Source organism: Haemorhous mexicanus, chromosome 14 (assembly GCF_027477595.1).
Source record: "Haemorhous mexicanus isolate bHaeMex1 chromosome 14, bHaeMex1.pri, whole genome shotgun sequence".
In the NCBI taxonomy this organism is placed as follows: domain Eukaryota; kingdom Metazoa; phylum Chordata; class Aves; order Passeriformes; family Fringillidae; genus Haemorhous; species Haemorhous mexicanus.
The window spans coordinates 4,865,370-5,000,405 of record NC_082354.1 but is presented as its reverse complement, the minus strand read 5'-3'; the positions used below and the strand labels follow the sequence as shown (position 1 = coordinate 5,000,405).

The following is a 135,036-nucleotide window of genomic DNA, read 5'->3' as shown; positions in this document are numbered from 1 at the left end:
TCAGGCACCTGCACTTCAGGCATGCATGTGGTGAGAAAGCCATGGTTACTCAGGGTATTTCTATTCTCAGCAGTCATTTTTGGAGATGCTTTTAACTTTGTCCTCTCTTTTCACCTTTTTGGATAGGAGAAAGCTTTTTTTTTTTTTTTTTTTCCTCCCTCAGCATGGCTGTGAATTCTTGTGATGCATTGAAGGCTGGAGAAGTCTCTTCTTGCTGGGGAAATGAGGCTGCAGGCTTTGCTCCCCAGCCATGCCAGCCTGGCAGCAGAGGTTGTGGGGTGGGATAGGTGCTCCTTTGGTGCTGGGGGGGCTTTTTCTGCTAAAAACCTGAATATTCCCCCAGCAGCTTGGTGAGGCTGTGGGCTTGAAAACATAAATTGAGGGGACTTTCAGCTGGGCTTGCAAATATCTGGAAGCTTCATGCCAATGATTCCTCAGCTCAGGGGCTGCCCCATCCCTTGGCAGCCAGAAACTGCATGTGAAAGGCTTTGGAGATGCCACTGAAATTTCTCCAGGAGGTACAACCCCCTCTGGAAATATACCCTTGCACTTAGAGGCTTCAAACACTTCATCTTTTTCCTTACGCCAAAAAATAATCCATGGACATTTGGGCTCTGTGGATCACCAGCAGAAGCCCTTGCCCTGAAGGAAGTTAAGGGAAGGATTTTGCCTTCTCTTAACACAGGGAAAGAGGGAACTCAGTGGCCACCCAAAGGCTGTGAAAATCCTCATTCAATCCAGCTGAGAAATGCCACATTCTGTGCAGGGCTGTCACTGCCCCAAGGGGATCAGCTCTGCTGCTGGCCCAGTCCCACCAGCACAAAACACTGCTGGTTCTGATTGTCTCAAAGTTTATTTGTTCCTCCAGGCCTCAGCCTCCAAAATCACTGGACTGCACAAGGAATTGAAGTTTTAATGTATTCTTCAAGGATTAAATTTCAAGATCTCATAAACACCCACTGAGGCTTGGGGATATGCACCTAGAAGCAGAGGATGAGAATCCAAGAGCTGGTGTTTAAAAGTGAATTAATCTGGGATTTTGAGTCAATCCTGCTATATTTAAAAGACTCATTCTTGAGGGAACACTGCCACAAAAGTCCCCTGTCCTCAGTGCTGGCACTGAGTGTGATCCCCTTGGTGGGGAGCAGTGCTGGTGCCCCATACCAGCAGCAAGGACACAACCTGCTCTAAGCACCAGGGAGCCCAAATCTCCCCAGGGGATGGGGGCTGCAGCTTCCCCTGACGTGGCACTGAGGGATAATGACTTGGCACAATTCCTGCTGAGGGCCAATCACCTCAAAAGCTCCTGGGGAAAAGCACAATTTAGGCAAAATGTTCCCAAGTCTTCTAAAGAGCCCAGAGAGGAAAGGCAGGACAGCCCATCCTCCTGAGCCTTGCTGCTGGAGCACCTGGAGGGTGTCAGGTCCTCAATTAACTCCAGGAGATTTTTTTCCCTTGCTTGAAACAGTAGAAAGAAAACAAACCTCTCTTGATCATAATTTAGCCCTTGTCCAAAATCCTTCTACCTAGCGTAAGAAAACACTGGAACTATAATTTGCTACTAAAAAAAAGTAGCATTTTCCTTACTTAGTATCAGTGTGCTTTCCAAAGGAGTACAACTTGTCATACGCTTCTACCCAATACTTTCTCCTGTATGGAAATATTTTTTTTTTTTAGTTTTAGACTTGCTTTTCTGATATTTTCTGACCAATTCTAGTGAGACTTTTAATCAAAGAAAGACTAGATTACCATTAGTCAGCTAAATTGAGCAGAAAACAGCTGATTTACCAAATACTGTCTAGTCAAATTAGACCATTATTAAGGTAAGAGCAATGACAAAAACCAAACATTAAATATTATTAATACCTATGGATAGGCTTCAGTGGTGGGCACAAGGCTGCTTTTTCTGTAAAGGAGGTGCAGAGGAGCCTTGCCTTTTGGGCAGTGCCTGCACAGGTTCCTGGGAGGGTGTCACAGCAGGGAGATGCTTCCCCTGCCCTCAGAGGATGGGAGAAACCTCCCACGGCTGTCTGTGAGAGACTGGGCTTCTTCCAGGCTTTAAAATCATGAATTCCACGACTCCAGCAGCTGGGGCTTACTTCAGCCACTGGATATCACAAACTGATATTTTCACGGCTGGCAAAGGTGGGCATAGCTCTTAAACATCCTGCCATTGAATCTCCTTCAGCTGGTTGTGGTAGGTCCAGGGCCCTTGGCACTGCTGGGAGCCCAGAGGACAGCCCTGCAGCAGCACAGAGAGAGAAGAGGTGTGGCAGCAGCTCTCTGGCCACAGGGAGCAACAGGTGACTTCCCCAGGCATTCCCCAGGCTGTGAGAAGATCAGAGAAAAGAATGAGAAACCTTTTCTTCACTTGCTGCACCTATAGTTGTGCACATGTGGAATGTGTACTGGGGATTTGTTTACCAAAGGGTGATTTCTTATTTGGACACTGGATGGTTTTTGGATGGATTGACCAATTAGATCAAAGCTGTATTGGACTGTCTGTAAGGGCATGGGCTCCTTAAGAAGTATAGTACAGTGTAAGATGATATAGTATAATAAAGCAATTGATCAGCCTTCTGCAATCATGGAATCAATGCTAATTATTGCCTGGCTGCAGGCCTGTGGTGCCAGGTGTCCTGGCTGCTGCTCAGGGAAAGCATCTCCCTGCCCTCAGAGGATGGAGCTGGGAGAAACCTCCCATGGCTGTCCAGTGGAACTGGGCTTCTTCCAGGTTTTAAAATCCTCATGAATCCCCATGACTCCAGCAGCTGGGGCTTACTTCAGCCACTAGATATCATAAACTGATGTTTCCAAGGCTGGCTGGTTGTGGTAGATCCAGGGCACGTGGCACTGCTGGGAGCCTAGAGGACAGCCCTGCAGCAGCACAGAGAGAGAAGAGGAATATCTGTTTTTAGCCACAGAGCACTTGTTTCTTTTCTCTTTTGCAGAGATGGGCTGGAAGCAGTGAGAACAGTCTATTGCACTGAACTCCCCATCTAACACCTGAAGTGCTTGCCATCAAAATAGAAACTTATCTGGGATCTGAGGGAAATGGATGGGATTGAGCCTGTCTTTCCAGCACAGCCCTGGGCTGAGCAGAGCTGGCTGGGGGTGGCAGGGAAGGGGCTGGGCTGCTGCACTTGGACCAGCTGCCACATTTGGCTGGGAGCATCTCTCTGTGCCTGTTGACACGCTGAAATAAATAGAGATGCCTTTTGATGTTGCCTTTGAATTGCTACTCTCTCTTCCTCCTTGTCCCCAGGGTATTTTATTGGACTTCATAATAAAGCTGGAGGGGGGAGAAGGGGGAAAGTTCTTTGAGATTATTGTAAATAAGCAGAATTTTATCATCCCTCTGCTTCCATTTTAGATTTACCCTGTAATATTATTTACAAGCTGAATACCAAGTGCTGGGGTAATCAGTGGGTGATCAATAACCAAGAGAGGCTCCTTGAGCTGCAACCATTTGAAGTCAATCTGTTCCCTTGCACGCAGGTATGGAAGCTGTGTTTTGGGAGGAAAGGTGCTGCTGGGAGAGCCCAGCATGGTCCCCTCCATGCAGATTGAACCAGGGGTCTGACAAGCCCCAGCCCTCCTCCTGTGAGCTACCAGCCTGGCCACGAACTGAAAGCTCAGCACGAGCCATGGGTGGGGTGGGATGCAGTCAGACCTTCCCCAGTGGACATCCCCTCCAGGGCAGGGGGACCACAGGCACCAGCTCTGCTCCTACTCAGCCCAGAGTAAACCAGGAGCAATGCTCCCACAACACAGAGATGTGCCTGGGGAGGCAGGACCTGTCCCTGGATCCACAGGAAGTTTGTGCTGGTGTGCTGGGGAACACATCAACCCCTGCCTGCTGCTAATTAACACAACTGCCCTCCCTGGGATCACTAATTTTATTATTTCCTACTGCCCTCTCTTTTGCATTCAGCTTTGTCTTTCATTTACCTGAAGATGCTGGCAACCCCAGTGCACTTTTAATTCAAAGTAAAGAAATATATCTGAGTTTTGACAAGGGCTGCAGAGAGGACAGAGAGAGGGCTTTTGCCACCTCTTTGTTACTCTGTAGGCCAGACCTGGCAAAAACCAAGTGGCATAATTCAGATGTGATGTTACCTCTTGTGTGAACACCCTGAGCAGAGGGGCCAGGACATGGGTACTTGCCCGAGCTGCCTGCCCACTGCCTCCCCCTTCCAGCTCCCACACTGGCTGGTGTGAAGAATGCATCGTTTATGATTGGCTTTTTGCAAATATTAAAATGAATATTATATGTGTTATGTCAGAAAGTTATGCTGCATTAATTTTCTTAAGTAGTGTGTTAAATATAGTTTTAGGTTATAACATAATGTTAAAATAGAAACTATGTGTGTGGGATATTTTTTTAAAGAAAGGAATGAGGTACTCACTTGGAGATAGCAGCCACAGGACACCTAAATCTTTCAGAGAAAGAGAATTTATTGCTCCATTATCAGAAGAAATTAACTTCCTGCCTCGCTCAGCCCTGAAGAGCTGTCAGGATTCAGAGGAAGAAGCTGACACTGCCCAGACAGAATCCTGAGTTTGAATGGAATTTATTCATCATGGATGAGGTGTATGAATATGCAACAGGCTGTTGTTTTTAAGGCTTAATCCTCTGATAACGTGGGTCCTTTATCAGGCTTATTTTGCCCAGAAAGAGGTACCTGGACTGTCCATAACTCTTTGCTTCTGTTGTCTCATATTGTCCTAATCCCAATTGTCCAAATTATTATTACTCTAATTGCATTACTATTTTTGTAACAATTTTATTACTATTAAACTTTCACAATTTTAAAAACAAGTGATTGGCGTTTTCCACACTGGGAAAGTGCCTGCTGGGTCCCAGCCTGTTGCTGCCTCCCTCTCCCCTTGCTGCCTCCTCCTTACTCAGCAGCAGCAGCATCACCCCAGGCCATCCATCACCCCGGATTAGCCATTAGCACAGCCGCCCCTTGGCGGGGCTGCAGCTCCGGTGGATGCTGTTAGCATTCCAGCCACCACAATGAATGGCCTGACATCGAAACCCTTTTGGATCACAGGGAGAAGCCAATCAATTATTTCACTCCCCTGCCTGCTGCCAGCACTCGGGCTGGAGCATGCTCTGATCCCTTAATGGCATTTTGAAACACCGTCCAGAGAGTGGTGCATTTCATTTCCCTCTGGGCATGGCCAGTGCCAGGAGGGCGTTATCATCACCCCCTGGTGGGACAGGCTGTCCCCTGATGCTGCCTACCCGTCCCTGCACCCCTCCTGCATCCTCCCATCACAACCCGACCCCTCTGCAGCCTCCTCCTGCCACGGGAAGCACTGCAGGTAATCCAGCTGCCCAGGCAGGCAGAGCAAAGGGGAGGAATTGTGTGCAAAAAGGAAAGAAAAGCCTTAATTGGAGTGCCCTGTCTCTCAATTCACCTAAAGCCATCAAGTTCCCAGCAGCAGCGTGGCTCTTGCTCACTTCCCTTCTCTCATGTACAAATATAGCACCATAATTAGATGAGGGCTCTTTGCCCTCCTGTTGGCATCTCGTGCTGGTGGGGCAGGGTCAGGCAGCCAGCAGGGCGTGTGGGGCTGGGCACAGCATCCTCTGAGCACACAGCCTCAGCCCCAAAAAGCCCTCCCCCCTGGGAAACAGGGGGACACTCCCCAGGGGTTGGAGCCCAGGGCACGGGGAATGTTTCTCTGCCTGTCCTGAGAAGTCCTGACCCCCTGGAGAACACTGCTTTTAACCTTCACCCATGGAGAAAGCTTACAAGACTTTGGGATTAATTGGAATCTAGGAGTGTGTGACATGGACTGTGGTAGTGTCCTAGGTTACAATATTAAGATGGATTCTATTCCCCTCCTCAAGAGCTGCTGAACCAGGAGGGGCATTGTTTTTTTCTTATCTCCTGTTAATGGGCCCATCAATGCCTTTCCCCATGACTGAGAGATAACTCCCACCAGGCGCAGTTTCTGTTTCATGGACCCACCTCATGACTCATAGAATGATATCATCCCATTGTGAGATGCTCCACCCAGGGGGAGGAGCTAAGCATTCCCACCTGGATATAATCTGGGATTTAAGACACAACAGTCAGTCTTTCCACTGGATTCCCAGGGGAACAGCTGCCTTTTCCACTGGATCTTCAGAGGAAGACTATGCCCTTCTACAGGATCCCTGCTCCAACAGACCCATCCCTGACACTCCAGGAAAACTGCAGCCACCATTCCAACTGGACTGCTACCAGCACCCTGACCCACAGGGTGTCAGGTTGTGTTCTGACTTTGTCAGTGGTTTTTCTTTTCTATTATTGCATGTATTTTGGTTTTCCTTTTCCTAATAAATTGTATTTCTGACTTGGAGTTTCTCACTGGTTTTGTTTTCAAACCAGAACATATAGTTTATCACAGGGTGAAAAACTCAGAGTTTTGGTTTTTTTAGTTTGGAGGTAGATAGGAGACAAGATGGAGGATTTTGGGTGTTGTCTGATCTCCTTCTTGTTCTTCATCTGCTCCATTTTTTGCAGTGTTGGTGGCACAGGGTGATTGGTCAGAAAGAGTCACAGTGCAGATGTTGTGTGAACAGACAAATAATTAGTTATTGTAGAAAGGTAGAAATAAAATTCATTCTAAGAGTTAATTGGACAAAATAGTTCTAAAAGACCTTGAACCTGTGTGTCTTGTGACTTTTGGTGCCTTTCTCTTTGTGTGTTAAGTCTGGTGTGCAGACAGCGTGCAGAACTGTTGATAAGAGGAAAAAATAAACAACAACCTGAAGACTGAAAAAACCAAAAGTCCCGTTCATCTCTCAATCCTGGCACAGAACTATTTAGGGGTTTCCCCATCAGGGGATCCTAGATGGGGTTTCTGCACCCAGACACCCCCAGCACCCAGGGGACACCACACAGCTGGGTTTGGCAGTGGGGTCCTGGCTGCTGGGTGTGGGTCACTCTGCACCAGAAGGATCCCATCGTGTTTAAAGCACTGTGTCCTCCAAGGTCTCCCCAGACAGCTGTGCCAAAGCCACAATCAGTGGGGTGGGATGAGTGGAAGGACAGTTTCCCTGCCCACTGCCCCATTTCTGCAGTGCTGGTGAGAGCACAGCTCTTGCTGGTGCAGCCAGTGCTGGCTGAAGGGAATTCTTGCAGCAGTTTCTTCTCCTGGGGCTGTGTGTAAAGGGAAACAACAGGCTGGGGAATGCTGAGGCTGCTCCCAGCTCCCTTCAGCCTGCATTAAACACAAGTTATTTCAGGACAAACCATCCCATCTCCCGGTTTACAGCACATGTTCAGAAGTCTCAAGCCCTTTGGGATGCAGAGCAGATGCTTGGTCCCCTCGCTGAGCTCTGCTCCCACCCCCAGGAAAGAGAAGCAGAGCTGTTCTCACACAGTCAGGGGCCTCTCAGCTGTTCTCTCCTCTGTGTGGTGGTTGTGTGAGCTTTAATGTTTTTGTACACACTTAGAGGACTTTTCCACTCTATAATGATGATCAAAGTGAAGGAATTGCCAAAACTGAGCTCGACATCAAGGCAAGCAGCATGGGCCTGATGTCCTCCTGGAGATGACATCTTAGCTGGGGAGAGCATTGCAATCCTCCTGAGAACAGCAGCCTTGCAGGGCTTTCCTCTGTGCAGGTGTGGAGAAGCAGCCTGAATGGAAGGCACCAGCTAAATATAAACTCTGATTTAAAAGATAAGTGATGGTAAGTGGTTTCATTGTTTGGGAGCAAGGACCTCCAAACCATTCACTGGAAAAGGCTCAACCAGCCTCAGCAGAGCCAGTAATTAAAGGTAACCAGCCCAAAGCAGTCACAGCACAAATAAAGCAAGGAAAGAAGATTGCACTCCTGCAGTGAGCTGACCTTGGTTGGATGCCAGGTGCCCACTAAGCTGCTCTATCCCTCCCTTCCTCAGCAGGAGAGGGAATGGGATGGGGTGGGAGGGAAAAGCAGATGGGAAAAGCACTCATGGGTCAAGATGAAGGCATTTTAACAAAGTGAAAGGCTCCAACCAGCAAAGATCCTAAAGATCAAGCCTCCTAAAGATCTGTGTGCCCAGGGGGGTCATCCCCTGGCCATCCCAAGCACCCGTGGCAGGGCTCTGTCCAGCTGCCACCAGGCTGCCCATGGGCACCCCACAGGGAGGGGGATCCCCTGCCCACAGGGAGAGCCACAATCTTGATCATGCTCAGCCTTTCCAGGTCCTGGACTGGGCTGCAGTGTTTAAACAAGGTGAAAAAATGGATTTAAGAGGCAGCAGGAGGCCTCTTGAAGAGGATGAAAGGAATCATCTACAAAGATTAGAGAGAAGAGACAGCACAGGGGAGGGGAAGGGAAGGGAAGGGAAGGGAAGGGAAGGGAAGGGAAGGGAAGGGAAGGGAAGGGAAGGGAAGGGAAGGGAAGGGAAGGTCTGGTTCAGTGAGCCAGCTGGGCACTCACAGCTCAGGGGATGCTGTGTATGTTCAGTGTGCAGCAGAGCACATCCCCTGAGCTCCTCTCGAGGCTGATTTGCAACCCACCCACTGGTCAGGAGTCCCCACAGGTCCTGAGGTACTTCAGTGTCCCTCGAAACTCCTCTTCAGAGCATCCAATGCCCTTTATTTGAAGGGCAGCTTTGCCTCAGGGGCAGCTTCTGGTGCAAGCCAAGGAACACCTCCTGGGATCCAGCAGGTACAAACCCCCAAGCATCCCAAATTCCCAGCTGAGCTCTCCAAACCTCTGCCAGGCCTTTTCTGCAGAAAGTAGAAGCACTGGGCCAGGGAAACTCAGGTTGTAGCACTTCCCCTGTTGAAGCAGGCTGAGAAAATTTGGATTGCTCAGCCTGGAGAACCTCTTCAATCTGGAGAATACCCTTCCAGTATCTAAAGGAGCTCCAAGAGAGCTGGAGAGGGACTTTTAACAAGTGCATTGAGTGACAGGGAAGGGAGAATGGCTTTAAACTGACAGAAATCAGGTTTAGATTAGACATAAGGGAAAAATGGTTCACAGTGAGGTGAGGCCCTGGCACAGGCTGCCCAGAGCAGCTGTGGCTGCCCCATCCATGGAAATGTCCAAGGCCAGGCTGGATGGGGCTTGGAGCAGCCTGGGGTAGGGGAAGGTGTCCCTGCCATGGCAGGGGGGTGGAGTGAGGTGGTCTTTGAGGTCCCTTCCAACCCAATCATTCTGTGATTTATTGCACCAGCCTCAAGCTTCCTTGAGCCTGAGGGGCTTTGCAACCCAAGGCCCTGTGCTCAGCCATGGTCTGCCTCCTCTCCCTTCTCTGCACTAAAGCTGGACCCTGACATCAGCAAAACTAAGTACCTGTCCAGGAGAGGAAAGCAAGATTGATTCGACTCCAAATGCTGCCAAGTGCATAAAGCCAACACACTGGGAAAAATAAGGCAGGCAATTTCATCCTAGTTGCCTTCAGCAACAATGACATTAGGTGTTATTTGATACAAGAGAAGAGCCAATATTTCCAGACTGAAGGGCAATTATTTAAACCTGTGTATTTAGTGGGTCTGGAAGCTGTTCAGAACAGGAGCTCTGGAAACAGCTTCTGAGTTGAGATTGTGTGGGCCCAGCACTGTTCTTGATGGCTTCACCCTAGTCCAGACTTCACGTTTAAAGCAAACTTGGGGCAAAGTTTCCAAAAGCAATGTTATCTCGGTTATTCTCCACCATCCATAACCATCAGCTGGATCAGCACTAAAAGTCAAGTGCCAAAAGTTTTTGCCAACCCCGTATTTCCAGCTAGGAGCACAGGAAGAACCCTGCTCACCTGGCTGAGCACAAGCTCTGCAGCCCCAGCCTAATAATGTAAATGTCAGTGGCTGAACCTCCAGCCAGCCTTTGTCTCTGGCACAGGAACACATTGCTGGGGCTGTGAAATATTAAATGAGGCACTGGAGTCCAGAAAACAAAATTACAAATCCAGAGGCTGCTTTCCAATGCCCCCAGGGCCTGGCTGGGGCTGCCTGTGACATAACCAGGGATGGATTTATGGCAAAGCCACCAAGCAGGGGCACCAGGGCTGCCAGGGGACAGGGGGTGGCCCTGCATATCCACACCCTGAGCCTCAGGCAGGGCTGCTGCTGCTCTGGCCCTGCCTAACTCCAGGGCCCTGGTGATGCTCAGAGCCTCCCCCCAGATCTGTCCTGCTTCCATCAGGAGAATGTCAGAGCTCCCACAGAGCCTGGGGCAGAGCAGGATTGTATTTGTGGGGTTCCCAGACCAGGGAAGGAATGATGAATCTGACTCCATGTTCTCAGAAGGCTAATTTATTATTTTATGATGCTATATTATGTTAAAGAATACTATACTAAACTATACTAAAGAATACAGAAAGGATATTTACAGAGGGCTAAAAAGATAATAATGAAAACTCCTGACTCTCTCCAGAGTCCTGACACAGCTTAGCCCTGATTGGCCAAAGAGTCAAAAACAATTCACATGAAACCAATGAAACAATCACCCGTTGGATAAACAATCTCCAAACACATCCCACATGTGAGCACAACACAGGAGAAGCAATGAGATAATGTTTTCCTTTTTCTCTGAGGCTTCTCAGCTTCCCAGGAGAAGAAGGGATCTTTCCAGAAAATTTGACTGCCACAGAGCAGGGTGAGGGATGAAGGCTTCCAGTGCCAGGCTACTGCTTTTCCCATAAATCCACCCCATTTTGCCACGGGAATAGCCAGGAAGCCCCAGCAGGAGGCTGCCACAGGTGCTTGTGGAAAGCCCCAGTCAGTGCCCTGGTGCCTCTGCTGGCACTGAGGCAGCTTTGCAAAACTGAGCTTCAAAGACCTGAGATCTGCCAGCAGAGAAATAAAGAGACATCCCAGAGAGCAGACAGGGCAACAGGGCAGGTACAGAGGGGAGAGGTGCTGAGGTACTGCAGGCATGGAAATCCAGTTCCTGGTTTAGCTGGAAAATGCAGGGCTTTGATGGTAGCACCAGTGGGGTGTCACCTCTCAAACTGGGGTGATGCTGCAGGTTGGAGGTGCAGAAAGGAGCACATGGGCATGGAGAGGCAAGGACTGACAGAGCCCCAGGTGTATTACTGGAGAATGTAGGAATTAACAAGCAAAGAACCTGGGAAATCCAAACCACCAGTGCCACACAATGGGCTGAATGCACCCTCTGCAGTTATGGCAGGCAGACGTGGCACCCAGGGCATTGAGGGTCACTAAATAGCCTCTGAGGTTATTTAGGAGCTATTTTCACAGTTCTCTGCAGTTATCCTGTAGGATATTTAGCCACCACTGTGCCCCAGAGAGGCTCATCCTTCTCTCTTGGCATAACCTCTCCATTTTTTTGAAGGTGGATTCAGAGTCATGAGTCACACATCCACCAGGAGGGCAGGACTCCTGGCACATCCTCAGCCTCAAATGGCTCACCAGGAGGGTCTGATGGAGGCAGTGCTCAGCACAGCTGGGTGAGATTGGTGCCCTGTGAAGAAAACCACCTCTCCTTCAGGAGGGGAGGGATGTTTGCAAAGTGGGGCTGAGAAATGACAGCCACAGCAGGTTCTGCCGCCTTCAAACTCCACCACACCAGCCAGGATCAAAGTGCCAATATCTCTGTACTGCTAATGAGGCACGTGGCAAATAAAGTCCATGTTTGCAAAAAATATTTAAGGCACGACTGTGTGTTCCAGCTAATCCCCTCACATCTGTGATTAACTATGGTCCCTTGATACTTCTTCGCTAGGACAGAGCCTTTTACCTGAAGCTGCCACAAAATTGCCATTTCCCACCGTGATTCTGACCTCCCCTTCCTCTCCTGTGCCCCACTGCATCAATAAAACCAGTGCAATAAAGCCCTGCAGCACAGGGGAGCGTGAGGGAGGGCTGTGCTGGGACAAGAGACAAAAGGATGGATTCCCTGGGATCAGCAGGCACCAAGGACTGAGGAAGCAACTTGAACCCCACAGGGTTCTGTAAGGGGTCCCATCTAGGAAAGGTCCATCTGATACCTGGCCCCAAAAAGCCCCACAACACCAGAGGTGTCCCCACCCTGGAGATCCTGCCTCACATGCTGCTGGCTCTTGGCAGGGGGATGCCTGCACCTGCAAACCTCAGGAACTTCTGCCCCCAGAGCTGCAAGGGCAGCGGCTTTAGGGCAAGTGAAGCATTTCCAAAGCACAGCACACACATCAAGAACAGAGCCCAGGGCTGTCTGCGAGCCCAGGGCTGCTGCAGAGCAGAGGGTCACAGCCTGAGCTCTGCTCACAGGACAGCCCCTGGCTGAAAAGCAACTTCTGAGGTAGGCAGGGCTATCTCCAGTGCACTGTCACAGCTCCAAACTGGAGCTGCAGGACTGACACCCACCAGGGCAGCTCATTTGGCTGGAGGGAGAGAGGGAAAGATTTGAGTACCCTTTTTAATAAGAGTGTACAACTTGAGTCAAGGGCCCTGCATGATGGTAAGAGTGAGGAAAACCCAGTGATGGGTTGGGTTAGATGATCTCCAGAGGTCCCTTCCCACCCTAACAACTCTGTGACTTGGGGATAGTGGTAGGATGTTGGGATAGGATCAGAAATAAATTCCAAGTAATTTTCTGCTTGCCCAGGTGAATTTACCACAAGAACTGGAGAAGTTCCCACCTCAGCCCCTCCCTGTGGGCTGTGAGCAGCCCCTAGCAGCTGTCTTACTGACTACATATTGCCCTATCACAGGCTCATGTTGTGCAACTGCTCCTTTTGATTTCTGCCAAGCATCTTTTAGGACTGATCCCTTCACTTACAAAACCCTCACGGGTATTTTTGTCACTGACTCTTCAGACAAAATTATTTCTGCATAAATAGCCCCTGCTCTCTGCTTGCAAGTATTGTGCTTGGACTGGAGAAAAGAAGGTCCCTGCAGCCTTGACACCTCTCCTTGAACCTGAGAGCACCATTTCTGAGCAGTGCCAGACTTCCCTCAGCCTAACTGGGTGTGAGAGGGTGAAATCAGTCCTTCCCTGTGCAGCCAGATGCTGCATTGTGATGCTAGCCCAGAGAGAAAGCAAGCAGCTTAGACTGGACTGACAAAAGTCCTAATGGAATAATTAAACTCAAATAATTCAATTAACACTGCAATTGAGTAATTGCATTTGGAGCACGGCTGTAATTGAGCAATATTTGTATTGTCCCAGCCATGAGGATAGGCAGAGTCTCCTTTCAGCAGGCAGAAGGAGACAGATGGTGCTAATAAAGGGCAGGAGATGGATGTGAGGTCACCAGAGTAAGTGTGCTTCCTTTTTTTGGCCAGGGAAGGAAGTCAAACCACTGCGATGCCGTTGCCTTTAAAAGCCGAAGTAACAGAAATAGAAGAGACTGCAGGATTGCAGGAGTCTGCTTTACCATTAATTACTTTTTATTGAAAGCTCCCAGCCCGCTTGGCATTGCATCAGCAAGAGGGCAGCCGTATCCCTGCCCACTGAGCCTGATCTTCATCGAGCTCAGACAGCAGCAGCAAGTGCCGAGACCCGGGGAGGAATGTCTGCTTCCCTTGGCAACTGAACCAGCCTGCAGAGCTCGGGCCAGGAGGCAGCAGACAGATCTCAGTGAGATAAAGCAGAGACAGGAAAATAAACCAGCGATTTGGGGCTGCCTCACTTGTGCTGGTGTAGCTGCATCCCGAGATTGCACAGAGCAGAGAGCAGGAGTGGCTCTGGGCCACTGAGGAGGGCAGGTAAATTCTGCCCCTGGCACCCCACTTGCACTGCAGCCCAGTCTGAGGAGTGTCCAAACTGCCTGCTCCACTATCCAGTAGCTCTTCTTTCCCTACAAAGCTGAAGCAGTACTGCAGCAAATGAAAAAGCCACTGCCTCCATTTACCTGTGAGTACAGGGGCTGCAGGTGCTGCATGTGGGTCTTTCACAGAATCACAGAATGACCAGGTTGGAAGAGACCTTCACAGAATCACAGAATCACCAGGTTGGAAGAGACCTTCAAGACCATCGAGTCCAACCCATGCCCAACCCCTCAGCCAAACCCTGGTCCCCAGTGCCACATCCAGGCTTTGTTAAACACACCCAGGGATGGGGACTCCACCACCTCCCTGGGCAGAACATTCCAGAACTTTATCACCTTTCTGTAAAAACCTTTCCCTGCTATCCAGCCTGTATTTCCCTTGGCACAGCTCGAGGCTGTGAGCTCTGGGTCTGTCAGTTCCTGAAGGAAGAGCCCAGCTCCAGCTGAGCACAGGCACCTTTCAGGAGCTGTGAGAGTGATGGGGGCAGCCCTGAGTCTCCTTTTCTCCAGGCTGAGCACCCCCAGCTCCCTCAGGGGTTCCTCTCAGGGTTTGTGTTCCCAGCCCCTCTCCAGCCTCGTTGTCCCCTCTGGAGGTGCTCACTGTCCCAAGGTCCTTCCCAAACTGAGGGGCCACAGCTGGACACAGCACTCAGGGTGTGCCCTCACCAGGGACAGGGGCAGGATCAACTCCCTGCTCCTGCTGAGCACACCATTCCCTTGAGGCTCAGCCTGATGAGCAGCCTTGGGGAACACAGGCAGCTGGGCTTTCAAGGACCAGTCTCAGCCAAACCCCAGCTGTAGCTCACAGCTTGCCAATATTTGGGGATGGGGTCTTTCCTGGGAACTCAACTTTATCTGCTAGCCTGAGGTGCTGGGAATGGTAAAGTTAACAGCTTGGTTAACCCCTTCCAGCCTGAGAAGTCACTGCAAGCATGATGTCTATCTTCTCCAGCTATTCTGAGCTAGGCTCTTGGCAGCTTTGTTAGAGTACCACAAATCTGCCTCTCTCTTCCTTCCCCAGAGCAATTGCAGTTGGTTTGTAAATTTTTTTAAAAATTTATTTCCAACTCTCAAAGCTTTATAAGCAATTTAAACTTGTTTGGCAGATTTTTTTTTTTTTTAAAGAAAGAGGCAGCTGATGCCAGCATGCTGTTTGCTGCTCCTCTCCCCTCCCACTTTCAGCAACATCTAAGCTTGGTGGTTAATTACTGTGAGACCTCTCTGCCTGTGTCAGTGTTAGCTGGAATGATGGGTTTACACCATGCATGTCAACAAGCATCTAGATGGAAAATAAACCTACTGATGCTCCCACTGTTGGGGAAACGAGTGTGCTGATTCAGGCATCTCAATCCACGTGGATGACAGGCACATCCTACTCTGGACCAGAGCTCTGATCACTGAGGGCCCTGTTAGATCCTCCTGTGTGCACTGCAGGACAGATCCATGGAAAACAGGCTTTGGTAACTCAGCTCCTTGCTCTCATTTGACAGAGGCTGTTCACACATGCAAAGTTGACTCTGTTGAACTTTTACCAGGCAGGAAAAGCATGGGACCATCTCCATGTGGGAGAGAGCTAACACCCCCAGCTTCTCTTCCAGCCCGTGCCTCAGGAGGGCACTTTCACAGAATTCACAGAATGACTGGGTTGGAAGAGACCTTCACAGAATCACAGAATCACCAAGTTGGAAGAGACCTTCAAGGTCATCGTGTCCAACCCAGCCCCAACCTCTCAGCCAAACCCTGGCACCCAGTGCCACATCCAGGCTTTGTTAAACACACCCAGGGATGGGGACTGCACCACCTCCCCGGGCAGAACATTCCAGAACTTTATCACCTTTCTGTACAAAACCTTTTCCTAACATCCAACCTGTATTTCCCTTGGTGCAGCTGGGGGCTGTGTCCTTGGGTTCTGTCAGTTCCTGGAGGAAGAGCCCAGCCCCAGCTGAGCACAGGCACCTTTCAGGAGCTCTGAGAGTGATGGGGGCACCCCCGAGTCTCCTTTTCTCCAGGCTGAGCACCCCCAGCTCCCTCAGGGCTTCCTCTCAGGGTTTGTGTTCCCAGCTCCTCTCCAGCCTCGTTGTCCCCTCTGGAGACATTCAGGAATCTCAACATCCTTCCCAAACTGAGGAACCAGAGCTGGGCACAGCAGTCAGGGTGTGCCCTCACCAGGGCCCAGTACAGCCATGGGCATCTCCACTCCCACACTCCCACTTGGATTTGCATCAAGAAGAGGCAGAAGCAGGTCAGTTCCTTTGGGCACAGTGTCCTGCTGCAGACCTGTGGCAGAGTAGGGCACAGAGCTGAGCAGTGGCTCCTTTTCCTTGAAGGCACACGGCAATGTAAGGGGACAAACAAACACGTCCTTGTGACGGGAGAGCCGCGTGACGGTGACGAGTCTGCTCTGACTCATAGCCCAAGAGATGCTGTGATATTCCACCCCTGGCCTGCCCTGTCCACCTGCTCTGAGCACTGAGGTAGAGCTTTAGCATTCAAGTCCATATTTACTCCAGGACCTCATTTTCCCAGCACAAGAGCAATCCCAAATCAAGGGGGAGAGTTGACCATTGCTCACCACAGCAGCTCGTCTTCTGCTTAAGATCTTGCACACAAACTCATTCAATCCAGCTCTTTCAGAGCTTCTTCAGATGGCTTCAGCCTCTGTGTGCTTTGGTTTTATCAGGTGTTTGGCATCAGCCCCATCTCCAGTTCCCTCCAGTGAGTACCAAAACATTCTGCTTCCAGGTGACAAATTCCATGGAAAATATGCCACACTACCCAGATGAGTCTTTCCCCCCACACCCTTTGGTAGGGCATTTAAGCAATTTTCCCTTTCTTTTTTGATCCATACCACCTTTCTCCTGTTTCTGTGCTGTAGCCTGTTCACACATCTTTGTACCAAGAAGTGCTATATAACAAACTTGTATAGAAGCAGTATTTAAGCTGGTCCCTGATCCACCAAGGAAAACAATTTCAACAGGAAGGAATTTAGCTTGACAAATGCTGCCCAAGACCTGCCCTGATCACCCTTATGCTGCACTGCACAGCTTTCATTAACTTATGAAAGAATTCCTGTAGTGTCTCATGGCTTCCTTCAGATGTTATTATGCCAGCTCCCAAGGACATAAACAATTCTCTTGATTTAAGAAAGTAGGCTGAGATGCTGCTTGGCTGTGGTTTGGGGAAGGGCAACAACATTGGAAAACACATTTTATTCAAGAAAACAAAAATATTAGTTCCAAAGAGAAGCAGTGGACCAATTTAAATAAACTCACTGAGCATAAACTTGGGAACTCGTGATGCAAGAGAACAGAAATGGGGTTTTCTATTACTTCAGGCATTCTTTTCATCCAGCATCTGTATCACTGCAAGCAGTTAATCACCTTCAGCTCTCCTATCCAAGCACTGGCTCAAGACAACCTTGCAGAATCTTTGTGAAACTTTTCCCTTCATCTGGGGGATGCCTTCCCCTGGTCTGAAGGTAGCACCTGGCTCCAGAGTAAGAACAATGCCAGTGCCCTCTTTTATCTCTTTACCTACTGATCTTTGAGCAGAACTTTGTGGTATTTATTTGTGTTTATTTTTGTGGGTGGGGTTTTTTAATTTTTTTTTTTTTAATAAACATGGGCTGCTCTAAATCGGGAAAAGGATGGAAGCAAGCATGCATATGCATGTAGGCCTAAAACTAGATGTGACATCCCCTGTTCCAGGTCAGGGCACAGCAATCTGTCACCCAGGCACTGCACACGCAGCTCTGCTTACCCAGAAATAGGTGCTGCAGGGACAGCACAGAGACTCAGGCTGTTGGGAGCATTTGAGAGGGTTCATGAACTCCCAACACCAATTCCCCTTTCATCTGCTGTTGATAAAAGTAATTGCAATGGGCCACCTTAGCCTGACCCCCAGAGTGAGACAAGGCTCCCAGCCCAATAAATCTCCGTGACTCAAGTGCTCAGGCCCTCTTGGAGACCTCATAGCTATTCCAGGCACAGTCCCCTTCCCACAGCTTCTTTTGGCACAGGATTTTCAGTGCTGGTGACATCCTAACAAAGGTATCTCATCAGCCCTAAGCTCAGGGTGGCTGGCTGCTCTGAACTTCCCTTTCAACAGAGTGGCTTTAAAGAAGCTTTGATAATGTCTTTCTTCTCCCACTTGTGCTTTTGCCCAGTTCACATCACTCCCTCACTTTCAGCTTCTCAATCCACACCCACCATTTAGTTTGCCTTAAGCACAGCCCTTGCTCATCTAGTCTCTCACAGTGCTGCTCCTCACCATTTACCTCATCCTGGATGGAGTCCTTGGGCTCAGCTCAGGTGAGAAAAGGTATGGCTGACTATCCCAGGTGAAGTCAATCCCTCATCCCCCTCTATTTACAGCCTGCCCCAGTGCCCCCCAGAGCAGCTCTGGGGATATAACTACAGGAATCTGGCTCAGGAGATCCCATCACCAGTTCCCAGACACAGAAATCCCCAGGGGTGTTAAACTCTCATTACCTGGCCCCCTGTCAGGGCTGGAGCCCACCCAGAGCTCACAGTATTGGTGCTTTCATTTCCTAATCTGCCACTGTTTGGCAAATGTCTGCCTTGCCCACATCACCTGATGTGTTAACAAAATCAGCTGTGTCCATCTCCATTCCTATCCTGTTCCTTTTTACACAGCTTTCTGACATGACAAGAGTTCTCCAGAGGAGGTGTGTGGCTCTTTTTCTCTCTGCTCAGCAGCTGCAGGAGACAGGCTGCCAAACAGAATCAGAGAATTGTTTCAGTAAATACAACACAGCACTCTTGGAAGTGTTTGCTGGGTTGTGATACCATCAGGTTAAAATGGCATGGTTTAAAAAAAAATACTGATCAGCATCAGAAGTGAGTTTCCAGGCTGCTGAGGTGCACAAAGGAGACACCCAATTAAAGAGAGGTGGTCTCTAAGGACTGGAGGTGGACAGTAGCTGCTATCGTTCTGGCAGCTTCCTATGATCTTCTCTTCAGAAATGAGTGTGTGGAGGCAGAGAAAAAACATGAAAGGGAGGCCTTGAGATGAGAAAGCCCCAAATGATCAAAGATTCCCATGGATTGAGAGCAGCACTCCAAAACCAAAGGCATTCCTCTGTTGCCTGTGTCACTGTCGCCCTGGAGTGGATTTCAAAACCTTCTCTAAGCATTCACCTGGGATGTGGGGACACACATCAGGAAGCAGAGAGAAACTTTTCAGGCCTTGGGGAAGGCTGAAATTCTGAATGACTCTGACTTTTTCTGAATTGGTGCATTTCTTTGTAACCAGATCCACTGGGGACGTGTGGCACTGGCTGCCTTTGAAGCAAGGGCTCAAGAGGCCTCTCAATTCTGTCAACACTCCTCACAGCCTGCAGCATCTGCTGCTTTTGTGCCATGGTCCTTCACTAGGAATGCCTTAACACCCTCCAGGTTCTGCCTGTGGTGCTCCTGCTTGTGTCCCCTTCCCAGCCACACAGAAGGACACACATCAAGGGAGGACAGAGCTCTTCACCCAGCACTGGTCTGAGTGAGGGGAAATGAATCACACACTTCACCCACATCAGGCACATCCAGCAAGGGTCAGATATGCCAACTGCAACCTGCCAGGAGACTCTGCTGAGAAATGTCCTAATGGGAGAACAATCAGGGGAGATAAAGCACTTAGGGAAGGAGAGAAGAGATCAGAGTCTCCTGAAAAGAGCACAGAACAAACAACCGTGATGGGAAGGGGAAAACAAAGATGCTGCTCACCATCCTCTGATGAATTCATCACAGTCTGAAAGTCAATTTTGCCTGAAGGAGAAAACAGAATGAAGAGAGACACCAAGACAGCAGAGACAGACACCAAGAGAAAAATCATCTCCTGTTTGTGAAGATCACAGGAAAAAAACAAACCAGCCCCCAGCATATTCCAGGCACCTTCCCTGGAGCCAGGACCACAGGCAGACAATCACTGTCTGTCTGTCTGTCTGTGGCAGCAGCTCCTGAAGGGGATCCCAGGGAACAAGGAGGAATCCAAGCTGCAGGTGCTGCAGAGCAGAGGGTGAAGGTCCACAGCAACACCAGCAGGTTGAAAAGGAGCTGCTCCAGCATGAGGGAGACAGATGTGTCTGTACACGTAGGGACAGCTTAGTCATTTCAGATAAACTTTGTCTGGAGGGAAGGATATACTGATAAAGCAGTGTTTCACACAGTGCAAGACATACACAGAGTTTGGATACAAACTTCAAACTGAACAGCAGAAAAATGAAGTAGTCTTTTAAGGCAAACAGAAGGGGTAAATGATGGTATCAACAGCAGACCTGGAGAAAGATAAGAAGGAGAGCTTGCAGGTTTAAGGGAAAAATCTAAATTTAAGTTCTTGGGTGCTTATATGGAGCAACTCATCTGGGTTTTCTCTTCCTCCAGACATAGAATGAGGCAAGTGTCTTGGCCCCAGGGCAGGAAGTGGACAAAGGGGGATATGAAGAGAGTTGAAATTCAGAGAGTGAGTTGGGCCAGGTATTTTAGCACACCACCACCATTCTGAGAGAAGGCAGGAACAAGTCAAAATGGGGATGGTGGCTCTGCAACCACAACTGGAGGACAGAATGTGTGAACAAGGTGAGATGAGAACCTGCAGTTTATTGGGATGCTGCTGCAAACAAGCCTCTGCAGTACCCTCCACTTAACTGCAATACATTTATCAAGCTGCTTCTTATGGGAACCAAATAAAGCTTGATGATGCTTAATGGCTGGGGCTTAATGGCTGGCTTGTTTAACTGGGCTCATAATTTTGATTAATTAAGATGCTTGCAGGTGTTGGAGAGGCACTTCCACATCGGTGTTGATGTTCAGAGGCAAAGGGGGTTCCCCTCCTGGAGGATTTCTGCCAGTGCTACTTCAGCAAAGCAAAGCTGCCCTCAAACCTGTGCAAAAAACTCAACCCTTGTATGGCTGGCAGTAGCCTCCAGATTTCTGGGAATTTTGACAACCTGTGAGTCATTTTGGGAGGAGATATGGAAAAAATCCAAACACCAAACCTTAAACTTTTGCCTAGGGCAGCCTCTGTGTCCTTGATAGGAAGAAAGTGAGGATGTGAGAGGCTCTCCAGGTGATGATGGTGCTTTCACGCAGTGGATCCAACCAGCCCAGCCAACTGCCCAGCCCCAGAGCAGTGTCCCTGCTCCAGTGAAAAGGGCAGCAGAGCTCATCCTGAGTGGAACACACAAAGCCTGGTTGCTTAGGAGTTTGTCCCCTGTGTTCCTCTATCCTCACTCTGTGATTTCAGCCTCCCCCTGCCAGGATATCACCCTTTTCCTGCCAGCTCCCCCTCACGGGTGACCTACAGGAGCCTGGAGGGGGATGCACAGAGAGAGTGCCCAGCAGGTACAAGAAATCACATTACAACCTCCCTCCTAAGCAGTACAAATTTGTGTTTCCCTTTCCTATTTCTTATAGAACATACCTCAGGTTTTTATCTCCTGAATGCCGATAAAATGCCCTCAGGTTAAAAAATATTTGGAGATAAATTTTGATATGGATACCAGTGTGGCATATGCTCATTTCCATAAGAAACTAACACTGGAGAGAGGCACAATGAGCCAGACTCATCACTGTTTTCAGTATCAGACACTGACATTAAATTAGGCAGAGCCTGATGATTTAAGGCTTAGTAAATTACTGCTGCCAATTATAAAGGCAACATAACCTTGTGGACAGAGCACTGGAGTAGGGCTCAGAAGAGTTGTACCCTGCCATGGATATGCTGAATTAATTTGGACAAATGTTACCTTCACATGCATATAAATACTGGTCAATTTCCACTTTTCTTGGAACGTGTATGAGAAATGCAAAAATTAGGCAACATATTGTCTAGGGACCACAAAGACATCCTTTTTTCCAAGAAACAGCTTGTTTGGCAAGCACAGGAGGGAAAAACTGAGTCAGAAGGAATGATGTCAGCCTTTTCTCATACATCTACATTGTCCTGCTCAACCACAGCTTTGGAATAAGAGACATTCAGCTCTAATTTATGGAAGCTAAAGCAGAGACCAATTGGAGGAGCCCCTGAGTGTTATCAGCATATTTCACAGCTTGTGATGAATCATAAATGAAGTATCTGCTTTCCAGTGCATTAAGGCTAAAGCAGAAGCTGATTAGGATTATTCTGACCCAAGCAATGGTTCACTTTTCAGGGAAGAGGTTGAGATGTCCAGACATCAACAGCCTAATTTATCCTGGAGTTATAATGCAGAGTATTACAAACATACAGTGACTGCACCTTTAAACTCACTGTCAGTGTCTGCAGTCCATCATGGAGTACCCATCTTCTCATTACAGCCTGCCACAAGTTTAGCTGCATGGGTGCTGTCTGCAGCCTAGCTGGTCAATTGTTTTCCTCTACTTCCACCCCCAGAAGACTGCAGGACTCAAAGCCACTTTGCTCTGAAAGTACTCACAGGCTTTTGGTTAAGTGTGCCATTAACATGCCAGAGCCTGCTTGTCCTCTCCACTTTGATCATTGAGCAAGTACCTTTGCTTCCTGCAGGACTAGCAATGTTAAATTAATATATTTGCCCAGCAGCTACTGAGAGAAACACCCTGGTTAGCCAACTCTGTATCTCCAGATTGGACCTGAAGGCCAAAGAACAGATTTTGCAGCATTTCAGCCCTTTGAGAGAAGCTTTGTTATGCAAAATTCCTCTTATCTCAACTCTTATGAGGTCTCTCAGAGCATAATATAGAGAAGGCAGACTCAAAGATAACTGGAACTGTTCCTTAGAACCTATTATTTTATTAATCAAGAAAGATCAGAAAAATAGGTGAAGGGACAGCAGACGACTGGACAACACTGAACCATAAATTGTCACAAAACTGTTCAAAAGAGCTGAGATGTTCAGCAACTCAGCTATAGCTGGTTAACTTGTTCTGCCAGTGCAAAGGAGCCTCAGATGTGGATATGGATCCCTGCAGAATGACCTTCCCACCAAGAAATAGGCAAGAGAAGATTCTGAACTGGCCCCAGCCCCAGCCCTGGAGAACAAGCAAGGACATTAGCACTTGCAAGGCTTGGGATGGTACCAAAGCAGCAGGCATTGTCCAGAGCCTCACTGTGCTACCTCTCAGCCATGACCACACAAAAGGCTTTCTGTGGCTTTTGAACTGAAATCTCCCTGGTTCACAGGGTCTGTTCCAGACTGAAGGAAGCAGAAAGTTAACCAGAGCAGTGTGAGGGCTGTTAGAAGCTGTGGGTGCTGTGCTCCTCCTGACTTATTTCTCCAGAGGCATGCCCCTGGACTGTTCAAGGGAAGCCTTCTACTATTTCAGAACAAGTTGGGTTGCCAAAAGACTTCAAACTAGAACATCAGTTTTTGCAAACTTTCTCTATCTTTCTACCCATCAGAAAAATTTATGAAATCCAACTTCCTTGATACTCTCAAGGTGACTTCCAAGATCTCCTCTTCAGAGAGAAAACGAGCTCTCCCCTCCTTGCTGTTCACAGGGTAGGGGAGGTGCAGCAGCAGCTTGCTGTAAAAGAGGACACAGGGGATGTCAGTGTCTCAGACCAGGGGAGCAGCTGAGGTGCCATTGCCAGTCACTCCTGCAATTCCTCAGTCAGTATGCCAGGGAATGTTATCCCAATAGATCTCCTTATTGTGATGGGTTGTGGGGTTTCTGCAACACCTCATGCACAGCAAAACTGGGTATTGATAGAAATGCTGAAATATTTCTATCACTTAAAAGCAGCTTGGCTTAGGAGCAGCCCCAGAACTGCAGAGTTGGAAGCAGTTGCTTTCTACCCATCTGTGGGAGAACAAAGTTTTTCAGCATGTAGAACTTGACATCTTGATTGTTTCCTCCATACTGAGAGGACTTGCACTTATATTTGTGAAAGCAGCACTGGTTCAGGCTGTACCCAAGCAACCATCAGATTTATGGTGAACTTTTTATTTGCTAGGCTTGTGACTAGAGACAGCTGGGTACTGAGAAGATAATGGCAGATCTGAGTCACCAAAAAGATAGAATTGCAAAAGGAAAAGGATGCTGAGGTTTTCTACATCTGCAGCATTGCATTAAGCTACTTCTTTTACTGCCCATAGGTTCAGCAAGTCATTAGGTGAACAATTATTCTTCCCAATTTTCCAGTTTCAAAACTAACATTCCCAAACCTCCTTCCACTCCTGTTGCATCCTTGGGTTAAAACCAAGCACAGATTAACTGATTTTGCCTGGTTTTTGGCAGAGAAAAATGGCTTTTCTATAGTTAGTCTGCTGGGGACTTATTTAGGCCTTAATCCGTGGCCTGCACCTGGAATTTATCTGCAGAAAGCTATTCTCATATAGATCTTCCCACATCCCATTCAGTGCAGCAAGTCAGCCCAGAGAGGATTAAGGTTTCTTATAAAAGCAGTCTTTGTGAAGAAGGACTTTGAGGAAAAAGACATGGGAATTATCTGGAAATCTCAGGCAGGGCAATTGCACACTGAGGAGAGGTGGAGGAAGACTGAGAAATCCAAGAGTGTATCAGATAGTTGATTATTTTTGTAGGCTTGAAATAGCCCTATTAAAAAAATCAAAGGAAATCTCTTTAAAAACCTTGTAACATTTCCATCTCTGCATTTGTGCTTGGATATGTCCATAATTTGGCTTTCAGCCACTGAAAATTTATCTGCACTTTGTTTACCACCCTCAGCCATACCTATTTGTACAAATTAGTGCTCAGGAATACTAGACTAAGTCTTTCAAAACCTTGGGCAGCTTTTTGACAGATGTTTTGAGCCCCTGATACTTGCTGTTTAAGTAGCCAAAATCTGTCCCAAAGCTTTTTACTGGACAGTATCACAGATTCAAAGCCAGCAGATTGTGCACCTATGGATGGACAATGGGTGGTTTTTCTGTATTTATTTTTCACAACCAGTTATTAATAGTACAATCTTTAGCTTTGCTTTCCACCCAGACTGCAGTTAAAAGCTAGGCTAAACCCCATTTCAAACAGGATATTAACTGTACTTCTATCAATTGTGCTGCACTTACTTTTTGGGAGTTCGAAGGTCAAGAACCTTGTCCTGGATGTCTAAAGTGATGTCTGAGTACTTTGTCTCTGGCAGCTTGATTTTAATCTGAAATGATGGGCAGAGGTAAAGCTGTGATTACATATGTTGCCCTAAAAGCCATAAAAGAGCTCATTTTCATGAATATTTCAATGCTAGTATCAAAGAGCAACGTTTTGAGTAGGTAATTTGTATCAGAGAAAATCCGACAGTGATAATGACTGCTTTCAATAGCTTAGTGATGTGTATTGATATCCTATTCTCTTCCAGTTCCTGAGCTGCTAATGTGCTTGACAGGTGTTCAACACCCAGCAGAAGCCTCAGGCTTTGTGCATTGCAGGGACAGTTTGCTTCTGCTAGAAAGATAACACAGCAGTTCTACCTGTCCTGGAGCTCAGAAACCAGGGAGGTCTTTGATTATATAATGATGAGGCAGGATCTGATGGCTGAAACTTTAAAGGCTGTCAGCATTGTTGCATTTTGCTAGCCCACACACCTTGTAAAAAATGCAGGAAGATGAAAAAAAAAATCTCCTTCCCAGCCCCTCTCCTCTCCAAACTGTGTCCAAGAAACTTCATCTTAGAGCTACATTTATTCCCTTTAAGTTTATATGGGGCATATGCATTTGCAGAGATTGCCTTGAGCACGCTTGGTCCTTGAGGAGATACACAAGTTCCTCGGGTTTGCAAGTGTAAATGTCATCTAGAAATGCTTGGAGAACCACGAGAACATGCTACAGGAGGTCAGAGGCAGCAGTGGAGCTTGGTGTTTGCATCCTGCCCCTCAGAAAGATGGGGAGGTGGAAAAGGCAGAGAAAGGGCACAGAGAAGGGACGGGAGCTCCAGGCTCAGCTCACCACGATCTCTTCACAGCAGGCAGTGGAGGGGTCTTTCCCAGTCATCCCAAAGAAGACATCCTCTGTTCCCACGTGCTGCTTGAATGAAATCTCATACCTGCCAAAGAGAAGCCATTGCCTAAGAGTACTGGAGCAGGAGGCTGAAGGAGACTGTGATTCTCAGAGGACTGTAAATCCCCCTCACACTGTCTCTCCTCCTTTGCAGTCTCCCTTCAAGGCTCCAATCCATCTGCACTGGGTTTCTGTTCAGAGCCATGACTGGGACAGCTGGAATACAGGTGAAAATCATTTACTCCACCTCCCAAAGCACTCCCTGTGCTGCCTCTGCTCCCCTAACCAGCCTTGGCAGGACCACAAAATGCTTCTTATCAGCAAGTCAAACACCACAAACCCCTGGGGAATGGATTTGAAAAGGGGGATGCCACAATTTACATGTGTTTTGTTCTGTCCTTTAGCATATTCTTGCAGCCTGAGCATAGCACTCTTAAGCCAGACTGTAGTTTTGCATTCAGCCAACATTTATTTTCTTCTCCTTCACATCTACAAAATGTAGGATCATGTATTTCCTTGCTCTTGGTAATTAATGAATGAGGAAAGGAAAACTGAATTTGTATTTATAACATATGCTACTCCTACTAAGTTCAGCAAAATTACTGGGGTGGATCACCTGTCTGAGCTGTTAGAAAGTCTTTCACATCTCCAGTGTGCATCTGCATATGTAATAATTCCTAAGTCAATGACAAATGTGTCTAATAGCTCTGGATGCACCTCTGTAGCCATCTGTTTTCCTTTCAGCACATTTTCTTTGCTTCATCTGATGAACTATTGTAAAGATTTATATTCTCTCCCTTCATCTGTGCAACATGGGTCAGAAGTGCTTGAGGCTGGAGAAGCACTGCAGAGGGGAAGGGTCAAAGAACAGCACAAGAAAAGCTTCTTTGTGCCCACAATACAGACAGTGTGTTCTGCACCTGCCAGGTGACCACTTCAGGGACAACTGTGAGTGAGGGTGAATTCCAAATCATTTTCAGAAAGGCTGAGTACCTGCTCAGGTCCTGTGTTTAGCTGGGAAATTGAAAACCCCATTTTCAGAAAGGTGGGTCTCAGCTCCTGTGTTTAACTGGGAAATTGGACTCCTCATGTCCTGACTTACACGCAGGAAAAGGTGAAGATTCTGGTGCACAATGTGCAGCTTCATGGGCTCCAGCCCACATGCTCCAGCATTTAACACTTCAGGACATTGAGACAATGATTGGAAATGCAAAAGTTGCTTTATGGACTGACCCTCAGGGCTTTCTGACCTTTACAAACTCCAACTCACATGTCTGATTTCAAGAATATTTTTCGCTACTGTTTTTCTATGAGCAAGGGAAAAGGCTCTGGTTCCAAGTTGTGCTTTGACAGACTAAGATAGAATGACAAGATTTAAGAGCTCAAAATTGCCTGCACTCAGCTTTTCTTCTGCAGTACTATTTGTCTCTAAAGAGCTTAAATCTTTGAAATGCAAATATACATTGGAGTACTTTATGAATTTATGAGTATGGAAAAATGGATGCATCTCAGTTGCAGCAGGAAAAAGCAGGTATTTCACACAAATGGCATATTTTAAAGTTAATAAATCGTTTTTCTGACCTACTTCCCCTCCCAATTCCACTTTATACAAGTAACTGACACTGCTCATAAACTTATGTTGGAAAAACCAACACTAAGTTTCTGTTCTGAGATCAGAAGATTTCAAGAGAGGGGTTAAAACCATTCTTCACATATTGCTTTAGATGCAACAGTGATATCTTTCCTTTCTTCTTGCACAACACAATCTTTTCAGCTGGCTGTAGATGCTGTTTAACTCTCATTTCCATTAATGTTATGTAAAGCCCACACAGGCAGTCTCAGCTCTCTTACTCTGGCTTTTCTCTAGGGTCCCATGTATCATCAAATTCAGATCCTTCTGGGACCTCCTCTGTATTCCAAATGGATTTCTTGTTTTCAGATTTCACTTGAAAAGTACCTGTAAGTGAGGAGAAAAAGCTCAGTGACACATTTTGAAATGTCTCTGTTCCTCAAGGTTTGCTGAAAGCTTAGAATATTTTTCAAGAATGAAAAAAAAAAAAAAAAAAGAAAACACTTTTGTAAAGTTTAGAAAAGTATTTCTAGGCTTTAGAAAAATCTTTGCATTAAAAGCATTCTAGGTAATGATTATAGTCTTCTTCACCTTACTCTCTTATAAATGAGGATTAGCAGAGGGAGGATGTTTTCCTTTCACTTAAACCTTCTTTACCCAACCTTTATTTCCTGGAAATCCTCCTTTCTGGCATATAATATCTAGCTCTTCAAAATCAGTAAAGTGTAGAGGGATGAAATACTAATCTTCCACAAGCTCCCTGACATGAGATTTTCAGTGAGCAGAGTCATTCACAAGAGGATCACCTCCTCACATAGAAATCCAGTTCTTCCCATTAATTATTGGGCACAATCCAGACAAAGTGCTGAAGATACATGGAAGTTTTTGGGCAGAATAGTATGGTTTATGTCTGTGCTGCATGGAAAAACATTCTTTTAGTAAGCTGGTAAATGTGAAACTTGAAGATTTTAGAGGAGAATCTCTGGTTTTTGCTGGATAGCAATAAAAGCAAAAATAATCTATTTTATTTGCCACAGTTCCTTTCCTGTAAAACTCACCCTGGCCCTTGTTGGCCTTTCTTATGGCTTTTAATGAAACTGCTCCATAACTGGACAGCCTCAGCTCCAAAAAGTTTAACAATAACTTTGCCAAGGCTTTGGCAAAACTGCCTTCCTGTCTTTCCTGAGTACTCATATGGAGCTTCTGCTGCTCAGTTATGTTCCCTGCAGCCCCTGACCAGGCTGTGCACTGGAAGCTGCTCTGGAATTACCCTTTCTGCTCCTCTTTGCATGTTTTAGAGTTCAGCTTTCAGGAAAGGAGTAATTTTACAGTGTAATGTTAAGGAATGTCATGGTATGCCCATCTCAAATGTCACTGACCTCTCTTTAATTGCAGTGCTATCAGCTGTTACAGCCTGCTGTAACTGAATTGTAAATTCAGCAGAATTTAAAATTTAAATTTTAAATTAAAATTTAAAAATGCTGAACTGTAAATGAGACTGAATGCCAAAACACCCAAATGCTCCTCCTTACTGGTGGTCTCCTTCTTGACTGGTCCAACACTCCCAGGAGTCATGGCACCAACAGAACAGCGTGGCTGCAAAGAAAGGCAAGAGCATCTTAAATCAAGTTTTATAGAGCCAAGCTTGGTTACAGCCATGATGTCAGTAAATACAACACATCATCTAAGGTCAAACAAGTCCCTGATGGAATTGAAAAAACATTATCCCACAGTTTCATGAGCGAACCACTGAAAATTCTCTTTTCTTCACTCTCACACAGCAGAAAGTAACCTTGACACTGGGTTGAAGCAGGACTCACAGAAGCCCAGTCATACAGACAGATGTGCTTTGTGAGTTTTGGTTTCCATGGTATTTTGGCAAAATTTCCATGCTTTGCCTGCCATGAAAATATTACAGGAAGCCAAGGGTGCTACATGAAAGCCCCGTCACAGCATTTGGATTCCTTTTTACTGTAGAGATCATGAGGCAAGAACATTTTCCTCTAATTATGAATCAATTTAGTGCTAATAGGCCAATGTGAGGCATTTCTCTATATATGAAGATTCCTTGGTTCAATAAAAGTGCCTCATATGCACAGAGCATTAAATTAAATCAAAATAAAGATTTCAATTTACCCAGATTGACTCAGACTTAATTGACATCTCTTGTGGCAACTTTCCATTTCTGTCTCTGAAGTGTCATTCATTTTATTAATAAGATGTAAACAAATTCCTTTTAAAATCAGGATGTTTACTGCAGAGATGTACAGCAATAATGCAGGGTTTAAAAGGCAGGCCTTAAACAGCTGGAGGGCAGTTGGGGTGTGAAGGACCACGTCTCTAACCCACTGAAAGAAAACTTCAAGGGATATGCACCCCTTTTATGCCAAATATCACTTGCATTGTCACTACTGGGGCTGGTCAGCTCTTTGTTGAGGAATGATTTGGAGGAACACCCAGGCATTTGCCATTCTTGTTGTTACCTGGGTTTTTTTTTTTTTGTTATCTGTTTTTTGTTTGGGTTTTTTTTGTTTGTTTGTTTGGGGTTTTAAGGGTGTTTTTGTTTATTTGTTTGTTTTTGGGTTTCTTTTAGTTTTTTTTTCTTTTTTTTTTTTTTGTTATCCTTATCATAATATGATCTGTTCAAAATTCTGAGAGACTTGGCAAAGTTTTGAGCCTTCACAGAGGCCTCCTACATTGCTGGCACCTTTGAGGCTCCTGGGAATATTTCTTCCCAGCACACAGGCAGGCCTGGATAAAAGCAGGTGTTGCATGTTGCAGGAATAATGCATGTTCTCCAAACACTGTGATTTTCATCTGCTCCTGAGAGGAATTGATACAGAAGAACACACTCAGATGTTTCTCTCATCATTCATTCAGATTATGCACCTTAGAATGACTGTTCACCTTTCCCTATTTACAACCACCAAATACCTGTTGTACTTCAGTGATCAGTTATCTCTGCTGCAGCTCTTCAATGCCTGACACATGCAATTAACACACTCAGTTGCCTCTGGATATTTTGGTCCTTACTCAGAGGCGGAGCAGCAAATTTTTCCTCTCATATCTGGTTGTAATTGCCTTCATCTCCAGCAGAGTTCAGGGAAAAGTAGAGGGAAGCCTGAAGTATCTAAAGCTCTTTCAAGTCCATGTTCTCTTTTCCTTCAGGCTGAAAAACTAAACCCCCCTCATATGTTGTGCTCACAATGTCTCCAATGTTTTCCTGGGGTATTTTACTCATTCTCAAGAGCTTGTTACTCTGAAAGGATCCTTGAGCTCTGTCAGTTAGACCAAAACATTCTAAGGTTTTCTCTCACGGACACATTTTATGAAAAATCCTTTCCTTAGGATTCTTTCTCCTGAGAAGCTGAAAGGCCTCAGAAACAAAATGTAAACAATAATTACGTGCTGCTGTGGAATGCAACAGGTGGATCTTGGATTGGTCTCATGTGGTGGTTTTTAATTAATGGCCAATCACAGTCCGGCTGTCTCAGACTCTCTGGTCAGTCACAAGATTTTATTATCATTCCATTCCTTTCCTTGCTAGCCTTCTGATGAAATCCTTTCTTCTATTCTTTTAGTATAGTTTAATATAATATATATCATAAAATAACAAATCAGCCTTCTGAAACACGGAGTCAAGATTCTCATCTCTTCCCTCGTCCTGAGACCCCTGTGAACACCACCACAGTTCTCATTTTGCTTTTACTCACTCTGAAGAAAAAGAGATTTTCTTCTCCTTGATTAACAACATAAGGCTATGGTACAATATGTAAAAGAAGCAGCAACTCTCATGAAAGGCTCACCACGTCATCATAATCACCATCATCCTCCTCCTCTGGAGCATCACGCAGCAGTCTGGCGAGGCTCTGCAGAGAAGAGCCTGAGAACACGCTGTCCAAATCCATACCCACTGCTCACCTGGGCAGGAAAAACAAATGGCAGATGAAGCAGGAACCAACTGTGCTTAGAACAGCCTGTAAAGCACAATTTTCCTGCTGTGTGTTTGGGAAGGAAAAGTTTAGCCAAGTTCCTGTGTGTGTGATGGCAAAACATGTAAAATGGAACATAAAATGAAAGGATATGCTGAGTGGGACGGGACCCATCAGGATTGGTGAGTCCAGCTCCTGGCCCTGTGCAGGACAGCCCGAGCCCCACCACGTGCCTGGGTGTCACCACATTTATCTTCAAAGAGAAAAGCCAGGCACAATTCTTCCCAAGAACATTTCTGTGTTTCACATGCTCTGAACCTCAGAGAAAGGAAAAACAATTCTTATCTCATTTGCTGTGCCTTTGTTTGTGCCAAAGTAGAATGCAATATGGAGATTGTTTACCCAGAGTGATGGGGTTTTGTTTCCTTGGCCTGTCAGGGCAAGGTGTGTGTGTGTGTGTCAGGACTGTTGGGTGACAGTCACGAGATTCTGGGCAGTGTGTGCAGGGTTGAGTGCTTGGCAGATCCAGTTTAGATGTATAGAATAATATAGTATAATAAAGTAATTAATTAGCCCTCTGATAAGATGGGGTCAGATGCATCATTCTCTCCCCTGGTCGGGGGCAAAAATAATACTACACCTGGGAGTGCTGTGCAAATGCTCCTTACGCTCCGGCAGCCTCGGGGCTGCGACCACTCCCTGGGATCCTGTTCCCGTGCCCGACCACCTCTGGGGGAAGAACTATTCCAGATACCCAAGCTAACCCTCCCCTGTGGGAGCGCCAGCTGCTCCCTCGGGTCCCGGTGTCCCCTGTCCCGCAACCCGTGTCCCGCATCCCGGCCCGCTGTCCCCTGCCCCGGAGCCCGGCTCGCTGTCCCCTGTCCCTCACCCCGCTCTGTCTCTGCCCTGTCCCTCACCCCGCTCTGTCTCTGCCCTGTCCCGCTGTCCCCTATCCCTCTCTCCGCTCTGTCTCTCCCCTGTCCCTCACTCCGCTCTGTCTCTCCCCTGTCCCGCTGCCCCCTGTCCCGCACTCCGCTCTGTCTCTCCCCTGTCCCGCTGTCCCCTGTCCCTCACTCCGCTCTGTCTCTGCCCTGTCCCGCTGTCCCCTGTCCCTCACTCCGCTCTGTCTCTCCCCTGTCCCGCACTCCGCTCCCGCAGCCGCGTCCCCCGTCCCCACAGCAACGCCGACACGCCCCGCCCCTCACGCCCCAACAGCAAATCGGAGCCCACATCTCGCGAGTGGCGGCCGCTCCGACCAATAGTTGTGGAGAGCAGGAAGGCGCGGGGGCGGGCCAGGGCGGGGCGCGGTGACGCCATCGCGGCGCGCGCGGTCGCGGAGCCGCCGGGCGCTGCCGGAGCTCGGCCCGCGCCGCCGCCGCCGCCGCGCCATGAGCCAGTTCAGCTTCGGGGCGGCCGCGCCCGGCGGCGCCTTCGGCCTGGGCGCGCCCCGAGCCGCCGCCGCCGCCACCACGGCCACCAGCGGCTTCTCCTTCTCCGCCTCCGCGCCGGCGCCCGCCCCCGCCTCCACCGGCTTCAGCTTCGGCAGCGCGGCGCCGGCGGCGGGCGGCAGCCAGCCCGCCGGGCTCTTCTCCTTCAGCAGGCCGGGCCCGGCCGCGCAGCCCTCCGGCTTCAGCTTCGGCTCGGCCAGCGCGGCCCCCGCCGCCCCGGCAGCCGCCGCCTTCCCGCTGGGGTGAGAGCCGGGGCCGGCCGGGACGGACGGGCAGAGGGAGGGACGGACGGAGGGACGAACAGAGGGAGCGGGGTCCTGTGGGTGCTGGGCGAGGGCTCTGCGGGGAAAGCTGCTCGGGGCGAGCCTTGGCCCTGGTGCCGGCTCTTCCCAGCTCGGCGAGCCCCGGCCCCGGCCGCTGTTGGCACGGGGAGCCCCTGCGCGGTGGGGAAGGAGATGTTCCGCGATTGCGGCTGGAACGGGGCTGGAGACGCGTGCACGCAGAAAGGCTGAAGCTCTGCTGCCGAATATCAAACGTCTCCTTCTTTCTGACCCGGATCCGGGGTGCTCTGAATGTTTTCCCGGCAGTTTGGGAGGCATTTGCCGTTCAGGAAAGGCTGCGAGCTCTGGAGCGGTTCTGCAGAACTGCTGCGGGAAAAGCTTGCCAGATGGGAGCTGTGGGAAGGGAGCTCAAATGGGGACGAGCAGACAAAACCAGCCTTGCGTAGAGGCAGTGGAAATGGTGAGCAGAGAGAAGGAGCAGCTTCAGTGTGCTGCCATAAAATGCCCTGTGGTACCTGGGTGGATGGAGGTAATGAAGAGACAGGCAGTAGGAAGAGCCCTAAGGGGGATGGCAGGTGACAGCAGCTGGCTGGAATCTGTTGTCAGACCTGGGACACAAGCCTGGCCAGGTGTGCATGTCTTTGAAAGGAGAAAGCCAGCTGTGGACTTGGGTGGATGTGTGTCTCAAGCAGAATGGCTTCCTTTCTTTCCTTTTCTTCCCCAGGACAAACACCCCAAAAGTGACCTTTGGAGCCAGCACTGCCACTCCAGCTGCTGGAATCACGGGGGGCTTTTCTTTTGGTGCCCCTGCGGCAACCAGCACCCCCTCGACCCAGGCAGCAGCCCCATCTGGCTTTGCCTTTGGCTCTGCTGGCAGCAGCAGCAGCAGCAGCAGCACGGCTCCCTCTGGGACAACAGGAGGCTTCACCTTCTCCAGTGGCACCACGAGCCAGGCGAGCACGGCCGGGTTCAGCATCGGCACCGCGGCTGCGCCGGCGACGTCGGCAGGGCTGAGCTTTGGCACGGCCCCTGCAGCTGCTGCCAGCACCAGCACAGCCACGCTGGCAGCTGCCAGCCCGGCAGCAACGCCCTTCAGCCTCGGGGGGCAGCCCGCAGGTGGGTGAGCAGCCTGGGGGTCGTGGTGAGTCAGACTGTGGCAGACACACAGTTTGGGGTCGCTGGGATGGGGCTGTGCTGCAGGCACAGTTTGGGGTCACTGGGATGGGGCTGTGCTGCAGGCACGGTTTGGGGTCACTGGGATGGGGCTGTGCTGCAGGCACACAGTTTGGGGTCACTGGGATGGGGCTGTGCTGCAGGCACAGTTTGGGGTCACTGGGATGGGGCTGTGCTGCAGGCACAGTTTGGGGTCAGTGGGATGGGGCTGTGCTGCAGGGACACGGTTTGGGGTCACTGGGATGGGGCTGTGCTGCAGGCACAGTTTGGGGTCACTGGGATGGGGCTGTGCTGCAGGCACAGTTTGGGGTCACTGGGATGGGGCTATGCTGCAGGCACAGTTTGGGGTCACTGGGATGGGGCTGTGCTGCAGGCACAGTTTGGGGTCAGTGGGATGGGGCTGTGCTGCAGGGACACGGTTTGGGGTCACTGGGATGGGGCTGTGCTGCAGGCACAGTTTGGGGTCGCTGGGATGGGGCTGTGCTGCAGGCACAGTTTGGGGTCGCTGGGATGGGGCTGTGCTGCAGGCACAGTTTGGGGTCAGTGGGATGGGGCTGGCCCAGCCTCATCCCCAGTGGGCACAGCTGTGAGCAGCAGCTGAGCAACACTGACAGCACTGAGCCATGGAGTGCCCAGGTGTGCTGAGCAACCACCAAAGGGAGCAGAGGGCACACAGGTGCAGTGCATCAACATGAGGGGTGTAAAAGGCTGGGCTAAAGAACAAGAAGGGCAGCTGCTTGCAGCCTGCTGCAGTGGTTTGGTGTCAGGATGTGTGGGTTGAATCCCTCTGAAATTGTAGGGTGACCCTCTGTGTAGTGTAGCCATCTGAACTGTCCCCTGTGCTGTGACACAGCCTTGGGGGCAGCTGGAGGCTGGGAGCCTTTGGCATGGGGGTGTCTGAGGGTGCAGTGGGGTTGCAGATTCTGCAGCCTCTGGCTTGTGCTGGGCCAGAGTGGAGCGAGGGTCTGGAACCAGAGGTGTTTCTGACAGGCCTGTCCAGGGCCTGCAGTGCTGGGGAGCAATTGCTCTTTAGCCTCTAGGAAGGAAATCCATGTTTTCCTTTTGCTCCTGGTTCCAGGTCTGACCTTTGGGGCTCAGCCTTCAACGGCAGCCACCAGTACAAGCACAGCAACACTGACCACAAGCACCAGCCAGGCACCCACCCTGACCTTTGGAAGCAAGCTGGGAGGTAGGAAGCTGTTCTAGAAAACAATTCCTGAAGGATTTGGGGAGTCTGCTCTCCTCCTGGCTATAGTTGTCTGTTGGAAGCAGACCAATATCTTATATTGGGGTGTGGGAAGAGGCCACAAGTGTTTGTTCCTGTGGGTTTCCCTGGCATTGGGGATCTGTGACAGCTCCTAGAGCCCTTGCACAGTGTGTCCTGTGGTTCTGATTGTGTCCCACATGCCACATTCTGTTCTGTGCTTGTTTGGGGAGCACAGGGGAAGGGAGGCACAATCTTAAAGGGGCAGATTGTGAAAGACAGGGAGTGGAGGGAGAATAAGAGGAAAAGGAGGTTTCAAATGCTGACATGCCCAAGAACCAGGTGTGGCTGGGCAGGTGGTGCCACCCTCCCAGCAGGGTTGTTGTGCAGGGGGTGGGTGGGAGCTCAGTGTGCTCTGCTTGTACAGCTGGAGCTGTTTGTCCCTGCAGTCACATCCACAGCTGCCAGCACAGCCTCCACCACCAGCACCACCTCAGTGCTGGGCTCCACGGGGCCCTCCTTGTTTGCATCTGTGGCAACTTCTTCAGCCCCAGCCTCCTCCAGCACCACGGGCCTCTCACGTGAGTCTCTGCAGGCACGTTTGTCCCTGGGCCAATCAAGGGGCAGCCAGGCTGCTGCTGCTCCCTGGGGCTGCTGCTGCTCCCTGGGGCTGCTGCTGCTCCCTGGGGCTGCTGCTGCTCCCTGGGGCTGCTGCTGCTCCCTGGGGCTGCTGCTGCTCCCTGGGGCTGCTGCTGCTGCTCCCTGGGGCTGCTGCTGCTGCTCCCTGGGGCTGCTGCTGCTGCTCCCTGGGGCTGCTGCTGCTGCTCCCTGGGGCTGCTGCTCCCTGGGGCTGCTGCTGCTGCTGCTGCTCCCTGGGGCTGCTGCTGCTGCTGCTGCTCCCTGGGGCTGCTGCTGCTGCTGCTGCTCCCTGGGGCTGCTGCTGCTGCTGCTGCTCCCTGGGGCTGCTGCTGCTGCTCCCTGGGGCTGCTGCTGCTGCTGCTGCTCCCTGGGGCTGCTGCTGCTGCTGCTGCTCCCTGGGGCTGCTGCTGCTGCTGCTGCTCCCTGGGGCTGCTGCTGCTGCTGCTGCTCCCTGGGGCTGCTGCTGCTGCTGCTGCTCCCTGGGGCTGCTGCTGCTGCTGCTGCTCCCTGGGGCTGCTGCTGCTGCTGCTGCTGCTCCCTGGGGCTGCTGCTGCTGCTGCTGCTCCCTGGGGCTGCTGCTGCAGTGGGAGGGGAGCAGGCTGAGCACAGCTTCTCCAAGGGCCCTGCATTCCATGGCTCCTGCAACCTGTTAATGGTGTCTTCTCTTCACAGTGGGTGCCACCTCCACTGGTTCCACTGGGGCAGCCAGTCTGGGGACACTTGGCTTTGGATTAAAGGTTCCTGGAACCACAGCTGCCACCACCAGCACTGCCACTGGTAGGAACAGGATGCTGAAAGTCACTGAAGAGAAGGGAGGCTGAGTTCAGTGCTCTGTGCAGCTGTAAAGGGCCACGTGAGAGTAGCAGCTCAGCAGCTGTGATTTGTAAAGCCCTCAAGTAACTGAAACCAGCACAGTCTGTCTTTCTCTGATCCTTTTCCATCTCTTTGTGAAAACACAGAAGTTCTCTCTCATCCACTGCAGAGGTGCAGGGGAGGAGCTGGGTGTGCTGGCAGTTATTGGTTCTAGCAGTAAAACTTGGGGATATTGACAGGGGTTGGGCTGGGGATGCTTTCATTCCCTCCTTGGCAGATGTAGGATTTGCTGCTGTTCCCTTCAGAGGGATCTGCTGCAGCTCCTCCAGCCATGGGCAGTGCACCCTGGAGCTGCTCTCTGTCTGACAGGTGCCAGCTGTGTCCCCTTCTGCTGCTTGACTTGAATCTCTTCCTGCAGGGACAACTTCTGCTTCTGGCTTTCCCTTGAACCTGAAGCCATTGACTACCACTGGTGCCATTGGAGCTGTGACCTCCACAGCTGCCACCACCACAGCCACCACAGCCAGGTGGGTGCTTGTTGCCATTGACCCTTTCCTGCCCGGGCAGGAGCAGCTGCAGGGCTCAGGCTGGGCTCTGCAGGAGGAAGGGGAAATCACTGAGACTTGTGGTGTTTGTCCCTCCTGACCTCGTGTCCTGTGCTGCCCTTGCTCCCTCTCAGTGCCCCCCCAGTGATGACTTATGCCCAGCTGGAGAGTTTGATCAACAAGTGGAGCCTGGAACTGGAAGACCAAGAGAAGCACTTCCTGCATCAGGCCACACAAGTCAATGCCTGGGACCGCATGCTGATCGAGAACGGGGAGAAGGTGAGGAGGCCTCCAGAGCAGCCTCATTCTGCTTGCTTAGCTCCTCCAAGGGCTCTGTTACAGGTGCAACAGGCAGCCAGGACATGGTGCACATAGCCCTGAGCTCCCCCTGGGTGCTTTTCACAGTCTGTGTGTCTGTTCTGGCCTTTAGCCTTGGAGTCGGAAATCTGTTCTTTGCCTTTGCTCTGTTTACCAATTTCTCCTAGGGGGGGTCATTCCAAGTTTATTCCATCTTTGGGATGGAATAGGGAGGAGAAATAAGGGAGGATCATTCCTCCCTTACTCCATCTTGGGTCTGTAGATCTTTGTGACCATCTCTTGTTTCCAGTAGAACTTGCATGGTGCTGCTTTCTCCCTCCCACCTCTCTTCTCTGAACAGCTGACTTCTTGGTTTCCAAGGTGTAAGGAAATGTCTTCTGTTTCCAGATTACTTCTTTACACAGAGAAGTGGAGAAGGTGAAGGTCGACCAGAAGAGGTAGGAGACCAGGAGCACTTGAAATGATTTTATTCCTTCTCTGCATTGTCCTGCCTGCTTGTGGGATAGCTCTGCAACATGAAAGGGAAGCATTTGGCATTTCTCTTTGCAGACTGGATCAGGAACTGGACTTCATTCTGTCCCAGCAGAAGGAGCTGGAGGACTTGCTGACCCCTCTGGAGGAGTCTGTGAAGGAGCAGAGCGGGACCATCTACCTGCAGCACGCGGATGAGGAACGGGAGAGGACGTGAGGCACAGACCTGCTGGCCATGGGGATGGGCACTGTGCTGTGCTCACAGCAGCCAGCAGCACATGGAGCTGGCATGGGTGACAGGATTGAACAAGCAGTGGCTCCTGTCAGATATTTAATCCTGTTCTATGCATGGCAATTTTAGGTTTTACTCATAGGCCTCCTCTCCCTCCTTGTCTGTGTCTATGTGTAGATCAAGGGAGGCAGGGGTTTGGAGTCCCTTCATGTGGGTGTGGAGCCTCTCTGGCTGCTGTTCCCAGGTCTCTGCCAATCTTGGCTGCAGATGTGGAAGCTCATTCTGATGGCCCACAGTTGCTGTGACTGGTCTTCAGCAGGTCTCCAGAGCTTTCTTTAACCATTCTGACCTTGTTTCCTGTGTGCTCTGCAGCTACAAACTGGCTGAAAACATCGATGCTCAGCTGAAGCGCATGGCACAAGATCTGAAGGACATCATTGATCACTTGAACACATCAGGAGGCCCAGCAGACACAAGTGACCCTGTAAGTGCAAGCTTTGATTTTATATTGCTGAAGAGGCAAAGGATATTGAAATCGTTCTCACTCTTCATTTGTCCCCATGTGGATACTCCACTCATACTTTATACAATTTTTATATCCTCATAAAACAAGATCTGAGTATCCAGCTCCTTCTAATAACTATTAAATTGATTTTGATGTTCCTTATGGCTTTTCTGGGAAGCTTTTTTTCCACTAAAAGTTTCACTTCAGTATTGCAGACTGAGTTTTTCCATGTTCATTTTGAATTTTGCCTCCTCAAGCCTGAGGTAAGGAATATTCTGCTGGTTCCTAGGGCTAAATTAAAATGAGCCAATGCCATAGACATATCATCTAAACTGTGCAGTTTTCTTGCTAGTAAGGAGTAGCAACGTAGCAGCATTGCTGCACACACTTCCCTGGCCAAGTGGCTGCTGCCTTAGGGAAGCTGGGCAAGGAGAAACTTGCCTTTGACTCCTCTTGCTGTTTATGCAGTCTCACAGCTGACTTGCACCTTCTCTCTCTGCTCAGCTTCAGCAGATCTGTAAAATTTTGAATGCACACATGGATTCCCTGCAGTGGATTGACCAGAATTCAGGTGAGATTTGTCCTGCAGCCTTTTGGGACTGTGAATGGGAAGCAGGAGCATGTGTGTGAGTGTTTGTTCATCCCTGAATTTCTGAGGATGCCTGAGGAGTCTTCCTCCTCACCTTCAGTGGCACTGTCCCTTCTGGGCTTGAATTCTCCTGCTGTGCCTGATTAGAGGCCTCTGCTGAGAAGTTACTCCTGGCAACTGGTATTTTTTACCCAAAAAGCTCTCCTGGAAATGTGTCAGTGCAAAGCAGAGAAATTGAGGCAGAGAACTTGAAGACCTTATTATTCATTCTGTGAAAGTAATGTTAAATAGTTCAGCTTCTAACAAAGTCTGGGGTTGCCTGTGGTGCAGGGAAATTGGTGAGGGAAGTGTGTGTGTTGAGTGTTATCATCCCTCCCACTCTGAAAACAGGAAGCCACATGCAGGTAAGATGGAGCAGCCTGCCTTGATCTGCAGGTGGGTTAACTGGAGGAATTATCTAGGAATTTCACAGCCTCAGTAGCTTGAGATGCAGTGCACAGAGAGATGCACTCAGGTGTGAACATTTGACAGTGGCGTCTTACTAAAACAAGACATTAAAATGGAACTTTTTTTCCCTGGGAGAGGGCCTCCTGGTGAGGGATTCTGGAATTCTGTGCCGTTTGGAGTTTAACTGGTAGCAGCCACACGGGGGCACGGCAGAATAAAGCAGCTCTCCTTTCAGCAGCTCGAGTGCACTGCCTGGCTGCAGTGCTGAGAAATGCTCTCACCTGGTGTAACTGCTTGTGTGAAAGCAGGCCTGCTGTTCTCCGTGTTTACACTGAATTATTGGCTTAGGGCAGGGTCTAATTAGGTGTTTTCTTTCAAAACACTTCTGCTAAGCTCCACATTCCAAACAAGCCTTTTTTAGGAAATCTGGTACAGCTCCTGTGCCACCTGAATTCTTTACAGAATGTGTGTGAAAATAGCTGTTTCCTTTAAATTTTCCTAGAAAGGAGACCCATTTTTTCCTCTGCTATTCAATAATGAAGAAGTTTTCTTATTGGCAGTGCTTTGGGTTGTGTTTTCCTCCTGCTTTGTCCACTGTCAAATCTGAGTGACTGTCAACAAGAAAATATTTTTCATTCTGCAGGCAAAACTGTGCAGGGTTGTGTTCTGGAGTGACTGTGACATTAATCCCTTGTTTCTGCCACAGCTGTGCTGCAGAGGAAGGTGGAAGAGGTGACCAAGGTTTGTGAGAGTCGCCGCAAGGAGCAGGAGCGCAGCTTTCGGATCACCTTTGATTGAAACATTCCCAAGTTCAAAGGATGGACATAAAATCTCCACAGAAAACAGAGGTGTTTGGGAGCTAAAGACTGAAATGATGACCTGGCTTTGTTTCCTTTTTTATAATAAAATATATTGTTTGTTCAAAGTCAGTCTTTGTGGAGTTGGACTGGATTTCACCTGCTCCCATCAGAAACTGGATGAAGTTTGTGCAGGGAGTGTGTGCTCTTTGTGCTTTAGCTGTGCCTGCAGACTGGTGAGATAACAGGAATGCTGCCTTGGAGGGCTCTGCCTGGTTTTGCATGGCCTGGTTTTGGGAGGAGGCTGCAGGGGTGGCTTCTATGAGAAGCTGCCAGAAGCTTCCACCATGTCCAGCAGAGCCAGTCCCTGGTGGCTCCAAAAGATGGATGAGTTGCTGGTGGGCCAGTTAGATATGGTGGTAATGCCTCTGTGAATCCGATTTAAGAAGATGAAAAACAAAGTTGTGGCTCAGTTGTAATTGTGGCCAGAGTAGAGCGGGGTGAAAACCTGGGAGGGCAACAATTCTACAGCCACCAAGGTCAGTGGAAAAGGAGGGAGGGGAAGAGGTACTAGAGCTGAGATTGTTCTGCAGCCTGTGATTTCATGGTGAAGCAGCTGTGCCCCTGTAGCCCATGGGGATGCAGAGATTCACCTGCAGCCCATGGAGGAGCCCCAGGGCAGAGCAGGGGCATTCCTGGGGAGAAGGCTGTGAGCCTGGGGCTGAGGTGCCCTGCTCCCAGGTTGGAGCAGCCTGTCTTGGAAGGACTCCATGGCAGAGTGACCCACACTGCAGCAGTTTGAGGGAGGCTGTTGCCTGTGGGCTGGACTCATGTCAGAGAAGTTCACTGAGAACTGTCTCCTGTGGGAGGAACCCCAAGACCCCAAACCAGGGGGATGAACTGACCATGACCCCCCATTCCCATCTCCCTATGACCTGACCACAACACCCATTCCCTCTCCCTAGGAACTGACCACGATCCCCATTCCCATCTCCCTATGAACTGACCATGACCCCCATTCCCTCTCCCTATGAACTGACCATGACCCCCATTCCCTCTCCCTATGAACTGACCATGACCCCCATTCCCTCTTTCTAGGAACTGACCATGACCCCCATTCCCTCTCCCTAGGAACTGACCATGACCCCCATTCCCATCTCCCTATGAACTGACCATGACCCCCATTCCCTCTCCCTATGAACTGACCATGACCCCCATTCCCTCTTTCTAGGAACTGATCATGACCCCCATTCCCTCTCCCTATGAACTGACCACGATCCCCATTCCCATCTCCCTAGGAACTGACCATGACCCCCATTCCCTCTCCCTAGGAACTGACCACGATCCCCATTCCCATCTCCCTATGAACTGACCATGACCCCCATTCCCATCTCCCTATGAACTGACCATGACCCCCATTCCCTCTCCCTAGGAACTGACCATGACCCCCATTCCCTCTCCCTAGGAACTGACCATGACCCCCATTCCCTCTTTCTAGGAACTGACCATGACCCCCATTCCCTCTCCCTAGGAACTGACCATGACCCCCATTCCCTCTTTCTAGGAACTGACCATGACCCCCATTCCCTCTTTCTAGGAACTGACCATGATCCCCATTCCCTCTCCCTAGGAACTGACCATGACCCCCATTCCCTCTTTCTAGGAACTGACCATGACCCCCATTCCCTCTCCCTAGGAACTGACCATGACCCCCATTCCCTCTTTCTAGGAACTGACCATGACCCCCATTCCCTCTCCCTAGGAACTGACCATGACCCCCATTCCTGTCTCCCTGCGCTGCTGGAGTAGGAGGGACGGGACGGGACGGGACGGGGGTGGGGGGGGGGGGGGGGGGGAAGGGAAGTTGTTTCTACGGTTTGATTTTACTTCCCTCTATCCTGCTCTGTTTTGTTAGCAATTATCTTATTTAATATCTCTACGCTGAGCCTGTTTAGCCCGTGACGACATCTGACCAGAGATCTCTTCCGGTGCTTCTCTCAACCCTGCATTAAATTTTCTCTCCTCCGTTCAGGGGCAGAGCGGGGCGGGTGTCTTTGTGGGGGTGCCTGTCTCCTGTCCCCTGTCCGGGCTCACGGCAGGGCAGCGCTCGGTGCAGCGCCCCGGCCCCGCTCGGTGCCCGGCCCCGCTCGGTGCCGCCGCCCGGCCCGGCCCGGCCCGGCCCGGCCGCTCCTTCCGGGGCGGCTCCCGGCGCTCCCCGCGGGCGCTGCCGGGGCCGGCGGAGCGGAGCGGAGCGGCGGGGCCATGCGCCGGTGAGCGGGGCAGCCAGGGCTCCCGGGTGCCCAGAGAGCTCCTACGGGCTGCCGGTCACGGCCCGGGCCCGGTGCCACCCGCCCGTGCTGCGGCCCGAGCGGCGCCGGGCCCGGAGCGGCAGCGCGGCACGGTCCGGGCTGGGTTTGGGGAGGGTTTGGGGCGGGTTTGGGGTGGGTTTGGGGTCTGTCTGCTCCGGAGCAGGTGACCCCGGAAAGGGAAAAGCGCTGCTGAAATTCACAGTTTCATTTCGGCGTCGCGGTTTCACTTCTTTCTTCCCCGACTCATTTGAAACTGGCAGTGTCTGGCTAGATGCTGATGCAAGACGATTTCGGTCAATAAAAATGATGGCATGCGATTTTAAAGTGAACGAACAACCCCCCCAACAATACAAAAACACCCGAAGGCCCCTTGGGGTACTTTAATGTTCTCAAAGGAGTCCCAAATCTGTTGACTTTTCTGGCAGTGTTAAAGGGAGCTGTGGTCAAGTAGTTTTGGTTCCTTGTTTTTTTAAATCCTGTAAAAACAGCCCAAGAGGCAGAGGAGCTGTAGCAGGGATGTGTTCTGAGCAGTTTTTCCCCCGTTGCCTGACTGCCTGTGCCTGTGCTGTGGTTGTGTGCCCCAGGGTGAACAGCAGCCTGTCCAGCGATGAGCTCCTCCTGGAAGACCTGGAGACAGAAGGAGAGAGGCAGCTGAAGAGCCTCCTTCACCACCAGCTGGACACCAGTGTCTCCATCGAGCAGTAAGTCCTGACCTGGTGTGGTTTGGGAGAGAGCAGCCCCTTGCTGCCCCCCGTTCTCAGTGCTGAGCTGTTTGTGCTCTTGTGTTCCTTTGGCTCACAGGTGCAAGTCAAAGCGGAGATGCTTCGCCCCCGCAGCTTTTTACAAACCCTTTGGGGAAGAGGCTGCGGGGGCTTTGACCCTCTCACAGTTCCAGGCCCTGCAGGAGAGTGACAAAGAAACCTCCTCTCTCCGGGAGCTGGGGCTCTCTGACTCGGAGATCCTGCTCTGGAAGAACCAGGATTCAGCAAGGAAGGTGGGTGTGGTGTTTTCTGGGGTCCCCAGGATGAAGGAGCGATTGAGAATCTGACTCCATGTTCTCAGAATGCTGGTATTATATTACATATGCTATGATATTATACTAAAACTATACTAAAGAAAGAGAAAGGATACAGACAGAAGGCTTAACAAGAATGATCTTGAAAAACTCCTGACTGTCTCATCAGAGTCCTGACCCAGCTGATGGCGATTGGTCATTAGGTAAAAACAATTCACATGAAACCAAACATTCACCTGTTGGTAAAGCATCTCCAGACCACATTCCAAAGCAGCAAACACAGGAGCAATCAGATAATTATTGTTTTCGTTTCTCTCTGAGGCTTCTCAGCTTCCCAGGAGAAGAAATCCTGGTGAAGGGACTTTTCAGAAAATGTGGCAGTGGCAGGTGGGCATGCTCTGCTCTCACCTGAGGGTGATCAGCTTCCTCTAAGCCTGTGGCACTCTGGTAGAAAATTCCAGTTCTTTGTAAGCCATTGGTAAAGAATGGCCACTCCTGTATCCCTTGCCTTTAGCCCAGCACTATCCTACATTTTTTCTGGCCTCTTTTCTTTGGTGGAATGGTCAGTGTTAAAAGCTATGGTGGAGTCAGGAGTGAGGATATTCCTGCCTCTGGAAGCACAGCAGGATGTGAGGATATTCCTGCCTCTGCCTTGATCTCAAACAAATCATTTCACCCATTTATACCTGTGTGTGAAGGATTTAAATGCTAGAAGAGAAGGAGAAAATATTTCAAAGTACCTCAACATCCTCCTCTGATTGTCCTGGTAGATCCCTGGATCCCATTGCTGATTTGGGATGGCTGTTTGTAGGGAGTGCTCTCCTTAGGGGCTTGCAGGTCCTTCAGGGGCCCTGGGACAGCCACATGAAAATAGTGCAGAGCTCTCAGACCAAGTGTGTGATGGCAGTGCCTTGGCTCCTCCCTGGGTGCTCTTCCAGCAGGTTTTTCCCCTTCCCCCACCTTCACCCTTATTTTTTCACATTCCAGAGACAAGAGGCTTTTGTGGTTGTCCTTTGTCAGGTGCACTGGAGTGTCCTGCTCTTAATTTGCCAAATTAGAAAATGCAAAACTTGGGCTGATCCTTGGCTTGCCTTTGTCTCCTCTTCCTGAGTGATAGCTGTGTGCAGGAGAGAGCTGTCTGTGGTAATCAGGGGCTTGCCTCTCTTCAGCTGAGGTCATTACTTGCTTTGGTGTTTAAATGCAAATCCAGCCCTGGTGTGGCCTGATTAAAGCTTGGTGCAGAGAGGAGTGGTGTTAATTTAAGAATGAAAATCAATGTCGTCAGTACCAGCTGTTATATTTAGTATGGAATGTGTTCTGGGACGTTCAGAAAAAAAATTGTATGGAAAACAATCCTCTGACAGAAAAAAAAAGGTGACATCAGGGTATGTCTTTTACAGGTTCTGAGAGGAGAATGTTTTGGGAGAAAGCCCAAGTCAGGTAGTGATGTGCAGCTTTGGAGGTGGAGGCCCTGAGTGAAAGATTCCACCATGAGTGATGAATAATGTCAGCTGAGACAGAGAGAACTTCAGATTGCCTGGGGAGCTCTTGGCAAAGTACTGAGTGCAGATTTCTGTTATTTTCAGCTGCTAAGTGGCAGCTTTTTGGAAAACAAAGTACAACAAATGATTTCTGGGAATTGCTTTTCTGTATAAACAGCCTTTTGTGCCTGGGGGTTGCTGTGAAGTGGTGAGTGGCAGAAGCTGTGCAGATGTGGGGCAGAGGTACCAGGGGAAGCTCTGCTGGGTTGTGCTCAGTGCAGGGGGAAAGCCTGGTTTGTTTCTTGCCCGAGGCAGAAGGATCTGCCACAGTAATTCTCAAAGTGAGTTTGAGAGCAGCAAATCCACCCACAGCCCCATGGAAGCGTGTTCTGATGGAGGTGGATGGGGTCAGAGGTGCCCTTCCAGCAGCTGGGGTGTGCTTTGGCAGCATGGAGTGGCCCCTGCAGTGAGGTTTGTTTGCCCAGGGATGCTCCCTGCTTGCAGCAGTCGAAGGAGTCAGAGCTCTTCCATTCTCATTCTCAAGGTTGTTTATTGTTTCTTATCTCTAACATTCTGTCTCTGGCCTGCCAAGGTCTGTCCAGCAGGTCAGACAGAGGCACTCTGACCACCTCGGGGCAGTGTTATCTTTTTATACTAAAAACTACGTGTGCATTATTTACCATACCTTCCCAATACCTGTCACCTATGTTAGACAGTGAGCTTCTGCCTTAAACCAACCCAAAAGTGCCACCATCACAGCAGAAGATGGAGGCCAAGAAGAAGGAGAAAGGCTGGACACACCCAGATTCCTCTGTCTTGCCTACTGAACCCCCATTCTAAAAACCCCCAAAAAATCTATTTTTCACCCTGTGATAAATTCACTGTCATTCTACTTAAACTTTTCTGGCTTGTTATTCTTCATATAAAGGTTGATCATTGTTTTTTCCAAGGGCTACATCAAAGTCACGGGGGTCTTGGGCTCTGTGCCAAGGTCTCTGAACCCCTTGGCAGGGTCTTGAGTCCTCCAGGGCAGCCAGAGGAATTTCTTGGGTTCCAACAATTTTAAAGCCTAAAAACACACAACAGCACATCATGAAATAATAAATTAGCCTTCTAAGAACATGGAATCACATTCATTCATTCCTTCCAACGACGGGGCTCTCAGAAAATACCGGAGTTGCTGAGCCCAGCCGTTCTTGTTTTGCAGGGCTCGGGGCTGTGCCGTTTGGCTGGCTCTGGGGAGGAGGCCCGTGCTGTTGCTGATCCCAGCTGTGTGTGGTTGTTTTGCAGGGCTCGGGGCTGGGGGCAGCCCCCGAGGCCACGCAGGAGCGGCTGGATGCCATCCGGGAGAAGCTGGAGGAGCGGCGGCGCATCCTGGCGCTGCCGCAGAGGTTTGCGGGCAGCAAGCAGCTGAGCCGGCGGGAGATGGAGATCGAGCAGGCTCTCTTCCAGGGCACGGACCGCCACTCCTTCCTCAGGGCCCTCTACCACCAAGGTGCTGCCCCCAGGGCTCTCCCTGCACACACAGCCAGCCCGTGTGCCAGCCCGAGTGCCAGCCCGACACGTTTCTGTCTGGCCGCCTGTCCCTGGAGATGTGGTTCTGCTTTGGCGCTGTGTGGGAGGAGATATTTGCCTCTCTTCCAGGAGCAGGCAGAGTTGGTTCTCTTTTAAGAGAACTTAGAGGCTTTTAAAGTGCATTTCTGGAGCTCCTTGAGGTGTTGCATGTAGTGCAGAGCAGCTTGGGGCGTGGGAGAGGAGCTGGGGTGATGCTTTGGTAGAGCCTCGAGGTCTGAGTGACACAAAGTGCCTGGGTGGGACTGGAGATTGTTCCTGCTCTGCAGGGGGGGAAGGAAGCAAAGGCACAGAGCAGGTAAGAGGAGGAAAGACTTGTTAAAGCCGCATCCCTGAAAGGGAATTGGGTCCAGTTGAAGGCTGGGAGATGCTGCTCTCACATTTGTCCTCATTTCCATCAGAGAGAATTGAAAGAGATCATTGATCAGCCCATGTCATGGACCTTCTTTAAATCCAGGAGCTTAATCTGATGTCCTTGAAAGCCAAATGTTTCTATTCCACGTAGTGGTACAGGAAGGCAGCATGGCCCATCCTTGCTGCACATGCAGGAAGGTGTGTTGGACGAGTCACTAGAAAGTGCTGAAATGTGGCTGCAGATAGGCAAGTGAGGGTATCTCTGAAAAGAGCTCTGATGTAGCACAGGTGGAGCTGCTGCTCTCTGCAGGTTCATCCTGAGCTGGAGCTGCTCTTGTTTTAAACAGCCTGCAGGGCCTGGGCACAGAGGCTGGGGTGAAGCAGGGTTTCTCCTTTCTGTGTCTCTTCCTGCAGTCTGTGTGTTTTCCAGGTTATTGGTGGTAGTCACCACATGTCTCTGTTATGAATTAGATGACACTCAGAAGAGGGGAACAGATGAAAAGGATCCCATGGTTCATCTGGAGAGTGTTTACCAAGAGCTGCTGAGCAAGAAGTGCCCTGAAAAAGTCCAGTCTGCTGCAAGTGACCCCTGCTTGTCCCCGACCCCACAGGGGTCTAGGACTGAGGAGTCATCACTTCCAGACCAGGAGGAGCAAGCACAACAGGCAGCAAGTCCCAGTGTTTCTGCAGCAGAGCCCCACCAGTCCCCTCCAAGGCCTGTGGTTATCAAAGAGCCAGTTGAGTTTGTCCCAGAAGAGGAGATCCTCAGGAACCGCCTCTCAGAGGAAGAACTACGGAAAATTCCCAGGTTCTCATCCTACCATCCAGGAGAGCCCAACAGGGTAAGCTGACATGAACCAGGATTTATCCCTGCTCAGCAGGATGCCCTGAAGCTGTGTCAGTAGGCAAAGGCTCTTCTTTGCTTGAAGTTGCTGGGCTGATCCTGCAGGCCAAGGGGGAGAGGAGCCTCCACTCAGGGGGGAAAAAGGACCTTGGGCTCTGATGGGAAGGCACCAGCCTGGCCAAGAGGTGTACCTGTGAGCCCAGCAGCTCACCTGTCAAGATGTGCTCTGTCTGTTTGGGCCTGGCTGAGTCCTGCTGTCACCTTACTCAGACTGTTCCTGTCTGGTAGCTGGAGATGATTGCATTTTATAAATAAACAGAAGGAACTGAATAGACTGTTTTATAAATAAACTGAACTAAATAACCTGAACTGTTTTATAATAGACTGAAACTGTCATGCAGGCAAGCAGGGTGATGCCTTGAGTTCAGAGCTGCCTTTCTCTGTACACCCACATGTCCTCTAAATGCCATCATTAGCACGTGGGTGTGAGGGTTGAGCTAATTCACACCTTGAGCTCTGCAGACTTGGGGCAGGCTGAAAGGTGTCTTTGCATGGCCAGAGCTGGCTGACCCTCTGTGTCCCTGTTACAGGTGCTGTATTTGAAGAACCTGGGCCCCCGAGTGAGAGTGAAGGACCTGGTGTCCCTGTTTGCTCGGTTCCAGAGGGAGGACAGCCCCCTGATCCATTTCCGCCTCCTGAGCGGCCGCATGAGGGATCAGGCCTTCATCACCTTCCCTGGTGAGTTGCTGCCTTGTGCCTCCCAGTTCTTCCCTGACTCCCAAAGGTGTCACAGCCTCCTGCCATCCCTGCTTTCCAAGGAGAAGCAGGGGAATTCACTCCTTTATCTTCCTGTTGTGCCATGGTCCTTTCCCTGCGTTGGAAGGGGATTTAGCAGGGCAGAAGTGATGTGTGCAGTGTTCATTCAGCACGTCAGAGCAGGCTGAGTGGCCATCAGCTGGGAACACCCCTAGGATCAGCCTGTGCCCACTGTGCCCTCTCCTTGCAGACACAGAGTCAGCGCAGAGAGCCCTGCAGCTGCTGAACGGGTACAAGCTGCAGGGGAAGCCCCTGGTCATCGCCTTTGGGAAAAGCAGGAAGCATTTGCCAGAGCCTGACGCTACCATCCCCAGCTCCTCTGCTGCAGAGAACGCTCCTGCCACGTGAGGGATGGAGAACCAGCAGCCTTGTGGAGTTCAGTGAGCTGTGGGAAAGCTGTGGTTGGACCTGGGACAATGCAGGAGCAGCAATCTCAGAGTGGGGAAAGGAGAGCTGGGGACTGGGCTCTTCTTGAGAGCTGGGCAGTGCCCACTCACTGTGGTGGCAAGGAGGGAGGGAAGAGGCCAGGTAAATAAATGCACTTATTGTGGTACTTCCTTAGTGTGTGCTTATTGAGTTTATGGTCCTAAGACTCCAGAGCCAAGTGTGCTGCACAGTACTGCTGCAGGACTATATCCACACCTCACTCCTGGGAGCCTCCCTGCTCTGCTGGCTCTCCTGGACACAGAGACTACCCCAAGCCCTCCAGAGCAGCATTTGTGTATCTCACCAGTCTGCAGGCACAGCTAAAGCACAGAGACCACACATCCCCACAAACTTCAGGCAGCTACTCCTGTCCAACACAACTAAGATCACCTTTGGGAACAAACAACACATTTTATTGCAAGAAAAGGAAACAAAAGCCAGGTCATTATGTTGGATCTCAAAACCTGCACAGAAAACAGAGGTGTTTATGTCCATCCTTTGAACATGAGAATGTTTCAATCAAAGGTGATCCGAAAGCTGCGCTCCTGCTCCTTGCGGCGACTCTCACAAACCTTGGTCACCTCTTCCACCTTCCTCTGCAGCACAGCTGTGGCAGAAGCAAGGGATTAATGTCACAGTCACCCCAGAACACAACCCTGCACAGTTCTGCTTGCAGGAGGAAGAAAAACATTTTAGGAAGGCTTTTTTTGGTAAAACACCAGCAGTTTTTAGGAGTAACTTCTCAGCAGAGGCCTCTAATCAGGCACAGCAGGAGAATTCAAGCCCAGAAGGGACAGTGCCACTGAAGGTGAGGAGGAAGACTCCTCAGGCTTCCTCAGGAATTCAGGGATGAACAAACACACAGACACATGCTCCTGCTTCCCATTCACAGTCCCAAAAGGCTGCAGGACAAAGCTCACCTGAATTCTGGTCAATCCACTGCAGGGAATCCATGTGTGCATTCAAAATTTTACAGATCTGCTGAAGCTGAGCAGAGAGAGAAGGTGCAAGTCAGCTGTGAGACTGCATAAACAGCAAGAGGAGTCAAAGGCAAGTTTCTCCTTGCCCAGCTTCCCTAAGGCAGCAGCCACTTGGCCAGGGAAGTGTGTGCAGCAATGCCGCTACTTTGCTTCTCCATACCAGCAAGAAAACTGCACAGTTTAGATGATATGTCTATGGCATTGGCTCATTTTAATTTAGCCCTAGGAACCAGCAGAACATTCCTCACCTTAGGCTTGAGGTGGCAAAATTCAAAATGAACATGGAAAAACTCAGTCTGCAATACTGAAGTGAAACTTTTACTGAAAAAAGCTGCTGAGTAGAGCCATAAGGAACATTAAGATCAAATTAATATAAATCATAAAGAAAGAAGCTTGCACTTACAGGGTCACTTGTGTCTGCTGGGCCCCTTGATGTGTTCAGGTGCTCAGTGATGTCCTTCAGATCTTGTGCCATGCGCTTCAGCTGAGCATCGATGTTTTCAGCCAGTTTGTAGCTGCAGAGCACACAGGAAACAAGGTCAGAATGGTTAAAGAAAGCTCTGGAGACCTGCTGAAGACCAGTCACAGCAACTGTGGGCCATCAGAATGAGCTTCCACATCTGCAGCCAAGATTGGCAGAGACCTGGGAACAACAGCCAGAGAGGCTCCACACCCACATGAAGGGACTCCAAACCCCTGCCTCCCTTGATCTACAGACAAGCAGGAGAGTGGAGGGCTTCCTGCAAGGCTTAGGGGGACTGAAGGAAGGAGCAAGCCTGGATTCAGGATTCATTATCTGTTGAAGCAGACAAATACTGCCTTTTAATTACCCTGCCATGATGCATCACTAAAGCCTTACAAGGGGACTTGTGCCACACAGAGTTCTCTACTCTCACCAATGTGGGCACTGAAGAACCATTAACTTTCCAATATTATGCCAAAATTAGTAACCTCTTCCCAGACAGCTAATTACACCAACAACCAAAGTACTTTTCATGCTGATTCAAAAGCATCCACTCACTGCTGCAGTTTCTAAATAGTAACATCTAAGTTGCCATGCATAAAACAGGACTAAATATCTGACAGGAGCTTGTTCAATCCTGTCACCCATGCCAGCTCCATGTGCTGCTGGCTGCTGTGAGCACAGCACAGTGCCCATCCCCATGGCCAGCAGGTCTGTGCCTCACGTCCTCTCCCGTTCCTCATCCGCGTGCTGCAGGTAGATGGTCCCGCTCTGCTCCTTCACAGACTCCTCCAGAGGGGTCAGCAAGTCCTCCAGCTCCTTCTGCTGGGACAGAATGAAGTCCAGTTCCTGATCCAGTCTGCAAAGAGAAATGCCAAATGCTTCCCTTTCATGTTGCAGAGCTGTCCCACAAGCAGGCAGGACAATGCAGAGAAGGAATAAAATCATTTCAAGTGCTCCTGGTCTCCTACCTCTTCTGGTCAACCTTCACCTTCTCCACTTCTCTGTGTAAAGAAGTAATCTGGAAACAGAAAACATTTCCTTACACCTTGGAAACCAAGAAGTCAGCTGTTCAGAGAAGAGAGGTGGGAGGGAGAAAGCAGCACCATGCAAGTTCTACTGGAAACAAGAGACGGTCACAAAGATCTATAGACCCAAGATGAAGTAAGGGAGGAATGATCCTCCCTTATTTCTCCTCCCTATTCCATCCCAAAGATGGAATAAACTTGGAATGACCCCCCCTAGGAGAAATTGGTATCACAGAGCAAAGGCAAAGAACAGATTTCCGACTCCAAGGCTAAAGGCCAGAACAGACACACAGACTGTGAAAAGCACCCAGGGGGAGCTCAGAGCTATGTGCACCATGTCCTAGCTGCCTGTTGCACCTGTAACAGAGCCCTTGGAGGAGCTAAGCAAGCAGAATGAGGCTGCTCTGGAGGCCTCCTCACCTTCTCCCCGTTCTCGATCAGCATGCGGTCCCAGGCATTGACTTGTGTGGCCTGATGCAGGAAGTGCTTCTCTTGGTCTTCCAGTTCCAGGCTCCACTTGTTGATCAAACTCTCCAGCTGGGCATAAGTCATCACTGGGGGGGCACTGAGAGGGAGCGAGGGCAGCACAGGACACGAGGTCAGGAGGGACAAACACCACAAGTCTCAGTGATTTCCCCTTCCTCCTGCAGAGCCCAGCCTGAGCCCTGCAGCTGCTCCTGCCCGGGCAGGAAAGGGTCAATGGCAACAAGCACCCACCTGGCTGTGGTGGCTGTGGTGGTGGCAGCTGTGGAGGTCACAGCTCCAATGGCACCAGTGGTAGTCAATGGCTTCAGGTTCAAGGGAAAGCCAGAAGCAGAAGTTGTCCCTGCAGGAAGAGATTCAAGTCAAGCAGCAGAAGGGGACACAGCTGGCACCTGTCAGACAGAGAGCAGCTCCAGGGTGCACTGCCCATGGCTGGAGGAGCTGCAGCAGATCCCTCTGAAGGGAACAACAGCAAATCCTACCTCTGCCAAGGAGGGAATGAAAGCATCCCCAGCCCAACCCCTGTCAATATCCCCAAGTTTTACTGCTAGAACCAATAACTGCCAGCACACCCAGCTCCTCCCCTGCACCTCTGCAGTGGATGAGAGAGAACTTCTGTGTTTTCACAAAGAGATGGAAAAGGATCAGAGAAAGACAGACTGTGCTGGTTTCAGTTACTTGAGGGCTTTACAAATCACAGCTGCTGAGCTGCTACTCTCACGTGGCCCTTTACACCTGCACAGAGCACTGAACTCAGCCTCCCTTCTCTTCAGTGACTTTCAGCATCCTGTTCCTACCAGTGGCAGTGCTGGTGGTGGCAGCTGTGGTTCCAGGAACCTTTAATCCAAAGCCCAGTGTCCCCAGACTGGCTGCCCCAGTGGAACCAGTGGAGGTGGCACCCACTGTGAAGAGAAGACACCATTAACAGGTTGCAGGAGCCATGGAATGCAGGGCCCTTGGAGAAGCTGTGCCCAGCCTGCTCCCCTCCCACTGCAGCAGCAGCCCCAGGGAGCAGCAGCAGCCTGGCAGCCCCAGGGAGCAGCAGCAGCCTGGCAGCCCCAGGGAGCAGCAGCAGCCTGGCAGCCCCAGGGAGCAGCAGCAGCCTGGCAGCCCCAGGGAGCAGCAGCAGCCTGGCAGCCCCAGGGAGCAGCAGCAGCAGCAGCAGCAGCCCCAGGGAGCAGCAGCAGCAGCAGCAGCAGCCCCAGGGAGCAGCAGCAGCAGCAGCAGCAGCCCCAGGGAGCAGCAGCAGCAGCAGCAGCAGCCCCAGGGAGCAGCAGCAGCAGCAGCAGCAGCCCCAGGGAGCAGCAGCAGCAGCAGCAGCAGCCCCAGGGAGCAGCAGCAGCAGCAGCAGCCCCAGGGAGCAGCAGCAGCAGCAGCAGCCCCAGGGAGCAGCAGCAGCAGCAGCAGCCCCAGGGAGCAGCAGCAGCAGCAGCAGCCCCAGGGAGCAGCAGCAGCAGCAGCAGCCCCAGGGAGCAGCAGCAGCAGCAGCAGCCCCAGGGAGCAGCAGCAGCAGCAGCAGCCCCAGGGAGCAGCAGCAGCAGCAGCAGCCCCAGGGAGCAGCAGCAGCAGCAGCAGCCCCAGGGAGCAGCAGCAGCAGCAGCAGCCCCAGGGAGCAGCAGCAGCAGCAGCAGCCCCAGGGAGCAGCAGCAGCAGCAGCCCCAGGGAGCAGCAGCAGCAGCAGCCCCAGGGAGCAGCAGCAGCAGCAGCCCCAGGGAGCAGCAGCAGCAGCAGCAGCAGCCCCAGGGAGCAGCAGCAGCAGCCCCAGGGAGCAGCAGCAGCAGCCCCAGGGAGCAGCAGCAGCAGCCCCAGGGAGCAGCAGCAGCAGCCCCAGGGAGCAGCAGCAGCAGCCCCAGGGAGCAGCAGCAGCAGCCCCAGGGAGCAGCAGCAGCAGCCCCAGGGAGCAGCAGCAGCCCCAGGGAGCAGCAGCAGCCCCAGGGAGCAGCAGCAGCCCCAGGGAGCAGCAGCAGCCCCAGGGAGCAGCAGCAGCCCCAGGGAGCAGCAGCAGCCTGGCTGCCCCTTGATTGGCCCAGGGACAAACGTGCCTGCAGAGACTCACGTGAGAGGCCCGTGGTGCTGGAGGAGGCTGGGGCTGAAGAAGTTGCCACAGATGCAAACAAGGAGGGCCCCGTGGAGCCCAGCACTGAGGTGGTGCTGGTGGTGGAGGCTGTGCTGGCAGCTGTGGATGTGACTGCAGGGACAAACAGCTCCAGCTGTACAAGCAGAGCACACTGAGCTCCCACCCACCCCCTGCACAACAACCCTGCTGGGAGGGTGGCACCACCTGCCCAGCCACACCTGGTTCTTGGGCATGTCAGCATTTGAAACCTCCTTTTCCTCTTATTCTCCCTCCACTCCCTGTCTTTCACAATCTGCCCCTTTAAGATTGTGCCTCCCTTCCCCTGTGCTCCCCAAACAAGCACAGAACAGAATGTGGCATGTGGGACACAATCAGAACCACAGGACACACTGTGCAAGGGCTCTAGGAGCTGTCACAGATCCCCAATGCCAGGGAAACCCACAGGAACAAACACTTGTGGCCTCTTCTCACACCCCAATATAAGATATTTGTCTGCTTCCAACAGACAACTATAGCCAGGAGGAGAGCAGACTCCCCAAATCCTTCAGGAATTGTTTTCTAGAACAGCTTCCTACCTCCCAGCTTGCTTCCAAAGGTCAGGGTGGGTGCCTGGCTGGTGCTTGTGGTCAGTGTTGCTGTGCTTGTACTGGTGGCTGCCGCTGAAGGCTGAGCCCCAAAGGTCAGACCTGGAACCAGGAGCAAAAGGAAAACATGGATTTCCTTCCTAGAGGCTAAAGAGCAATTGCTCCCCAGCACTGCAGCCCCTGGACAGGCCTGTCAGAAACACCTCTGGTTCCAGACCCTCGCTCCACTCTGCCCCAGCACAAGCCAGAGGCTGCAGAATCTGCAACCCCACTGCACCCTCAGACACCCCCATGCCAAAGGCTCCCAGCCTCCAGCTGCCCCCAAGGCTGTGTCACAGCTCAGGGGACAGTTCAGATGGCCACAACACACAGAGTGTCACCCTACAATTTCAGAGGGCTTCAACCCACACATCCTGACACCAAACCACCGCAGCAGGCTGCAAGCAGCTGCCCTCCTTGTTCTTCAGCCCAGCCTTTTACACCCCTCATGTTGATGCACTGCACCTGTGTGCCCTCTGCTCCCTTTGGTGGTTGCTCAGCACACCTGGGCACTCCATGGCTCAGTGCTGTCAGTGCTGCTCACCTGCTGCTCACAGCTGTGCCCACTGGGGATGAGGCTGGGCCAGCCCCATCCCAGTGACCCCAAACTGTGCCTGCAGCACAGCCCCATCCCAGTGACCCCAAACTGTGCCTGCAGCACAGCCCCATCCCAGTGACCCCAAACTGTGCCTGCAGCACAGCCCCATCCCAGTGACCCCAAACTGTACCTGCAGCACAGCCCCATCCCAGTGACCCCAAACTGTACCTGCAGCACAGCCCCATCCCAGTGACCCCAAACTGTGCCTGCAGCACAGCCCCATCCCACTGACCCCAAACTGTGTGTCTGCCACAGTCTGACTCACCACGACCCCCAGGCTGCTCACCCACCTGCGGGCTGCCCCCCGAGGCTGAAGGGCGTTGCTGCTGGGCTGGCAGCTGCCAGGGTGGCCGTGCTGGTGCTGGCAGCAGCTGCAGGGGCCGTGCCAAAGCTCAGCCCTGCCGACGTCGCCGGCGCAGCCGCGGTGCCGATGCTGAACCCGGCCGTGCCCGCCTGGCTCGTGGTGCCACTGGAGAAGGTGAAGCCTCCTGTTGTCCCAGAGGGAGCCGTGCTGCTGCTGCTGGTGCCAGCAGAGCCAAAGGCAAAGCCAGACGGGGCTGCTGCCTGGGTCGAGGGGGTGCTGGTTGCTGCAGGAGCACCAAAAGAAAAGCCCCCCGTGATTCCAGCAGCTGGAGTGGCAGTGCTGGCTCCAAAGGTCACTTTTGGGGTGTTTGTCCTGGGGAAGAAAAGGAAAGAAAGGAAGCCATTCTGCTTGAGACACACATCCACCCAAGTCCACAGCTGGCTTTCTCCTTTCAAAGACATGCACACCTGGCCAGGCTTGTGTCCCAGGTATGACAACAGATTCCAGCCAGCTGCTGTCACCTGCCATCCCCTTTAGGGCTCTTCCTACTGCCTGTCTCTTCATTACCTCCATCCACCCAGGTACCACAGGGCATTTTATGGCAGCACACTGAAGCTGCTCCTTCTCTCTGCTCACCGTTTCCACTGCCTCTACGCAAGGCTGGTTTTGTCTGCTCGTCCCCATTTGAGCTCCCTTCCCACAGCTCCCATCTGGCAAGCTTTTCCCGCAGCAGTTCTGCAGAACCGCTCCAGAGCTCGCAGCCTTCCCTGAATGTCAAATGCCTCCCAAACTGCCGGGGAAACATTCAGAGCAACCCGCATCCGGGTCAGAAAGAACGAGACGTTTGATATTCGGCAGCAGAGCTTCAGCCTTTCTGCGTGCACGCGTCTCCAGCCCCGTTCCATCCGCAATCAGGGAACATCTCCTTCCCCACCGTGCAGGGGCTCCCCGTGCCAACAGCGGCCGGGGCCGGGGCTCGCCGAGCCCTGCGGGGCGCTGGGAAGAGCCGGCACAAGGGCCAAGGCTCGCCCCGAGCAGCTTTCCCCGCAGAGCCCTCGCCCAGCACCCACAGGACCCCGCTCCCTCTGTTCGTCCCTCCGTCCGTCCGTCCCTCCCTCTGTCCGTCCGTCCCGGCCGGCCCCGGCTCTCACCCCAGCGGGAAGGCGGCGGCTGCCGGGGCGGCGGGGGCCGCGCTGGCCGAGCCGAAGCTGAAGCCGGAGGGCTGCGCGGCCGGGCCCGGCCTGCTGAAGGAGAAGAGCCCGGCGGGCTGGCTGCCGCCCGCCGCCGGCGCCGCGCTGCCGAAGCTGAAGCCGGTGGAGGCGGGGGCGGGCGCCGGCGCGGAGAAGGAGAAGCCGCTGGTGGCCGTGGTGGTGGTGGCGGCGGCTCGGGGCGCGCCCAGGCCGAAGGCGCCGCCGGGCGCGGCCGCCCCGAAGCTGAACTGGCTCATGGCGCGGCGGCGGCGGCGGCGCGGGCCGAGCTCCGGCAGCGCCCGGCGGCTCCGCGACCGCGCGCGCCGCGATGGCGTCACCGCGCCCCGCCCGGGCCCGCCCCCGCGCCTTCCCGCTCTCTGCGGCCATTGGTCGGGGCGGCCGCCACTCGCGGGATGTGGGCTCCGATTTGCTGTTGGGGCGTGAGGGGCGGGGCGTGTCGGCGTTGCTGTGGGGACGGGGGACGCGGCTGCGGGACCGGAGTGCGGGACAGGGGAGAGACAGAGCGGAGAGAGGGACAGGGGAGAGACAGAGCGGGGTGAGGGACAGGGGACAGCGGGACAGGGCAGAGACAGAGCGGAGTGAGGGACAGGGCAGAGACAGAGCGGATTGAGGGACAGGGGAGAGAGAGAGCGGAGTGAGGGACAGGGGACAGCGGGACAGGGGAGAGACAGAGCGGAGTGAAGGACAGGGCAGAGACAGAGCGGAGAGAGGGACAGGGGACAGCGGGACAGGTGAGAGAGGGGAGTGAGGGACAGGGGAGAGACAGAGCGGAGTCAGGGACAGGGGACAGCGGGCCGGGGTGCGGGACAGGAACACGTACCTGTCAACACAGATCTCATTCAAACAGGCGATATTAAATCGGGAACTTTTTCCACTGCCTGCTTTCTTTGATCACTGCCTGACCTCTTTTTTCTTGTTTAGAATAACAACCTTTCATTCCAGAGGAATCTGTCAGTTTCAATGAGATAATTTCTAGAGGACTGGGTGGGTTTTAGTTAAATGTGCTGATTGAGGTGCATTCCAATGGCAAAGCATCTAATAGAAAAATTAATTTCCTGTTGAGAACTCCTGACCTGTTGCAGAACAAGAAGCTTTACTTCCTTATCAAAAATTTCAGCTGAAATGCTAAGCGGAAAGAACTGCTAGAGTTTGGACTATTATCTGGATGTTACTGAAGGAAAATTATTTTCTCTGATCAACAGATTCCAGGGTGCAACCAGTTCATATGGCTCAATGGCTGTTAGCTGTTGAAGTTCAGCATTCCATAAAGCCAGATAAGATAGCCTTTATCATTAAGTAGAAAGGAAACCAGCTGGCTCTGGAGGCCAAGAAATAAATTTTTATACCTTAGAAACCAGATAATAAAGGCCCTTTTCAACAGAGAAGGAAGCAATGTCAAAGTTAGCAGCACTGTCTGAGGATGGAGACCTAAGAATGTGTTGGAAAGTTCAGTGAAAACTCCTGTGCAGTACTTGTGGCTGCCATAAGAATGATAGTTACATTTCTGTTCTAAACCCCTACATGCCGGATTTTAACCTTGTGCTTCAGGAAACCAACACAAATGGACAGTGGTGCCTAGAGAGAACTTCTCCTAACACTGTTTCCTTGTAACTCCTGACTGTGCTGGTGCCTTTCCTTGGAATCAGCTGTGCCCAGTGCTCTGTGCTGCACACAGGGGTTAAACTGCCTTTCTCTGTGTGCTCCTCTGGGATCACCCCACCTTCTCAGGTGCCCTTGGGTCAGAGATACCAGAACCAGTGCTGAGGACTATGCTCCATTGAGGTTGGAGGCATCAACAAGGTCAAGCTGACCTGCATTCCATATCAGAATCACTCCTATGGAGAAAAAAAAAGACAGGTTATTGTCATAGAGACTTGTTTCTGGGGGGAACAGAAGGCCCAGTGTATGGCCATGGGAAACAAGGACAGGTTACACAGGAAAATGAGGGGGATGCTGTTCAACAGTTCGTGTGGCCAGAGCTTGATTTGTGTCCAAGCATGCCAGCGCTGTGAAAGACAGCAAAAAGGACTTGTTAAAACATGTTAACAGCAAAAGAAAGCTCAGAGATCACACTGGTCTGCACTTGATGAGGTCAGACACCTCACAAACAGAGAGATGGACAAAGCAGAGATGTTTAATGCCTTCTTCCCCTCTGTCATTAACATCAGATGGGCCCTGGGACCCCTGGAGCTGTGATTGGGGCAGGATAAACTCACAGCCAAAACTGAACATGTGTGAGGCTTGCTGCTCCAGCTGGATGCACACAAATCTATGGGGCACGAGGGGCTCATCCCAGGGTACTGAAAATGCTGTCATCACAGGGTCTCTCTCCATTATTTTTCAAGCCTTGGGAGCCTGGAGAGGTCCCTGCACACTGGAAGCTGGCCAAAGTCCTGGTTTTCAAGATGAGCAAGAAGGAAGACCCTGGTATTTACAGCCCTGTCAGTCTCCCTTCAGTGCCTGGTAAAATAGTTATTTTTCTGGGTGTTATTGAAAATCACTTGAGAGACAACACAGTCTTTTGGCTTCAAGCAAGGAGAAGGTTTCTGGCTGAGAAAATGTCTCTGGATAGGCCTCTCATTTTTTTAAAGTTTCGGGACGGGGGGAGGGTGAGAGCTGAATTTATTTATAGATGTATGTGTGTTTGCGTTTTCTCTCACGCTGCAGAGCCCTCGCTGCCCGTGTCCTGCAGAAGGAGGTGACCTGCTCCCACACGGTGGCACTGCTGGCCTGCCTGTGACCCGCACGTGTCCCCTGCCTGCCCTGAAGGGTCCTCGGAATGGCCCGCTGGACCCTGGCATCTCACAGAACCCCAGGGTCGTGGCCCTCTGCAGCTGGCTGGTGAATCACAGAGCGATCTGGGTCACCTTCTGCTCCTCCTTGCCGGATTTTGGGGAAGGGGATAGGCTGGGTTACACCAGCACTGAAAACGTGATGTGGTGAGAACAATCCTGCTCATCCTGCTCATGCCTCGCTGGCTCGGGGCACTCATGGGGCCAAACCCCTCCTGTTGCTCCTGTTTTCCCTGCCCCAGCCACAACCCCCCCCCCCCCCGACCCCTCTTGTTTCTCCTCACTGCTGCCATGCTGAGCCCCTTTTCCAACATAAGCTCCATCAACACCTTTGCCCTCAAAGCCTGCTCATCTCTCCCAGCACCCCTATAACTCCTCTGTAGCCCCACACTTCTCTGCACAGAGAAAAGCCAGGCACAATTCTTCCCAAGAACATTTCTGTGTTTCACATGCTCTGAACCTCAGAGAAAGGAAAAACAATTCTTATCTCATTTGCTGTGCCTGTGTTGTGCCAAAGTAGAATGCAATATGGAGATTGTTTACCCAGAGTGATGGTGCTTTGTTTCCTTGGCCTGTCAGGGCAAGGTGTGTGTGTGTGTGTCAGGACTGTTGGGTGACAGCCATGAGATTCTGGGCAGTGTGTGCAGGGTTGAGTGCTTGGCAGATCCAGTTTCAGAGTTATAGAATAATATAGTATAATAAAGTAATTAATTAGCCCTCTGATAAGATGGAGTCAGATGCATCATTCTCTCCCCTCGTCAGGGCCATCACAGCATTGCAATACTCCTCCATGCTCTTTTTCCCTCCTGAGCTTTCCTTTGTGCCCACATCCCTTTCCTCTTTGCCCAGTGCTGCCTTTGAGCAGCTCTGCTGGGCAGAGCACAGGCTGCAGGTGGGGTCAGGCCCTTCCTTTCCTCAAGTCAGGCTTTGGATTCTTTCACAACAGCTCAGGCATCCCGGGCTCTGTCAGGTGCACGGTCTGGCTGTGTTTCTGGACAAACAGCTGTGGCTTGCAGGACCAGCACGGCTCTGCTGTGGCCATGCTGGACTCTCCTTGTGCCTAACACCCTGCCTGGCTTGGGCTGAGCTGGATTTGGGCCCTTCCATGCCATGAGGGCATCCATCAGTCTGTCCAGCCCACGCAGCTGCTAAACTGGGTCCCTGCCTGTGTTTTCCTCCCGAGCGTGACTGTCTGTTTGTTAAATAATGTAGCGACACGAGGTTCCTTGAAGTCAATTTCTCTTCCCGGGTAGCCATGGGAACAGCCGGTGGGTGCTGATGCCGGGCTTGCCTCAGATCTGCTGCAAGGCTCTGGGGGAGCCTGCCTGAGCCCTGCTCCCTCCTTCTCCAGCTGATGCTGTCCTGCCTGGCAGCTTCCCTTGTTTAGGCTTGTCTTCTTAGACTCTTCTTCAGCCAGCAGCATGGCTGTGGTCACCAATTGTTGTGGTGTTGTGAGGGTCCCCAGGACAAGGTGAGAGATGAGAATTGCCTCCAAGTTCTCAGAAGGCTGATATTTTATTATTATATATTATTATATATTACTATATTATATTATACATTATTATATATTATTATATTAATAATATAATATAATCATATATAATATCATATGAAAATTATATACTAAAACTATACTAAAGAAAGAGCAAGGAGACATCAGAAGGCTTAACAAGAATGAATAATAAAAAATCGTGACAGACTCAGAGTCTGACACAGCTGCGCTGTGATTGGCCATTAATTAAAAACAATTCACATGCTGGGTAAACAATTCTCCAAATCACATTCCAGAAGAGCAAAACATGGAGAAGCTGAGGCTTCTCATCTTGCCAGGAGAAGAAATCCTGGTGAAGGGATTTTTCATAAAATATCGCAGTGACACATGGCTGTACTTTAAACTTGGAAATGTTGAGGCTGATGGGGTTTTGAGGAAGATGAGGGGTTTGGGAGCAGCCAGATGTGACAAAGGGGAGAAGTTGCACCCAAAAGATGCTGCCTGCAGTATGTGGTTCATGGGAAGAAAGCAAGGGCAAGTGCAAGTAGTTCAATATTGTTCAAGCCTGTGCTGGTTTCCAGTGCAGAAGCATCTTGAAACCTGATTTCCTCCTTTATACCTTGAAATGACTGGCCCCAAGGAGCTGAGGAGAGCTCACCCCTACAGTCACACATTCCTAAAGTGCATTCTCTCGCTCAGGCCGTGGGTGTGCAGGACAGGGTGCGTGGGTGGCCAGCCCAGCATCCCTCCTTTGACTGAAACTCTTCATTTTACCTGGAAAGGCATGAGACCATGTGACAGAAACCAGTGCTTAGGTGATATCACCAAATGCATGCTGTGTGCCGTTGCCTGAGAGTCAGAGTTGAGCAACACAGTGATGTGGACAGAGATCCCCCATCCTGCATGGTGAGGGTTGTGCCACATCACTTCCCCCTTGAAAGGGCTGCATTTTTAACTTACCACAGAAGGGACTTTCTCTATTGCTACTGCAGGCTGAAAGGCCAGGTCTATACGGCCGTGGGGTTTTTTGCAGTCTGTAGGACCTGTGTCTGTGTCTAGCATTCCTGATCTCCTGCTTGGTTGAATCCTGTTTCATTTCCAGCTCACCTTTTGAGATTTCAGAGCTGTTTCTGTGACCTCTCTTGACTTTCTCAGATTGTGTTGTTTACTGTGTTTCCAGGTCAGTGCTGCAGGTGGGAACACTTGAGATTGAAGGTATGCCTCCATTCATGGTTTGAAAGTAGCATTTCATACCTTCATTCATTGTTTGGTGTTTTGCTTCTGTCATCTCTCCAGCCAGTCCTCAAACCACACCCCAATCATATTCCATTTTCAGTAGAGCTGTTGAGGAGATTGAATCTGTACCAGGATATTGCAATGAGCTGAAGTTTTACTTTAGCAGTGTTTGGGATGCTTGCACCAGTTTTTATGGTTGCATGAAATATATTTTCTGAAGTACAAAATAGCCAATGATCTTGGGAGCATCCATGCTTCTGACCATTTGGGGAAGTTTTATCCCCAAAGCCAATCATGCTTTGAAGCATCTACCCTGGGTGGGTGAAAAGACAGACCTTTATTTTCTTCTCCGAAGCTGCTTCTAAAGCAGGAAATGTCCACACCTCCTTCAGACTTGATCTCAATGTTCTTCACGGCACATATGCGTAATCTTAGCTGCTGCTGCTCCTCCTCTTTGCATCTTTTTTTATTCCCTCCCATTTAAGTAGCTCTGTGATCTGAACTTTATCCCTAACATACTTGACCTTATTTTTCAGCAGATTATTCACAGACATCCCCAGAGTTTTTCATGGCGTGTGTCAAGCCCTTGGGCTAAAACCTGTCTCCGGGTTTATTCCTGCCACCCAGGGAAAGGAGAACGTGGTTGAGTGATTGTCATGGTTTAACCCCAGCTGGCAACTCAGCCCCACGCAGCCACTCACTCCCTCCCTGCCGGTGGGATGGGGGAGAGAATTGGGAAAGTAAAAGTGAGAAAACCTGTGGGCTCAGATAAAGACAGTTTAATAACTAAAGCAAAAGTCGTGTATGCAAGCAAAGCAAAACAGGGAATTCATCCACTGCCTCCCATGGCAGGCAGGTGCTCCAGGAAGGCAGGGCTCCATCAGTTACTTGGGAAGACAAACTCAGAATGTTCCCCTTCCTCCTTCTCCCCCAGCTTTGAGTGCTGAGGGTGATGCCATGAGGTCTGGGATGTCCCTGGGGTCAGCTGGGATCAGCTGTCCTGGCTGTGCCCCCCAGCTCCTCAGTGGTGAGGGTGAGGAGCAGGACAGGCCCTGGCTGTGTGCAATCCCTGCTCAGGGAGAGCTCAAACATCCCTGGGTTATCAGCCCTGCTCCCAGCACAAAACCAAACCCAGCCCCACAGCAGCTGCCGTGAAGGAAATTCTGCCCAGCCAAGCCCAGCACGGTGATGTGCAGAAAACAGACACTGAGGAGTTAGTGAGAGGAATGGGCTGTGCTGAATGAGGGGGTGGTGAGCAAAGGGCAGCTTTGATGCAAGCATCCATCAGCAGAGATCCGTGAGCCTACGGAAGCGTTCAGCAGCCTGTGAACAGCTAGCAGGCTTCATATTCTCACCTCTCTGTGTCTGACATCAGCAGCAAGATAAAAATATATGCTCCTTACAGCAATACATGGGTCTTTTGGCATTTCTTGAGCTGATTTGTTTTCCCCAGTGTGAGGAAATAACACACAAAGTAGTTCTGTGATGGAGCATTTCCTAAATGGATGTAGCTTGGCAAGCTGCAGCTATTAATTTTCCTTGGATAAGCTGGTATCAGAGTAGCTGAGTTTGAAACTTGGCACTTCTCTTCTGCATCTTTCAAAACTCTCTCGAGGATGCCTGTGCCAGGAGCTGCTGCCAGAGTAGCTTGGGGGGATTAAGTTGTGTACTGGAGATAAACACTTATTGGAGGTGAGGAGGTCAGAAGGGCATCCTCAGAGATAAGGATGTTTGGTAAAGCCTTCTCCTCCCAGTGCCCACTGTGCCAGGACCATGCTGTGCCCCAGGAAGTCCTGGGACTGCAGCCAGCAGCCCTGGCAAGGCCTGGGGGGACCCAGCCTGTCCTGCCCTTGGTCCCAGCATTGCATGGGGGTGTGCAGGAGCAGGCAGCAGTGCAAGAAGCCAGGGAAGAGCAGTGGTGTGTTTCCCCTCAGCTCACTCTGCTGAAGAAACTGTGGCTCTCTTCATCCCATTACTGAGCTGGGATCTTTAGTCCTGCATTTCCTGGGCAGCCTGCCTCTGCTTTGCAAAGATCTTCCATGGGAAAGGGCAGCTGCACTGAGGGACAGCTGAGGGAAACTTGTCTCCTCACACAGGACTGGGCTGCCTTTGCACTGTGCTTGGCACTGCTTATTCCCCATGAGGATCTTACCCAGTACTGAAGTTGGGTGGATTAGCTGCACCTGTGACCTGTGAGGTAAAAGAGTTCTCAGCTGCAGAATCCCAAGGCAGGAATCAGCCCTTGGCACGCTGGTCACCCAGCACAGCAGGGAGATGGGGCTCCCTGAGCTTTGGGAAGGAGGCCATAACCCACAGCAGGACCTTTGATTGTGAGCAGGCCCTGGGGTATCAGCTACAGGGACAGGTCTGCCCAGGCAGGTGGAAATTTATTGTGTGCTAGGAGGATCCTGGCAGCTCCCTGGGCTGGGCTATGGGGACTTTGCTCTGGGAGCCACTTCCAGGGGCTTTGCCTTGCAACAGGGAGGTCCTTCCCCTTGCTGAGGATGTCCCTAGACCCAAAGCCTGCTCTCCTTGCCTTGAAACAAGGAGCTAATTGTTTTTCTCCCTGATATCTCTTCCCCTGCCACCTCCCCAGCAGCACAGAGGTGGAGTGAGCCTTGCCCCGGCCAGCAGCCAGGCCTGGGGTGAGACATCCTGCCAGCTCACAATCTGGGAACATTAAAATAAAGGGTGTTTGGGAAGGGCAGAAGGCTGAGGAGGAGGTTCTCAGTCGTGGGAGGATCAGAGGCTCCAGCGGTCGGTGAGATGTGTGCCTGGCTTCTCTGGCTGTGGGGCAGAACCAAAGAGCAGTGCCCTCATTCCTGTAAAAGTGTACTGGAATTGTTCAAAGGGCATGTCAGCATCACAGTGGTGCATCCAGGGATAGCTGAGGTCAGCCCTTAGCTCTGTAATGCCTGCAGAGTCTCTGGGCTTTTCTATGCCCGAAAAATACTGAAGGCTGAGATTGTGCCCACTGCCTCAAAAGGAAAGGGCTAAAAATTTGAGTAATGAAAATGCATCTGTTGGAGAAATCTTAGAAGCACCTGCCAGGTAGAGCTGGTGCTGTGGGACTTTGCTCCAGTGACCTGAGAAACCTAGAGAGACAGCTTTTCTGGGAAAGCAAGTTTGAGGCAATCATGCTGTTTCTGACGTGAGTCTTGTTCTGCTCTCAGCCTTTTTTAGCAGTCTGGACATCCCAGAAGTAGAGGGTGTTGTAAGTTCTGTGAAAAAAGACACCTGACCTGGGGAAAGATTAGCTTGCCAATGTGGGAAAAACTTCATTCAAAGCACACCCTCATTTCCTGAGCAGAGATAAAAGGCAGCCCCAAAGCTGACTGGTTTCTCTGCTTATGGGGAGATCTGTTCCTTCCAGACTCGTGGTGCTTAGCAGAGAGCCTGGAGGGCTCAGCTGTGCCTGGGGTCTGAGCATCTTCTAGGTATGAACCTTTGTTAGCAGCTGCCAAAATGTTGGTGCCTTTAGGCCTGGAGGTGACAGGATAGCAGGGATTGCTTGGGATGACTCTCTAGACTTGCTAAGGGGGTTGCAGCTCTGTTTGTCCATGCAAAGGTGTTTGGGATCCTCTGGTCTTCCTCTCTTCTGTCCAGTGTGGTGCTGTGGAACCATCACGATTTATCTGCAATTCTCTAAACCAGTTCTCCAAAGCAGATTTTGGAGATGGACTATGTTTTTCCCAATACTTCTGTAAAATTTGTGGAAGACCTTATGTTTGTACCACTATAAAAGTATGCCTTGCTCACTGAAATGATGTGGGTTCTACAACAAAGCCTTTTTTACTGCTACAGATTGCATGTACATGAGGCTTGCTGAGATCACTAACCTGAAGCTCCTCCAATAGAGATTAGACTCTAATTATTATGGAACAATCTGATTGTGATGTTAATGCAACGCCTGGAAGATCAAACATCCGTGTCCTCTCCACGGGTATCAGCTTTTCTGAGATAAATGCCTTTTATAACCCTCCTGATAGATTTCTGAGCTGTTGTTCAAACAGAAAGGTGCTTTCTAGCAATCTCCAAAGGCCTCTGTCCCCTGCAGTGTCATGGAGTTCATTCTGCCCTCATATCTTTCCTTCAAGACCGAAAGATCCTTTAAGGTGCCTTTAAACAGGTCTCACCTGGGAGGCTGTGGACAGCCATGAGTTTGTGCACCAGTTTTTCCCAGATGGAATGTGTTTTTTGAAGAGGAACTTGTTCCTCACCTCCAGTGCCAGGTCTCCCAGCAGGACCAGAAGAGCTGGGCACCAACAGCCTGTGTTGTGTGCCCTGACTCAGCAGGGCCATCCCCACAGCCCCAGGAGGGCAGGCAGCCTTTGGAGGTGAAATGTGACTGCAATTGCCAGCTGAGCACCACAGACACCAGAGGTGAACACATGAGGCTCTTTCCCGGGCTCAGGGGCATGGCTGGGGCAGGGAATGCCTCTCCCACTCCTGCCAGTGGGACTTGAGCCCAGCCTGGCTGTCAGGATTTGGGGTGTCCGGAGCAGCCCCTTTTGGTTGTGTATCCTCTGCTGCTCCTGAAAAGGCTGCAGAGCCATGGGCAATCTTCCATATCAGCCCTGGCTTGCTGAGGGGCCAGGAGGCTCTGACACAGCGTGGGAGGCAGCTGGGAGTGTGCTGTGGCTGGGGAGAGGGTGGAGGAATGTGCTGGTCCTTTCCAAGTACCTCAGCCCATCAAGAAGCTGGCCTGAACCTCCTTCCCCCTCCCATCTCTCCTATCTGAGCAATTCCTGGGGGCAGAGATGGGCCCTCCCAGCATGTGGCCTGATATTCCCCAGAGAGCTTGCATGGATTATTTGCTGCTGCTTCAGGTCAGCTGTGCCAGGCAGAGATGAGCAGTGGGTTGGGAATGCCAGAAGGAGCTCTGCTTGCCTGGAGGGCTCCAGGGAGGCAGGAGGTGTGTGATCCTGGTGGCTCTAGGGCAAACCTGTGTCCTTTTTTACCCGGGCATCCCTGCCCAGTGCCCTGCACAAGAAGAGGCTCTGCTTGCCCCTGGGGCAGTGCTTGGTGGGCAAGGGTAGGATGCAGGGGCCTTGCAGATGGGCTGGCTTTCTCCCTCTTTGGAAGAAGAAGTTGTGACTTTCTGCACATTTCTCGTGACCAGCTGATGAGGTTGCAGTCCCTGATCCTGGGTTGGGGTGTACTGAGTGTTTATAGTGCCTCTATCACTTTTGAAGATAAGGGCATATTATTTTATTGCCCCTTTCCTTCCATCGAGGCATCATCTAGATGGGAAAGAGGAGAAGGACTAATTTCCTTATGGCAGGGGATTAGTCACTGCAGCCTGGCCCTCCAGTGAGGGCTGCAAGGCTCTCCACTCCACCACACCAGTCTGCAAGGCGGGGGCTTGAGATGGAGAGAGCCCTTCCCCACCCATCCCTCTGCCCACCCCTGCTTCCTCCATCTTGTCCTGAACTTGGCTGTGCTCCCCTATGCCTTTCCTGCAGGAATCCTGCAGCACCCTCAGCTTTTGCCACTGAGCTGGTGAGGGGCAAGAGCCTTCTGAGGGGCTGGCTCTGTGCTGGCTGGGCTCCATCCCTTCCCTCACGCTCACCATCAGCAGAGCTGCCCCTGGAGCAGTCTGGGCTCCTGTTCTCTCTAGGCTGGGTGATATCCGGGCTGCCCTCAAGAACCTGCTTTATCAATAATGAGAACATGGCTATTGCATGATGCAGAGATAACCATTGCCACCACAGCTGTGCACCCAGTGTCCTCCCCTCCCCTTCCCCATCCTCCTTCCCAAGTGGAAAATTTGTGTCATCCTGCCTTGCCCTGTAGCCAGGTTTCACATCTTTTGGTGCATTCACATTGAAGGCCAGGAGAGCTGGAGGGGAGAAATGTTCCCTTCCCTGAACCCACCCACTGCTTAATGCAGGGGCTCCCCTGTGGCAGGGCTGGTGGCCCTGGGGAACTGGTCCCTGTTCCAGTGTGATGGTGTTTCTGTACCCCAGCTCTGAGCTCTGCCTGCTTCTGCCTGTGCCAGCTGCCTTTCTCCTTCTGGGGGAAGCTTCCCTTCTGCTTCTTGAATTAAAGCATTAATAAGCCCAGCACCAATAAAGCTCTGAGCGTTTCAAATGCCCCTTTGTTTAATTAGCACAGCCTCTGCCTGCAGACAGGGGTGGGAGGCGAGGGGCAAGGACCCAGTGCCCAGGAATTCCTCCTCTTTAAGGTGTGACGTTTTGTGCCAACTATTTTCTCTCCCACTCTCTCCACCAGATGCCCAGAAAAATACCATTTATGGCCAAAGGACCCTCAGAACTTGCAACATCTCCTGGGGGGCTGCACCAGCAGGTTTAGCCTCTTGCATGCCCCAGGGCACTCTTTTCCCCAGGGTAGGAATAAATAACTCAGCCGGTCCAGGGTTGATGATATGCTTTGTCCCTTGGCCATGGAAATGGGGCCACTGGCCTTTGCCTGGAGATCCACCTTGGTCCCCTTCAGCGAGTGTCACCCTGGGGATGGGTCCCTGTGTAGCTCCCTGCCCTCTGAGGAGGGGAGAAAGCGTGACCCAACATTATCAGGAGTGTGCTAACCCCACAGCAAACATGATTTCACTGGTGCAAGGGTGACGGTGGTGACGTTCGAGTGCAGAACATGGTCCCTTCCTCTCCATGGCCTAATCTAAATTGTTTTATGAGGGGTCAGCAGGTAGACCAAGGCCTGCTGCTCCCTGGGGGTCAAGGTGGTCTCTGGGTGGCCCTGAGCTGTGGCACAGCAGAGCAGGGGTCCTCTCACCTGGGGCAGTGGTACAGCAGATGGATTAAAATGCTCTTGCTCCCTGGTGGGCTGTGGGGCTGGTCTGCCTGCACCTCCTCTCCTGCCATGGTCTGACATGTGCCAGCACCCCCAGTGCCACCAGCAGCCTGTGTGGATGTCCTGCTGCTGTTCCCCCACAGGGCTGCAGCCACACAGCCTGTCCCTCCACACGCTTGGCTCCTGCCTGCCCATCCCTTGCAGCTTTCCAGTGTCTCACTGGTGGCATTTTTCTCCCAAAACAGACCCTTTAAGGACCTCGGGGCTCAGGACCTGCATGTGAGGCCTCTCTGCAGCTGAGCTGGGCTGCTCAGACTCCACCATAGCCAGGAACTGCCCCTGGTCCTTGGGACCATGTTTGCCCAGGGTGCCAGTGCTCACTGGGATGGGGATGTGGGAATGTCAGGGCTGCCCACCACCTGGGGACTTGGGTGTGCCACACACAGGGGCAATAAAGCCCCCTGTGGGCACCCTAGTTTCACCTGCACTCCCAGAAGCAAGAAGGCCTGGGGGGACAGAGGGAAGGTGCTGCCTGCTATTATCCCACAGGGAGCTCTGCATGTCCCTGCTGGCACCCTGGCAGTAGCGGTGCATGGCAACCTCCCAGCGTGGTGCCCAGGGACAAACTGTGCCAGGGAGTGGCCCTCCTCCCCCTCAGCAGTGCTCCCACCTGCCTGGCCTCCCGGGTGACAAAGCCATCAGCCGTGGGGTGGGGGAGGCAGGCCAGAGCAAGGGCCAGGGGCACCTTTCTCATCTTGGCCCCCTCCACAGCCCCGTGCCGGCCCCTCGGCGCTAGAGAAAATCTCGGATACAGTGCGGCTAGAAAGACGTATTTATTGCAACATCGGTTTGCAACCAGCACTCACCCCCCCTCCCCCGGCAGCACCTCCAGACCCACGCACATGCCCTTGACCCTGCTGCGATGCCTCCATGGCCAGCGGGCCGGTCCCTGGGGCCACAAGCCCACTCCCCTTTCCAGGTAGGCTCATTGGGGCTGCAGGCTGGGGTCCCGCCACGCCAGGAGCTGCCTGTGAGCTGGCAGCACAGAGTAAAGAACAGGAGCCAGATTCAGGGTCCTTCAGCAGTGTAAGCCACCAGCTGGAATCTCCGAGCAGTCACAAGGCTCTCAGAATGCCAGGGAGAGAGCGGGATCAACCCCCCCCAGCACGCAGCGATGCCCGTGCCCTCTGCTCTTACCGCGCTCCCTCCGTGCCAGCCTGGACGCTCTGGGAGCCGGGAGAGGTGCCAGCCTGGTTCCCCCTGCAGCCACTACACGTATCCTGTCAGGTTGTAGGAATTGACTTCATTCTTGGTCTTCTGCACCTGGCTGACAGAGGGCTGGGGGCTTTTTCTCGCCAGCAGCTGGGGCTGGTAGGCGCTGGAGTAGGCGGTCGTGGTGTCCCGGGGAGGGCAGGAGGTGCAGAGGATGAAGCCGCCGACGAGGGAGAGGAGGGAGGAGATGATGCCGAGGTAAAGAGCCTCCCCGAGCTCGAACTTCATGCTGTCGGGGATGACGGGGTTGCGGAAATCCCGCAGCACCACGTGGATGTTCCACACCAGCGGGATGAAGCACAGCAGCCCCCCGAGGACGAAGACCGCGCCGCCCGCCACCGCCACGCGGTCCTTGCCCGGCGAGCCCTGGCTGAAGACGGTGCACCTCATGCCGAAGACAGAGAGCAGGCAGGCCAGCGAGGACACGGCACAGGAGCTCACCATGAGCGCTTGGGCCGCCTGGATGTCGGCGGGCAGGTTGAGCAGGGAGCTGTAGATGTCGCACTGGGTGATGCCCGTGCTGTACGTGGCGCACTCCATCCACAGCCCCTTGGTGAAGCTGACGGCTGTCACGATGCTGGAGCCGATGTAGGAGCTGGTCTTCCAGCTGGGTAGCAGCGTGGCCGTCAGCGTGCCGATATAGCCCAGGAAGGCCACGGTGTAGCCCAGCAGCTGGAGCCCCATGGACACCATGGTGGGGGCTGGCTGTCACCTCTGTCGCTAGCCGAGGCTCGCAGCTTGTGGCCCAGGTCCCTCCCGTGTGCTCACGTTCCCATGGCCCTGCGAGAGTCTCCGCTCGCAGCGCTGCAGCTCCACCCCACTGCCGGGGGTGCCCGTTTTGTGCCGGGTGGGGGCCGCGGGGAGGTTACCTGAGAGAGCGGAAAGCAATCCCTCCCGATTAACGATTGACCCGAGCCCGTGGAGGAACGCCAGGCGCCCTTTCACCTCTGCTATCTCCCCAGGCAGGCTCCAGAGGCAGAGCAGCGCTGCCCAGGAAGGACGCCAAAGCCCTCCCCTGCACTGACGCCGCGGGCAGGGATGGAGAGCCAGCTGCTGCTGTGGGGAAAGTGCCCACTGCCTTCCTCGAGGCCCCTTGTCTTCTGTGACACCTCGAGCTGAGGAAGCCAAAAAGCTATGGCTGCACCATCCTACTTGGGACCTGCTGGAGGTGACTGCAGGTGGTGAAGCCAAAGCTCCCCCAGCTGAGGAAAGGGGATGGCACCTCATCCCCGTCTGCATGGGGCTCACCCGAGGCATCTGCAGCCACCCACGACCCACCCCGAGCTGCTGAGGCTCCTTTGGGACAAAGAGACACAGCCACCTGAGACTGAACCATGGATATCTGCCTTTCTGTGCTGCTGGGGACAAGGATGGAAAGGGATGCATGTGACAGTGATACCCGCATCCCCAGGAGAGCCTGGAGGCTCACAGAGGGCAGAATGACATCAGGGCTGGCATCTCCTTTGGGATGCTTCCTGGAAGCATGCCAGCCAAGCAGGGTGACCTGTCCTGTGGAGGGGTGAGCAGTTCGGGGTGCAGCTCATGCTGGGATTTCGTGCTGGTGCCACTTCCCACCCACAGCCCTTTACACAGGGAGCAGGTGGGTGGCAGAGGTGGTGGAGTGGGTTGGTTTGTTTTCTCTTTGCTTTGTTTAAAAATTCCTCCTTCTGTGGTGCCTTGCGAAACCGGGCTGAGCCCGGCACCACGGCCAGTGGCCTCCCTCCCCCAGGGAACACTCCTGGCTGAGCCTGCTGCCAGCACTCAGGGCCTGCCCCTGCTCCCATCCTCCCCCGCCACCTCAAATGCTTGGCACCAAAGTTTGCCAGCTTTCTGTCTGCTCTCCTGTGCTCTAACCAAGACCTCCCACACCGTCTCACCTGGGTGCTCAGGGCGCTCAGAGTGCTGGCAGAAAGGCGAGGGAGGGAGCTCTGAGGTACTTACGGAGGTGGCTGGAGGTGCAGGGTGGGACCCAGGGTGGCTGCAGCCGGGGGTCACCCAGGACTGGAGGTGGCTGCTCAGGACAGGGTGAGCAGCCAGGGCCCCAGCCCAGGGGATCAGGGGCTGCAGTTGTTCAGCTACAGCTTTGCACAATCCACCTGCAAATCTCCTGGATCAGAGGCTTACTGCAGATCAGAACTAAACCCTTTCTTTGGGTGTTGGGAAGGATTGGGGAGCTGGGATGCCCAACGCTTTGCTGGTTGTCTATGAATTATCGGGGTAGGTTCACCTAATGGGTTCAGCTTTGAGGCTTGCTGTCATCCTTCTGGACCTGACATCCTTAGTGGCTGGCAGGTGACTGTCCCACCATCCATGAGCCCACTCTGGGCTGTGCTGCCTGTATTGGGGCTCGAGGGGCAGTGAAACACCAGCTGGTTGAGCTCCCCACTCCTCAGAGCCAGTCTGAACTTTTGGTTTACTCTTCTTGGCCCTGCTTGTCCTCCACGGGGTTTGTTGTTGTAAGACTACTGGCCCAAATGAGGAGCAAATGGGGAAGGTAATGAGAGCTGTGCTGGCCCCGTGCCCCCTCCTGCTCACTGGCTGCCACAGATGGAGAGGAGTAGGGAGGGCCTCTGGTGACAAATTGTGCTGGGAGCTGAGCAGGGTCTGGCCAGCGTTTGGACAGCGGTGTTTGGATGCTGATAGCAGAGCTACAGCAGGGACCATTTGCTATTTTCTTTCCTTGTCTCAAACTGAAACTCTCCCAGGAGCAGAAGGTGACCTGTTTGCCAGTGGCAGTTTTCTTCGAGTGCTTGGGCAGGAGCAGCGGGCAGGGATGGTGTCAGTGGCCCTGTTGGAACCAGGGGCTGCATCAGCCTTGCACCCTCACACTGAGGAGCTTTTCTGTCCCTCCTGCTGTGGTCCACATCTCAAAAACAAAGGAGAGGGCAGGGAACACTGACCAGTGCTTGCTCTCCCATCTCTGGAAATGGGATCTGGCAGCTCCCTGGGGTGATGGGCCATGAGTGCCTGAGCAAGACCATTGCTCTGATAGTGCCTGGGGTCCATCCCTGCCATGTGTCCTCCCTCCCTGTCTGCTTTTGAGCCTCTCTCAAGCCATCAGCTGCCTCCTGTGCTTGCCACCACTGTAGCCCATCAGCGTCCTCGGCATGCCCTTTGTGCTGTCCCCAACACAAGCCCACCACACTGTGCCCATGGCATGCCCTACACACACTCCCATCCCATGCCCACTGCACTGTTCCAATCCCATACCTGTCATGCTGCCCCGCCATTTCCCATCCCTTTCCCATCTCCCCTACCTCCCTTATGCAAATGGCTACAAAGAGCACTTAATCATCCTTGTTAATTGTCTCTACCCTCCCCTGTTCACCCCTGGGGATTTTCTCACAAATGGTGTCCAAATTTTCCCTTTTGTGTTTTGCTTTTCCACCAGAGATCGCAGCCCCTCCGCCCCCAGCCTCCCCCCGGCCCTCTGTTTACACAACTGGGACAAATTTCACACCGCTGTCCCCACAGCCTCAGCCCCTCGCTCCCCTGCCCCAAAGAATTTGTGAGTCACGGCCGAGGCAGAGCTATAAATGTGTGCCCACCAAGGGTCTGCAGTGTCACAAGGGACAGCGTCTCCTGCTACCATGCAAGCTGCTGCCTGTTGCCTGACTGCCCACGGGCTCCGGGTGCCGGTGGCCAGTGCCTGCCCACCCCCGGGGCTGGAGCAAGGGGCAAGGTACCAGTGGGAGTGGGGCTGGCAGGAGGGTGAAGAAGGTGGGATGGGGGAGCTCCAGCTGGGTTTGGGTGAAGGCTGTGGTGCTGGGGACACCTCTGATGCCAGCGGCCGTAGTTGGCACAGAGGGTGCTGGCACCCGGGCAGGGCTGGCCGGGCGGGTCAGGCTGTGGGGCTGCCTCACCCGAGCAAGGCAAAGGGGAGCGGGCCAGGGTGGGCGGCTGTGGCACTGAAGCTGCTCTCTCTCTCTCTCCTAGAGCCCTTCCTCTCTGGAGACCGTGGCTGCCCCGAGCCCAGGAGGGACCCGTGCCGCGGCAGGAGGAGATGGACGCTGTGAGTTTGGCACTGTCCCCATGCCCGTGGGGTCCCTGCTGGTACAAAACCGGCCTCTCAGTCACTTTGTCCCACGGAGTCCTTTGTCCCACGGCTGTGCCCAGCTGCCCTGGAGCACCAGCCGCGCCTAGGGCCGGGCCAGGCTGAGCCCCTGAGGAGACACGGCCACAGCAGCCCTGAGGGGGCCGCCTGTTCCCAGCCGGGCGGGCATTCCTCAGGGCGTTAGCGGCGTGCCTGGGCACCCGCTCTGGAGCACGGGGGAGAGATTACACTGGCAAAAAGCCCCTCAGGAGGGTGTGGGGCTATTTGCCAGCTTCCCTGCGGTGCTGTGAGCGCCTCAGCTGAGGGGCAGGGGAGGGGGGAGTTGCTGGGTCTGTGGCACCCCGGTGCCAGCCGGGGCAGCGGGAGCTCGGTACCATCCGGCTGTGTCTCCCCAGGCTCAGGCTCGGGCAGCGGAGGGGCACGGCGGTCCCAGCAAAGCGCTGGCGTTCTTCCAACACCCGGTCAGGTACGTGCCCTGGCCCCGGGGCCACGGGCGGGCGCGGGGGCGCGGCGGGCGGGGGCTCACCCCGGCTCTCCCCACACAGGCTCCTCTGGCCCAAGTCCAAGGCCTTTGACCACCTGTACAGCGTGGGGGAGAAGCTGCTGGAAAACTTCCCGGTGCAGGCCACCCTCTTCTTTTATGAGGACTCGAGCAGCGAGGAGGAGGAGGACGAGGAGGAAGAAGAAGAGAGGGAGGATGAAGAGGTGGAGGCGACAGGGGATGTGACCGCGGGACACCCGCGGAATGCTGGCAGCCTCGGCCCCAGCGGGCCGGCGTGAGGCAACAGGCAGGGAAAGGCAGACAGCGCTGCGCGCGGCAGCGGGGCCAGAGACGCCCGGAGCCCCGGCGGAGCTCCGGCTAATCCCCGGGGCCGCCCCCGGGCCGCGCCCGTGCTCCGCGGGACCACGGCGGGTCTTAGGACTACGGCTCCCAGGGGCACCGCGGCACTGCCCGGCAGCCGCAACCCGCTCTGATTGGCTGTAGACCCATCCCGACACGGGGGAGGAGCGTGTGGCCCCGCCCCGCATCCCCATTGTAAGAGGAAGGCGGCACGTGAGGGTCGCGGAGCAATGTGATTGGTCATGGGGCGGGAGGGGGCGTGTCTGGGGCGGGGCCTTCCCTCCCCTGCCCGTCGGCGGGAGGGAGCGGCTGCGGCGGGCGCGGGGCCGCCATGAGGTACCGGCGGGGCGCGGGGTGCGGCTGCGGGGCCGGGGGGAGGACAGCGGAGCCGTGGGACCGCGGCTGCGGGGTTGGAGCGGGGATAAAGGGACTGGTGCTGCGGAGCGGGGAGCCGGGAACCCTGGGACTGGCGCGGCATGTCCGGGCGCGCGGCGAACAGCAGAGCGGCGGAGACGAGGAGGACGTGTCGGTGGGGCGGAGGGTGGGGCTGGAAGGACCCCGCACAGCCGGGGAGGTGGGGCTGGGGACCCCGCTGTGGAGTGACAGCTGACATAGGGGTCCGTGTTGTAGGGTGACACGTGAGCTAGGGTATTCCGCTATGGGGTGGCAGGTGAGTTAGGGAGCCCCGCTCTAGGGTGACAGGTGAGGAAGGGGACCCCACTATGGGGTGGCAGGTGAGCTAGGGGACCCCACTATGGGGTGGCAGGTGAGCTGAGGGTCCCTGTTGTGGGGTCACAGGTGAGCTGGGGGTCTCGGCTTTGGGGTGACACTTAGGCTTGAGGGCTCTGCCGTGGGGTGGCATTCACTGAAGGCTGAGGGGGTACTGGAAAGCCCCTGGGCAGGTGGGCTGGGGGTCCCTGCTGCAGGGTGACAGATGGGCTGGGGGGTCCCTGCCCTGGGGTGGCTCTGGGAGCTGAGCGCAGTGGGGATCATTGGGAGCTGGTTTGGGCACACGGGCGCCGGGCTGGCGCTGCCAGGGCAGCGTGAGCACCAGCCGGGGAGCAGGGTGGGGTGTGACGGCTGTTTTGGGAGGGCGAGGCTTCCTGCCCTGTCAAGCGTAGCCGGCGTAGCCTCTCCTCGCCGTGGATCTTGGCACGGAAAAGCCCCAATATTGCTGGCATCCAGCTGGCACCGCGGCTACGTGATGCTGGCACAGTCAGCACCCTCCCTGCACGCCGTGGCGCGGCACTGGGGGCTCTGGGTCCTCCCAACCCGTACCTCGGTCACCCCCAGCCTGTCGAGGAGGTGCCACCTCCCAGTGTGGACCCCCGGGTCCCCTCGCGGTCCGCGGGGAGCTGGCTCCAGGCGCCCTCCGTGTTTTCCCGGCACGATTTCCTCCTTTGGCAGCAGTGACGGGAGCGGGGGCGGAGATGGGGGGAGCCTGGGGGAGACACAAATGTGCGACTGCAGCATCCTCACTCCCATGGCTGCATCCCTCGCGCCTCCTCACGGTTGCCTTAGCAACCTCCTATCGATGGGGTATTTATAGAGGATGGGAAGCCGGAGGGGGGGGATCGGGAATGGGTGGGCGTCTGCTAGGTCAGCCTCCAGCTTCAGGCTTCTCTCGGCTTGCGTGGGGGCAGAAGGGATGCTGCTCCCCTTGGCGTCAGCGTGTGCACTGCTCCAGCTTTTCCTGCTCGCTGGAGAGAGGGGAGGTGGCCAGGAATTTGCATGTGAAAATAGAAATAAGTGTCTGGGACTTCTGCCCTTCTCACCGGCATTGTTTGTGCTTGGAGGCTTGTGTGCAGCTCCCTGATTTGTGGCACTGGGTGCATTGACACAGATACGTGGAAGAAAGTAAAAGAGTGTAAATTAAATTAAACAGCATTAAATTTGTTGCCTGGTGTGTGATGTGAGAATATCCTTCTTTCTGTATCTTTGTTCTCCTGTCCATTGGAGGGGGAGGATGCCTGTAACAAGGAGGGTTTGTGTGGAAACTGTGGCACATGCTCTGTGCTGTGCTTTCTTTTATCCTGGGGCTGTGGGTCTCTTTGTAAAAATTGATGACAGCAGAATTGGGTCAGGTGGTCCCCGCTCAGAGTCTGTGGGGAATTCATGGATCCAGAGGCCTCTCACATCCCCCAGAAGGGCTCAGAGAAGCAGGATTGGGCTGTGGGGCTCTGGAGGCAGCAGACCTCTGCTGTGTACTTCTGGTGCTGCTCTTGCTTCAACTCCAGACTGAGGTTTGCAATCTGAGCTTCCCAAACTGTTGGGAAGAAGCTGCCTTCTCTCTCTGGACACAGCTCCAGGCTTGCATGCCCTCTTGGCACTATATGGTGGAGGAGCCTTGGGAAGCACAGCAAACCTGATGCTGGCAGGGTGAGGTGCTCCATTTACTGGAAGGTAAATGATGCTGTGTGCAGCATTAGCCCTTCTGGGTGCCCGCCTTGTATGTGAAAGGAGAACTGTGTTTCCAGCCCTGCTGACCCTGTGAGCAGCTCTGTGCTGTCCCTGACCTAACTCCAGCAGAGCAGATCCAAGTGCTTTTGGAATAACTGCATATCTAAAGTCCTGGGCCTGAGACCAGCGTGGGGTTTAGTTCCTGCTGTTTCTAATCATGCTTGCTCCTTCATCTGCAATAAATCCGTGCAGGAGCTGGGCAGTCCTGTCCCCTCTGTCTCCTGACAGAGTTGTGGCTTTGCCACAGCCAGTGTCACACACAGCAGTAGTCAGCCCAGGGCAGTCTAATCTGTGGGGCATTGAGCACAGGGAGATGACAAAGCATGGAAAACAAGCAGATATCCTCTGCCTTCTGCAGGGTTTCATTTAACTTCTGTGGGGTTTTGTTTAGTTCAGTTTTGCTTTTGAAGCACAAAAATTGCTTGTCCAGCTGGAGAGCTGTTGTCCTGGGTGTACAGGGAGCTCTGTCACTCTTGCTGCTGCCCTTAGCTTGGCCCAACAACCAGATTGTGGGTAGGAGTTGCAGAAGTGAGAACTGGCACGTCTGTGAAGTTGCTCTAAAATAAGATGATTGCTTCACCTGTATCCATCAATCTCTTGTGGAAGGGAAGAGCACCAGGCTGCTCCCAGCAGTCTCTGACAGGCAGGTCATCTCATCTGCTGGTGAGAAATGGGGTCTATCCTTCGTCCAGTCTTTCCCTTCCTACTTTGCTGGTCTGCTAGGGCCCTGCTTCTCCCTGGGACCTGCCCCAGCACTCTGGGAGCTGAGGGTGCCCTGAGCCCCTCCAGCCCCTCCAGGCAGGTGAAGAGCAGGGAGGCAGCTGGAATCCTTGGCTCTCTGAAGGGGCACTGCTGGGCGGGATCTATTGTGGGTCCCCTGCTCAGCACCATGCTTGCTGCATGAATCTGATCCTGAGTGATGGAGGTTTGGGCTTTGAAACTGGGTTGGAAATTCAAGCTGTCAGTGACTCTCCTGTTTTCTTCCCTGCAGGTAGGCAGGAGCCCCCCTTGGCCGAGTGAGGCAGCATGGCAAGTAAGTGTTCCCAGGCAAGGCGGAGAGGTGCTGGTGGTGTCAGAGAGAAGGGGGATGTTTGACAGCCACCTCTCATGAAAGGGGTGCCTGTGCATTTTGGGGGGTATTATTCTCTCCGGGGAGCAGCTGCCATCAGCTGTTGGCCCTGGGTGAGGTCTGAGGTCCGGCCTGACTTGTGCTTCTCTCTCCCCTCTGCAAGGTGGGAGTCAAGAGGAGGTGCTGAAGGTCCGACCTCTCCGGGATTACCCGGAGCTGCAGCATTTCTGTCTCTGTGTGCTGCTTGCTGTGCAGGACGGGCCTCCCCAGGGCTCTCTGGGCTGCCTGTCTGCTCTGACATCTCTCATCAGCAGTGCTCCTCATGCCCATGCCCACCCTGGGGGCCACACTGCCCTGTGTGCCTGGTAGCACTGGGGCTCTGTGTTCTGTGCGAGCTGCCGAGCTCAGCCCCACCCTGAGCTCGCTGTGGCACACCCAGAGCACTGCTGGGCCAGCATTAAAGATGGGCTGAGCCTGGCAAGGCTGCAGAGAGGTGTGTGGCCTGTCCAGAGCTGGGCTCAAGCCTCCCTCTCACTCTCCTGGGCAGCCTGCATGGAGGCTGTGTGCCCCGGTGTGATGGGAGCGTCAGGTGGACAGCAATAGTGAAGGGGAGATGGAGAGATCTGTCTGGGATCTCAGGAATTGCTCGGAGTGTCACCAGAGCCAGCTGTGAAGGTGGAGGCAGTAGCCACGCTGGGGAGAAGGAGGACCCCAGGGATGACAGGTATGCCTTCTTTCATTATCTTTGCTGTGCTGGTGCGGGAGGGAGCAGAGATCTTCAGGCAGTGTTTTTAAAAGGCTGCTTTAATCTTCAGTTAATGAGGAGGGTGCCCAGCTGGGTCCCTGCCTTCCTCCACTGCTGCCTTTTCTCCTTCCCAGAGCTCAGGTGCTGGCTCGCCAGCATGTCCTGCTGGTGGAAGGTGTCCCCTGTGGCGTCAGTGTCCCCTTCGTGGTGACCCTGATGTGCAGGGGGGATGTGCTGATGGGCAGGTTCTCCACCACACGCTCCCTGCCATCCCTGGCTGTCCCTCTGCAGGCACAGCCACAGCCCTTCCCCAGAGAAGCAGCCCCAGGGTGTCCCCCCCAAGCAGGACAGCTGAGACATGGGGTGGTGTCCACCAGGGGCCAGCAGCACCCCAGAAAAGCCAGCAGGGCTGAGGTGAACCCAGCCCTTGCTCCTGCTTCCCCTGCCTAAAAGCTCTGATCTTTCCTGAGCACCGGTTCTCCAGCTGGTGTGGGGAGGCTTGGAGAGGCACAGGGGATCAGCACTGCTGGGCCTTGGCAGGTGCCCTCAGCCCCGTAGTTTGGGGACAGGACCTGCTTGGCTGTCTGCTCTTCATGTCAGCTGGGGATCCAGCAGAGATGAGAGGCTCATTTCTTGAGGGCCAGTGGTTTTCCTGCTCTGGTCCTGAGCCACTTTGCACTTTCAGGGGAAGGGAGCAGTGACTCAGTTTCTGTTCTCCCATTTCTATGTCCCTGAGGGAAATTGCATGTGGGGAAAAACACACACCTCTGTCACAGCATGTTTGCAGTTGGGACAGTGCTTTTGATACCTGCCTGCCTGTGTGTCTGTTTTTATTTCCTACCTTAGTGGCCCGCTCAGCATGGCAAAGCAGGGAAGGGGCCCAGTGACTGCTTTCTGCAGGGATGGAAAACCCTGACAGTGAGATCTGCAGGCAAGCTTGTTGCTCTAAGATGTGCTGAGGAAGTTGAAATCCAAGTCTCAGGCTCAAGTGCCAAGGAGGGGAGAGTTTATACCACGGCCTGATCAAGGTGGGAGGCAAAGGAGGTGAGGCCAGACTTCTCCAGCAGAGTACAGGACGTTTGCAGAATGAATGTTGTCTTTGTAAAATTTCATCTCCTTCTGGAAAGGCTCAAGACAAGGTCAGCCTGCCAGCTTGTTCCCTCTCCAGCCAGGATAGCCCTCCTCAACTGTGAAAGCCAAGGCAAGCTGATCCCTGCCCTTCTGCAAGATGCCTTCTGTGCCTCTTGAAAATGCTTTTTCGGTTGTCCTTGTAAAAAAAAAAAAAATGGTTTGCATAATAAAGTCCTTTCGGAGGGAAGATCTGTGACTCACATCATTCATGCTGCTCTTCATTCACACCTCAGTGGTTCAGCCCTCTGCAAAATCTCACAGAAGCAAGGCATTAATAAATCACAAGGAGAAAATGCACCTACACAGCACAAAAGCAGCTCAGTGCCTCCAAGCCCAGGCTGGTGTAGCACAGTAGTAGTTGTTTCTTACACCACGATCTTGTCCCTGTTGATATTTCCAAATACTCTCACAAATACCTTGCTGTATTGTTTCAGCAGCAGGATACATGGAAGGTAAAGCAGAAGGAAACTTGCCTTTCTCCCTGGCAAAAGGCTCCTAAGGAAAGAAGTTGGTGGCTTTTCACTGACTGTTTTGCTTGTGGAGCCAGTATTTTGTTATCACCAAGCTGGTCAGATGGGAGATTGTGTCTCCCTGCCTCCTTTGATACTCCTGCTGCTGTGTGAATGGGTTCACTTTGTTGATCCAGTGGAAGACAACCTGAGGGTGAAGGAGGTAAATGGTTCCTGTGGATCACCCAGCTGAACTGATTCATCTTCCCAAGGGAAGCAGCAGGATTTTGTGGCTTGGTGGGAAGAACTGGAAGCAGCCTGCAGCTGAGTGTGTTGAGCTGCGTAGTGGAAACATTCATTCATGAAATGCATGTTTGGGTCCTGGAAGGATCATGTGTGAAGTTTCTGCTCTCTGAGCAAACAGCTTCTTTGCCTCCTGTGCTGCAGCAGGTCCAGGCAGGTGCTGGCCTCCTGCACCCCCTGGAAGTGTCCTTCCTGCAGGATATGGGGAGAGGCTTTGATGTCTCTTGTGCAGGCAGGAAGGTGCTGTTCCTGCTTTGTCTGGCTTCAGGATTGCATGCACTGTGGGAAGACTGGAGGAGTCTCCCAGGCTTTGGGAGCAGAGGAAGGTTTGTGAGGCCTCTGCATCAAAACACAGTGGGGATGAGAATGCGCTGCTGTGTGAGGAGAGGTTGCTCAGGCCCCTGACTCATATCACCCTGTGCTGTCCCTGTGTTTTCGGGTTTTGTTGTCCTGGGCCTGGGAGAAAGTGGTTTCTCTGGGGCCTGAGCAGAGTCCTTGATGCCACCTGAGCTTGCATGGCCCTGAGCAGCTGGCAGCAGGGACACCAGCTCCCAGCAGGCTGTTGTGTTGGAACTGTGGGCTGAGTCCCTCTCAGTGCTGGCCCCATGTCCTGGCACAGCTCTGTGTCCCAGCCCTGTGGGGTCTTTCTCTCCTGGTGGGATCTCCCTTGCCCTGCAGCAAAGGGGCAAAAAGATGAAATCCATCAGGGGCAGAAGGTTGGAAACAAATATTTTTGGAGCCTTTTGTCGCTTCTTCAGTTGCCCTGTGTGGCTGCAGCTGCCACTTCTGGTGTCTCTAGCACCTCAGTCCTGACAGGAGGGCTCCTGGTGCCATATTTCTCTGGGCAGACCCCAAGAGTCCTGTGCCCCTTTGGCTGTCCTACCTGCTGTCCTACCTGATTGTAGCCTTGGATTTTTGGTGTTGGGGATGCATTGGTGTCAGGAATCTGGGTTGGAAAACTTGGCTGGGCAGAGGCCAACTATGGGGTATGGGTATCTGTCCCTGCTCAGAGTATCTCTGCCTTGTGTGTTGCAGTGTTCTTGGGGGCCAGGAATGCCCACTCGCTCCTGAGACGCTTTCCCAGAGCCAATGGCTTCCTGGAGGAGATCCGGCAGGGCACCATCGAGCGGGAGTGCATCGAGGAGGTCTGCAGCTATGAGGAGGTCAAGGAGGTGTTTGAGAACAAGGAGAAGACGGTGCGTGTGTCCTGCATGTGTGTCCCAGGCCATGTGGGAGGGTTCACCCTCAGTAGGCTGGAGACAGAGGGAAAGCACAAGGGGAACAGCCTCTCCTGTCCCTTTTGTCCTCTTCTGGCTGCAGGCAGCATGTTGTGGCCTCACTTCCCAGCATGGCTTTCCCTTCCCAGGCAATGACCTCACCTTGCTTTTGCCAGGAGTCCCTGCCCACAGCTGCAGGTTGAGTTGGTGCTCCCATGGCACGTGTGGCAAATCTCTGCTGTTGTCCATGATGTTCTAGGCTGGGCTTGGTGTGGAATAAATTTTTCCCTGCTTGTGAGATGTTGAGGGATGTTTCCAGGACCTTCTGCGGTGGTTCCCACAGCACCTCAGGGGTGGTGAACATCCAAAACACTGCTCCTTTTCTGGGCCTGGGGAGGGCAGTGGTTATTGCTGGTGGTGGTTGGGGTCCTTCTCCCACCTGCAGCACGTGATGGTTGTTTCTCTGTTCCCGTCACAGATGGAGTTCTGGAAAGGCTACACCAGCTCTGTGTACTCTGTCAAGGACCCCGGGCACAGCACGGAGCGCTCTGACGCTATGTACGTGGTGGTGCCCCTCTTGGGAGTGGCTCTTCTCATAGTCATCGCCCTCTTCATCATCTGGAGGTGCCAGCTGCAGAAGGCCACCCGCCACCGCCCCTCCTACGCCCAGAACCGTTACCTGGCCAGCCGGACGGGCCGCAGCCTGCCCAGGGTCATGGTGTACCGGGAGCGCTCGCAGAGCCAGGGGGAGACCCAGTACCAGCGGGAGGCCAGCAGCCGGGGGGCCGCCGATGCCCGAGCCGGGGGCACCCCCCAGCCAGACGGCACCCTGTGCCCGCCCGAGCATTCTGTCTCCGTCCTCTCCAGACTGTCCAGTGCCACGCCCCCGCCTTCCTACGAGGAGGTGACGGGCCACCCGGAGAGCAGCAGCAGCGGCGAGGAGACCAGCGTCTCCTACAATGAGCCTCCCCCCAAGTACGAGGAGATCGTGGCCACGGCCCCTGCCGCGGGCAAATAGCGGGTGTGCCTCCCTGCTGCCTCTTCACACTCTCACACTCACCCAGCCACCATCCCTTCGCCGTGCCTGGGACCCCCTTCAGGTGTTCGTCAGGCCCCCATCTCACCTGTACAATCTGGTGCCATCACACAATAGCCTTACCCTCCTAACCAAAAATGGCTGTCCCCAGGTGGGGTGAGGCAGGGCTGTGGGATGGCTCTGGAGCCATCTCCTGCCCCTCACTCCCCACTCACGTAAGTGCTGTAGCAGCCAGAGCAGAGCAGCAGCCTGTTCCTGGCTCAATGCAGGGGTCTCCCCACGGTGCATTTGATTTCCTCACTTCCCCCTCAAACAGACATAACATTTCCCGTGATCAGAGCAGCCTTGCTGCCTCTCTGGGCTGCTGCTCAGCCTCACCCCATGTTCTGGGCCCTGTTCTACAGCTCAGGGCTCTGATTAGGTGATGGAGATGCAGGATTGGTGTGGCAAATTTTTGTCCATCCCTGCAGTTGGTGGGGCCAGCTCTGTGGGGAGATGGTGATTCCCCCAGGTGGATTTGTTGCCAAGTGGGAGTGGGGAGCCCGGGCCACACTGTGGTGCCTGTAGGGATATTTGCTGTGTGGAGATCAGGGAGGAGCAGCTAGAAGGTGCTCTCTGATCTCCTAGATCTCTTTGGAAAGGGAGAAAGGGCTCGTGGTGGTCTTGTACTTGAGGTAAGTGACTTTGGAGTAGCAGGGCCTTTTCCTGATGCTCTCTGCTCTCCCCCTGTGGGTGCTGAGCAGCTGGAGGTCTGACTGCTGCAGAGCTGGCCAAGGGGGTACTCTCTGACCCCGGGCCAACTGTGGTCTCATGGCTTTAAGTGATGGGGATTCAACTCTCTCCTGGAGCGTGGCCTGTCTGGCGTCTGCCCCAGAGGTGAGAGCCTGCAGACAGGCCAAACCTCTCCTCTCCCTACCCCAAACCTCTCTGCCCTGCCTGGCTCCTCTCTTTGGGGCTCTTTGTCCTCCAGAGCAGGTACAGTGGAATGCGGGACCCCACTCTCCTCCTGACCTCTCGGGTGGGCTGAGTGTCCAGGGCTGTGGCCTGGAAGCCCTGCTGACAGGGGCAGGAGCCACAAGACAGTCAGGAGCAGGGCCAAGCCCTGCTCAGGTGGTTGTGTTGCCAGGGCAGGGCAGAGCAGGGTGCTTTGCTGTGGGATCAGTGTCCCCTTTCCCTGGGCAGCTGCCTGTAGGGTCCAGGCAACGGGGCTGTCCTTCCCCAGTCATGTCTAATGGATTAATACAAGGGTTGTGCTCCAACCCCCCAGAAGCAGCCCAGAAGCTCCCAGCACTGCCACCACCTGGTGTTCACCCAGCAGCAGCCTCTCCACCAGCACCAAAAGGCTATTGTCCATCCATCAGTGGCCTGCATCCTGGCCGGCCCCAGTGATGCCTTCGCAGTTGGTGCCCTCAGCCCAGAGCTGGGGCTTGCCCAGCGTGGCTGCTCCTGGGGCAGGACATGCTGGCACCTCGTCTGTCCCCTCCCCAGCCTTAGCAGGGTGGGGTTATGGGGAGAGCTGACAGCTCAGGGCCAGAGCTAGAGAACAGCAGAGGGAGACACAAGGATGCTCTGCATCCTCTGTTTTTGATGCTTGGTCATTATCCCTGCAGTTTGTATTCTGTAAAACTTGGTATATTTCTGTGAAAAAAAAAAAAAAAGGTATTTATTAAATAACCCTCACTGTCTGAGTGGCACAGGGTGTTTTTTTCCCACAAAGGGTGTTGTGGGGGACAGTGACACCAATAACCCCTGCCACGGATGCTGGAGTGTCCCCAGTGAGGATGGGAGTGTCCAGGAGTGAAGCCCACACATCCAGCTGGAGCCCTGAACTTCACCTGGCCATGTGGTGAGCTCTGAGAAACCTGAAAGGGTGTCCTGCGAGCCCCGAGCTGCCGGCAGGTGAGATGCAGAAAGGTTTTCTGAGGGTCTTTGAGGGGATTGAGGTGCACAGGTTGTCCTGCCGTCCTCTGTGCACTCCTAAACCCCTTAAATAATCCCCTTTAAATAGCAAGACTAGGGCAGCGGGGGATTTATTTTAAGTCGTTTCAAACCCAGATTTTACGGTCAGGTCTTGGGCCCTGTCCCCATTCAAAAGTGTTTAAAACTGCCGTTAATGCCGAAGGGATCATTTATCTCTGCGGAGGGCAGAGATTAGCTCCGGCACAGGGCGGCCCGGGGCTGTGCTGGGCCGGGGGCTGCGGGGAGCGGGCTTTGCCCGGGGGTGGGGACATGGGGAAAGGTCCTGGCTTTGCTTCTACCCCTGGCGACAGCAATCCCTGCGTTCTGGCACGTGGCTGAGCAGGGCTGGGGACAGGAGAGCTGCCGGGGGAGGTGGCACCAGGAGGAATCGCAACGTGTTAATCACCTGCTGCGGCTTTAAGCGAGGAGGGAGCGGCTGGGCACCGGGGGCAGGGCTGGACACCGGGGACTGGGCTGGACACCGGGGGCAGGGCTGGGCACCGGGGGCTGGGCTGGGCACCGGGGGCAGGGCTGGACACCGGGGACTGGGCTGGACACCGGGGGCTGGGCTGGACACCCGGGGCTGGGCTGGGCACCGGGGGCAGGGCTGGCCACCGGGGGCTGGGCTGGACACTGGAGGCAGGGCTGGGCACCGGGAGCTGGGCTGGGCACCGGGGACAGGGCTGGACACCGGGGGCTGGGCTGGGCACCGGGGGCAGGGCTGGGCACCGGGGGCTGGGCTCATTACCGGGGGCCGGGCTCATTACCGGGGGCCGGGCTAATTACCGGGGGGCCGGGCTGTCCCGGCCGGCACCGCCCCGCCCCGTCCCGTCCCGGCTGTTTACAGGTCCGACACGTTGCGTCGGTCTGCGCTGCACAGTAAGTGTCCCGTGTCCCTCCCCGGCCCGCAGGGTCCCCCTTGTCCGCTCGCTCGGGGCTCTGCGGGCGGCTGCAGCGACCCCGGGGCAGGGCCGGGATGTCCCCAGGGCCGGGAGGGCGTGGGACCCCCCTGTGCCGTGTGTCCCCGCAGCCATGCCGGGGCAGAGGGCTCCCCCCGAGCCGGGTGAGAGCCCTGCCGTGCCCGTGCCCCTCTCTGCTGGGACAGGGGTGCCCCCGAGCCGCAGGGCAGAGCTGGGAGCAAGCCCCCTGCCCCCTCCAGCTCCCCAGCCCGAACGGGGCGTGCTGCACCAGGCTGGCCCCCGCCTGGCTCGTTTGGGGTGTCCCGGGCTGGAGAGGGACAGAGAGAGGGAGGTTGTGGGGTTTCCCTCCCCAGGGCAGGTTTTCCTGGCTTGCAGGATTTAAAGCTGCTCTGGTTTAGTGAGCCGGAAATTCCCTGTCGCTGCAAATCCAAGCAGAAGTGCCAGAGGAGAGGCTGAGCCTCTCCAGGCGAGTGGGGCGTGCTTGGCAAGAGCTCGAAAATGCCCTAAAGAAAGTTAAAGGAGGAAATCCAGCACTTAAGCATTTCGTTCTTATGAGTTTTGACAGCTGATATTTTTCCCCCCCTTTCTTAATAGCTTAGTCTCAGAGCCTGCTCCTCACCCCCTCCCATCCCTCTGTTCCTTGGGAGCTGCATTGGTTTCACAGGTGATTGGAAAATGAACAGCTCTGCCCTCTCCAGATTTACTGTTATTAATATGAGCTGGTTTCCCAGAGAACAGGCTGGGAATGCAGCGCAGGCTGTTGGCTCCTCTGCAGCACCACAGATGTGAAGGAGATTCCTGGTGCTCTCCATGGCTTTGTATCCTGGCTGGGGTGTGAGGCAGGTCTCCTGTGGGACTGACACATTCTGGGACCACCCCAGGGATTACTGTCCTGTTTCTGAATAGGGGGTGCCTGCAAAAATCCAGTTTCTTTGGAGTTTTGGGAGAAGCAAAACAAGTTTATTTGGGGTTTTGGGAGTGTATGTGAGAGGAGACCCGTGGGTTGGGGCTGGCCAGGGTGGTGGGGATGGTGTGGGGCCCCCACAGTGCCTCCAGGATAGACCCAGTGCAGGACAGGGATGCAGTGTCTGCAAGGAGGGAATCACCACTGCTGGTGCTGGGCAAATCCCTGCAAAATTAAAAGGTTTTTAATGGCAGAGGAGGAGGGAGCAGCACGAGGTGAGTGATCACTGGAAGTGCTGGTTGTGGCAGTGCAGAGCTGGTTCTGCCACCCTCCTGTACCCAGAGTGTCAAGGCCTGGCAGCTGCAGGGGACAGGTCCCATATCCTTCCCTATTTCCTTCTGCTCCTCTACCCTGGGTGAAATCCTAAAGGGTTGCAGGGGGCTGGGGAAGGTGAGGGGGTCCAAAGTGCCCTGAGGGGTGTGGTGGGCAGCCCTGGCTGCTGCTGGCCCCTCTCACAGTGGATATTTTTTTTTTCCTAGAAGCAAAGAAGGACCTTTTGGGGCACGCTGAGATCAAAAGGTGCCAGCAAGGAGGGTGCAGGATGCTGTGCATGCATGTCTGGAGTGCCTGGGCAGCACTGGGATTAGGCTGGGTTCTTCCAGCCTCAGCAGCTCTTGCTTGTTGGGGTTTTCTCCTCAGCTGCAGCTTTTTGGGAAAGAGTAAAGAGTGCATGTGCTGGGAGCCAGGAAGGTGACTTTTGGGGCTCCTCTCCCAAAAGTGTACATTGATTGCCCTGTGCTTGTGTGGCTCGGTGAAAGTCTTGGGACATTGTGGCCCCAGAGCACTTCTCAAAACCCTGGGAGTTGGCCAAAGGGAAACTGAGGCACAGGGCCACTGAGTTTGCTGAAAGCCCCAGGTAGTGTCTGTGTCCCATTGTGGGAAGTGGATTTATAGAAAATTCTTAAAGCTCACTGTGATAACACCTAGCGTTAAGAAAAAACATCCAAAGAAAACATAGAGAAAAAAGATTTACCCATCATACAGGGACAACTTAAGGTGTATTGTAATTAAGAAATAGTTAACTTCTGATTATAATAGCATAAATTATAACATCTGTATTGTCTCACCCTTCACATAAGACTAAAAATAGAATAAAAGTTTTTATATCGCCTCGCATCTCTAAATAAAAAAAAAAATCTAATCCAACATCCCATGTCCTGGTCCTGCTGTCAGCTGCTCCCAGGAGAACTGGGGCTGTGTCCCTACTTGGTCCCTGTCTGGAAGAAAGCTGAGTTGGGGGCTCTGCTCTGAGCTGAGGAAGGGGATGTGTGGTTTTCTTCCCCTCTGGGAGGGTGGTTCAGCATCTGGCAGCTGTGCTCAGGGCAGAGTCCATCCTTGCTGGATGTGAGTTACCTGAGGAGTGCTGGATCAGAGAGGGAATGGGGTATGGCCCTGGGGATACTGCAGTGAACGTGTGTGGAGAGAAAAGCTGAGCACCAAAGCCTTTCCTGTGGTAACCTGGAAGCCCATCACCAAAAAAGTTTTGCTTTTAGAAAACTTCATTTTTCCTCAAAGGTGTATGTGAACACAAAAATGTGATCCCAGCCCTCCAGAAAATGTTACTTCTGGATGGAAAATAATTTTTTCCACTAGCACTGAACTGTGTGCTGAGCCTTTTCTTTGCTATCAGTGGAGGCAGTGGGTGCTAAGCTCATCCATGGCTCCCAGGACTCCTTATCCTGCCAGCTGGTCACTGTGGGACATCCCCTTGTCCCAGACCACTCCTGCAAGTCTGTCTTTTGGCTTGTTTCTGCCTGTGTTTCAGCTGTCTTGCAGCATGTTGTGTTGTGCAGGAAGAGCTGTCCCTGTTGTCACTTTTGGAAGTGCTGCTCCTGTTGCCACTTTGCAGCTTTCTTTCCCTCTGTGTGAAACCCCAGGACACCTGAGGACACCTGCAAAGATGTGTGCTGCAGCAGACCTCTCCTTAGGGGTAGAAATGAGCCAAGGCACAGACTCTCACTTAATAACATGAAAAGGGGCCCAGTTTATTCTTCACAGCTTAGCCATCCTGAGTGACTACAGCAAACTCCTGCTGTTGGCTTCTGTGACAGACTCTGCTGGCTGTTCCTGCTGGAATATGACTGCAAGTGTTTCTTTGCTGCCTCTGACCACAGGCTTTCACCTGGCTCAACTGTGACTGCAGGCTCTAATTTTATCAGACCCAGACTGACCTCACAGCAGATCTTTTGTAGCAGCAACTCTCTTCCTTGTTTTGCTCTTCTTTGTGTCTCTCTGGATTATTCCTTCTTCCTCAAGGCCCTCTTTCTCCAGGCTCTTCCTAACCATCCAACCCACCCTTTTATGACCCTTCTCTGTATTAATCACAGCTGTGACCCATTCAGGGCAAGGCTGTTCTCTGGGAATTAGTCCAGCTGTGACTTTCCAGAGGTGAAGTCCCTTGTAATCCCTCCTTCTTCACCCCCAGATGTGGCCACTCTGGGGACTGGACCTGAACCGGGTGCGCTGTGACCTGCTCTTCACAGAGGCCATCAACCAGAGGATGCAGGTTCCCAGCAGGCTGAAGGTGGCAGAGAGCTGCAGCCCTGGGGACAGGGGGACAGTGGCAGAGGATGTCCCTGCGTCCTTGCGGATGCACATCCCTGAGAGGATTTCTCTGGCAGGTAAAGCCCTGGGTTTCTTCTGGGGTGGGGAACAACATCCCAGGGAGTAGAACCCCTGTATAAACTCCCCTTTGCTTTGCTAGAGGAGAGGATGGGGGCAGATTATGCAGGCAGTTCTCTTCAGGAATGCAGGGCAGGGGGGTGGATGGCTCGGGGAGAGGTGGGCAAAGGTCACCAGCAGAAGTCTGGAGGGGCCTTAATTCCAACAGGTGAGGAGCAAAATGTGGAGGCATCTCTCTCCATGTCTCTTGAAGTTCCCTCTTGGCCTTTGGTAGGGTCCCTGCTTTGGGATGCAGGATGTTTGGCCCTGTCTTTGGCAAGCAGCTCTGAAACCTTGCTGTCCTGAAGCAGTGGCTCTGCCTCTCTGGGCTGCCCAAAAAACCCAGGGTGTGGTGTTCATCTGGCACTAAACACAGGCTTGGCTCTCCACGTGGGTGCATCTCTCTTCCCTCTCCAGAGATTCAGGTTGGCTTAATTCTTCCCTCTCTCCTTCCTATAGAGGTATCAGACACCGGTTTGAGGCCAGTGCTGTTGACCCAGCCAAGGAAGGTCCCCTCTGTTGTGGTGCACGTGTCCCCAGACCCCTGTGGGGACGTCCCTTTCTTGCCCCCAGCCAGCAGAGCCAGCGCCCAGCGACGCAAGCGATCGGTACCGTAGGGGCAGGGACGGGCTGCTGGGGTGGGAAGGGGAGCAGTCCCAAATTTGGGGTTCTCCAGAGAGCTGGTATCACCCCAAGCCAGGATTCATCTTCCAGGAGGCCCTAGGAGTGAGGGGCTGGGGATGGTGGGATCTCTTTGTGACCCAGGGCCAGTGCACACCTGTGTGCTGGGACCTTGATCCAGCCACATCTCCTGCTGCATTTTGTGGGCAGGGGGTAGGCTGAGGTGGCTGCAGTCCCACCACTGGCTGCTGCTGCTGCTACTTTTTAAGTCCTGTTTTCCTTACTGATGAAGTATGAGGCAGAGCTGGTTCATTTCAGCAGTGTAAAGGGTTCTGGGGTCAGAGTCAAAAGCAGATTTTAGCCTTGTGTGAGAACCTTTCAAAGAGAGGTCCCAGGCATGGGCAGGCAAAGACTTGTTTTGGCTGCTGGAGCTGCTGTTCTGCCTCCTCAAGTGCTTCAACCTCCCTGAAATCTGAGAGCTGCTCCTGGGTGGGTTAGGTTGAGGGTTTTTGATCTGGCTAGAGTTCAGCTCAGCAGGCTCGTGCTGGGGACCCTCTCTCTGCTCTGGGCACGTCTCCCCACCTGCAGCAGCATCACCAGGCTCCTGTAGAGCTCCCACTGAGTGCTCTCCCCGTGCTGATGGGCCCCTGCAGCCCATCAGCTGGGCACCAGGCTGGGCTCAGCCCTGTGCTGACGTGGTTGTGTTCCATTCCCACAGGGCCACCACAGCAGCAGGGCACGGAGGGACAGGACCCAGAGTGACAGTGCCCAGCTGGCCTTGCACAGCCCAGGACAGCACCATGAGGGGTGAGCACGGGCCCAGAGTCACCCAGGGCGGGTGGGGAGCAGCATCTCCTCTCACTGGGCTGTTTTGGAGCTCTCTGGTGTGGGTGTCCTGGGAGGGGCAGGGGGGATCTCAATCAGGGCAATGCAGCGCCTGGCAGGTCCTGCTCATCCATGAGAGGAACGTGGCCTTTGGTGCCAGAGATGTTTGTGCTGGGCAGCTTTGAAGGCACCTGTGCTGTTCCCCAGGCCTCTGCTCATGGCCTTGGGCTCCAGAGCCTCTGCAGTGGGGAAGTTGTCTGTGAGCTGGTCCTGGAGCGGGGACTGCTGTCCCACTTGAAGCCCAGAGCTGCCCTGGGTGGCAGGAGAGCAGCGTGGCACACAGCTGTGCTTGGCTTTGGAGAAATCAGGTGGCCCTCTGAGCCTGGGGGCTGCTGGAGAGGGTTCTCCCAGCTGACGCCCTCTGGGTGCCAGTGGCATTGCCCAGGGATTTTGGAGCTGCTGAAGGGATGAGGGGCAGTGCCTCGTGCCAGGCTGTGCCCTGCTGTGTGAGACAGGGAGTGACAGGCGTGATTCTGTGTGCACCCAGGCCAGACTCCTGTCCCCTGCCTGCTCCCAGTGCCCCACTGCCCCTCTTCACAGAGGCAGGCAGGATCTACTCCATGCAGAACATCTTCCAGACCATGTACCTCCTGGGCCAGGTGCTCTTCCACCGTGTCCAGGACTCTCTGCGGGAGCCGGCGCCGTGCAGGTGACTTGTCCTGAGCCAGCTCTCTGTCACCCTGCAGGGGCTGGCCTGGGCCTTGCTGGGGCTCTGTAAGCTCTGGGCTGCAGGATGCTCCTGCATGGCTGCCTTGCACTTCCTTTCTCACGTGTCCTGTGTGCCAGCTCTGGGTGCCAGGCCTTGGAGAGCCTCACTAACCCAGCCTTGAGTCTGCTGCTCAGCTTAACCCCAGTCCCTGGGCACCCTGAGTGCCCCCGTGCTGCTGTGGCGTTCCTGGGGGTTTGCTGCTAAGCAAGGACTGATTTTTCTGTGTGCTTTGGAGAGTGGTGTGGGAAGGGAATGAAAACCCAGAGCAGATGGCCTGACCCAGGGGCTGTCCCTGAGACACCTTGGGCTGTGTCTTGGTCACTGTTAATCAGCCTTTCCATGAACTCATCCTGCAGCCAGTGCCCTGGCCAGGCTGTGGTGTCCCTTTGTGCTCCCTGGAGCAGCTGTGCAGTGGCCTCAGTCCCTCCAGATGTGCTGGAGGAACCATCTCCACCAGCCTCATCTGTGCTGGAGGAACCATCTCTACCAGCCTCATCTGTGCTGCTACAGTGAATTCTCTTTGCTCAAAGACATCCTTGCAGCCTTAAGGTGTCCCCACTGCTCTAAGGCTGCTGAGCACCTGGAGGAACATCTAAATACTTCTCATTCTCCTTGAGCAAAGCCTCCAGGCAGAAAGGGAGGAGAACCAGCATCCATCATCACATCCATCCTCGGGGGCACGTCCTGCCTTCCCTCCCCAGCTGCCTGCTGCTTGCTGAGGATCCAAAGTCATGTCTCTGCTCTTAAAAACTGGAGGCTGAGGCTGTCTTCAAACATCATTTTCATTTCTTAATGACCAAGAGATCTGGTTAGTGGCTGCAAAAGACCTTCTCCCTTCTCCCTCCAGCACTGGGGCCATGGTAGCCTGCAGAGCTGCTGTGATGCAGTGGGGTCACTCTGGGGCTTCTCCCCAGGCCTCAATCTCCCTTTGAAAGCAGCCACCCTCAAACACCTCTTCTTAGTGCTTTACATCCCTTCAGATGCAGACATCCCTTCAGTATGACAGCTTTGTACCCCTGTGCAACAGTAAAAAAACCCAAAAAGACTGTGCTGACTTGTTTGTCCTGAAATTTTAGCAAAGTCTGGTCTCAGACAGAGCCTGGAATATCTGTCTGACAGTGACCTCTTGAAGGGTATGAGTCACCAGAAGGCAATTTCTAGTCTCTACTTTAAAGGGTGTCTACCTGTATCAACTGGGATTTTGAGTGAAAAGCTGCAGGATGTGTCCTTTTTTCATGGTTCTCTACTGGGGAAAACTGCATTTTCTTTCTGTTGTGACTGTCATTTTGAGTGCAGCTACACTTTGTGCAGGTATTATCTCACAAATGGAGTTTCAGACAGGGATTCAGTGAATCTCCACATGCTCTTCTGGCTTGTCTTCAGTGAGATCAGCATCATGTAGCAAAGAGAGATAAACACCCTCTCCTCCCCAGGGCTCCAGGGAGTGGGGTTAGGGGCTTGTTAACCCTTAGGGGATCAGTGAGTGCCTCTGTGAGTTATTGGTGCGCACAGGGGAGTTTTGGTGATAGAACAGCTGACTGTGGGCTAGCCTGTGATGGCAGGAATTTGTATTTTTCTCACTATGGATCTGCTTTATTTTGTGATTCAGTGGTGTGGACCATGCAGTGAGGCTGTGCCTCCAGGGGCTGCCCTGGAGATCAGTGGTCTGTGCTGCCTCTGCCAGTGCAGCAGCTCATTCCAGTAAGGGCCCCTGTGTTTCCAGGGAGGCAAGAAAGTGCTGAACATTGTGGTTGCTTGTTTATGTTTCAAATTGCAGGTAAAATGTGCTATAAGAGCAAAAAGTGACAGCTCCCTCCAGCTGATGGCAGCTTCCTCACCTGCTGATGCAGACAGGATCACCCCTCCACTTCAGCCCTGTCCTGTGTCACCTGCTTACCTGGCTGCCTCTAGAGATGTTTTACCCAGCCCTCAGTGAACTCCTGGCACTACAGAGGATGGGTGCTTAGCAGAAATGTTTTCTCTCTGTTGCACCTCTGAAGAAATACAAGCATGTGTTTCCTGTTACCTGTCCTGGCACGTGCTGTCTGTCTGTCTGGCCCCTTTGGGTGCATGCAGGAGGGGTACCAATGTGCATGGGGGGGTTCAGGAGAGATGAGTGCATGCTGTGCAGGGGCTGTTTGCTTTCTCCTGCTGCAGCACAGCCTGGGCACACACTCCCTGCATTGTGGTGTTGTGAGGTGAGAGAGGAGAATTGGACTCCATGTTCTCAGAAGGCATATTATATTATATTATATTATATTATATTATATTATATTATATTATATTATATTATATTATATTATATTATATTATATTATATTATATTATATTATATTATATTATATTATATTATATTATATTATATTATATTATATCATATCATATCATATCATATCATATCATATCATATCATATCATATCATATCATATCATATCATATCATATCATTACATTACATGATATGATATGATATGATATGATATTATATTATTACATTAATTACATTCTATTATATTAATTACATTATATTACATTCTAAAACTATTCTAAAGAAAGAGAAAAGGATACATCAGAAGGCTAGAAAAGAATGATAATGAAAGCTCGTGACAGACTCCTCAGAGTCTGACACAGCTGATGGTGATTGGCCATTAATTAAAAACAATTCACATGGAACCAATCAAAGATGCACCTGCTGGGAAACGATCTCCAGACCACATTCCCAAGCAATCAGATAATTATTGTTTTCATTCTTTTCTGAGGCCTCTCAGCTTCCCAGGAGAAGCAATCCTGGTGAAGGGATTTTTCAGAAAATATGATGGTGACACTGCCTGGCTCAGCTCCCTGTGGCAGTGCTGCATTTGTGGGGGTCAGCTGCACCCCACGAGCAGCTCTGGCCCCCCTGCATCTCTGCTTTCCTCCCCAGCTCGCAGGAGCCCACCCCAGCTGCAGAGAGCACCTTGGAGGAGGCCGCTGTGACAGAGGTGGCAGCAATGAGAAGGCAGGTGAGATGGGGGAAGGGCTGTGAATGTTTGCTGGGAAAGCCACAGGGGATGGGTGAGGAGGCTGCAGGGGCAGCTGCTCAGTCCTGGTGGGCTGCTGCTGCCACCCTGGTCCTGCCTTCAGGAGAGGGCTTTCATGTGTGTTATCCATCGAGCTCCTGCCCCGGGGGGCTGCAGGACCCAGCCAGACCCCTCTGGTGGCAGTGAGAGGGGCTCAGGTGCTCTCTGATGGGAAGAATCTTCCTGAAGCATCTGCTGCAGACCCGAGGTGCTGCTGCCACTCCTCCCACACAAAGGTAGCTTCTGCTTTAGAGAAGGAGGACCTGAAGTGTTGGGGAAGGTGAAACAGGAAAGCCTTATAAATATGATTGCCTGGCAAAAGATTTTGAGAATATGGAAACTATGAGATAGAAATGAAAGCAGCTCTGAGATACCTTAGTTACTGAACACCTGGAAAACATTGGCATGGCCATTGTTGAAACAATACCCTCTGCTTGCAGACAGCTCCAAGGGGCAGAGCAGACCCTGCTGGCCTGGCAGAAGGGCCCAAAGAGGAGTTTTTGGGGTTTCAAATGTAACACAGTGTGGTAATGTAATGATTCTTATAGGCTGTATGTAAATGCTCTAGGATTTGTATCTTGTGTTAGATTGGTTAGTGAGAATTGGAATATTCAACAGAGAAGAAGATTTATGGTATTGGAACAGGAACTTCTCTCTCTTTTACTCTTTTGTCCTCTCTCTTTTGCTCTCTCTCATCCTCTTTACCACGCTCTTGCCTTCTTTCTCTTTGCCCCTCTCTTTACCTCTCTCTCCCTCTTTGGGGCTGCTCTGAGCTGTGGCTGGCAGCTCCCAGCAGGGCCCTGCACCCAGGCCCTTGGCAATAACCCACAAGTTCCAAGCCCGGGCTTCAGAGATCTGTGTCTCTGTCCATCCTGACCATCCCACCCCTGCCCCTCCTACACTGAAGGAGCAGAGCTCCCAGCTGTGCCTCCCTTGCTGTGCCGTGCCCCTGGGTGCTGACAGTGCCCCTCTGCTTCCCTTGCAGCTGGCCAGGATCTCGGGGAGGCTGCGTGTGCTGGAGGAGCAGTGCCACGCCTGGAGACAGAAGGAGGCCCTGGTGTACTCTGTGATGATCTCTGCTTGCCTCATCAACACCTGGCTCTGGCTCAGAAGATGACAGCCCGTGCCCAGCTCCCCTGCTCACCTGGCAGGGGGGTTGAGGGCAGGGAGAGGAGCATTTCTCGTGTACTTGCCAGCAGTGAAACTTTTTTTTTCTTGACTAGGACTGCTTTCTGCACTGTGGGCCCTCAAGAATGTGTGTCCTTTGTCCTTCAGGCCTTGGTGACAGTGGGGGTGCGAGAAGCTGCTGTGAAGAGCTGGTGGCTGGCACAGGAGGTGTCTGTCCTGTGCAGTTGCTCTCAGGCTGCCAGAGGAGATGCAAACCTGAGGAGCTGGGTGTTTGTGGGTGTGAGGTCCTGTTACAGTCACAGCCTGGCCACATCCCACCTTGGAGATCTCAACTCTGACCCCATGAAACTTCTCAGCCAGCTGCTGTGGTCTATTCCTCACCTTCTGTAGAGTGACTGAGTGCTTCTAAACTTCTGCTGGGTTTTCTTTTCTTCCTCCTGCTTGGTGCAGGTGGTGCTGCCAGTCTCCTGTGCCACAGCCCCTCTTCCAGGAGTGGAGCTGGAGGGGCCAGGAGCTCCCATCCCTGCAGCCACAGCAGGTTTGCAGATGTTCACATGTGAGAGCCTTGCTGACATCTGGGCTTATCCAGGGGCTTGGCTCTTTCCCAGAGAGATTTACATGGGAAACCTGCCCATGGTGACTCTCTGGGTTATAAAACCTCAGAGCAACAGCAATAGCACCAAACAGGTCAGGGAAAATAGATATTTGTTAGGCTCCCCGTGGCAGAGGGGAGTGGAGGAGTGTCTCTCCCAGGTCTTGCTGCCAAGCTGCAACTTCAGTGATGGTGCAAGAACATGGGTGAGGGGAATTCCTGACCCACATGCTCTTCAGCTGTGAACAAGCTCAGTTTAACAGCTTTTCTGTTTGTTCCCTTCTCCAGAGTTTATTAACACTTGATTCTGAGGTGACTTTGAGATGTTTTTGGTGGTTCATCCAGCACATCTGCTAGAGTTGTGCATGCAGGCCCTGGGGGCAGGTTTTGGCAAGGCTTAACAGGACCTCTCTGTGTCACCTGTACCTAATTATAGCTGGATCTACATGTCATCCAGATGTCCCAGTAGCTTATTTACAGACATCAGTGCTCGGGTGTTTTCTGCTTGACACCGCACCAAGCGGCCGTGACTGTAAATCTGGCAGCTGGACAGGGACTAATAAATATCTGTCCCCAAGAAACTGCAGCTCTGAGCCTGGGGCTGATTGCTGAGCTGAGGAGAGTGTTGGGATTTACACCAGAGCCAGGGTGCTGTGCTGTGGCAGGGGGGTGTGCAGGGTGGGTGGCTCCTGTGCCAGGGTCACCAGAGGACCTTGCATGGCTGTTCTGTGTAAGGGGGTGTGAGTGGGGCCAGGAAATGAGGTAAATTGTCTGGTTTCTCTCCTTTGAGAGGTGTTAATGTGTTTTGGAGGAAGCTTGTGTTTGGGGTTTATTTTTGGGTGAGAAGGGATGACTTTGGGAAGGCACACCACCTTCAAAGTGTGGCTTGAAGGTGTTTGGAGGAGAGGTGGCCAAACTGGATGTGTTCTCATGGGCTAGTAGCTGTCAGGTTGTGGAAGATACAATATGACTTCTATGTAAGGCAAAAATGCTGGTGTAAATCTGGAAACACTGACCACAAAATGCTTATTTTAATAAACTCTTTGTGTTCTTGATGTGTTTATTTTCTGTGGAGTCTGGTGCTGATGTCCCAGTAAGTGGGAACAGGTAAGGTTTATTCCCTTGGCAGCAGGACTGTCACCTGGGTGGGTGTCTCAGCCCTGGCTACCCTGGCTGAGGGAGAATCTTGAGTAGAAAAGCTTCTGGCTAATGCTGCCCCTGTTGGGGTGTGATGCTTTTATTACCTTTCTCCTCCTTGCCTCCTCCTCCTGGCTGCTTTGTCCCAAGGCAGCATACGTGGCAGGGCTGGGTGTCCCCAAGGGCCACTGCCACGACGACGTGCACAGCAAATAGAAGTGTTTTGTGCACTATGGTGCTCGAGGGAGCAGCTCTGGAGTTCCTGTGTTCCTTTTGGAGGCAGCTGCAGGCAGGGAGCAAAAAGAGAATTGGAAGGGGGTCACGTTGCTGCCAGTGCTCCGGGTGTGCTGTCACCTGGAGTCTGTGATGTGGGGACAAGAGCAGGGTGACATCCTGTGCTGCTGGGTGCTAGCCCAGGAGCCCCAGCCCCAGCCAAGGCTGGGAAATTCTGTTTGTTCCTTTGGACTGCCTGCTGCGTGGGTGCTCAGGGAGATCAGAACAAGTGGAATTTAAAGCTTTGAAACGGAAAGGAAAAGGTAAACCTTTGATAGCAAAGATAAAAGAGACTCCAGGTGCTGGTGCTTTCAGATCAGCCCTGCACAAGGTGCAGGACTCCGTGTGCCTGCTGGGGATGGATCCAGCCTCAGCCACTGCTAATGGTTACATCCTGAGGGAGAGGAGAAAAGCTGACCTCTTTTGATTGCCTTGGGGATGCAGATTTTTTTGCTAACTGGGCATTAAAATGACTTCCTGAGCAAAAGAAGAGGGCAGAAATTGGTGAAAGGTTCATTTCATGATCGCCTTCAAACTCTGCAGCTCTCTGCTGGGACTCCAGAGTGGCACTTTTGGTCCCCTGCTCTGCCAGCAGGAGAAGAGGTAAGTGGATGTGAGGGTGTTAAATGTGACTGCTTTTCCCAGTTTTCCATCCTAGCAGTAGCTGTGGCACACCTCTGAAGCAGGGAAATAATCACCATTTTGCTCTTCCCCAGGGCAGGGCTGGGAGGGGAGTGGGAGCAGAACCCTGGGCAGCAATCCAGGTGCATCCCCTGGTGGGGCAGCACCTGAGCCCAGCTGGGGCTGCTGGCTCTGCCTGTCCCTGGCTGCACAGTGACCCAGGGTCGCTGGGCATGGCTGGGATCTCCAGCTGGGCACTGTCCGGGAGTTTTTGGGTCCCTCCAGCCCCCGAGGAGCTGACGGCTGGGGGGAGAAGGGAACACGTGCATTGGGAAATGGAGCATCCCCGAGCAGCATATTTCCCTCCTCCCCTTTCATCCTCAGACACGGCTGCCAGCGCCTTGCTGCTCAGGGCACCGGGGCTGCGGGGACAGCCACACGGGGTGGGCACTGTCCCCCTGCCACTGCGCCCGTACCTCCGCTGCTCCTGCCCTGCCTTCGTGTTTGAAAAGCCCGAGGAAGCTCCTGGGGCAGGGATGCTGCCCTGGCAGCTCTGAGGCAGCGCTCCAGGCTTCGGGGGACACCGGGCTCGTAAGTGGACGATGGTGGCTGCACCGGGGCGGGAAGAGAAAGGGGAAGGGGAAGGGAAGGGAGGGGAAGGGAAGGGAGGGGTAAGCAAGCAGGGTAAAGAAGGGGCTGGAGTGGGAAAGGCAAGGCAAAGGAGGGACAGGCAGGGCAGGGAATGGGAAGGGGAGGGGCAGGCAAGGTCAGGTAACAGAAGGTCAGGAGAGGCGAAGGAGAGGTGGGCAGAACAGGGAAGAGAAGGAAACAGAGGTGTTCCTCTGGCAATGAATGAGGAGCCTGAACATGAGAAGAGCATCTCTCATGGCTCCAGGAAGCTGTGGGGGCTCTTGGAGGACTCCTGGGGACCATGGTGCGAGCCCCTGCCATGGTGTTGGACCCCCTCTTCCCACGCTGTGCTGGATTCCTGTGTTCAAACCTGTGATGTGTCCTGCCTGTGTTTCCCTGTGGCTGTCCTGTGCTCGTTGCAGGTCCCTGGGGCGGGGTGTGTGCCCGTGGTGCCCTCACCCTGAGGATGCCAGCGAGGAGCAATGGTGTGCACAGCTCCCCAGCAAACCACCAGCCCGGGGGTGACATGGAGGGGACAGGGCTCAGCACCAGCAGGTCAGCTGCTCCCTGCTTTGGGGCAGGGGGTCCTGGTGGGCAGGGGAGGGAAAGGCCTGGCATGGGCAGTGTCACAGACACATTTTATGAAAAATCCTTTTGCTAGGATTTTTTCTCCTGAGAAGCTGAGAGGCCTCAGAAACTAAATGTAAACAATAATTATCTGCTGCTGTGGAATGCAACAGGTGCATCTGTGATTGGTCTCATGTGGTTGTTTTTAAGTAATGGCCAATCACAGTCCAGCTGTCTCAGATTCTGGTCAGTCACAAGATTTTATTATCATCCCATTCCTTTCCTGTCTAGCCTTCTGATGAAATCCTTTCTTCTATTCTTTTAGTATAGTTTTAGTATATAATTTTCTTTGAATACAATATATATCATAAAATAACAAATCAGCCTTCTGAAACACAGAGTCAAGATTCTCATCTCTTCCCTCGACCTGGGACCCCTGTGAACACCAGCACAGGGCAGGGCTGTGGTGCCCAATCTCTGCTGCCAGCTTCCTCCAGTGAGCCTGGCAGTGGCAGTGCCATGGTGACACAGAGTGGGTGTGATCCCCTGTGGGATCACATAACAGAGAGACACAGACTTTCCCAGGATTTCCTGGGGGAGGCTGTGGGAAAACTCAGAGAAAGAAGAAAAATAATTCTTATCTTTGCTTGCTACATCTGTTGTTTGACACATGTGGAATGGAGATTATTTACCAAAAGGGATTTCTTAATTAGACTTTGGTGATAGTGTTTTAATTTATTAACCAGTTAGGTCAAAACTGTCATGACTGTCTGTAAGGGTCACAGATTTTTTTCTTTCTAGTATGATATAGCATAGTGTTAATATAGTATAACTTAATAAAATATTTAATCAGCCTTCTACAATCATGGAGTCAATACTCATTATTCCCCATTCTGGGGTTCCCTACTACAATAATCCCCTTTTTCCCCACGGCAGGACCTGCTCAACCCAGGATGGCACCAGCTCAGAGCTGCAGAGAGGAGCCAGCCTGCCTGGGGGGGAGCAGAGGGCTGACCACGCTTTCCAAGGCCAGGGAGCCTTGGCCAGGTACTGGTGTGTGCCCCTGGCATGGGGTGAGCCCCTTGTGCCCTGGGGCCTTCTGAGGGGTGAGGATCCCCTTCTGCTGTATGGAATTCATGGGATGAGAGTCTGTGAAGGCTGCTCCTTGTGCCCCAGTGCCCGTGGAGAGGCTTTTGGTGGGGGATGGCTTCACCCCCACTGTGCTCAGAGGCTTCTTTCCCTGCAGGCAGCCTCTCTGTGCCTCAGTGCCCCACAGATCCCTCATATTCCTGTGGGAGTGACAGCAGGACTGGGGTAGGAGTTGTGGGGCTCTATCAGGGTGGTCTCTACTGCTTGTATATTTTTGGTCCCACATCCTCACTAAAAGGGGTAAACCACAAATTCTAGTGCTTGAGAGGGAGCTTCGAGAGTTTTCTCCTCAGCTGCAGCTCCCCTGATGACTCTGTTGAAGCTTTTCTTTGTCCTTGCTCTGTGGTTAACCCCTGGTGTGCCTGTCTCCCTCCCTGTGCAGGATAGTCCAGCTGGTGCTGGTGCTCAGGGACTGGGCCAACAAGAGCCTGCACGAGGAGCAGCAGAGGCCAGACCCCTTCCTGGAGCGCTTCCAAGGCCCTGAGCTCCTGACAGTGCCTGCAGGAGCTGGTGATGAGCTTCAGGATGAGGAGACTGAGAAGTTAAACAAAAAGTAGGGTCCCTTTCCTGTGGTCCCTGCCGTCCTTGGCTGGGGATCAGCTGTGTGGAGCGTGGGGGCTCCCGTGGGGGTGGGAAAGAAGGAACTGGGGTGGGGTGGTGGGAAAGGTCCCTCCTGCCCTCTCCAGCCCTGTCTTGGCAGCCAGCCTGGCTCTGCTGGGCTGTTTTGTTGGCACACAGGAGCTGGACTGTCCCTCAGCCATGGGGACCATCCCTCCTGGCCCATGCCCTGGTGGGAAACACATCAGACCTCCCCAGTTTCATACCAGTCCCACACTGGGGTTGTTTTTGGAGCCAGCCCTGGGTCTGTAAAAAGATGCACCTGCAGCTTGTGCATGTGAGGGGCTGGACACCGGCCAAGGGATGCAGGACTCCACCCAGCAGCCACTGCATCCCACCCAGGAGCCACAGACCTGGGATTTGCCAGTCTCATTCATCATCTGCGGGATGAAGGGACTGTGTTTGCTGCCTGTGTCCCCACAAAGAGCAGCTTTGTGAACAGGCTCTTTCAAATCCAGCCCTTTCATCTCCTCAGCTCACACTCCTGGTGAGAAGCAATAACCTGGCTTTTCTTCTGCTGGCTAATTAGAGGGCAAAGCTCACAGACTACTCTGGACCCTACCATTATACATGGTAATTAAAACACCAAGAAATAATTGTTTTCTGTAGGAGAAAAATAATCTGAGCCTTGTATCTGGGTCTTTGCTAGTAATGGAAGAAAAGACTGTTCAGCCCTGTGAGGCTTAGGGGGGCTTGTTCATGGTAGAAGGAGCTGAAGTGTGCTGGGAAAGGGCTGCTCAGTGCCACTGGGTTCTGGGGATCCAGTGGGAGCTGCTGGGGTTTCCTAGGTGCTCATTTCCACAGGTAAGAAGAGCCCCAAGTCTGGCAATCCCACACGTGAGCTGCTCGTGGCAGTGGCAGGCTCCATGGCTCCAAAGCCTTTGGGGAGAGGCAGAAGGTGATTCCCTCCGCCTGGGTTAACTCTGTTTTCCAGCCCTGGCCCTGCTGCCAGTGTAATATCAGCGACTCTGGCCTCCTGTCATGGCAGCACTGGTGGTTTAAAGCTGAAATTACCAACACCATGAACAGCATCACTGAGGTTTTGGTGGTTGTGGGTGCTGGCTGCAGATGAGTCCTTCCCCTGTGGCACTGCTGTCTGTCCTAGGGAGCAGAGTCCCTGTCTCAAAAAACAAATGTTCAAGCTGCACTTTCTGGTGAAAAATAAGCCCTTTTATGAGGAGGCTGGATCACCACTTGTCTGTGGGTGCACAGAGGGTGAGTATGAGGGACTGGGGCTGGCCTTGAGCCGAGTGCCAGTCCCCACACTCTGGGCACTGCCTGTACTCCAGGGAAAGGAGACTTCCAAGCAGGGGTTCTGCCTCTGAAGCCGCCAGAAGTAATGGGGTGGGCATGGGAAATCTGTTGGCAAGCGGGTTGAGTTTTTCTAACACTGGAGGGAGTTTTGTGTGTTTGAAAGCTGGGAGGGAGGGAAGGGGGGAGAGGGTGTTTTGCCCCACCAGGCTGCTATAAGCCTATCAACCCAGCCACAGAGTTTCTCTTCCCCAGCTTCTCCAGTGAATCTGGCAAGTGGAGTACACACTTCTTATCTCAGAGTCCCAGGGCGAGCAGGATCAAACACTTGGGAGCAGTTCAAAGGCTGGAGCCCGGGCTGTGCAGCCTGCAGGAGGCACAGGAGGCAGCCCTGCCGTGCCAGCTGCCCCTAGGGCCACTGCCCTGGGGCTTGGGCAGCCCCTCCTGTGCTGCCACTGATCTGCAGCACACTTTCCTTCCTGCTGCAGTTACTCTTCTCTTCAGATCTGCCTGGCGCCGGTCCCTGCCTCACCTGGGAGAAGCAGTGTCATGTACATCACAGGAACTTTTCTGATCCCCCCCTTCCATGCATCTGTTCCTGGCTCTGCCACTGGGGTGCTGTGTCATGTGGGCTGTGTGCTTTGCCTCACCATCCCACAGGTTCCTCTTCTGCTGCACTCTTGGCTCAGTTTTAGGGATAAAGGAACTTTAACTGTGCTGGGATTCTGCACTGCTGGGACTGCTCCTGGCTCACAGGCTGGCACCCAAGCTGCAGATCTGCTGGAGCCTGTGTGGTGCAAGGGATGAAGGACGTGGCTCACATGGTTTGTTCCAGCCCTGTTTTCCACATACGCTGCCAGGTCTGGCTCTGCTCTCTGCTTCCAGGAGGAAATGGCTGTTCTTTGTGGTGGACCCTGCGGGGGACTGCTATTACCACTGGCTGGCTGTGATTGCAGTTCCTGTCCTCTATAACTGGTGCCTGCTCGTAGCCAGGTGAGCTGGGAGGTTGTGGGGTTCCTGCTGCTTCTGACCATCCTGGTCACCTGCTGGTTGTGGCTCAGCCAGGACCAAACTGACACTGGTGGGCACTGAAAAGAAAGAGACCCTTCTCATCACTGTCAGTTCTGGCCCAGCTGGAAAGGACCTTGGTTTCAGGGTCATTTGAGTGGTGGTTTCAAGGTGTTGCTTCACCTCCACCAAGGGAGGGCAGATTTTTCAGAGTGGGGAGTTTTAATTCCTGGAAGAGGAATTAAATCCAAGCTCTGTTGCAGAGCTGGGTGCCTCAGGATCAGCCAACATTCAACTGTAATAGTTTAGAAGATGTGGGGATTTGTGGTCCCACACCCTGTTTGATGACCTTCCTCCACCAGGGCTTGCTTCACTGACCTGCAGAAGACCTATTTTGTGCTGTGGCTGGTGTTGGATTACATCTCAGATGCTCTCTACCTCGGGGACACTGTGATCCGCCTGCACACAGGTGAGCAGGAGCAGCATCCTGGCTTCCCTTTAATCCCTTACAAGTGGAGATGAGCTGCAAGGGACAGGCCCAATCCACAGTTCCATTAGAAGGAGGGTTTTGCCTACCTTGGCGTTCACTAGTATGAAACAGTCTCCAGAGAAAGAATCTAATTAGAAGATCTGAGAAATGGAGCAAGTTTCAATATGAAAGATTAATCATCCCAGCTTTCAACTTCACCTTTGAATAATTGTACAAAATTACCTGCATTACTATTAGTATTCGGGCACAGTTGAAGGTCTGTATCTCTGATTTTGCATCAGTTCAGCTAATGAATTATCTGCATGGAAAAATGGTAGAATTTAATGTTCTCGGAAGGCAGCACTTGGCAGAACGTTTTCTGTCAGAACTGCAATAATTCATGATCTGGAAGATGGAAACCTTTGTGCTCCTCTTTCTTCGTGGCAAGAGACTAAATCCCTGGGTTATATCTTTGGGTGGCTTTTGCCAGATGAAGGCCTCGAGTGATAACAAACTGAGTAGAGCAGGAACTGGTAATATTTGGGTGACCCTCTGTCTTTATGCACACAAATCCATGGCATACCATAGACTATTGCCCAGGTGCTCACAAAACCTGCAGAAAAATCCAGCTTCGACTGAGATAATCCTGTGATTGGCTTCTCTTTAGGATTCTTGGAACAGGGCCTCCTGGTTAAGGACCTGAAGAAGTTACGGGATAACTACATCCCCACGCTGCAGTTCAAGCTGGATGTTCTCTCCAGCCTGCCCACTGACCTGGCCTATTTTTGGGTGGGATTGCACTGCCCCGAGCTGCGTTTCAACAGGCTGCTGCGCTTCTCCCGCATGTTCGAGTTCTTCGACAGGACCGAGACCAGAACCAGCCACCCCAACCTCTTCCGCATCAGCAACCTGGTTCTCTACATCCTGGTCATCATCCACTGGAACGCCTGCATTTACTACGCCATCTCCAAGGCCATCGGCTTCGGGGAGGACAGCTGGGTCTACCCCAATGTCACAGAGCCCGAGTACGGCTCTCTGACCCGCGAGTACGTCTACTGTCTCTACTGGTCCACGCTGACGCTGACCACCATCGGGGAGACGCCTCCCCCCGTGCGGGATGAAGAGTACCTCTTCGTGATCTTCGACTTCCTCGTCGGCGTCCTCATCTTCGCCACCATCGTAGGCAACGTGGGCTCCATGATCTCCAACATGAACGCCACCAGGGCGGAGTTCCAGGCCAAGATCGACGCCGTCAAACACTACATGCAGTTCCGCAAGGTGAGCAAAGACCTGGAAACCAAAGTCATCAAGTGGTTCGACTACCTGTGGGCCAACAAGAAGGCAGTGGACGAACGGGAGGTCCTCAAGAACCTCCCTGATAAGTTGAGGGCAGAGATTGCCATCAACGTTCACCTGGAGACCCTGAAGAAGGTGAGGATTTTCCAGAATTGCGAGGCAGGGCTGCTGGTGGAGCTGGTGCTGAAGCTTCGCCCTCAGGTGTTCAGCCCGGGGGACTTCGTGTGCCGGAAAGGGGACATCGGGAAGGAGATGTACATCATCAAGGAGGGCAAGCTGGCCGTGGTGGGGGACGATGGTGTGACACAGTATGCTTTGCTCACTGCAGGGGGCTGCTTTGGTGAGATCAGCATCCTCAACATCAAAGGGAGCAAGATGGGCAACAGGCGCACGGCCAACATCCGCAGCTTGGGCTACTCTGATCTCTTCTGCCTGTCTAAGGAAGATCTCATGGAAGCAGTCACAGAGTATCCCGATGCCAAAAGGATCTTGGAGGAGCGTGGCAGGGAGATCCTTATCAAGGAAGGGCTGCTGGATGAGTCAGCTGCAGAGGAAAGCACAGAAGGGAAGAGCATGGAGGAGAGGCTGGACAGGGTGGCCTCGAACCTGGACACGCTGCACACCCGCTTTGGCCGGCTCCTGACCGAGTACAACGATGCCCAGATGAAGCTCAAGCAGCGCATCACTGCTCTGGAGTCCAAGATGAGGCAGGAGGAACTGGAGGATTTCTTCTCTGACAGCTCAGACAGTCTGTTTGAGGATGAGGAGAAAGCTTCACCTGGTGCGGGGATGCAGTGAGGGGAACAGAGTCAGACATGGATGATGTCTGACCTGGTGCTGAGGCAGTGTTTGCTGTTTCACAAGGCAGACCCTGAGGCTGCCTTGCCAGGGCCTTTTCTCAGGTCCTTAGCACTGCTGCTGGCACTGCCTTGATGGCAGCCCCTGAGGTGGCTCCAAATCAGGGGGTTGTCCCACTTCCTCCTCTGACCTGTGACTTTTTTCATTGCCTTTTGGCTTCAGCCTTCATAACTCACTCCAGGTAATCAGTCCTCAGTGACTGTCTGCAAACACTGCCTGCTCTGCACCCAGAAACTCTTTACCCTCAAGATCCCCAAACTCAGCTAACACAGGCCAAACTGTGCCTCTGACATCTGCAGGTGGAAAGACTTGTCTGGGTCACTGTCACTGCCCTGGTCAATGACCTGGCAGGGCCTGCAGCTGCTGCCTCTCTCTTCTGTTGTTTGGTGCTGTCAAGGGGCACCTGGTGCAGGTGGCTTGGTGCCCTGAGCACTGCACCTTCCTGGGGACAGCGTTCCCAAGCCCTGCTACTGTGGAAGCAGTGTGATTCCCACTGGGGCTGTGGATGCTTTGCATGACAAGTGCAATGCAGAGGTGCAGTGCTGGCAGTGCTAGAGTCAGACAGAGAGCAGGAGACAGACAGAGAGCGTTTCTCTCCTCTGTCTAATGACAGCCAGATGTGCCAGGACATGTCTGACTGAAAGGACATGTTTTAAAGGAGCAAAGCCATGGTGGGAGCCAACCGTGCCCATATTTGCTTGGCTGTGGGTAGCTCAGGGAGAGCACAGAACACATTTTTTAGGCAGGGGGTTTTCTTGTACTCAGTGGGAGTTTTGGGGCTTTGAAGGCTGCAGAGGCCGCTGCCTTCTGGAGGAGAGATGAGTGGCAGAGCCACAGGGACACGTATGAGGGTGGAAACGTGGCACCACAGCTCTGCCAGGCTGTGCTGCAGCCATGGGGGCTCCAGCAGCTTGATAGAGAGGGGGAGAGTGACAGTGCAGGATCAGTCCCAAACCCCTGCAAGCAGCAGCAGCACCAGTGCAAGCAGCAGTGTCACCCATGCCTCAGGGCATGGCACTGGAGGATGACACCTCACTTCTTGGTTATGGACCTGTGAGCCCGCTGCCCCTGTGGGGTGGGCTTGGGCTGGTTTCCAAGCAGGGGAATATTTGGTGCGGAAGGGAATTCATGTTCTGGATCAAATTGAGCCAAGAGTTTGGTTAAAATAATGGGAGGACACATGGGAAAATATCAACCCAGAAGGGTTCATAGTGTAAAACTGAGGGTGTTTCTTTTGTTCTTTTTTTCCCTCCAATCTAAAACTGCCTCTCTGCATTTCATATTAACGTTTGTTTTCCATTTAAAAAATAACAGCCTAGCTTTTTGGGATTGTGGTGGTAGGAATGGTTATGTTACCAAAATTAGAAGTTGGAGTAAGAATAAAAGTTTTTCATCATCTCTTAATTAAACTGTGGCAGCACTTCTGGGTTTGGTTGTTTTTTTTTTTTTTCCTTCCTTTTATGATCAAGGTGCTCTTGGCTGAAGTCCGTGTAGTTGCAGTTCCTAATCCTTATAATGGAACGAGCCACGGCTCCCAAATTCCCCCTTTCCTGGGATGATCGGTCATGGATTTGCAGTTGGCACTTTGCAGAGCCTGCCCTGCACTGCCCATCTCCCCGCACCGCACCGCCCTTTCTCCCTCCCGCACCGCCCGTTCCATCCCCGCACCGCCCATTCTATCCCCGCACCGCCCGTTCCATTCCGCACCGCCCGTTCCATTCCGCACCGCCCGTTCCCTCCCGCACCGCCCGTTCCCTCCCGCACCGCCCGTTCCCTCCCGCACCGCCCGTTCCATCCCCGCACCGCCCGCTCCATCCCCGCACCGCCCGTTCCATCCCCGCACCGCCCGTTCCATCCCCGCACCGCCCGTTCCCTCCCGCACCGCCCGTTCCATCCCCGCACCGCCCGTTCCATTCCCGCACCGCCCGTTCCATCCCCGCACCGCCCGTTCCATTCCCGCACCGCCCGTTCCATCCTGCACCGCCCGTTCCATCCCCGCACCGCCCGTTCCATCCCCGCACCGCCCGTTCCATTCCCGCACCGCCCGTTCCATCCCCGCACCGCCCGTTCCATTCCCGCACCGCCCGTTCCATTCCCGCACCGCCCGTTCTCTCCCGCACCGCCCGTTCCCTCCCGCACCGCCCGTTCCTTCCCCGCACCGCCCGTTCTCTCCCGCACCGCCCGTTCCCTCCCGCACCGCCCGTCCCCTCCCGCACCGCCCGTCCCCTCCCGCACCGCCCGTCCCCTCCCGCACCGCCCGTTCCATTCCCGCACCGCCCGTTCCATCCCCGCACCGCCCGTTCCATCCCCGCACCGCCCGTTCCATCCTGCACCGCCCGTTCCATCCCCGCACCGCCCGTTCCATCCCCGCACCGCCCGTTCCATCCCCGCACCGCCCGTTACCTCCCGCACCGCCCGTTCCCTCCCGCACCGCCCGTTCCATCCCCGCACCGCCCGTTCCATTCCCGCACCGCCCGTTCCATCCCCGCACCGCCCGTTCCATTCCCGCACCGCCCGTTCCATCCCCGCACCGCCCGTTCCCTCCCGCACCGCCCGTTCCATCCCGCACCGCCCGTTCCATTCCCGCACCGCCCGTTCCATCCCCGCACCGCCCGTTCCATTCCCGCACCGCCCGTTCCATTCCCGCACCGCCCGTTCTCTCCCGCACCGCCCGTTCCCTCCCGCACCGCCCGTTCCTTCCCCGCACCGCCCGTTCTCTCCCGCACCGCCCGTTCCCTCCCGCACCGCCCGTTCCCTCCCGCACCGCTCGTTCCATTCCGCACCGCCCGTTCCATCCCCGCTCCCCGCTCCCCGTTGTCCGTTCCCCAGCCGGCGCTGCGGTGCTGCGGGCGGGCGGCAGAGGGCGCTGTGGGCCGCGGAACCGCCGCGCCCGCGCGGGACCCTCCGGGCCGGACCGACCGTACGGGATGGGGACTCTGAGTGAGACAGAGGGGACCCGCACTGCGACATCCCCGGGCGGGATGGGGACCCTGAGTGAGACAGAGGGGACCCGCACTGCGACATCCCCGGGCGGGATGGGGACCCTGAGTGAGACAGAGGGGACCCGCACTGCGACATCCCCGGGCGGGATGGGGACCCTGAGTGAGACAGGGGGGACCCGCACTGCGACATCCCCGGGCGGGATGGGGACCCTGAGTGAGACAGAGGGGACCCGCAGTGCGACATCCCCGGGCGGGATGGGGACCCTGAGTGCGACATACCTGTGCGGGATGGGGGACCCTCAGAGCGACATAACCTGTAAGGGATGGGGACCCTCAGGTGCGGGAGAGGGGGCCCTTAGTGCGACAGACGGGAGCCTAAGTGCGACATCCCCGTGTGACAGAGGGGACCCTCCGTGCGACATCCTCGGGCGGGAGGGTGGACTCTGTGTGGGACTCTCCTTGCGGGCAGCAGGACCATCCAGGCGGGACCGTCTTTGCGAGCGGGTGGGACCCTGCCTGAGGGACCCTCGGTGCGGGCTCGCAGCCCGTGGGGACAGAGAGCCGAGCCTTTGGCAACACCACCACGGGTGTTTCTCGATGTCCCCTCCACCGCCCGCGGGCTCTGCTCCGTCTGTGCCCCTGCCCGGCCCCGCACGGGGCAGCTCCTGCGGCGGGTCGGGAGCTGCTGGCGGCTGAGGGAGGTCTGCTTCACTCCCGGGGATGGGCAGAAAAACCAATCAAGGCCCCTCCCTCCCCCAGTTTTAATCCGAGATAATAATGCACTCGGGAAATTTTAAGCCTTCAGACAAATGACCCCAAGGGATGGCTTTGTGAATTCAGAGCAGATCCCGCTTGTTTCCTCAAGGCGGCAAGCCAGGAAATCATGGATTGATGAACCGCTTGACGGGCCTGCTAATGAAATTAGCAGCAGCTCCATGATTTTTTTCAGTGAGCAGGACAGGCAGATGTTGGAGGGAAGCACACAGTGGCACAGCTGCACTTGCAGGCTGCCTCAATTCCCAGCAGAGCAGACATGGGGCTCAGCAGATCCAGCTTTGGCTGCTGCCCATTTTACAGGTGGTTTCCCCGAGGCTCTCCTGGAGATGTGGAGCAGAGAGCTGCCAAAGGCATCCAGGAGGAAAACCCCACTGTAAGGGTCTGCTCAGCGCCCTGCAGAGACTCAAAGCACTGAGCTGCCTTGTCCATATATTATTAATCATTTCCTCCTTTTAGCTCTCTCCAAAGATAGCTTCTGTTGTACAGGGGGGGTCTCTCTGCTGTGTGTTGTGGATGGGAGACATCAAATGTGGAGCAAATAGATTGACTTTGGGAGAGGTTCATGCCAGGGGGAAAAAAGTACTCCACCAGGCAGCCACCCATCAGACCACCTCCTGACATCTGCAGCAGATGTTTTCTGCTATCAAAGGATGCATCTTCAGACTGGCCTGCCTGCACCAGAGCTGCAGGAAAAGGCCTGGGATGCTCAGGTGAATCACCCATAACTGCGTTGTGCCACGCTGGGTTTCCCTCCCCTGTGAGCATCGCTCCCAGGAATGAAATGGATGTCCCTGGATGACAACCAGAAAAAGCTCTCACTGACCTCTGGGAGTGCAGGTCCCCATTTACAGCTGAGGAAAAGGAGGGAGCCTGCCAGGACACCAGGTGATAACTGCTGCCTCCCAGCTGCCTGCTCTTTGTTTTTCTTAAGGTGTTCATGAAGAGGCCATTTGGTGACAGTGAGCAAACCCCAAAATAATTTCTGCTCAGGCTGTGGGCAGCAGGGTTGCAGCACAGGAGGCCATCTGGCTTTGCCCCTTCTCCAGAGCTCAGTTAGGTCAGCAAGCTGCAAACAAGGTCGGAGCAGTGGATTTAGGGATTGCAGAGAGGGTCTGGCAGGAAGCCTGAAGCACAGCAGGCCCAGCCTGGTGAGAAGATGTGTGTGCCGGGGGGATGGTGGGAAGCTCAGGGGCAAGCTCCCATCTTGCTCTGTCATCCTGACCACGCTCTGTCTCTCCTATGGGCTGGTTGCACCCAAATCTCTTGAAAATCAGGAAAGTTTGGAGGCAGCTCCAAACCCTCCAGCACAGGTCTCTTTTAGAGCTTCCCAGACAGCTTTTTTTCCCCCAGCTCCTGCCTCCTCTGCACCCAAGGGAGCCAGGACTGCTGCTGGTGCTGGAGCTGCTCTCCCAGGAGTGAGGCACTGAATGCAGGGGTCTGCTGCAAGTGAGATTCCACCCCTTCCCAAGGGGCTGGCACCTGGAGGTGGTGGAGGTGGTCACCAGCCTCCCATGCAGCTGGTTCTGGCAGGGGGAATGCCTTGCTCAGGCTCCTCTGGGTTCAGGAGCTCTGAGATCAAAGCACTGCCTGCTTCTCCTGCAGGGAGAGCGAGGTTCCAAAGGAAAGGCTCTGCCCTCAGCTTGTTCCCGTGGTCCTTGGGTGGTGCTGGATGTGCCATGTGCTGGGGCTGCTCTTGGGAAATACATGGCTGGAGAAGCAGGAGGCCCTGCCAGAGCCCTGGGGGGGCTGCAGCCTGTGGTTTCTTTGAGCACTAAAGCACCTTCCTGAGGTGTGGTCCCCCCTTTGGAGGGCAAGGCTGGTGCTGAGTGCCCAGCACGTCCCAGTTCTGTCCTGTGCAGTTAAACCCTCTATCAGCCCATGTTCATGTGGGGTCCCAGGGAGGTGTGGGGACTGCCACCACCCCCATGAGCACATCTGCCAGCCTTGAGCAGCAGGACCAGAGTGGATGGAGGCTGCACCCCTCTTGTGGGTGGCAGGAGGCTGCAGATCTGCACACCAAGCAGGTCCAGGTCTGTGAGCTGCCGGCTGGCTCACTCCCCTCCTTCTCTCCTGCTCAGAATACCAGGATGCTGCCTCCTTCTTGGGTAAACAAGCTGAAGTACCTGTTCCTTCCTGAATCCAAGCATGTGTTGCCATGACAGCAGCTCAGGGTGATGGGTGAGCAGGAGGTGAAGCCATCTCAACCACCTCCCTTGGAGGGATGGAATGGAAGATCCTGGGGTGCCTTCCCAAGAGCCCTCTGCCCCTGACCCAGCAGCCTGGGGCTCCTGAGGGTGAAGGCTTCCTTGTGCCATCATGGGGCTCTCCCTGGTGCTCTCCTCAGCCCAGCCCTGCATGCTCCTAAACGTTGCCTTTTGGTCTTGGCCACACATCCCATTTCATCCTCTGGACTGGAGAGTGGGGGGGAAATACAGGAGAGGATTTAGGTTTATCCTTCTGGGAGCCAGATAAAGTCTGTCACAGAGAGCGAGTCCCTCTCCTGCTTGCCTGGATGGATTGCTGCAGTTGCTGCAGGATCTTTGATCTCCTGCAGTGCTGTGATACCCAGGTGTGGGGTGGGATGGGGGCAGGGATGCTGTGAAGGGGCCACTGGCCCTCTGTGTCTGGCTGTGTGTCACTACAGGACACGAAACAACACGAGCTCACACACCGCTGCTGTCAAGGTGAAGAAAAGGGACGTTTATTTTCTGACTCCAACATTTATAGATTTCCAAAAGTGACAGTAGATTGGAGGGTGACAGTGCCACCTCTCCAGTGACACTGGACAAACCAACAGTCCATTGAATTTCTCCTCCTCCATAAAAGAATGCAAAACAATGAGTTATTTACAGAAAGTGTGTGAGGAAGTTCATTACAAGAATGTAAACATCAGAAGGCTTAGAAAATCTTAAAAAATCAGGGTGAGAGCTGTTCTCTGGGGAGAGCTGCCTGGGTGCCTGGCAAGGCAGGAGGGTGTGCAGTGGCCTGGGTGGAGCAGGCTGCTGGCTGGGGAATGCAGGAGGGGAAGGAGAGCAGCAGCCTGAGCTGTGCCTGCAGTGCCCACAGAGCTCAGGGGGAGCACTGATACCACCACAGGCAGAGCATGGAGACCCCCCCAGGGTCCATGCCCATGATGTGGGTGCCAACCTCGCTGAGGAGGCTGCCAGGGCAGTTTTAAAAACGAGAAGGTACTTTGTCACTTTCTGAGAAGCTTTTGGAGCATATTCAGAGCATTTCCTGCAGGTTCCTCTTTGCTTCTAAGTCCTGGGATGGGGATGATGCACTTGGGGACCCTGCTCCCTTCGTACTCCAGGCCATGGTGGCATCTGCTTGCTGTGTGAGCTCAGGGGGACAGGAGCAAGCTTTCAGGCAGGGTTTCTGGCTCTTTGATGATCCCTTGAGGACAGCTGTTGGTAGCTCTGCCTCACAGAGGGATGGGGAGACAATGGGATGGGTAATGCAGAGCAAGAAGAAGAGAGTGACAGTTTCTTACCTCATGAGTGGCTGTGGCTGCTCCTGAGCCTGTTCCCAGCTCTGTCTCTGGCACAGCACTCTCTGGATGCTCCTCACTTGGCTCATCTCTTGAGGTGCAAAGTTTTTACTCTGGTGGGAAGTGAGGATTCAGCAGCCACCTTCCCCTCCAGACAGACCCACGCTGGCCAGGCTTAGGGAACCCCAGCTCCTGTCTTGTCATGAGCATCTTCCTCTTCATAGAACTGTAGAATGGCCTGGTTGACCTTAAAGATTATCTGGTTCCAGCCCTGCTGCTGCACACAGGAACACCTTCCCTTAGACCAGGTTGCTCAGAGCTCCATCCAGCCTGGACTTGAGCACTTCCAGGGATAGGGCAGCCACAACTTCTCTGGTGCCAGTGCCTCACCACCCTCACAGAAAAAATTTCTTGCTAATAGCTAATCTAAACCTACTCTCAGTCTGAACCCATTCCCACCAGCTCTCTGCTACGAGACACCTGGGCACAGCAGGCACCTGAGATCCTGGGGCTGGCTCCCATCTCTCCCACTCCCATTCCCATGTCAGTGACAGACACTGGTTTTAAAAACCACCTTGTGCAATGGTGTGCAGAGCAGGTGAGCTGGATATTGTCTGGATTTTCTGTCCCCAGGCATGCTGTGAGTCCTGCCTGTACCTGAGTCACAGAGACAAACATCTCCTGCGTGCTGCTCTCCTGATGTGAAGGGCAGAGGGCTCTGCAAGCAGTGACCTTTGAGAGCCTCGCTGCAGAAACACATCCTGACTGTGTTCCCCCCTTTCTGGGTGCCTGCCTGCCTGCTGTCAAGCCAGCCTTAAAAATACATGGGGCAAGTCAAACGAGGATGCACAGGGAGCTGAGGGAATGGGAACCTTGGAGATTCCCCTGGTGAAACAGAGGTCCCCTCCAGCCAGCTCTCATAAGCTCTTGGAGATCTGTTTCACACCCAAGATAGCTCAGCAGCCTCAGGTGGCATAAAATCAGCAGGATGGCTTCTGTGGTAGTGTCAGAAACAAAAAAGTTTTATTAAAAGGCAAAATAACAAAACTCTTTACAGAGAAAAACTGAGCCAGGTGCAAGAGGCTTTTGCTCCTGGTAAAACACCTCACAGAAAAAATTACTTTCTTTGTTCTCTTCTATTTCTAGTGAATTGCTCAGGTGGGACTTTTTGGCTTCTGTCCAATTGTCCATCCTTAAGTTTGAGGTGAAGTCCCCCAGGTGCTATGAGGTGTCTTTTCACCTAATTGAGGAGAGAAACTTCTGGGCTCTTTTCCTTTTTGAGGAGTCAAAGGAGAGTTTTGTCACTCTGGGAACAGGGGGCACATTCCCACACTCTGCCAAGTGAAAGACCTAGTGTCTCAGGGATGGTGACTTGGAGGAGAGGGTTGTTAGAGCAGAGTTTTCCCCATGTAGGGAGCAAGAACACACTTGGCTGCAGCCCTGCTGTGCCCTGTTCTGTTCCAGGCTCCTCACCCCTCCTTCCCCACCCTGACTTGGTCTGGGTGCTTTTCAATGCCACATTAATCAATACTTTTAATTAGCTGCCATTCCTCATTTCTGCTTTATTGCTTGGACAAACAAATTAACAGTGAGCATGCTGTGGTGAGCTGTTACCTTGGGTGGGCTGTGAGCACGGGCTGTTCCTTGCCCTTGGGAGCCCTGAGATGCTGCCAGTCAATGGGACAGGGGTCAGAGGAGTGGCAAGGGGAGATGGGGAAATGCCTGGCTTACTTGGGAGATGGGGAAATGCCTGGCTTATTTGGGAGATGGGGAAATGCCTGGATTATTTGGGAGATGGGAAAATGCCTGGCTTATTTGGGAGGTGGGGAAATGCCTGGATTATTTGGAAGAATAGATAAATGCCTGGATTATTTGGAAAAACAGATAAATGCCTGGCTTATTTAGGGGATGGAGAAAGGCCTGGATTATCTGGAAGATGGAGAAATGCCTGGCTTAGTCTCCACTTGAGATGAGGGACCTGGGGCTCACCAGCTCTGTGCTGGTTGGTCAATCTCCTCTGTGCCTTCATGGTGGGAAAACCCTCTGGACTGAGAAGGTGAAGCTGTCATGGGCTCTCAGAGGGGCTTTGCCAGGGCTGGGCAGCCCTTCCTGGGGCAGAATTTGGGGACTGTCAGGCTCGTGCCAGTCTTCAGGAGGGTGCCTGTCACATCTGTCCCCAGAAGCAGCCTGGGGAAGGCTGCAGGAGGTGAAGCAGACTGGGAGGGACCGTGCATCAGGTGGGTGTGGGGCTGAGCTTTTCCTTGCAGTCAGAGACCCTGAGCTCATCCCCCTGGGAGGCAGGGCAGGACAGAGATGTGTCAGCCCAGCTTGGGGGGGTGTTACCTACCAAGAGCCAAACACACTGTCCTTTGCCAAGCCCAAAATTCATTGTTAGTCTAATTAGAAGTTCTAACAATATAACCAAAAATGCAATGAGCAGTTGTTGTTATTATCAGCCCAGTTAAAATGCTACTAACACTGACAGCCTATTGATTGTGCAATCAATGCCTAACAAATGCCATCAGCAGTGCTGCAGTCAGAGTGCTGTGCAGCTCAGAGCCAGCATTTCCCCTGTGGGCTCCCCCAGGTGCCCTGGGGTCCAGAAGGGACCAGAAGCCATCACCCTCCTCAGCTCTTTGCCAGGAGCACTGGGCCACTCACCATGGGGGCTTCTTCTTCCTCCTGGAATCCACCTGGGACAGGTGTTATTATTTTTCAACAGGATTTATGCTCTCTCCCTCTCCACTGGTCTACAGGTTCCCGTGGCATCTGGCTAAACCTGATCCCAGCACATCCAGGGGACAGCTCCTGTTACCCCGAGGGGAATTCTGCTCAGCTCTCAAGTGGCACGGCCATCCCTGAGATGTGGGGGTCCCACGCCATCTCTGCCCACAGCTTCAAGACTCAGCTCATAATGCTGCCTCTGCAGCTTATTCTGGGGCTTAGGGGCTTCACCCTGCCTCAGCTTTTAAATACTTTATTTGCATCATGATTTTGAACTGTCTGGGGCTGAACTCCACAGTGAGACCATTGTCCCTCCCACCAGGTCCAGGTCGCTGTCCTGAGGTATCCAGAGCCACCCTTCCCACCCTCAGTGAAATAAATCTGGGCTGCCTGAGCCCAGGCATGGCTCACACCTGCCTCCAGCACTGCCACTGTCACATTTTCTGGAAAATCCCCTCACCAGGATTTCTTCTCCTGGGAAGCTGAGAAGCCTCAGAGAGAAATGAAAACAATAATTATCTGATTGCTGCTCCTGTGTTTTGCTGCTTTGGGATGTGGTCTGGAGATGGTTTACCAGCAGGTGAATGTTTGATTGGGTTCATGTGAATTGTTTTAACTTAATGGCCAATCACAGCCAGCTGTGTCAAGACTCTGGAGAGTCACAAGTTTTTCATTATCATTCTTGTTAAGTCTTCTGTCTGTGTCCTTTCTGTATTCTATAGTATAGTTTTAGTATAGTATTCTTTAATATAATATCATAAAATAATAAATCAGCCTTCTAAGAACATGGAGTCAGATTCACTCATCTCTCACTGTCACAGACACATTTTATGAAAAATCCTTTTGCTAGGATTTTTTCTCCTGAGAAGCTGAGAGGCCTCAGAAACGAAGTGTCAACAATAATGATCTGCTGCTGTGGAATGCAACAGGTGCATCTTGGATTGGTCTCATGTGGTTGTTTTTAATTAATGGCCAATCCCAGTCCAGCTGTCTCAGACTCTCTGGTCAGTCACAAGATTTTATTATCATCCCATTCCTTTCCTGTCTAGCCTTCTGATGAAACCCTTTCTTCTATTCTTTAGTATAGTTTTAATATAATATATATCATAAAATGATAAATCATCCTTCTGAAACATGGAGTCAAGATTCTCATCTCTTCCCCCATCCTGGGACCCCTGTGAACACCAGCACATCTCACCTCATCCTGGAAACCCCTGCAAACACCACACAGCACCTCCCCAAAAGGGAGTGGAAAAGATCACACTTCATGCTGTGTGCTGACACAGCTCTTCTTGGAGCTGGTGCTGCCACCTGTGTGGTTTTTGGGCATCCAGCTGCAGCCCCTGCTCGGGTGCTGCCCTCCAGAAGCACTGGCAGGGGCAGGACAAGTCCCTTCACCATTCTCAGGGCTGGAGGAAGAGCCCACACCCTGTGGCAGGGTCTCCTGCCAGCTCTGCAGCCAGCAGGTGACACAGAGACTTGTCCTGCTCCAGACAAGGCTTTGCCACCTCCTGATGCACTCCCCAGCCTGCTCACCGGGGACACAGAGTCTGACTCTCTTCGAGCTGCTGGGATCCCTGTGCAGCTCACCTTTACCTGGATGCTCCCAAATCTGGGGCTGTTCTGTGCCCTCCTACCTAAAGTCTGCTTTGAGCCCTCCTGCTGTGGCAGCCTGCATTTCCCTGGCAGTAAAGTGCATTTCAAGGGTTCTCCTGGGCCAGCTCCTGCCTCGTGCTGGTGCTCCCTGCTTTCTGATAGTGCTCTAGCCTTGGAGGGAAAACTCCATTAGGGGAATTAAAAATGTTGAATGTAAAACCTTGAATGTGGCTGGGAGGCAAACTGTGGTCTGACAGATCCTCTGGCTTGTCAGAGCCTCTGACTGATGGGCGCCAGTGGGCTGCTGTCTGTGAGAATGACCTTTAGGGAAAGACAGATTGAGACAAAATGGCTCATGAAAAGAACAACCAAACTAGCAGTTTATGGAAATCTTTCCACTGCAAAGCAATGGCAAAGGTTGCCTGTAAGCTGGCCTTGGCTTGATTGCTTTCTGTCAGACACAGAGAGCTTGTGCTGCTGGGAGAGCTCAGCCTGACAGACCTGTTTGCATGGAGGCTGTTCCTGTTCCCTTCTGCAGCCTCAGTCCTGCACCAGGAGGATGGGGGGGCTCTGCTGCTGGCACCCCTCAGGCTGAGGTGTTGCTGCCTGCTCACCAGCACAGGCTGTGCTGTCTCCTGAGCACAGGAAACTTCTCAGCTGCCAGCTCCAAACCCAGCCCTGCTGCTTTGGAATGTGGTCTGGAGATGGTTTACCATCAGGTGCATGTTTGATTGGTTCCATGTGAATTGTTTTTACTTAATGACCAATCACAGCCCGCTGTGCCAGACTCTGAGGAGTCAGTCAGGAGTTTTTAGTATTCATTCTTGTTAAACCTTCTGTCTGTATCCTCTTTCTTTAGTACAGATTTTAATATATAATATAATATAATATAATATAATATAATATAATATAATATAATATAATATAATATAATATAATATAATATAATATAATATAATATAATATAATATAATATAATATAATATAATATTGTATAATATTGTATAATATATAATATAATATTGTATAATATATAATATAATAATATATAATAATATATATCAGCCTTCTGAGAACATGGAGTCAGATTCCTCAGCTCTCACCTCGTCCTGGGGGCCTCACAAACTCCACACTGAGGGGACACTCCTGCTTGGGAAGTGCAAGCATGCACCTCCAAATGCCACCAGCTTGCCAAGAGCTTGGGAGTAATCTGAACTCTCTGGACTGCAGTCTTACCCAGAGCCAGAGCATCCCACCCCTTTTTACTTTTCTTCCCCAGAACCCAACAGGACTCCTTAAACAAGGATGTGCCCTTGCAGCCTCCCTGTTACTGTCCTTTTTCTGTAAAAACAATTTCCATTTGAATTGCTGGGACTACAATGTGGAGACAGTTTTTACTGGGGGATGAATCTCCTTCAGTGTCTGTCTGCCATGGATGGCTGTTCCCCCACCTCTCTCTTTTGTGGCTTTGTCAGGAGGACAAAACCTGGTGTGTGCATCAGTGTTGCTTGCCCAAGCAGGGGCCGTGGGGTGGTTCAGGCAGAGAGATGGAGGGAGCAGCTTTTCTGCCCCTCAGCTGCTTTGGGCCGTGGGGCTCAGCCCTGAGATTTCCACTGCACGAGGCTTTTGTGACTCAGGATCATCTGCAGGGCTGTGCCCTCGTGGACAACATCCTACAGGGCAGCCCTCAGTGCAAACCCCTGAGCTTTGGTGGCAATGATTGCCCTGTTTCCACTGAGAGGGGGTCAGGCTTGCCCTGTTTTCATGGCCACGTTCTGATGGAGCTGCTGTTCCCCCTCAGCCCTTCTCGCTGCTCCACGCTGTACTCCTGGTGAGCTCAGGATTTGGGGATTCCCTGACACTTTCTGAGGCCTCAGTCTCATTCAGACTGAGGCACTGGGCTCTCAGCTGGTTTTCCAGGTGGTTCCACTCTCTGTGTGTCCCTGCTTGCAGGGCAGGGTGCTTTTTAGTTACACACCACCCTTGGGGAAGCTGGGTTTCCTCTGGAGGATCTCAGCCCTGCCAAGCCCTGGGGAGGGGTGTCTGCACACTCTGGGCATCCCTCGGCTCAAACCCTCTGAAAAGTGTCTGCTGGGTAGGGAGGGACTTCACTTCCCTGCTCTGAGACAGAAAATCCTTCTGCTTCACCTTGTTCTGCCCGCCACAGCATGGCACACGTTAGGGATAATGAGTTAACCAGCCAGGCTAAGTGACAGGGCTTTGTTCTTGGCCTCTCTTTTCCCCAGCTCACCTTTCCAGACATGAAAGGAGAAAACAAAACCAGAGCAGCTCTGAGGGCACACCTTCATCCTCCCCCTCTTCTCAGCCTTTTTTTCCCCTCCATTCCCCTGCCTTTCCCTGTTCCTTGCTCTGCTGTGATCCAGCATGTGCAGCACTGAGGCTGCTGACACTGATGCCCTTATCTCCAAGGGTATGGCTGGTGTTTGGGATGCAGAGGCAGCTTTAGGACAGAGTTCTGACTAATCTCCTCAGATAAGGAGTGTCACAGCAGGAGGTGCAGGGCAGAAGGTCTGACACCACAGCTCTGGTGCTTGGTTTATATTTAACTCCCTCCTAGGAGAGGTCGAGGGGATGCTCCAGCCCTGCCAAAGGGGGTTGCTCCTGCACGGAAAGCAGCTCTGTCTGCTCATCTCCCAGCTGGGTGGGCACTGCAGGCTGCCCAGCAGGTCCCTGCCTCATGGGTCTCCTCACCAGGGAAGGGGAAATGTGGAAAAAAGGGGCTGAAATGAGCTGCACATTGTAAACCAGGACAGGAGTCCTGCAGTAAATGGAGTGACAGGCAGGAATGAGCACAAAAGAATGAGATGGATAGATAGGAATGAGGGATCAATAAACTGAGCCTAAAGATAGCAAGAGAGATGCACTGAGGGCTGTTGACAGAGAAATAGATGTTGGAGCCAGAAAGATCCTCGAATAAGAGAAACGTCAAATGGGAGAAGGGTCATTTTGAGTGCACTTCTCTGCTGGGCCAGGATTAGCCCACACAAGTTTTAATGCTTCTTTTTTCCTCTCCTAGGTTCAAACCTCCTAAATGGTGGGATGGGAGCAGCTCCACTGATGCCAGGGGGTTCAGACCTGTGTGGCAGAGTCAGTTCCTTGAATATTTTGGAATAATCCTTTCTCAGGCTCCACCATAGCCAGGGAAAGGCTGCTTGCAGGAATTTTATGGGGCCAGGCTGCAAAACTGCTGCTCTTACAGTTATACATGCCTGAGCACTGACATATATATCTCTTGATCAAATCTATGTGCTCTGTATCATATATTGGATTTAAATCAGCTGTAATTGGGACCAGCTTTTCTCTGGACCCTGCCACTGTCATCCATAAGGAGTTTTGGGAAAGGAAAAAGGTGTAGAACCAAGCAGGATTGGGGTGCTGAGGTACAGAGTGTCCTGGAGGACCCAGCCTGACAGAGGGGAGTTAAAGGGAGGGGTTTTGGTGGGGTGAGAAGCATCAGCACCCAGGTGTTGATCCCTGGCAGCCTGACTTGTAGCACTAGGCCTGGATTTGGTTTGTATTTCACCAGCCTGCTGGCCAGTGAGTTTGTTACAGAGCCCCTGTGGTGTCCTGCAGTACCTGTCCTTATGGGATCCTGCTCCCCAGGCTCCCAGCACAGCTCTCTGCCTAAAAGCCTGCTGAGCTGGAGAGAGCCTCAGACTCTGGAATTGCTTTGCCTCTTAAGGGCTGGTCTGAGCAATGAGCAAAAGACTTCAGCAGCTCCATAGCAGCTGTTGATTTCCTCTTGTTTTATTAATTAGGCTATTCCCCATCTCCCTCCTTCTTTGCAGGCAATTGATTAAAACCTGTGAACCACCGAGGCAGAGGAGCCCACCCCTTCTCTGCATGGTCCTGGGAGCCCAGGCAGGGCGGGCATCTCCCTCTGGGCTCAGTGTCCTGGTGCCCTGCAGCCCAGCTGGCATCTCTGAAAAGCCAGGAGGACTTGCAGGGGCTCATCCTCCCCAAACCCGACCTGAAAACAGAGGGGCCAGGATGAATCCAGAGCCTGAGGGGAGGGATTTGTCTGAGGATGGCTCAGATCCCACCCCAGGAAGGTGTCTCTGCTCATGGAAGAGCTGCAAGGGGGGTGAGCTGGGAGCTGCCTGCCTCCCTTGCCACCTCCAGCTCATCCAGCCCTTCCCAAGGGAAGTGTCCATGCCCAGGGCCCTTTGCTGGCTCACAGCCTGGCAGTGATCAGGAGCTGGAGCCATCTATCAGCCCCAATGCATATTTAATGCCCCAGTGGTGAGCAGGGCTGGTGTTTGCTGCCAGGGGAGCTCTGCCACGGCCCTTCACAGTCCTGCATTAATTATGACAGGATAAATAATTCACAGGGCTAATAACAAAGGCTTGTTTTTAATGGTTATGGAAATCCCAGCTTGCTCCTGAAAGCAGGGGTGAGGAAGCAATGTCTGGCTCTGCTTCTGAGCCTGGAGGACAGCAGAGCACAGGGCTGTGCTGGGGCTGCTGTGTGGGGACGTTTTGGGGGGGTCTGTACCCCTTGCTGGCCCATGGGATGTAAGGACTCCTGCCAGCACCTGCCAAGTGTGTGTGGAAAGCCTGGGGGATGAGAAGATGAAGCACCAGCTTCTCCTGTGAGCCCAGCCAGGTGTTTTCCTGCTGCTCACGTTGGGGAGCAGTTTGGCAGTCACCTTCTTCCCCAGGGTCTTGGTTTGGAAAGGCAGGTGTCTGCTAAGGAAGGCAGGAGCCTCCCTGGAAATGGAAAATGTAAACCCCCTCCCTCCAAATTGTTATAATTTTGAAATTAAGGGGCTCTCAGGCAAAGATATGGAAATAGCAATAACAGTTCTTTACTAGGAAAAACAAAATTAGAAAAAAAATGCAATAGTACAAACAAACATAAACCCCTGCCAGAGTCAGACCATGCCCTGCCCCCTGTGTGTCAGGGTGGTGGCACAGTCCCATCCCAGGGTGGCTCAGGGTGGTGGCACAGTCCCATCCCAGGGGGGCTCAGGGTGGTGGCACAGTCCCATCCCAGGGGGGCTCAGGGAGGTGGCACAGTCCCATCCCAGGGGGGCTCAGGCTGGTGGCACAGCCCCATCCCAGGGGGGCTCAGGGTGGTGGCACAGTCCCATCCCAGGGGGCTCAGCCCTCCTGCAGTGCCAGCTGTGGTTCTGCTGGAGCAGGGATCCTGCACAAGGGGGGAGTTTTCCTCTGCAGCTCCAGGGCTGCTGGAGATGGGCCTGCTCTCCCTCTGGGAATGCAGGGCAGCAGAAAGCTGCTCCTCTGGGAATGCAGTGGGCAAAGGCTGCTGGGCTGTTCCCAGGGCAGATTGGATCCAGGTAGGAATGCTTGGCTCCTCCCCTGGGCGGAGCATCTCCCCATGGGATGGTGGAATTTGATCAGCCCTGCAGGGACACTCAGTGGCCACGGACAGCAGAGATCTCCTGGAGGGAGGGTTGGCTGTGGGAGAGATAAAGAAAACTGTCCATGAACAGGAGAGAACTGCTCCAGCCCTGACAGATGGGAATGGAATGCACACCCAGATAAACACCCTGGACACCAGACAGGGCTGAACATCCCTTCCTCTCCTCCACAGCCCTGCTCCTGCTTCCCCTCCCTTCTCCCACCTGGTGCCTTGTCTAATCCTGCAGGAAGGGTGAGGACCCTGAGCTCTGCAAGGCCATTGATCCCACAGGAGTCCTCCTTTGGGAGAGGCAGCTCCTGCCTGCATCTCCTCTGCCTATCCTTCAGGCCATTCATTTCTCCCTTGCCTCTCCCCAGACTTGCTCTTTCACTTCCTCAGGCATAAATATGGATGTTTTCATGTGCCACTATCGTCCTTCAGCTTAAATAGCTTTCCCCCCCTCCCTGGTGTTTGGCCTCCAGGTGTATTTATAGAGAAAAAAAATCACATCACTGCCAGTTTGCTTTATCAAGGCTGAGCAAGCTCTGTTCTTCTCCAAAGCTTTTATACCATGTGTCCTCCATTCACCAGCTCACTCAGGTGCCCTTCTCTGCTCCTTTTGAACCCTCCTGAATGTGCAGAACCTTCTGATCAGTGATCCTGGGCAAGTAATTTTGCTTTTCCTGCCTTGGCTTCCCTACCCATACAGACCCCATCCTGTGGCATGGGGTGAGTTAGGTGCTGTAGCAGGCACAGGAGATTTCCCCTTCCCAGCCCAGCTCCTCGATGTGGGCTCATTTCAGTATTCTGTGCATTTCCATCTCAACAGAAACATAAACAGCAGAGATATGGAACCACCAGTCCTGCCCCAGACCACTGCAGGCAGCTCAGAATAGCTGAGCAACCCAGCTGAGCCTCCAGAGTGGGCTGGGTGGGGGTAGCTCACCCTCAGATCACCAGACATGTCCTGACAGGAGCCTCAAACCAGGGGGAAAAGTCGTGGTGAAAATGTTTTCTGGTGAAAACAGCAGCTGGGGGCTTGTGTGGTGCCACGCAAGGGGCACCACACAAGCCCCCAAGGGGTTTGCTGAGTGTCTCAGAAGACATTTGGACCCCACAGACATTTCCTCCTCAGGTGCTCTCTCACACTCAGGCCTTATCAAAGCTTTCCTGGGCTCATTGGCTCAGAGAATTTTCTTGCTTGGCCCTTTCCTTGGATGAGCCCTTGTTGGGCAGTGGAAGGAGCTGCTCCATCCCCAAGCTCCTGAGCCCTGCAGGTTGTGCTCCTCATTCCCCTCCCTGCAGGCTCCTGTCCCAGGCTGGCTGCTGGGCTGTGCAGCTCCCTCTGCCCTTCCTGGCCCCACACCAGCTCCAAAACCAGCACCAGGTCACAGATGAGACCCTGGGAGGGTCACAAACCTGCCCTGCAGGGAGCTCTGCTGGCACCTTCCTCCAGGACTCACTTGGGGCTGCTTTTGGGTCCTCCCACTCCCCAAACATTCCTTCTTTGGTCACCATTGTCACCGACAGGTTCTATGAAAAATCCTTTCCTTAAAATGTTTCCCTCCTGAGAAGCTGAGAGGCCTCAAGAACAAAATGTAAACCATTCTTATCTGCTGCTGTGGAATGCAACAAGTAAATCTGTAATTAGTCTCATCTGGTTGTTTCTAATTAATGGCCAATCACAGTCCACGTGTCCAGACTGTCTCAGTCACAGACAAACCTTTGTTATTCATTCCTTTTCTATTCTTAGCTAAACCTTCTGATGACATCCTTTCTTCTATTCTTTTAATATAGTTTTTAACATATGTCATAAAATAATAAAAAAAACCTTCTGAACATGGAGTCAACTTTCTCATCTCTTCCCTCATCCTGGGACCCCTGTGAACATTGTCCCAACCATATCCCAGGGAGCTCCAGCACTCAGGCCAGAGAGGGGAAACTGCTTTATCCCTTTGCCTTTCTCTTTCAGACAGCTCCCACATTACCCTGGCAGGACACACCCAGTGTGTTTAGCCCTTTTTCTCCTGTGTCTGTGCTTCTGATGCCCCTTTCTTCCAGCTCCTGCCTTGCAGACCCATCCACTGAGATGGCACAGGGAACAGAGTGCATCTACAAATGGATAAATAAACACCCTGGCACTGTTCCCATGCAAGGCAAGAGGCATTTCAGAGGAGCCCAGGACAGCCTGGAGCACCGACTCTGTTGACACAGGAGAGTGCAGCAGATTTCATGTGCAAAGTGGCTGTTTCAAGAGGGGAGTGCAGCTCAGCTCAGAAGTGCTTATGTCTGAGGAGCTGCTGTTTACACAGGGGAATAGCACACTCACCTTGCTGTTGGAGCACAAAACAAATGTTTGCCCAGGTAAGTGCAGATCCCAGCTCAGCTTTGGCTCTGGGAGTGTGGCTGAGGAGCACACACACAGAGGGAGGCACTGTCTGAGTGAGAGCTGCAGGTTCCTTGTCCTGCTCTGGGGGTCTGAGAGCAATCCAGCAGTGGGGAGCTGCTCCCACGGTCTCCCTGGGCACCTGCAGGGCCAGCAGGGCAGGGTGAGGGGCTGGCTCTGGCCAGCTGTGCTCACAACCAAGGCTGGCCTGGGGGAGGCAGGACTTAAACCCCTTTCTCAAGAATTAAAACCCATAGAGTGCACACTGCTGAAAAACTGCTTTTCATACTCTTAGACAAATCCTCCTTCCTGTGCAAACCCAGGGCACAGGGAATATTTCTCTGTCTGCTCTGGGGTGCCCTGACCCCCAGGGCAGCACTGACTCTGACCCTCATTCATGGAGAAAGTTTCCCAGACTTCAAGATAGACTGGAACCCACAAAAGTGTGAAATAGATTACAGAGAGCAGTGTGGGTGAGAAATTGAGGGTTTGGGGTTTTTAGTGTGTTGTGGATGGAAGCAAGATGGAGGGCACAGGGTGTGGTCCTGGGTTTCTTCTTCATCCTTCTTCTTTCTCCTCCTCCATGGGTTTGGGTGGCATTTTGTAATTGGGCAGAAAAGTCCCATTGTGGGCTCTGTGGGATCAGTTATTGGGTTAAAAGGGAAAATAATCCAGGTGTCAGTTCTTAATTGGAGAGTTTAGTCTGAAAAGACCTTGGAACAAGAGATTGTTGGCCATTCTGTGCCTTGCTGCAGAACTCACAGCAGTGAGACTGTTTAACTGATAAGAAATAATGAACACCTGAGTCCCAACAAGAACTACCCTCTCAAGTGCCTTCAGTCCAGACCCAGGGAAACCCCCAGCTGGTACCCCCACACTTTCCCTCTCTTATTCTTGTTCCAGGAGGACTTGGTGAAGAAAAGCCCTGATGGATTTCCTCTCCACTCCTGTTTAATCAAATGAACACCTTTTCACAGCACCAAATTCCAGTGTATTTTCCCAAGCTGCCCCTGGATCCCTGGTAGTGCCCAAGGCCAGGCTGGACAGGGCTTGGAGCAACCTGTGACAGTGGAAGGTGGCCCTGCCCAAGGCAGGGGGTGAAATGAGACGAACTTTAAGGTGCCTTTCAACCCAAACCATTCTGTGATTTCAGGCTGCTAACAGGAAGGGAATCAGCTCTTTTCTGTCATGGGAGCAACAAAAGGTACCAAACAGCTCCACGAGAGCTGGGTGGTGTCACGAGGCATCTCCTTGGTCCTAAATGTGCCAGCCACTGAGGTTCTTTGGGAAGCAGCACCTTCCAGGGACGGAAAGCCCCACTTCACTCTGCCAGCAGCCTCTCTCCTTGGTGGCAATGCCTGGGAGGCACGTGGGCAGGCAGGTCAGTGTGTGTGGGCTTTTGTTGCGGCACACGCTGGGAGCTGTGGGGATCAGCCTCTTGCCAGACTGCTCTGAGGAGGGCTGCTGCTGTGCTTCCTGTGCTGGAGCCCGTGGGCTGCCGAGGAGGAGGCAAACCAAAATATTTATACCATCAAATGTGCACTTTTTTTTGAGCTGAAGCTTGGGCAGCATCCCAGCCCGTCCATATGGGCTCGTAGACGCTGCTTACCTGATTTCTCTCTCCCTTGGGGACAGATGATGAGGCTGCTTGGTTGCAGAGGGGGAGGCAGGCAGCTCCCGTGGCCTCCCTCTGTGGGTCTGGGGGCTGCAGTGGCTGTGACTGCTCTCCCCATGTCCCCTGTGTCCCCATGTCCCATGGAAGGTGGCAGTGACCCATGTCCCCAGGCTGGGGAGAGGCCCCCTGTCACTACAGGACACAAAATAACACAACATGGACACGCTGCTCTTTTCAAGGTAAAAGAGACTTTTTAATTTCTGACTCCAGCATTTATAGATTTCCAAAAGTGTCAGTGGGTTGGAGGGTGACAGTGCCACCTCTCCAATGACACTGGACAAACCAACAGTCCATCAAATTTCTCCTCCTCCATAAAGGAATGCAAACTAGTAAGTTATTTACAGAGAGTGTGTGAGGAAGTTCGCTACAAGAATGTAAACATCAGAAGGCTTAGAAAAACTAAAAAACCAGGGTGACAGCCCCTGGGTTCTCTCTGCTCTGGCTGAGTTCCCCTTCCCCAAGGTCCTGCTGTGAAAGCTCAGCCCACTGGGCATAGCTGCTGGTCTGAGAGCTGTGCCAGGAGCTGAGGGCTGGGCTGGAGAGCAGGGCACGTGTGGAGAGCAGGCAGAGCAGTGTGGGTGCCCCCAGCACGGGCTCTGAGCAATGGGAGCCACACACAGGAGCAGCTCTGAGAGTTCTGCGCACCTGGTGATGCCTCAGGTTTTAGCTTTTATGTTTTTTGCATTCTGTGCTGCTTTAGTGTGTGGGTCTGAGCTTCATATTATGGGATGGTGAGCTCTGTGCACAGAGCAGGGAGACAAAACAATTCCTGCTCCAGCTGGGACCAAGGACAAATGATCCAAATCTCAGCCCAGGAGCACAAACCCCATGGGCTGGAGAGAGAAAAAAAGGATGGGACTGCCTGGGCTGGAGCTGGAATGGGACAATGAACTCCAAGATGCAAATGGAGCAGAACTGATCCCAGTGAGAGACCCCATGACCAGTTGTGCATTTTTGTGACCATTTTTTGAGTTGTGCTGCCCAAGGTGGATCTATTGAGGCCTCCTAATAAATCCCTACTTTATTCTTTAACTCTGCCCAATCTCTGCTCTAGGTCAGCCTTCCCAAGGCACTGCTGGGAAGGAAAGCACCTCCTCAACCTCTGGGGTGCTGATGTGGGGCTGGTTCCTCTTTCCTGTGCCTGGGACAAGGGGCACTGCAGCAGCTGGGCTAGAAAGGTGGTAATAAATGTTCATTAATGTGTAATTAATGTTTAATAATGTCATTAATAAAAAGTGTGGGAGAATGGCTGTGTGGCTTTGCTGGTGTGTGCCACTGGGCAGGGCCAGCATGAGCCCCTGGGACCTGAGCCTTTCAGTGCATCCTGCACCTGTTGCAGGCTGGCAGCATCCTGACCCCCCCTGGGCTTTGGGAGAGATGCTGGCAGCATCCTGACCCTCCCTGGGCTTTGGGAGAGATGCTGGCAGCATCCTGACCCTCCCTGGGCTTTGGGAGAGATGCTGGCAGCATCCTGACCCTCCCTGGGCTTTGGGAGAGATGCTGGCAGCATCCTGACCCTCCCTGGGCTTTGGGAGAGATGCTGTGCCTCTCTGCAGCGCCTCTGGAGTTATTTAACCTCCCTCCCTCCTGTCTGAGGTGTGGCTCAGCCCTGTCTGGCCCTGGGAGGAGTCAGTCTCTGTCCCCCGGGGTGGCTGCCAGCAAGGGCCTCATTTTGTGATTACACCGTGAAACAGGGGTGCTAAATCTTCCAGCCTGTCCGCTGGAGACGTCCCCTCATCCCCTCTCTGACGAGACTTAGGATGGTCATGGATAACTGGCTCTCATTATGGCTGTGCCCATAAATCCTTCTGCTCTCCCCTGTCGGTGCTCTCCCCCAGCAGGGCCACTCTGGGCTCAGCACTGGGTGATGTGTAGGAGGGGCAGGGGTGGGATGGTCAGGATGGACAGAGACACAGATCTCTGAAGCCTGGGCTTGGAATTTGGGGTTTATTGCCAAGGGCCTGTGTGCAGGGCCCTGCTGGGAGCTGCCAGCCACAGCTCAGAGCAGCCCCAAAGAGGGAGAGAGAGGTAAAGAGAAAGAAGGCAAGAGCGTGGTAAAGAGGATGAGAGCGAGGTTCCCATTACAATGCCATAAATCTTCTTCTCTGTTGAATATTCTAATTCTCACTAACCAATCCAGTACAAGATACAAATCCTAGAGCATTTACATACAGCCTGTAAGAATCATTACATTACCACACTGTTACATTTGAAACCCCAAAAACTCCTCTTTGGGCCCTTCTGCCAAGCCAGCAGAGTCTGCTCTGCCCCTTGGAGCTGTCTGCAAGCAGAGGGTGTTGTTTCATCAAAGGGCATTACCTTCAGCTGGCCACACCATTGTTTTCCAGGTGTTCAGTAACTGAGGAATCTCAAAGCTGCTTTCATTTCAATCTTGCTTATAGCTTCCAGATTCTCAAAATCTTTTGCCAGGCAATCATATTGATAAGGCTTTCCTGTTTCATCTTCCCCAACAGTGATGTCCCCCTGCTGCCCTCGCCCTGTGGTCCCTGACATCCCTGCTGTCCCCCCCTCCATGTGCCACTGACTGTGGTGCCCTTGGTGTCCCATCCCTCCCGTTTCTCCTGCAGCAGGGTCACTCCCAGTGCTGGCTGGGCAGTTCCCCCTCTTGCTGCTCCTGTGCTTTCCATTGCTGCCCCAGCCTTGCCCCTGGTGCCCAAAGCTCAGGGATTCTCTGGTCCCACAGCTCCCAGACTGCCAGGGCTGCTCAGCCAGGCAGGGCAGGACTCAGTCCTTTGTCACAGCCTGGGTTTCTGAATGACATCTGCTACTTTCTTTGAATTCCCAGCTCACTTTTGACATGTTTTTGGCTCTGGCTGCCCAGCAGTATTGATCAGACTTTTTATGGAGGCAGTGTTCTTTCTGTCTTTAGTTCTCATGCAAGACACATTTCTGTGGTACAGGAGGTATGCAATTAAAACAAACTGAGAGAGAGAGAGAAAGAAATAGAGAAAGAAAGAGAGAAGGAGAGAAAAGGAAGGAAGTGGCAGAAGGAAGTGGCGGAAGGAAGTGGCAGAAGGAAGGAAGGAGAGAAAGAAAGAAAGAAAGAAAAAAAAAAAAGAAAGAAAGAAAGAAAGAAAAGAAAAGGACTCCACATAAAACCAGACCTCATGTCCTGCTCCTCTAATTGCCTGTGAGCAGAGATAGCAAATAAAAATTTTTCAAGGCTTCTTATTTCATTTTTAAGAGCATGGCTTTTTGCAGACTTCTGGCCCAAAACACAGGCTGATAAAGGTTTCTTTTGGGTATACAGAGAAGACCACAAGGGTTTCATCATCCCTTGAGAGCATGGTTACCCCACTCCTTTCTTTTCTCTAGGAAGGGAATAATATGGATTAGTGATGGGAATTTTCCTGCCACAGGCACTGGCTGTGTGCAAAGAATATTACAGATTTGTGTAGGGAAAGACTGGTTTCACTTCCTGGGCCTTGGGAATTAAAGATAGCAGTGAAACCCCTGCAGCCCTTCCAAGAGCCTCCCTGTGCTCCTCCATCCACAGAGAGGGTGTGAAGGGGGCACTGAAGGGGTAGAATTGAAAGACATCACTTAGAAAACACCAGGAAACCCCCAGAGCTTTATGAAAAGAACCAGGGGTTGACTGGCACTGGCTGCTCCCTGCAGACCACAGCAGGGCCCTGGAGCTGAGAGGGAACAGCCACAGATCAAAGAGAATGGTTTCAAAGGGAGACCAGAAGGGAAATGCAGATTTCTACTGCCAGTACTTTGGGATACTGCCCTGGGAGCAAGACCAGCCCTGACAGAAAGTGTGGATGCCCAAAATGCAGCTGAGGAGGAGCCCGTGAAGGCTCCTGAGCATCAGATTTGGTGTCTCCAGGTGAGGAAGTCCCAGGAGCTGCTGTGGGGTAGCCCTCCCTCCCTGGCCTCGAAGGGAAACAGAGTCTCATCCCCTGGGCTCACAGCCGCTCCTGCCCAAATGTTTGCATTTGGGGTCTGGACACCTGCCAGCCCAATTCAGCTCTCTGTAGTGGCCAAAGAGCCCCAGGAGATGGAGCTGGGCTGGCTCTCCATCTGTCTGAGCTGGTGGCAGGGCTCTGATGCCAGCCCCAGAGGAGCTGAGCATTGTGCCGGCACTGGGCAGCAGGGACAGTCTCTCCAGTCAGCTGTGCCAGGCCACAGGGACACCCTGGGACACAGCAGGGACACCCTGGGCCACAGCAGGGACACCCTGTCCCACCCTCTGCAGCCTGGGCAGAGTGCCCCTGGCAGTGCTGCTGTCCCTGGCCGTGGCCAGCTGGGCAGGGGGCTGCTGGGCATGCCAGGAGAGGAGTCCTGCCTTCCCTGGGTGCCAGTTTGGAAGGCAAGCACTGATCCTGGGCCAGTTTTCCAGTCCATTTGGTTTCTCTGTGCCTTGATGGGGACATTAAATAGCAGGCAGCACGTGCTGAGCCTGGGCATCTCGTGCCTGTGTGGGGAGGCTGGCGATGAGCAGTTCCCAGGCACAGACACAGGGATGGCCATTGGCAGACCTGACTGGGGCTGTAGGGAGGAGTCTCCCTGCAGGACAAGCAGGGACACTGTTCCCTGCAGGGGCTCGTGGTCCAGCCCTACCCCAGCCGTGGGCTTGAGGCAGGGGATTGGATTTGTGGACTGCAGCAGTCAGGGAATGAAAGGGTTCTGCAGCCAGGCTGGGCCCTGGTGAGCTCCAGGTGGGCCATGCCCTGTGTGAGCCACAGAGCCCCAGGGTGCTGGGGAGCAGCCCAGGGACAGCAGAGACAGGACTGCACAGCTCTGCTCTGCCCCAGTCCAGAAGGAAAGAAAGAAAGAAATGAGAAGGAAAGAAAGAAAAGAAAGAAAGAAAGAAAGAAAGAAAGAAAGAAAGAAAGAAAGAAAGAAAGAAAGAAAGAAAGAAAAGAAAGAAAGAAAGAAAGAAAGAGAAAGAAAGAAAGAAAAGGAGAGGAAAGGGGAAGGGGAAGGAAAGGGGAGGAAAAAGGAAAGGGAAGGAAAAAGGAAAAGAAAAGAGGAAAGGAAAGGAAAAGAGGGAAGGAAAGGAAAAGAGGAAAGGAAAGGAAAGGAAAGGAAAGGAAAGGAAAGGAAAGGAAAGGAAAGGAAAGGAAAGGAAAGGAAAGGAAAGGAAAGGAAAGGAAAGGAAAGGAAAGGAAAGGAAAGGAAAGGAAAGGAAAGGAAAGGAAAGGAAAGGAAAGGAAAGGAAAGGAAAGGAAAGGAAAGGAAAGGAAAGGAAAGGAAAGGAAAGGAAAGGAAAGGAAAGGAAAGGAAAGGAAAGGAAAGGAAAGGAAAGGAAAGGAAAGGAAAGGAAAGGAAAGGAAAGGAAAGGAAAGGAAAGGAAAGGAAAGGAAAGGAAAGGAAAGGAAAGGAAAGGAAAGGAAAGGGAAAGGGAAAGGAAAGGAAAAGGAAAGGAAAGGGAAAGGGAAAGGGAAAGGGAAAGGAAAGGGAAAGGGAAAGGGAAAGGATGCCCCTGCATCTGTCTGCTCCCAGCAACTGAACCTTAAACAAGGGATGTTTTTCCCCTACACTTGCCTGTTCATTGACTAGATTTCAAATAAGATCACCACGGGTCTTAAGCAGAGTTTCCTAAATTAATCTCCTGAACATAAGCATCAGAGAAAGGCTTGTTTCTGCAAAGCTGTGCCTTGCACTCGTTAGGAGGTGAGTGGCAGCAGCTGTCACTGAATAATCGTTCTCATTAACTCATCTTTGTACCTTTCCTTTGCCTGATGAAACCCTCTCTCCAAAACACAGCCTTGAGGGCTGCTCAGAACCAAAGCAGACAAAGAGGGAGAGACAGGGCCAGGGAGGGTGGAAACTCTGCCACCTCCTCCTCCCATAGAGAGAATTTAGAGGGAGAACATGCCCCAGCTCCTGTTCCCTGCTGGGCATGGGAGGATGGACCAGCTCCTGGGGCATGGCCTAGGTCACCATATCTGCCACCCCTTCATCCTTCCCCTGTGGTGGTTGTGAGGGGTCCCCGGGATGAGGTGAGAGATGAGGAGTCTGATTCCATGTTCTCAGAAGGCTGATATGTTATGTTATGTTATGTTATGTTATGTTATGTTATGTTATGTTATGTTATGTTATGCTAAAACTATACTAAAGAAAAAGGATACAGACAGAAGGCTTAACAAGAATGAATAATAAAAACTCGTGACTGACTCCTCAGAGCTGATGGTGATTGGCCATTAAGTTAAAACAATTCACATGTTTGGATAAGCAGTCTCCAGACCACATTCCAGAGCAGCAAACACAGGAGAACCTGAGGTTTCCCAGAAGAAAATCCTGGGCAAAGAGGATTTTTCAGAAAATATGACAGTGACATTCCCCTGCTGCCAGTGGCCCCAGCAAGGACCTCATTACCACTGGCCCTGCACTGGCCTTGCTGCCAGTCCCCTGTGAAAAGCTGCCTGCATCACCTGGGGCTGCTTTCTTAAGAGAACTCTTGTAAATCTAATGTGAGCTTCATTTGCAGGATATGCAGTTTTGTGATAATTTTTGCAATCCCAGAACCCAAAGTCCCTGGAAGGGCTCTCTCAGACTCTGGTCCCAGCTGGGGATCAGCAGGTCAGGGTTGTAGCCTTGTCTCTGATGCTGGTTTCAGTGGGATAAATGATGTGGGATCCCAAGGCCCCTTCTGCAGACTG

At 53.1% G+C, this 135,036-nt stretch overlaps 9 protein-coding genes across 16 annotated transcripts; 6 read left to right on the top strand and 3 right to left on the bottom strand.

Moving 5' to 3' along the window:
- Positions 1-22,961: 22,961 nt before the first annotated feature.
- DNAAF6 (dynein axonemal assembly factor 6) lies at positions 22,962-31,115 on the bottom strand. Its single transcript, XM_059859716.1, has 6 exons — positions 31,017-31,115; positions 28,740-28,803; positions 27,489-27,594; positions 25,587-25,683; positions 24,714-24,799; positions 22,962-23,208 (listed from the first exon to the last, which is right to left on the bottom strand). The coding sequence occupies exons 1-6, from the start codon at positions 31,113-31,115 to the stop codon at positions 23,073-23,075; spliced, it is 588 nt and encodes a 195-aa protein (XP_059715699.1). The 3' UTR covers positions 22,962-23,072.
- A 1,397-nt stretch (positions 31,116-32,512) lies between these two features.
- LOC132333789 (nuclear pore glycoprotein p62-like) lies at positions 32,513-40,733 on the top strand. 2 transcript variants are annotated; one of them, XM_059859223.1, is made up of 12 exons: positions 32,513-32,829; positions 33,593-33,984; positions 35,120-35,230; positions 35,695-35,826; positions 36,557-36,661; positions 37,116-37,224; positions 37,377-37,521; positions 37,948-37,997; positions 38,110-38,244; positions 38,636-38,747; positions 39,273-39,339; positions 40,511-40,733. In XM_059859223.1, the coding sequence occupies exons 1-12, from the start codon at positions 32,528-32,530 to the stop codon at positions 40,600-40,602; spliced, it is 1,752 nt and encodes a 583-aa protein (XP_059715206.1). In that variant the 5' UTR covers positions 32,513-32,527; the 3' UTR covers positions 40,603-40,733. The 2 variants fall into 2 exon arrangements, with proteins under 2 accessions (XP_059715206.1, XP_059715207.1); XM_059859224.1 differs by lacking the exon at positions 36,557-36,661.
- A 2,054-nt stretch (positions 40,734-42,787) lies between these two features.
- On the top strand, positions 42,788-49,545 carry RBM41 (RNA binding motif protein 41). 2 transcript variants are annotated; one of them, XM_059859281.1, is made up of 7 exons: positions 42,788-42,871; positions 43,495-43,611; positions 43,712-43,904; positions 46,697-46,901; positions 47,804-48,174; positions 48,767-48,914; positions 49,183-49,545. In XM_059859281.1, the coding sequence occupies exons 1-7, from the start codon at positions 42,864-42,866 to the stop codon at positions 49,338-49,340; spliced, it is 1,200 nt and encodes a 399-aa protein (XP_059715264.1). In that variant the 5' UTR covers positions 42,788-42,863; the 3' UTR covers positions 49,341-49,545. The 2 variants fall into 2 exon arrangements, with proteins under 2 accessions (XP_059715264.1, XP_059715263.1); XM_059859280.1 differs by lacking the exon at positions 42,788-42,871 and having other exon boundaries at positions 43,160-43,611.
- Positions 49,546-49,809: 264 nt separating this feature from the next.
- LOC132333793 (nuclear pore glycoprotein p62-like) lies at positions 49,810-57,436 on the bottom strand. Of its 2 annotated transcripts, XM_059859230.1 has the most exons (12): positions 57,126-57,436; positions 55,961-56,346; positions 55,025-55,135; positions 54,429-54,560; positions 53,170-53,274; positions 52,607-52,715; positions 52,310-52,454; positions 51,833-51,882; positions 51,586-51,720; positions 50,802-50,913; positions 50,339-50,405; positions 49,810-50,025 (listed from the first exon to the last, which is right to left on the bottom strand). In XM_059859230.1, exons 1-12 carry the CDS (start codon positions 57,419-57,421, stop codon positions 49,934-49,936), a joined length of 1,740 nt encoding a protein of 579 aa, XP_059715213.1. In that variant the 5' UTR covers positions 57,422-57,436; the 3' UTR covers positions 49,810-49,933. The 2 variants fall into 2 exon arrangements, with proteins under 2 accessions (XP_059715213.1, XP_059715214.1); XM_059859231.1 differs by lacking the exon at positions 53,170-53,274.
- Positions 57,437-70,296: 12,860 nt separating this feature from the next.
- Positions 70,297-71,636, bottom strand: CLDN2 (claudin 2). Its single transcript, XM_059859112.1, has one exon. The coding sequence runs from the start codon at positions 71,439-71,441 to the stop codon at positions 70,746-70,748; it is 696 nt and encodes a 231-aa protein (XP_059715095.1). The 5' UTR covers positions 71,442-71,636; the 3' UTR covers positions 70,297-70,745.
- Positions 71,637-74,338: 2,702 nt separating this feature from the next.
- RIPPLY1 (ripply transcriptional repressor 1) lies at positions 74,339-75,582 on the top strand. The gene is made up of 4 exons (XM_059859680.1): positions 74,339-74,430; positions 74,685-74,760; positions 75,198-75,268; positions 75,348-75,582. Exons 1-4 carry the CDS (start codon positions 74,339-74,341, stop codon positions 75,580-75,582), a joined length of 474 nt encoding a protein of 157 aa, XP_059715663.1.
- A 298-nt stretch (positions 75,583-75,880) lies between these two features.
- Positions 75,881-85,738, top strand: PRRG3 (proline rich and Gla domain 3). 4 transcript variants are annotated; one of them, XM_059859752.1, is made up of 6 exons: positions 75,881-75,979; positions 79,095-79,136; positions 79,720-79,896; positions 80,764-82,126; positions 82,836-82,996; positions 83,496-85,738. In XM_059859752.1, the coding sequence occupies exons 4-6, from the start codon at positions 82,018-82,020 to the stop codon at positions 84,033-84,035; spliced, it is 810 nt and encodes a 269-aa protein (XP_059715735.1). In that variant the 5' UTR covers positions 75,881-75,979; positions 79,095-79,136; positions 79,720-79,896; positions 80,764-82,017; the 3' UTR covers positions 84,036-85,738. The 4 variants fall into 4 exon arrangements, with proteins under 4 accessions (XP_059715735.1, XP_059715738.1, XP_059715739.1 ...); XM_059859754.1 differs by having other exon boundaries at positions 75,896-75,979; positions 79,336-79,896; XM_059859755.1 differs by lacking the exon at positions 80,764-82,126.
- A 1,036-nt stretch (positions 85,739-86,774) lies between these two features.
- On the top strand, positions 86,775-98,606 carry LOC132334046 (mitochondrial fission factor homolog A-like). Its single transcript, XM_059859757.1, has 7 exons — positions 86,775-86,891; positions 90,322-90,517; positions 91,017-91,165; positions 91,897-91,985; positions 92,551-92,712; positions 95,696-95,774; positions 96,817-98,606. The coding sequence occupies exons 2-7, from the start codon at positions 90,322-90,324 to the stop codon at positions 96,946-96,948; spliced, it is 807 nt and encodes a 268-aa protein (XP_059715740.1). The 5' UTR covers positions 86,775-86,891; the 3' UTR covers positions 96,949-98,606.
- Positions 98,607-99,973: 1,367 nt separating this feature from the next.
- On the top strand, positions 99,974-108,837 carry CNGA2 (cyclic nucleotide gated channel subunit alpha 2). 2 transcript variants are annotated; one of them, XM_059859751.1, is made up of 8 exons: positions 99,974-100,173; positions 100,635-100,767; positions 101,716-101,826; positions 102,311-102,481; positions 104,683-104,790; positions 105,168-105,274; positions 105,942-106,705; positions 106,899-107,353. In XM_059859751.1, exons 2-8 carry the CDS (start codon positions 100,679-100,681, stop codon positions 107,211-107,213), a joined length of 1,665 nt encoding a protein of 554 aa, XP_059715734.1. In that variant the 5' UTR covers positions 99,974-100,173; positions 100,635-100,678; the 3' UTR covers positions 107,214-107,353. The 2 variants fall into 2 exon arrangements, with proteins under 2 accessions (XP_059715734.1, XP_059715733.1); XM_059859750.1 differs by having other exon boundaries at positions 105,942-108,837.
- The last annotated feature ends 26,199 nt before the right edge of the window (positions 108,838-135,036 follow it).

What these genes read in the sequence shown, in the direction of transcription:
- CLDN2 (XM_059859112.1), bottom strand. Translation starts at nt 71,441, where the DNA reads ATGGTGTCCATGGGGCTCCAGCTGCTGGGCTACACCGTGGCCTTCCTG.
- CNGA2 (XM_059859750.1), top strand. Translation starts at nt 100,679, where the DNA reads ATGCCAGCGAGGAGCAATGGTGTGCACAGCTCCCCAGCAAACCACCAG. An exon ending in ACTGAGAAGTTAAACAAAAA is followed by an intron (nt 102,482 to 104,682) that starts GTAGGGTCCCTT and finishes CTCTGCTTCCAG; the next exon opens with GAGGAAATGGCTGTTCTTTG. An exon ending in TGTGATCCGCCTGCACACAG is followed by an intron (nt 105,275 to 105,941) that starts GTGAGCAGGAGC and finishes GCTTCTCTTTAG; the next exon opens with GATTCTTGGAACAGGGCCTC.
- LOC132334046 (XM_059859757.1), top strand. Translation starts at nt 90,322, where the DNA reads ATGTGGCCACTCTGGGGACTGGACCTGAACCGGGTGCGCTGTGACCTG. An exon ending in CCCAGCGACGCAAGCGATCG is followed by an intron (nt 91,166 to 91,896) that starts GTACCGTAGGGG and finishes CCATTCCCACAG; the next exon opens with GGCCACCACAGCAGCAGGGC. An exon ending in CGGGAGCCGGCGCCGTGCAG is followed by an intron (nt 92,713 to 95,695) that starts GTGACTTGTCCT and finishes TTTCCTCCCCAG; the next exon opens with CTCGCAGGAGCCCACCCCAG.
- PRRG3 (XM_059859752.1), top strand. Translation starts at nt 82,018, where the DNA reads ATGTCTCTTGTGCAGGCAGGAAGGTGCTGTTCCTGCTTTGTCTGGCTT. An exon ending in GGCTTTGGGAGCAGAGGAAG is followed by an intron (nt 82,127 to 82,835) that starts GTTTGTGAGGCC and finishes TGTGTGTTGCAG; the next exon opens with TGTTCTTGGGGGCCAGGAAT. An exon ending in TTGAGAACAAGGAGAAGACG is followed by an intron (nt 82,997 to 83,495) that starts GTGCGTGTGTCC and finishes TTCCCGTCACAG; the next exon opens with ATGGAGTTCTGGAAAGGCTA.
- LOC132333793 (XM_059859230.1), bottom strand. Translation starts at nt 57,421, where the DNA reads ATGAGCCAGTTCAGCTTCGGGGCGGCCGCGCCCGGCGGCGCCTTCGGC. An exon ending in CACCACCAGCACTGCCACTG is followed by an intron (nt 52,716 to 53,169) that starts GTAGGAACAGGA and finishes CTCTTCCTGCAG; the next exon opens with GGACAACTTCTGCTTCTGGC. An exon ending in TGATCGAGAACGGGGAGAAG is followed by an intron (nt 51,883 to 52,309) that starts GTGAGGAGGCCT and finishes TTCTGTTTCCAG; the next exon opens with ATTACTTCTTTACACAGAGA.
- LOC132333789 (XM_059859223.1), top strand. Translation starts at nt 32,528, where the DNA reads ATGAGCCAGTTCAGCTTCGGGGCGGCCGCGCCCGGCGGCGCCTTCGGC. An exon ending in CCTCGGGGGGCAGCCCGCAG is followed by an intron (nt 33,985 to 35,119) that starts GTGGGTGAGCAG and finishes TCCTGGTTCCAG; the next exon opens with GTCTGACCTTTGGGGCTCAG. An exon ending in CACCACCAGCACTGCCACTG is followed by an intron (nt 36,662 to 37,115) that starts GTAGGAACAGGA and finishes CTCTTCCTGCAG; the next exon opens with GGACAACTTCTGCTTCTGGC.
- RIPPLY1 (XM_059859680.1), top strand. Translation starts at nt 74,339, where the DNA reads ATGCAAGCTGCTGCCTGTTGCCTGACTGCCCACGGGCTCCGGGTGCCG. An exon ending in GGGCTGGAGCAAGGGGCAAG is followed by an intron (nt 74,431 to 74,684) that starts GTACCAGTGGGA and finishes TCTCTCTCCTAG; the next exon opens with AGCCCTTCCTCTCTGGAGAC. An exon ending in GGCAGGAGGAGATGGACGCT is followed by an intron (nt 74,761 to 75,197) that starts GTGAGTTTGGCA and finishes GTGTCTCCCCAG; the next exon opens with GCTCAGGCTCGGGCAGCGGA.
- RBM41 (XM_059859280.1), top strand. Translation starts at nt 43,427, where the DNA reads ATGTGTTCTGAGCAGTTTTTCCCCCGTTGCCTGACTGCCTGTGCCTGT. An exon ending in ACCAGGATTCAGCAAGGAAG is followed by an intron (nt 43,905 to 46,696) that starts GTGGGTGTGGTG and finishes GTTGTTTTGCAG; the next exon opens with GGCTCGGGGCTGGGGGCAGC. An exon ending in CAGGGCCCTCTACCACCAAG is followed by an intron (nt 46,902 to 47,803) that starts GTGCTGCCCCCA and finishes GTTATGAATTAG; the next exon opens with ATGACACTCAGAAGAGGGGA.
- DNAAF6 (XM_059859716.1), bottom strand. Translation starts at nt 31,115, where the DNA reads ATGGATTTGGACAGCGTGTTCTCAGGCTCTTCTCTGCAGAGCCTCGCC. An exon ending in GACCCTAGAGAAAAGCCAGA is followed by an intron (nt 25,684 to 27,488) that starts GTAAGAGAGCTG and finishes TCTCTTTGGCAG; the next exon opens with GTATGAGATTTCATTCAAGC. An exon ending in GACCTTCGAACTCCCAAAAA is followed by an intron (nt 23,209 to 24,713) that starts GTAAGTGCAGCA and finishes CCTCTTTTACAG; the next exon opens with CAAGCTGCTGCTGCACCTCC.